Genomic DNA, 113728 nt, shown 5'->3' with positions numbered 1-113728 from the left:
GAGGAAGAGAGCTGTCAAAGAGAAGTGTCTTCCAGTCACATCAAATGACAGATATGCGCATCTGAAGAGACAAACTGCTCAAATTAATGCAAATGCAAAATGTAAAGTGCGCTTTATAAATTTATTTCAGATATGATTTATGAAAACGTATTATAGCTAAATCAATTTGTTATTCTCCTGCTACAGATGGATACTCTTGAATTTGTGTTAAAGTATTGGAAGTAGTAGTACTACATTCTTGCTGCCTTTTTATGTCTCTCTTATAATTAATTTGTTGATTTCACATTTGCATATTCCTTTAAATGTGCTGCATGATTTATGAAGTAATTAACAGCATTTGCCTGTCCACAATGTCTGTCAGTTACGTTGGGCAAAATGTGACTGCCAAAATGTCTTCAGAACATGTATACTTTGGATAAGAGAGCACTCTCCCCATCACCAAACTTAAGCAGCCCTATAAGCCTGATTAATTACATTAACAAGCCTTGTTACCATTAACATAATTGCACATTAAGGGTTACAGTGTAGTATAATGGTTAGGTTACTGGCCTTGTAACCTAAAGACTGTAGGTTCAATTGCTTCTGTATACATCCAGCTGTTTAAATGGATACTATGTAAAAATGCAAAAGCTGTGTAAGTCACTTTAGAAAAGAGCATTTGCTGAATGCCTGTTATAATAATTACATTGCAATCACTTAGCAGGTACTTTTACCCAGAATGCAATGGAGACCCCTGACCGAGTCCTACCTTAAGCAGGTCACAGATGCAGTCTTATATAACAAAGCTGATTTCCCTATGAATGGCCAAAAAACATACTAGTAAGAACATTCTAGATTTATTTTCCCGTATCTTGCCTGGTAAAATGACAGCGAATTGGGACTTCTTGACAGCCTCCTAAATTTTGACTGCAAAGACAGTTAAAAATTACGTCTGCAGTCCAGAGTGGAAATGGGACACCAAGTAAAAGTTAAGAAATACATTCATGTTTAATTTACAGGAAAAGGGGGGATTTGGAGAGATAGGGAAAACATAACCACTCAAGCCTTTCGTAAGAAGTACACCCTCAAGTCACTGTTCACTTTAAATAGAGAGGTAGACTCAAATCACCTAAAATCGAATGCTTTGCGTTTGACAAATAAAATCCAACACTGGCTGTGAAGAAACCAGTAGGCCACCTGTCAGGCTTTCAGGTTTTTTTTTACTAATGCCTTGTGGCCTAGTGGGCTTATCAGCTTCTCCAGGCTTTTGAAATTACAGTTTAGTCACTTAGTTGAAGACACTATCCAAAGTGGCTTACTGCAAATGCATTCAATTAAAGTGGGTGAGGCAACTAGATATGACAATAAGCTCTTCAAAAAATTGCTGCTCGCGGCAACCGCAGTCCTTTTGGGATGCTGTCCAAAACAATCAGCCGTATCTGAGCAGTGGCAATTTGGGCTTTTTACCCGAAAATAACAGTTGCAATCTCTCCTGAGCTCTCATTGACTCCTTAAGCATCAACTCTAAAAGTTTAGAGACAGAAAACCAATTATTATTGCCAAGGTTATCTGAGGATGTACGCTTACATAATTGACAATATTTACAGGGACATTATGAGCCAGCTGGAATAAACAACAAGGAAGTACTATACCTGACTTCTGGTGCATTGTGGGGGATGTAGTTCTGTAATTCGACAAAGACCTGGCAGGGATGTTAATCTAATAACCCCTGGCCTTGCTGGGGCCTGTATCACAAAGCAGGATTACCGAGTTAGCTGGATAACTGCACTGCGTAAAACCCGGTACCCTCTCAAATCTGACCCCAAAACTAGAGTTTAAGACCCCTGTCCTAGACTTAAGATCTAAGAACACTAAGATTCTATGGCTGAAGCAGCCCCCTCCCCTGCCGCAATGCATTGTGGGAGTGCAGTCAGATGTTCACCTGTGATGGCAGACGAAGATCACGAACAGGAAGAACGGATGACTGGAGGGAGAAGGTCAGCGCCGTGAAAGATGTGCATTCCATTATTAGCCCCTACAGCCAAAAATAAAATGGCCAATTTACTGCTAGTGTACATCACGTCCTGGCTCAAGACATTAATCACGACAGAAGAGAAAATACCTGATGAATACAGTACATAACTAACGGAATGAGCAAATAGGGAAATGGAAGACTCCACAGAAGTGATTCAAAGGGACATGTCTACCATCTTTGATAGCACAGGACTTGAAGATGCACCAAGCATGCCGAAAGACACAAAATAATTAATGGAACATATCCTAATTATCCAGGTTTTTTATTATTTAAATTCAGGGTAGCAACTATTATTGAGATAATTATGTGTCTGATAATTATGTGTCTTTGCAGTGAGTCAAAATAAGCTTGTTAAATAAGACTGTTGGGGAAAAAAAAGACTAAATTAATATTTATTATAATTTCAGGGGTAATTGATATGTCAATAGGAACAGTATATGGTATAAAATAAATGAAAATGCTCAGACAATACACACACGCACAAGCACACACACACACACACACACACATACAGTAGCAGTAATACTTCAGAGTATATTGCACAGAAATCTAACAGAATGCAGAAAGATGCACAAGTGAGCCCTCTTGTGGAAAGGTTTAGCAATGGTACAATGAAACATCTGTTTATAGCCCTTGTTTTACTACTTTAGTTTGTGTTTTATTATATGAAAAACAAATTAGTGGAAAAATATTATTATTATTATTATTATTATTGTTTGTTTTTATTTATTTATTACAAGGTCACATTATTGTTATTACAGAGTGAATGTTAGCCTGTGAGAAGTTTTAACGTACTGTAGTTTCCAATAATCCCATAACATTACCTTTTGGCAGCAAACCCTCAGTTCCCAGACCGAATGCTGCTGAACTAAGGACGGGACAGGGAGGCTGGTTGGAAGCTTTTCGGCACGTCCGAGCGAAAGCGGGGGAAACAGGAGACGCTCTGTTTTCACGCCAGGCTCAGGTGGGCCGCACTTCCCTGCGTCACCTCGGGCCGAGCCACAGGCTTCTAACAGCAGCCACGAAAGTGGGCGAGCCTGAAGGGAGACAGAGCCCCACAAGGAGCATCTGTGGCTCTGAACAACAGGCTCATTCTTCCTCCTCCCCCCCCCCCCCACGCCGCCGCCGCCACCCTCCAAAGTCTCTTTTCAGCCAAAGGCCCCCCCGCCCTTACCCTGCCCCCCCCAGCGCCCGGTGCAGAAGGACAGCCAGTTGGCACGGGCGATGGCACATGAGCGGTTTCTGAGGAAGATGGCACTGATTAAAAGCCTGCCACCTCCATTAGGACGCTGAGCTGTGAAGCCACACAGATGCCCATTCAGCCCGCCTGGCGGTGTCAAAGCGCCAGCGGGGTCCGAGCGGCCGGCCGGCGGGGTGGGGGGGTGGGGGGGCGGGGGTGCATACCGATGAACAGCAGACACGCTGGAGAGGGTGTTGGGAAGGGGGGGGGGGTGGTTTGTTTGTGTTTGATGCGCCCCTTTACCACAGAATGGTGCTGTCTGTCTTTTGTCCATTGCTCTCTCTCTCCCTCTCTCTCTCCCTCGTCCATCTCACTCCCTCTCTCCCCCTTCCCATCTCTCTCCCCCACTCTCTCTTTCCTTCCCTCTCTCCCTCCCTCCCTCTCTCCCCCTCAGGCCCAAACGTCCGGATCGGGATCAATTTCGGCATTCACATCCAGTAAAGCATGTCAAATTCATTGCCCTCCTACCCTTCATTTATTTCCAATCATCTCATTTGCTGATTCATATTTTCACTCCAATTTTCTGACCTTTTGACCGATCTTTCACATCCCCATTTCTGCCCCTGTGGATGACGTTTCCTCAACTCTTTATTTTTTTACCCTTACCTGTATTTTTCATTCCCGCAGTTGCAATCCTTCTTAGTAGGAAGCGTTGCCCCATCTTTGACCTTTGCCCCCTGCACAACTCACCCCAGCAATGGCTCCTCTTCCTCCACTGGTTCCGCTGGTCCCAGCCATTTCTGCACGGGATGACTTTTCAATAGTCTTGGTTCACATTCAGGCAGGCCTCATCTTCATCACAACACATTGTGATGTGAAGGTCACCCAAGGTTGCCGGTGGTTGGGAGGAAGTTCTGCTTTTGCAAATTACTTTGTGACAAGAGAAATACGCCTCTAGATGAACTTCAGATTAACTTTACCGTATGTGACTATAGATATGTATGAACCGTGTTTTTACCAAGAAGCAAAAGTATTTGAATAATAATTTTTCAACTATTTGAAAAATGCATTTTTATGAGCACAAAGGGCCATTCTCTCACAAAGGATTAGTTGTTGATAGATACCAGTCAAGTCAAATATAGCCCCGTTTTCAGTTCCTTTTAAACGAGCAGCACCATCAAATCGAAACACCTGAGAGCTGAGAGTTTCGAAAAAGGGTTTGGAGAGTTTTAGCTTGACTTTTGGTTTTATGAATAACATGAATTTATCGCCATAATTGTGGCGTAAACGCTTTCCATCTCGGTACTGCTACGTGTGATGCCATCATTAGCAACGATTACATTGAATGTAAGATATAAGATAGTATAGACTAACCTGCGTAAAGATAAATGCTGTCTTTCTAAATTAAAATGAGTGGTGGGTTTAAATGTGCATGTGTAGAGGCGTTCACCTTAATCACGTGAAGTGGATTGCATCGTTTTTTTTTTTGCCTTGTAATGTCAATTTATGGACGTCCGTGAAACCTAAAGCCTATTTTGTGAGTTTCATTTCATATTTCTTTCAAATGAAAACGAATTGGAGTGTGCCTTTTTACTTAGGAGGTAGCTTTTAATGTGGGAAACACAGGTGTAAAAGTTCTCATCCATTCCGTATGAACTGAGGTGGTTATTTCATTTTTTTGTGGGGCTAAACACACTGTGGTCTAAATGACGTGTTACGTTCGAACCCCGCTTTATGAACCCCGCTGTTGCTAAGCAGCCGAAGTTTTATTAATAGTCCCGTTTTCAGTTCCTTTTAAACGAGCAGCACCATCAAATCGAAACACCTGAGAGCTGTGACTAATTTCGCAAAATCAAGCATACAGGTGAACATCCAGTTAAATTATATGGTTTACACAGATATTTGTAGCACTCAGGTTCGCCTTACCTTAAAATAACTTACATGTGTAAACAGCGGCTACACTCCGCAGGAAAAAATACGCCCACATGTTAACTAATAACGAGAAATTGTTACGCGTGAGTCAGTTCACTGCAAGAGCTGCGCAGATCCACCGATCAGTATAACAACTGCTTGGCCAAACAACTGACACCTATCTTAAGAATTGCGAATCCATGCACTATGCAAATTGGCGTAGCCGCGCAATGCCTCCGCTGATTTGATGTTCGTGAATAAAAAACTTTCGCTACTCTAAATCAGGGGTAACACAGAGGGCGTCTACTTTATACTGCAACTGTAGACAATTTGAGCTACATTTGAAAGAACAAGGAAGCAAGTGAAACATGTCATTACATTACTCTTTTGCACGTCCGATTATCCGATTTTCTTTTAATTTGCTTCTTTTTCCCCTCAATATAAATCATTCAACTCGGTCACCTGTATGCGGAATTGGTGCGGACGTATCCTACCGGTATTCTGAAACCCCTGGAATGTGTTGATCGCTCTACGTTGAAGACAAATACTGAAAAAGTAGCTGTAGACCGACAGGACCTACGTTCCCTTTGCTAGCCTACAGATAGAAACTGTCAAACATGGGGGAAAGAGGACGCTCGACGTCGGATGAGGAATTTAGCTTTGTCAGTCGTGTTGTAAAATACTTGCTTTTTCTTTTTAACATGATATTTTGGGTAAGTTTTATAAAGTTTTGTTGATGTTGCATGCTTAACTCAAGATATATATACTGTCGTCGAACTTAGCCTACAACTAGTATGTTCTTATGCCAAAAAGAAGGATCCTTTGCTGCGCAAGCAAATCGCTCCGTTCAATACATTTCCTTTTCATCGTAAAAACTGCCGGGAACTTATTTTAGAACCATCTCAAAAGATTGCACTGAATTGGTCAGACACGGTCTTTTTGTATGAGGCGCTGTTGAGAAGTTTCCGGACAGCTGTGACCAGCTCCAAGTTTAGCCATTCTAGGCTGCATACTTGCGGTCCTGTTAATTTACAGGAGCTTCTCGAACGTCAACACAAAGCATACAATGTATAAATATTTTACCCAGTAGAGGATGTTTCTGTGCTTCGCTCAAAAAATCTGTGATAAACATTAGTACAGTTTAGGCTGTAGTTGTGGTCAGTGTGAAAGATCTAACCTAGTTTCGTTGAATAATATTTGGTACACTGAAATGTGTTTACGCTCCGATTTCTTAAGGGTTTCGGAAAAGGGTTCATAGAGTTTTAGCTTGACTTTTGGTTTTATGAATAACATTAATTTATCGCCATAATTGTGGCGTAAACGCTTTCCATCTCGGTACTGCTACATGTGATGCCATCATTAGCAACGATTACATTGAATGTAAGATATAAGATAGTATAGACTAACCTACGTAAAGATAAATGCTGTCTTTCTAAATTAAAATGAGTGGTGGGTTTAAATGTGCATGTGTAGAGGCGTTCACCTTAATCACGTGAAGTGGATTGCATCGTTTATTTTGCCTTGTAATGTCAATTTATGGACGTCCGTGAAACCTGAAGCCTATTTTGTGAGTTTAATTTCATATTTCTTTCAAATGAAAACGAATTGGAGTGTGCCTTTTTACTTAGGAGGTAGCTTTTAATGTGGGAAACACAGGTGTAAAAGTTCATTCCGCATGAACTGAGGTGGTTATTTCATTTTTTTGTGGGGCTAAACACACTGTGGTCTAAATGACGTGTTACGTTCGAACCCCGCTTTATGAACCCCGCTGTTGCTAAGCAGCCGAAGTTTTATTAATTCATATGCTGATAGTGTAATTCTGCGCTTTGTAAGCCACTGGCTCCATCTCTTCTTGTTTCTCCCCTTTGTTTTGACCGTTTGATGTGTGCTGAGTAAATGCGTTTTTAAATATTCTGTTCATACCCCCACGACCACATTCATTGTTAGAAGTACTGCGATTTCGTCTCCACGACGCAGTTGGTTACCCCCTTTCAGAAAACTTCTGGGTTCACAAAGTTAAGTTAAACCTGAGTGAAGTGGACACAGTCCAAGGTCTTTTGTTACACATTTATTTTCGCTAACATTGAATGGTGTACGCGCTCTAGTGTGAGTGAAAGGGAAAACACGTTTGTCTCCTGACAGGCCATTTTAAATTGTGTTAGCTGTATAGGCCAATATGTCATACTTATACATTTATGAAAACATTGACTTATGTTCAGAGTTGATAAAACAAATATTTGGCATGTTTTACCGTCCAACAGTGGAAAGAAATATTTCTAAAAAGAAAAAAAGGAACAGAAAGTGCAGTTTCATAACCTTACTGCAGGACTGCCCAACCCTGCACCTGGAGATCAACCGTCCTATAGGTTTTCAAGGAGCTGATAAATAGTAGAATCAGGTGTGTGAAATCAGGGTTGAATTGAAAACCTAGAGGATGGCAGATCACCAGGAACAGGGCTGGCCAGCCCAGGCTTTCAGCTGGGAGACATGGAGGGAATTAATGCCCAACCACCACAGTCAACCTAAACATACCTCAATCTCGACAGCCCACAAGCAGCCCCCCCCCCCCCCCCATTAATGCACCACATTCTTTCAAATGTTGCCATGTCATGCATAATTATAAAATACTCCTATTTTTTTCCTAAGGCACAAACACTGAGAGAGAAAGATCCTTCTGCAAATACACCTTCTACAAGAACGCTCCTCTACACCCTTCTGCCAATCAAATGGGGTGTATGTGGTAGTCCGCTAAAGGCAAATTTCGCATGAATACCGGGTAGGGTTTATTTACACCCAGAGTTGTCGATGTGTGGAACAGCTTGTCTGGTCTCGTAGTAGAGACAGAGACTCTCAAAGTGTTAGGGTAAAGTCAGTCGTTCTGTGGTGTTGTAAAGTCAGAGAGATAGAATGGTGCCAATCCATGCAAGGCTTTATGTTAAAAGAAGTACTTAGGAGTCAGCTCTAGCTTATATTGGCAGCTAGTGGTGGGAGGACAGGAGTTATATGACATTTTCTAGTTTTTGTTAGGATTGTGGCCGCATGTTGAGTGCGTGCATAGGCTGTCTGTAAGGTTGAGGGTGTATCCTGGAAACAAGATTCGAAATAGTTTTGGGCAGGAGAGAGCATGTATGTTTTGATTCAAAGTGCCGTTGCATCCATTTTCTCATTTGCTATGATGGAATGAGGATCCATTCCTCTGGTTTTGGCGGGTTGACCATAGTCACAAGTACAGCATTAAAGAGTTTAACACTGCAGGAAGCAGAACTGGCTTTTATTTTCTTGTATGGCTGGGCCTGGCTTGTCCACCTCAATGTAGCCTATTCAAAATCCTACAACGGCAGTGGACCCCTCGGTTAAGCTACAACAAAGCAGGGATTGAAAATTATCCATCTGTACACAGTATTTACTCTTGGCATTTTTCTAGAATGTCAGGTGCCATGGGAACATGAAAACCTTTTTTTTTTTTAAAAGAGATTTCTTATTGAAATCCCCAAACAACAGTTACTGTTGCCTGTGCTCTGTAGGGCTGGAACACATTCAGTCTAAGTTCCTAAAGGGAATGTGGGGGGGTGGGGTGCACAGCGTTGTGTGTGTTTGACTGATGCTTTCTAAAAAAAACTTGCAGTACTATTTACAGGTACAATAATAAAAGTACAGTTACTTGCTTTCATATCATAAGTAAATATTTCAGTGTCCACAAATGCTCACCATAATAGTTGTACATTCCGTGGTGGATTTTACACCTTGTCAAAATTAATTGTGCAATGATCTCCTGTACAGTGGTTTGACAATCAATTCATGGCATATTTCAGCTTTTTTATTGTGAAGTTATTAGGTTCTGTGTTTAACAATGTAGGGATATATCCACTGATGTATATCCCCCACGGTGTAGGTAAATCTCAGCTCATATATAAACCCCATGATTTAGTGATATATCCACTGATATATAGCTCCCATGATTTAGTGATGTATCCACTGATAAATACCCCCCACGATTTACTGATATATCTGCAGATATATGGCCCCAGTGATGCAGTGATATATCCACTGATATGTCCCCCATGATGTGGGGATATATCCACTGATATATGGCCCCCCTGGCTGATGGGCAATGGCCATTTCATGCCAGATCGCTGCCTGCACTTCAGCTGTAGAGCAGTTATTTATTATAGCCAGCGAAACTAGGGGATGTGTGTGACTGATTGGGAACTGGGCCAGGACACCAGAGCTGAAACGCCTTTCCCTTTGTGATGTGGTCTTTAATGACTCAGATGGCCACAGCCCTTATCACTGAACTGCTGATCTAGGGTCAGTTTTGTTTTTAGTTGGTTGGATACGGACAAGGACACCCTGGCCGTAAATCTGCACTCATTGCTGATCTAGGGTCAGTTTTGCTTTTAGCTGGTTGGATACGGATAAGGACAACCTGGCTCTAAATAAGCACACTTGTTTCAAGATATGTTACAAATACAGTCGCTGACTTTTCTCATGTGGCGAAAAAAAACGAATGCCACAGTACAACGCTATTTCCTTCGGCTGTGTTTTGTTTTTCCCTCGCAAATGCAGCTGCCGAACAGTGTTACTTTTCTGTGGTGACTAAGATCTAATCTTCTAGGAGCTCGTGGCCTACTTGTATTGCATGCATGTTGAAAGCTGCAGAGAATGCAGTGATTTTAAAACTTCAAGCCTCTTCTGCAATGCGGAGAATGTGTCCTTTGACATAGTTCTGAACCAGAAGAGCTGTGTAGCATGACAGTGAAATGTAAATATCTCTCGGGAGCACTGTTCCCAGAAATGCAGGCAGGTATACTGGGAAAATGTATTTTTATGGTAAATTATTTTTTTGCATTGTTAATGTTGATAATCGCCTCAGTAATGGATGTGGGAGCTCACCTGCTGGATGTGTTGCCCAGGTGTGGCTCTCTTATGCAGGTGCTGTGCTACCCTATTCACTACGTAGCATTGTTTTACATTGTAAATCATTGAACCAAAATAATATCCCATCATGCACTTGGAGCACCACACAACAAAAAACTGTGGTTGGGCGGGAAACACAAACACACCTGGGAATTCATAAATGCCATTTTATTTGATCTTCATTCTGGTGGCCTACATACTGACATTTGAAGAGTGGGTTCTGCTATCGGAACGCAAACATGCACTCCCTTTTCCTGAAAGAGACCAGCAGCACATACAGTGCTGAGACCAGAGTGCTTTTTGAGTGTCTGCCCGGCAGGTCTCTGTGGTAAAGCCGTCTCCTGAAATGTATCTCGCCGCTTTTGTCTGGCTAAATGCGAGCCTTCATTCACGGATATCGGGTGTTGGATTTCCCTTGCGGCCCCCTGCTGTTGCTAGGCAGAAACCGAACACCTGTGTAGGGGCTGAGAGGGCCTGTGTTGTGTTTTGGAGGGGTACGGGAGTGGGCCTTGCGCGGTGGAGTCTGAGGACGGGGTGCGAGCGTGTGAAAGATGCAGTGCGGTGCACGTGACGTGCGCGAGAAAGGAAGTGTACAAGGACAGAGGGTCAAGGGTCGCCGACCCTGATTAAGGAAAGAGCAACAGGTTCTGCTAGTTTTTGTTTTCACCTTAAAATCAGCAATCCAATTTAGAAGTACTTGGTGAGGTGAGTTTATTCTATAACCTATAAGTAGTTTTTAGTTTATGGATCAATTAAGGGCATTAACCATGAATGTGCGTTAACCAGCAGACCCAGTGTCTCATCAAGGAGCAGAGTTGTGGGCCCCTGGTGTACAGCAACAACATTTCCCTGGAATTGGGAAATGAGTCAGTCCAGTAAAGTAGAATATCACAGGTATTTATCTTATCTTGTGCTCAGCTTACAGTCATTTTATTTGCACTTCATTTATACAGCTGGCTATTTTACTGAAGTTATTCAGGTTAAGTACCTTACCTTACCTTACCTTGGAAAGGTAGAACAGCTGTGCCCCTCCTGGGGGGGCCTGCTGCCTGAAACCTTGGAGTTGCAAGTCCAGTTCCCTAACCACCGTGCTACGCCGCTGCCCCCCCCCCAAGGGACCTTGATATCACGTAGCGGATAGGCGTGGGCCTGCGTGCGTACTACCTGTGTTTACACGCGTTTCCTTTCGTAGTTCTGTGATTTAAACACACCCCCCCCGGGATGGGGGCGGGGTGTGGTGGGTGGGACCGGTTCGACTGCAGCGCGTGCTGTCTTCGCACGTCCGGCTGCCGCCCTGCGCAGCCCTGCGCACGGGCAGGATTCGGCACGTTTTTTAAAAATGGACGCATTCCTCCGCTGGAGCCGATGTGGGCGTGTGCTCCAGTCCCCCCCCCACGGAGGGGGGAGTTCAGTTACACATCTGTTAGGTCAAGTCAACACATACGTTACTTTGCGAGATCGGTCAGAAAATTATCTTGCATATGAACCTGAAAACTGAGTATTTATAATAATATTTTCCCCTTCTCTCTGAAAACTCTGAGGGGGGAAAAAAAAGCATTAAATGAAAATGGAATCTTCTTATCTTTCTCAAATCTGTCTCTCATCCTCTCTCTCTCTATCTTTGTCCTTCCAGGTGATTTCATTGGTGATGGTGTCAATCGGCATTTATGCGAGGGTAATGAAGCATGCCGGTGGGTATTTAAAGCTTCCTCTTACTTGACTTGATTTGCACAGTGTTTTTTTTTTTTCTAATTTTCTTTGGGGCAAGCCAAAAACAGTTTACGTGAAGAAAGGAAATTCCTCATGAAATTCCAGAAAGATGTCTTGAACCATTATCCCGTCGCCCGAGGCTGAGTTTGAGCATTGACTGCTCGTAGGGTGTGTCTTGAAGCAACATATCTTGTGAACACATGCCTTATATACGCCTCTTTGGAGCTTCCGAATAGTCCAGAAGGGTAGTACATCCTGTAGCCTACAGAGGTAGAGCTTTATTCCACTGGGTACCTCCCCAGGTTGGGAGAGAAATATATTAAATGGGCCTAAAAAAGCTAAATAATAAATGTAAAATTAATAATTATGAGGGCTGCTGGTTGACCCCCCCCAAGTGGCTGTACACCCCCCATCCCTGTCTGTGGTGGTGGTTTTCACAGAAGCAGCCCTGTCCTTACCTGTCTGTGCTGGTTGTTTTTACAGAAGCGGCCCTGTCCTCACATGTCTGTGGCCCTGTCCTTACCTGTCTGTGGCCCTGTCCTTACCTGTCTGTGGCTCTGTCCTTACCTGTCTGTGGACCTGGCCTTACCTGTCTGTGGTATTTGTTTTTACAGAAGCAGCCCTGTCCTACCTGTCTGTGGACCCCGCCATCCTGCTGATGGTCGCGGGGGTGCTGATGTTCCTCATCACCTTCTGTGGGTGTGTCGGATCGCTGCGCGAAAACATCTGCCTTCTACAGACGGTCAGTCGGCCTCCGCCCAAAATGGTTTCAATTTTGTTTTTCTTTTATTTTTCCTGATGTATTGCCATTTTTTATCGATCGTGGAACTTGAGCGTTATTATTCTTGCATCTCGTCTTGGAGTTGGTCTTTCTCAATTCCCACTACCTGTCTCCTCCCCCCCTCTCCCCACAGTTCTGCATCTGCCTGATAATCATCTTCCTCCTGCAGCTGGCTGCAGGCATCCTCGGGTTCATCTTCTCCGACAAGGTACTGGAGTGCACTTCATCAGGACAGAGCTGCACTGCTCCCAATCACACCCCAGCTATACAGCTGTATCTCTCTCTCTCTCTCTCTCTCCCTCTCTCTGTCTCTCTCTGTCTCTTTCTCTCTCTCGGTCTTTGTCTCTCGCTCTCTCTGTGTCTGTCTCTCTTAAATTAATTTCTTTTAAAGTTAACTTAATTTCCTTTAAAAATATTAAATGAGCTATTAAATACTATAATACACTATACTATGCTATGTTATGCTATCCTACACTATACTATACTACACTATACTATGCTATATTCTCCATGTGACTCTCTCTGCTCTGGCCTTTCACCGCAGTGAAAGTGGAAGTGGTGGTGCTCAGGGTGCTGTCAGAACTCTCGCACACTCGGCTGCCAGACGTCGTTTAAATCCCTCAAACAAGAGGAGTAAATAGTCATTATAAACATAGCTGCAGCTGCGGCTTCCCTCTGCCTTCAGAAGATGAGCGGAAAGCTAGGCACCTGCACATACCCCCATTAGTGAACGTTTAATCAGGGCTAACCAGGCCGGTCTGCTCTCCACAGGCTTGGCCTGGTTAATTAATGTCCTGTGTATATCAGCTGACTCTGTTGTAAACTCTGGTTTACTTTGGCTGTGCTCACGATGGTCTCCCGGCTGAGGCAGTTTACAAACCACTTGTTCTGTCCAGCAGTATACACAAATTGTTAGCCTTTTTTTGTTAGCCTTTTTTTTTAAAGCAGTGCAGCTTGTGTCTTCAGTCTGACTTTAATTGAACTAAACTCACAGGAATCCTGTGAATTAGTTTGTTGGGCAGGAACCCACTTGTCACAGGAAACAAGGGAAGTGAAAGCATTTGGGTTTGTCTCTGACGCCCCCTGCTGCCAGTGGCATGTAGTTACACAAAGGATAACTATTCCTGGGCAAACTCCTGTTTTATTGTCATTGTAGTGCTAAGATCAATAGCAAACCAGAACATTTAAAGGTGACAGCAGGATATTTAGTCCATCCAGGTGTGTCGTATGGTCCTAAGGGCCATTGGTTCTAATGCATATCTTAGGTAGATTGATTAACTAGTAAATACCTGAATTAGCATGTACCTGCACTTCCTAGTTTCACTGTGAAATTGAACCTTAACTTTTATACACATCTGCCCTCTTGTTCTGGTGCAATAAAATAATCCTGCCTTAAACTGTTTCGCCCTTATGTTTAACTTTGATAGCAATCTACCCGTGGGCAATGATAATGGCAACTTGAAAAAGTTTAACTTAGGTTTCCAGACACCTGCCCAATCCTAGACTCTGTTTAAAACTTCCTGAATTAATTTTCTGTTTTCTTAACCTCTCAGTTTTGTGTTGGCTGCAGTTCTAACTCCTTCACTGCTGATGTCCTTATTTACCGCTTTCTCTGCCCCTGCCCTTACCACTGCTGTTTACACATACACACACACACACACACACACACACACACACAGGCTCTTCCAGCACATCGCAGTAGAAAATAATTTAATCCAGTTATCCTTGCTGGGATTTTGAGGGTCAGCTCCTGCCATTTTCTCTGCATTTAGTTTTATTTTACAGAGAGAGCCACCTCTCCTCTCCCTTCCTCCTCTCTGCCTCCCAGTCATGTTCAGTAGTTGTGTAGATACTGTAAGCAGCAGCACTGTGTTTAAACTCCCTTCTCACACTTATTTATTTTTTTCTTGCGAGAAGATGGAAAGCAGAAGTCCGTACTCAGGCAGAGAGTCTGCTGTTGCAATCCAGAGTGTTTACTCAAAGTTGTCACTAACATTTTCTGGGATTACAGAGCAGCTCAGCACTTTGGCTTTGTTTAGAATTATGCCATTGCTGCAGATTGCATGAGAATTTCCCCCCATCCATAATAAATATGGATAATATAATTACAGTGTCACTTCTATAGCTGGTCCAAAAAGCACAGCATTGTTGTTTTTGTTTTTTTTTATAGTCAGAGTTTGTTGTGATGGCAATAGCAATGTAGGTTTTGTTGTTGGACTGCTGAGGGGCATAGCTGTCCATGAGTTCACAGGATGCAGGTTCAAATCCCACCGCTGTTTTACCTTTGAGCGAAGGTGCTTAACCAAATTTGTCGTCCAGCTGCATGACTGGTTGATGTGGGGAACATACAAGTCACTGTGGATATGGGCATCTTCTCCACCAATACTTGAAAATGAAAAATGTCATGAGTATCATCAGGGGGAGAAGGAGAAAGCGGGGAGCTGTGTGCTGATTGGGTCTTTTCCCCTCTTACAGGCACGGGGTAAAGTGACCGAGATTATCAACAGTGCCATTCTTCACTACAGGAATGACCTGGACCTGCAGAACCTCATTGATTTCGGTCAAAAAGAGGTACGGGTGCTCCAGCCATGTCCTGTTCACGGCTGAAGTCCCCGTGTAAGGGTGGATTTATAACGGGGAGTCCTGCCAGGATGCCACTGTGAACTCCGTACATTTCTAAAGCCAGTGCCGCAAACAGTGGCTTTTTCGACTGCACTGTCTCAAGCAAAACAAGCCAATATTATACAATGACTGTGGCCTTATCATCAGGGAAATTGTTTATTTTATTTTGTGTTGTGCACAAGGATATTTCTACCTTCATGCATATATACCTGAATGCACTGTAACAATTATTGTTTTTGGTACCTTCTTATACTTTAGTTGTTTTAATACTTTTATGATGCATTGTTATATTGATTTCCCATAATTTGGAAAAACAAAAATGTAATGTTTGGAGATGTCCTGGATCCCCACCCCTGCAGTAACACTGGGGTGCTTGTTTCCTCAGTTCAGCTGTTGTGGGGGGGTCTCCTATACCGATTGGTCTCAGAACATGTACTTCAACTGCTCAAGCGAAAATCCCAGCAGAGAGCGCTGCTCCGTGCCATATTCCTGCTGCCTGCAGTCTAAAGACGGGGTATGGGCTGCCTCATCAGTCTCTCTGTCACTGCCTCTCCAACTGTCCTCTACACATTCCTGTACTTCTCTGGCCCTTGCTGCGATTCTTATTTTTACCAGCAGGTGGCAGTGATTTAGCGAAAGCGCTCACTGCAGACGTATGGTCCAGCCTGTCTGTTTTGGAATTTCATGTCAGCTTCTATCTATTGAATTTTTCTAGCCATATGCTTGATAAAACATTTTTGTATCAAGCACATATGTCAAACTTACTCACTTTACTCTGGTCCAAAGAGGACATAATCAGTGTTGATCTTGATTATGCTGATTAACAACTAGTCATGAAATAAAACCAGAATAATGGTTGGAACAAAATCTACACACCTTGCCTTTATAACTTGTTTATTTTTATAACTAGCTTGATCCAACATTTGAATCATTGCCGTGGCAGCTTGCCTGTATAAGTTGCGTTGTAGATTCACGTCTGGCGCAGGTGAGTAAAAAGGTGTGTGTTTTTCCCGGCGCCTCCTGCAGAAGGTCATAAACACCATGTGCGGTCAGGGCATGCAGGAGCTGGACTACGTGCACGCGGGGGTTTTCATCCACACCAGCGGCTGCATCGACACGCTGGTCAACTGGATCCACAGTAACCTCTTCCTCCTGGGCGGCGTCGCCCTGGGCCTCGCCATCCCGCAGGTGGGTCTCCCCCCGGCCGTGTCCCAAATAGGGTTGCGCTGCACCCTAAACTCTGTCCCATTACAGCGGGGTTACAAGGGGGTCCCTGTTGGAATGTGGGCTAGGGGGGGACTTCTCTTCCCCTTTTAAGAATGCTCTATTTACACAGTATTTTCAGATTTCATAAATTTCTATATTTTAGGCTTTACAATTAAATGAACCTTGTCCTTTGTAACCTGTCATCATTGTAGTTTTTTTAAATACCAGACTGTGGGGCCCATCCATGCAGTGTAAGAGTGCCTTAACAGGACAAGCCACCCAGCAGCCCATCAGCACGCTTTCCATTAAAATGTCATGACTACTCCCCCCCAAGAAAAAAAATTTAATCTAATGAATCTTCGTTATCTTCAGAATGTGACGTGTTCTTTTCTGCTTTGTGCTCCCTCTGGTGGCAGCTTGTAGGAATGCTTCTGTCTCAAATACTGATCAACCAGATCAAGGACCAGATCGAGCTGCAGGAATACAACCTCCGGCATCGTTCGGACCCCTGGCGCTGACCCCCGCCCCAGACCGGGCTTTGGGGTGAGGGTCGCGAACAGCAGTGACCACGACGACCCAAGTTGCCCGCGGCACCACTGTCCAGCTCACGTCACGTTGGACTGAGCGCAGGTCGTGGAGTCTGACGCTTAACGTTAAGATTAACTATTAAGACTTTTGAGGAGTCAGAATGAATTTTGACCACTGAACTCCTGCTGGATCAAGTCAGCACCTGCGTTCCAGTATTTTTCAGTTTTTTTATTTTGCATTCTATCCCCCCCTTCCCCCTCCCCCACCCACCAAACAGCTGAATGCCAGGGATTCCTAAACGCGAACGGTTAAGTCTCTGGGAATCTTTAGAACACCTTAAGAACCCTTTATCACAAGAGGAAAATGCCCCTCTTCAGTGCACATCAGCATAATGCATTGCAATGAAGGAAGGGCGAATGTTTGCTCATCGAAGCAGACATTGGGAAATGACTCCGAAAAGGCACCAGATTACTGAGCAAAAGCTGAGTGTTTGGAACCGATTGTCCTCTCCTACCCCAGAGTTACGCCATCAGTTCTGTGATCACGTGACAGGAAAACAACTATGCTTATCGTTCTCACACTGTAAACTTCCAGATACTAGACTTCCAGCAAGGCTTAGAGAATGAACTCTTAATTTGTGTTTGTACTGACGAACTGGGAATGGATGAGATCCATTATAATCCTGTGCGGGATACTAGTTGTGTGACTGGGTTTGCGTCATTTCAAGATAGCATGCGTCATGACCATCACTGAGTTCCTCCCTTCCATTTCAAGACCACACTTGCCCAGTCAATATAATGCTGTTCACTTCATCATTTCTTTCACTTACTGCCATGATATTATGTCTCGTGCAAGTCCTACAGTAGTAGTAATAATTTCTGTTTTTTTTTAAATCATGTTACCATTTCTTCTGATATCTAGAAGATGATTTCAGTAAGTTCAGTACTGCCATTTGTGTTTAGGAACTGTTGTTCTCTAGAAGTTAAATTGGGCAAAAGAAATTCCATAATTACCATGTCAGATTTTATTTGCTGGACAATGGGTTGATTAAATGAATATTTCCAATAGCAGCAATGCCATTTACTGCAGTGTGCACTTAGTGTTGATTGGGAATCGTTACAAAATGTGCACGTGCGCAAGTAGCAGGATTTTTCAACGCAACAACAGCCCACCTGTCACACGTGCTGCTGCTGCTGCTGCTGCTGATTTTCCCTTCGCTGTGACGCGTTTGGCACCGAGTCCTCGCCGAGGAGTTTCCCTTGAAACAACATAAACAAGCGAGGCCTGACTTATAATAAACACGTCTTTATTTTACGTAGCGGGATGGCGTAAATAGAACGTGTTTGGGTTGGCGAGCTTTCCCCCCTCTTGTGTTTACACGCACTGTCACACTCCGCCTGACGCGACCGTGTGTTTCGAGCTCAGTTTTGCTTTCGCAGACGGCCATTTCCGCGACCGTTCGTTCGTCGTAATCGCCGGTCGGTCATCTCTCCCGTGTTTGTTTGAGTAGCGGGAGGGAGGGTGAGCAGGGTTGCCCGTGGTCTATAAACTGTGATTCCAAAACTGTGGGACAGGGACAGGGTTCAGAGATCAGCGTGCGTCACCGAATGCAGGCTAGAAAAAGGACATGGCGTAATGCGTGTACTGTATACCTGCTGTAAATAGACACAAATGCATTTGTAATGCCAATCTAATGGATTGATTGTTTGCGTGTATACACATGCACTTACAACCAGGTGTCCATTGCAGTTTGCTTGTTTTTTTTTTTGTTTATTGCCATGTGCTGAAAGTGGGCATGTGTCATTGAGCTGAGCATAGGCGCTTAATTTAATCTAAACTTTAGCATGAATGTTGATGCAAGCGTGGGGCACTTTGCTATATTTCTGCACGTCCAAACTCTAGATGCCCAAAGCCCTGGAAAAAATTAAAATGAAAAAATCGCACACCATGACTGGCAGAAAGTGCCCATAGAGATGGTATGGCAGAACTGTCAATGTACAGTGTTCATTTTCTACTTTTAAAAGCATTATTATAGTCCATGATTATATGGTTTATTTATAATATATTTTATATGCATGTATTTTTAATGTTTAAGTCATGTAAAGAATGTGTATGGAAATGTACTGTACGGATGGTCTGAAAGTAACCTGGAGCCACTGCTATGCAGAGAAGAAGATCTGAGGCCATGGCGGCATCCAGATTTGCAGGTACCAGGTAATTGTGCTAAGAGAGACAAGTAAGGCTTTTTGATCATGCAGTAGAGTTGGGGTATCCAGTTCAGCAGTGTGCACTGGAGATCCAGGACATTAGAAACTCCTGTGCCAAGCATCCCAGGTCACATGACCCTTTCACCAGGTGCCAATGCTGCCATTACATTATATTTTGTAAGCCAATTCACTGTCTATTGGTATTCATGGTCTGAGGTACAGAAAATATATCAAAATATGAAAAAAATGATGTCACATGATCTATATATTGCAACCTTAAATATATGCATGCCACGTCAGTTTTCATTTTTTCATGTTTGAACAATAAGTGGTTTGAAAATTATGACTATTATTTGATTATCATTAAAGATGAAACTTCCAATTTCTTCAGGAAAATAGAGGCCAAAACCTTTCATTTCAAAATTAAAGTCTAGAGTACGTGTGTGTGTGTGTGTGTTTTACAAAAGTGCATCTCTTCTATGTAGTCTCAGCACTGTTATTTTAAAATGTCATCTGTTAACCACTTATACGGAAGCATGTCTCAACATTGCAACAAAAAAAAACACAAGTTTGTACAACTGTTGTGAAGTGGTGAAGTACCACATCGTACTCTATAATTTTCATTTCTGGGGACTGAGCCACCCATTGGTTCAGCTCTGCTGGGTTTAACAAACTATTGTATGTCTTGGTTTTTTTTAATGCAGATGGAGACACCCAAACCACATCATTTGCATTGTCTCGACTGACTTTTTAAACATTTCTTCCCTGCAATGCTTTACAAATGCATCTTTGACATATTGATTATGAAAGGCTTAGAAACTCAAAACTTCTCTCTGCGTGCGTGCGTGCATGCACCTGTGTGTGTGTGTGTGTGTGTATGTATGTGTGTGTGTATATGTATGTATGTATGTATGTGTGTATATATATGTAATATGTGTTGGTATACAGGTATGTATGTATATGTGTGTGCATACACACACTTTTTTTTTTTGTTGCATTTTTGTGTTTACTCTCAAAACTGACTGAACAAAATGGCTGCACAAGTGCACCCCAACCTGACACAGACCCGAAGCCCAAGTACAGCAGACTGTTAAAATCAGGAATAAAAAAAGAGCAAAAATATAGATCTCCACCCCGGTCGTCTCACTGACAAATGAAATCCCCGGCCAAGGCACATTCCAGGCCTGAAATCTGATGCGTGTGGGCTATGGGTCAGAAACAGCCTTGTGCCTGGATGTTTAAGGTTTGCTTTTAATGCTGCAACCTCTCTGGCTTTGAATGCTACCCCTGTGCATTTTCTGAACCGTTTCTTAGATTTAAACTAAACAAAATGCACATCTGCGGTGGATTTTATCTCTGGCATAGTCGCAGTTATGAGAAACAAATCTAGTTAAAATACATTTTTAAAGAATAAAAAGTAATGCTATGGCAGAAATATATATGAACTTGGAAAGGAGAAAAAAATCTGACAAATGTTTTGTTGTACAGGCTCACTGTAAACTTTGCTTATTTATTAATTTAGCCAGTCCCTTAAAAGTATTTCTGCTGTGTTGAACGCTGACAGACTTTAGCTTTCCTCTTCATTGGAACATGGTAACTGTTTATCCGGTAATGATGGATAGAGAGAGACGGACAGGAAGATGGAGGTAAACTGAGAAATGGGGAGAGAGACGGAAAGATACAAAGAGCGGCAAGAGAGGGAAAGATGTAGAGAGAGGGAGAGGGAGAGGGAGAGGGAGAGGGAGGAGAGTAAGTTGGCCAGCAGCTCTATCTTGGGGCCTGCATACTGCGTGTGTGGTCCCCAGTCTCCCTCATTCTTCAGCAGCCATGTTACACAGGATTTTTTTTTTCTTTTAAGGTGGTCTGAATCGCTCAGAGAGGAAAGTAAGCGCCAAGAGAAACTGGTACTTTGAATGTAGCGCAGATTATACATAGATGTACACGCGCAGGTAAAATGTGTAAACAAGTATGCAGCCGACGTCGGCCTGCCGGGCAATTGTTTTAATAAAGTTTTAATGGTGGACCAGAACTCCCCCGGGTGATCAGTGACCTATGTGGCGTTATGGTTCACCTCTTCTTCGACTGCATCAAATTGATTCCATCTTTCTAGATGCAGTGCTCGACCAAATGGGCCTGTGTTTACTCTGCCAACGAGCAGGTTATGACGTGAATCGGAAAACATTTGCCTTAACTTGTACTGCTTTCATAGGTGTCTGGATACTGGCTAAATAAGGCTTGGCAATAACCTTGAACACAATGAACATGAGTAGGTTAAGGGCAAGGATCAGATTAAATCTGAATTCTTCATTTTTAACTTTATTTTTTTTTTAAGGGCAGGGATAATTATAATTTTCCACCTTAACTTGGAGAGAGGAAGTAGATTTCCATTATGTGGGTCCCCAAGGAAACTGATTACATGTTGGTTTAGAGAAAACTATAAACAAAACAAACTTTTATTTTTGTTGGTCAAATCAGGTTGCCTGTCATTCTTGATTCAATTTAAGGTCCACACCCGTTGGATGGAAGATTCAACGAAAAAACCTAAAAATTCAACTAACGTAACCTGGGAACGTCTGGGACTGTGAAAAGTCTGTCAACGCAGAGGCAAAATTTTCACCGAAAAGGGCTGTCATTTATGGCAAGTGAAGAGCAGCAAGGCAGTTCTGCGGCTTATTTCCAGCACATAACATTTCCTGAGTGCTCCCTTGCGTTTCTGTGGCCAGCACCGACCTGCTCACATATTGGTGGTGATGGGGCGAAACTGTGGCATAATGGTTGGGAAACTAGGCTTATAATTTCATGGCTGTAAATTCAGTTCCCTGAAGGACACTGCAGTTGTACTCTTGAGCGAAGTACTAAACCCAGACTGCTTCAGTTAACATTGCATAAATGGATTGTACATAAAAAAATGTAAAGTGTGTGAGTTGCTCTTATACAAGTTTCAGCTAAACAACAAAAAACAATTAAGTAGAGGAGTTAAGGGATAGGTAAAGTCTTCAATAGTGATACATCTTATTCTAAAATATTCTAGAAATATTCTAAAATAAAATATAGATGTTACCAACTATCCAGGGGACTTGTATCTCAGCTGTGGATACATAGTAAAATATTCAGTGTTAAATTAACTCTGACAGAGTACATTTGATCTCTAATGGACTCAAACTGTGAACACTGAGCATTTTATTACAGCGTTGTGTGCAAGTTGGACTTGGCAAAAAAAATGTTCTGTGTTTTACAGATCCATGGTTATAAAACATTTCTCTGCCTCTGCAAATGATTCTTTGGGAAAGACCATTACACCGCTAGGAGATTGCATTAAAAAATGAAAGAACTTGGTGTCAAACCAATCAATCAATCAATGGGTCTCATTCACGAAACATGCGTACAATCATATTTTATCGTAAACTGTGTAAGAACGTTTCCACGAACATTACGGCATTCACCATTTTTTCCCCCTTATATATCTGTTTCCTTATGCTAATCACATGAACACGACTGTGAATAAAATTTACAAACAGTCAGCATTCATCATCATCTCATACACCTGGAATATGCACAAAAACAAAGGCCTGCACATGTATCCTGAGTCCCATATTGATTTTTCATAGGAACATTTTCAAGAACAAAAGTAAAAACAATTTGAGAAAAGTTTTGTGAATGAGGCCCAGCGTGAGTATAATAATCCCATCACAAATGTTTGATTTGGTGCTTAATTTGAATCTTGGAGCTCTCTATTAGTTGTTATGCAGGAACGTTTGAATGCTTTAAAAAACTTCTATTAAAAAAAAGTGATAATTATATATTTCCTATTCATATATCAAGTATAACAATTGCTGGAAAAATCTGTTAATTATATCACAAACAAGAAACATGTCAGCTATTGCTGAAGTTGCTTTAAAGAAACATTTTACTTTACTGCAAGGCAAACATGTAATTACAGTATAACATCCCCTATAACTTGTGTAAAAAAGAAAACAAACAATTCAGGGATTTGTCTACTTTGGATTTTAGGCTATTTACCCGAGTTGGGCGTACTTGAAACTACCTGTGTACACCAATTAACAAACGTGGTTACAGCGCTGCGTGAAATCATCTTTGTCTGGGAGGGTGACTGTTTTGATATTACCGTACGGCGCATTCCTACTCTGGGACGTGGGGGGATGGGAGCCTTGGTTTCAGAAACTTTGGCTCTCCCAACATGTGCATTCCAGGGAGGAAGAGGGGAAAAAACAGCGGACACGGCAGCTAGAGGGGGGAAAAACAAAGGACTAGACCTCCGCATTATCACAGCCGCGACTTGAAGTGGGGATCCCCGATTTTTTTGGTAGTTTTTTTGAGGAGAGTGTAACTGTAGCTCGCCTTTTTTTGCAGCAAAATGCGAAAAGGAGGTACGCTGTAACAGGGGGATGGAGCGAGTAGTCCGGGGATCGTATTACAGTTTTTCAGACTTTTCATGTCAAGGTTTTTTTTCGCTTCCCAAAAAAAGTGGGGGGATGGTGGCTTTGTGGCTCGCTTTCGCCGTTTAAATCAGATTCTTTCTTTTGCAAAATACACGAGAAGTGTTTGGGGAAAAGTTTTTAAAATCTTTTAAAAGTTAAAGTTTTAGTAATATAAATGGGGCGCGGATGAAGATAACGACGGATTAAAAAAAAGGATTAACCCACCGATAATGGAATAAGAAATTTGCAAGAAAATATTTTTATTTTACTTTCGAGTTAAAAATATGCAACATAAGCCTGCGGTGCTTCCTCTAACAGTTTATTGGTAAAACTTGTTTGCTTCTTGAACAACGCTCCGAGTTATAGAAACAAGGAAAGTATTGGGTCTCGCGGACACAACGTTGCACCGATCCAGTATCCCAAGATGTCTTCCCGGAGCAACTCCTTTGTTGAAAGATTTGGGATGCTTTGGATATGGCTTGCCTCCTTAACGTTTACTTGTCTGGTAACGGCACAGAAAAACGAAACTGTGTTTAACGATTATTGCAAGAAATCGTCAACATGTGAAGCACTGAAATACAATACATGTCTTGGTTCGCCGTTACCGTACACTCACACGTCCCTAATTCTGACGGAGGATTCAAGTACCCAAGAAGAAGCTTTTGAGAAGTTAGCCATGTGGTCCGGTAAGACTTGTAAACTGTGTGGCTTAATTAGTTTAGTCATTGCTACAGATGCTCCATTAGGGCAGATCCTGATTGCGATTAACTGATCAGGAACTATTACTATTACAAAAGTTTTACGGATGAATTAGCTACCATGAACTAGGCTAATCATGAACTAGCTACCTACCAAAGTTGGTAGTCACATTATCAAGTGAACATTTATAATCGATGCGGTACTCCCAACAGTTAAGCCAGTTCCACTCAAATATTATAAGTCAACAATAATGTAAAAATGATCATTTAAAATATTTTTAACATCGTGGAGCAGTTTTGATTTTTTCAGCGAAGAGTTGGCTATATGTTAACATTTTCCTTACCTGCTTAGATACATAATAGCATTTAAATAAGAACTCATTATGTATATAATCCTATTTAAAATGATTTCATATGGATTACCTACTCTTATTGAAATGGTTACATTCACGTGCCATTTGACGCATTTCAGGGCTTGATGGAACTAATGCGGTTTTGCTTTACATCCATCACGCGTTACATTTAAGCTTCTAATAAGCTGTCGCAACAGACTAAAAGTCTTTTTTTATGTACCTAATGTTCTTAGTTAGTATTTTATATTGCAGTTATTTTTTCAAACTTAAAGAAATGACTGCAATACTGTGTCGTGTAAAAGTTGATTTACTATTATGGTTCCCAAACCCTTTGAGCCCATTACGCTACCTTCAGGAGGGACTGAATTTTCTGTTCCTATTTTTGGTGGAATTATATATTAATGGATACTTATTGGAACATCCGTCAAAACAATGGCAAGCACACTAATTGAGTGCAAGTAGCAAGCACAGTGTTTAATCGGACTGTTGTGAAGGTCAAAGGAAATGCGATGTACTGTATACACAGAATTGTTTTTCGACCCTATCAGTGGGGTCCCCCTGACCTGGAGTTTGGGGAACCCCCTTGCACTCACCGCCCTTGTCCCGTCTCTCCTGGGTGTGCGGGGGCGCCAGGTTTGAGGAACGCCCCGGGGTGCTGGGCGGTTATTCAGCCCTTGCTGTGCGCCGTGTACATGCCAAAGTGCGAGAACGGGCGAGTGGAGCTGCCCAGCCAGAGCCTGTGCCAGGCCACGCGCAAACCCTGCGGCATCGTGGAGCGGGAGAGGGGCTGGCCAAACTTCCTCCAGTGCACCCAGGACAGGTTCCCCGTGGGCTGCCAGGTGAGGACTCTGCGTCCCCCGGAGACGTTTTCACCTGAACACTCAGCCAACCTGCCACTCAATTACTTGTTAACTAATCAAGGAGGAGCCAACCTACCAATCAGTGAGTCCATTAGTCGGCCAATCAGCCAACCAATCAGTCAGTTAATGAACCAATCAACGTTTGTTTTTCGATAGTGTCATTTAACAGGCAGGTGGCACACATCACTTCTCAATGTATATTTTACAATTATTATTTCTTTGCCACCCGATGTCATGCATGTCAGCTAATTTTCAAGATGGGCCACACACAGTGTTGCAGGAGTCAGCTTCACCTCAGTTAATTCAGTTCAGGGAAATTAATTAAAATTCACGTGAACTGAATGAACTGAAAGACGCCCTCTTACGAGAAGTTATGAGAACTTTCAATTACCAGTAGTGATTGTTACCTCAGCATTAGAATGTTCAGGAACATTCTAACTGCATATTTGTGATCCTACACCTTAAATGGTTAATGGGGTTGGGGTTGGGGTTTTGGATTTGGGTAATGGGGTTATCCCCTCTGAGGTGTGTGGGTGTGGGTCAGTACTTACCGATCGATTGACCGGTCGATCGATCTACAGAACGAGGTGCAGAAGATCAAGTTTAACACCTCCGGGCACTGCGAGGCCCCGCTGGTGAAGACGGACAACGAGAACAGCTGGTACGAGGACGTGGAGGGCTGCGGCATCCAGTGCAACAACCCGCTGTTCACCAACGAGGAGCACTCGGACATGCACACCTACATCGCTCTCTTCGGCTCCATCACCCTCTTCTGCACCTTCTTCACGCTGGTGAGCGTGCGCTCAGCCTCATTCAATTCAATTCAAATACGCACTGTTCATTGGTGAGGACCCAGTTTTTCCAAACTCAAATCTGCATGGGTGAGGGCCCAATTATTCAAATTCAAATTCAGATTCGGCATTGGTAAGGACTAAAATAATTTTTAAAAAAGCTTTACTTTCTTATGAAATTAAGATAAAGTTGCACCTTTCACTTCATCTAAAAGGAACTTTTCAGTGAAGTGGGAGAGATTCTAACCTCTGCCACCACAAATGTGTAGCACCCATCTGGGTAATTTAGATGGGTAACTGATTTATGATCATTGTCATTTGTGATGCTTATTATATTCCTCTTGAATGGCATAATTATAATTGCAATATTTGTTTTCAGCAATTGTACAGTGGCTGATAGCACGTGTTCAACCGATACAAATAATGCAAAACCATGCAGAGTATGTGATTGACCTGTCAAATTACAGGCCACTACTTTCGCCCCTCTCTCTTCATGTCCCTAATCGGTTTAAGATGACATAAATCTGTCCAGCATCATTTGTATGAGGAAGTTGAGAAATGTGACAGGCAGGCCTCCTCCCCCCGCAATTGCCATTGGTCTTAATGATCTGTCAACCCTGCTGGGCATTGTGGGAACAGGCCACTTTCCTGGCGGACTGGAAGAACTCCAACCGCTACCCGGCCGTCATCCTGTTCTACGTCAACGCCTGCTTCTTCGTGGGCAGCATCGGCTGGCTGGCGCAGTTCATGGACGGCGCCCGCACGGAGATCGTGTGCAAGAGCGACGACACCATGAGGCTGGGGGAGCCCACGTGAGTCTCGCCGCTGGTCCCGGGTCAGGCTTCCCCGTCGGGCGTGTTCCTGACCATATGAGCTAAAAAAAACATAGAACTGATCCTAGATCAGCGTGTGTCTGTTCAGGAAGGGATGTCCAGTGTAGGAATGCTGATTTAGGGTCAGTTTTTTTCAAAAATATATTCCAACACTGGCTGAACAAGGTGTGCTTACGGGTGGACACTAATCCATCCGAAAACGTGTGAGGTCTGTGTCGATGTCGGAAACCGACTTAATTTTGTGCACGGGGGTGATCTAATCCAGACACTTGGCGTAAATGACCAAACATGGCTCAGGACATGTCTCAGGAGAGGCCGTGAAATTTCAGTGCAGGCAGAGGCCATGAATTAATTGTGAATATCTGAATCCAGAAATCCCCGATCACAGACGTGGGAGTGTGCACAAGTGAAAAAAAACATTCCACAAAGGGTTAATAACCCACTGGAAGATCTCCGCTATAGAGCTGAATATAGAGACATTGAGAGAACTGGTGGTGTGACCGATCCACGGACTAGCGGTTGACGAGGTGTGATTTCTGTTCGTCCCGTCCTTCCCACAGCTCCACGGAGACGCTGTCCTGCGTCATCATCTTCGTCATCGTGTACTACTCCCTGATGTCGGGGGTCATCTGGTTCGTCATGCTCACCTACGCCTGGCACACCTCCTTCAAGGCCCTGGGCACCACTCACCAGCCTCTGTCTGGGAAGACCTCCTACTTCCACCTAGTCACCTGGTCCATCCCTTTCGTGCTGACGGTGGCCATCTTGGCAATAGCACAGGTAAGCACCCCATCCGTGTGGCCTGCTTTGCTGCACTGTTGAAGGTGGACATCAGTTTTATGGTCCATTTCAGTTCAGTCAATGAAGCATCCTGAAATGAAGCATCATTAAATTCAGCAATAAAAAAATGTAGCATTGTGGGAATTTTCCAGTTTGTGAGTTTAATTTAAGTTCACTCCTTTGAACTGACTGACGAAGCTGTGGTCAATATGACAAAGCTGTCTTGAAAATTGCCTGAAAAAAAAGTACTTTTCTTCACACAAATACTCTTCCCAATTAAGCGAACACAAGAGGGAGAGTGATAAAGTGGCCTGGATATCAGCATGGGTAATGCGTGGATGTGCAGTAGTGGGTTTTTGATGAGGACGGGTCATGATGCGTTTCCTGTGCTGCTGCTGTAGGTGGACGGAGATTCGGTCAGCGGGATCTGCTTTGTGGGTTATAAGAACTACCACTACCGCGCGGGGTTTGTGCTCGCCCCCATAGGCCTGGTGCTCATCATCGGGGGCTATTTCCTCATTCAGGGTGAGTATAGTCTTTGCTTCAGATGAAAAATTTCACACATTTATATAGATTTTTTTGATGTACAAAATTACATTTTGAGAGCAAGGGAGGTGTCTCAGGTCGATAAATTCAGTAGGCCTGAAATTGATTGTGTTTGTTTATTATTCCTTGCGTCACTGCAGGTGTCATGACGTTGTTTTCAATCAAAAGTAACCACCCAGGGCTTCTGAGTGAGAAAGCAGCCAGCAAAATCAACGAGACGATGCTGAGGCTCGGTAAGACTCGGTCGTAAAAAATGCTAATATAAATTTATTATGCTTTGTGCTGATTGTGTATTTCATTACGGGATCTCATTTGCGCAAGAACTTTTATAAATTTTGAATTACCTGTGTGTTTTACCTGGAGAAATCCCTTCTCAGCAGCTGCCCCTTGTGTCTTCCCTCTCAGGCATATTTGGATTCCTGGCTTTTGGCTTCGTCTTCATCACCTTCGGCTGCCACTTCTACGACTTCTTCAACCAGGCCGAGTGGGAGAGGAGCTTCAGAGAATTTGTGTTGTGAGTTTCCCTCGTGCTTGTGGTGGCCATGATACAGTTTACCCCTTTGAAGAGTAGGTTTTTCATTTTTTTAATGTTGTTTTTTTTTAAATTGTAAGCAAGTGTTCTGGAACTCCATTGCTTTCAGTCGCCAGTAGTGATTGTGACATCAGCATTGGAATGTTCCGTTAACATTCTAATCAGGTATTTGTGACCTCACACCTTAAAGGGTTAAAAGCCATGTTATCATGTTAAATGCCCTTCTTAAAGCCAACTTTTTTAAAGACATCTGCCGAAGGAGCAAATTGTAAATTGTAATTTCAGTAAAACACGTCTTTTGCATTTCAAGCCGACATAACCATGGCTGTAAGGTCGGCCAATAGGTGTCGCTGTAGCGACTGTTAACTGCAGCAGTGCCTGTTTGCGGGATTCCCTGAGTGTGGTTTAATTTCCTGCTTTTCTTTGGGCAGGGTTTAGGTGTGTTTTCTTTAGCTGTCCGTGCTCCTCTCCCTCACTATGTTAAGTGTTCTTCTGTGGCTTTGCTATTTTGAGCCATCTCTCCTTATAGCTCCCAGCCTTTTTATAGTCTTATGAGCCTCAAAATAAAGTAACAACTTCATGCTGCACCACAGAAACAACCTGGCAAACCTGTAACTGCATATAATTTAAGCACCTGGTTTTAGGCTGGCCAGATGGCTATGTCCAAATAAAACAGACTGCAGTACCAAAGACTTAAGGCAGTGGTGTAACAAATGTAGTATTATTTTAATGGCGGCTTTAGCATCCCATGTACAGTGTGCCTTTTTTCCTAGTATTCATTAAAATTCTAACAACATCAAGCGTACATTATGACACATTTTTGATGGAGAATTAAGTTGGTAAACCAATGATTGACATGATGTCATCCTGCCAGCCTGCCAGCCAAAGACTTGACAGGCTCTGTGTGTCATTCTTGCTTACAGCTGCGAGGCCAACGTGACGATCGCCCATCAGACCAATAAGCCGATTCCAGAGTGCACCATCAAGAACAGGCCCAGCCTGCTGGTGGAGAAGATCAACCTGTTCTCCATGTTCGGAACGGGCATCGCCATGAGCACCTGGGTGTGGACCAAGGCCACGCTGCTCATCTGGAAACGCACCTGGTTCAGGTGAGCAGGTGTCCGCTTGAGAGCGGGGCTGAGGGAGTTCAGTTTGAGCTTTTCCATAATTAATAAGTGCCATCCCAAAAGAAGGCGGAATCCCATCTGTGTGATTGACAGTACACCAAACCAATGAAAGTCGTTCAATAAATGCTTAGCTCCAGTGTGTTTGCTACTGTGCTGCCATAGTTTAAAAATGTGTGCGTTTGAATTGGCACGTGACCGTTGCATGATGGAGGGCTGTTGTGACGCTTGTACTGAAGGATCCTGGGACGCAGCGACGACCAGCCCAAGAGGATAAAGAAGAGTAAGATGATCGCCAAGGCCTTCTCAAAACGCAAAGAGCTTCAGCAGGACCCGGAAAAGGAGCTGTCCTTCAGCATGCACACCGTCTCTCACGATGGACCCGTCGGTAAGGACCAACGGGAACGTTTACCGCCTCAAACCAGCCAACGTTTACTTCTGAGGTCAAAAAATGACCTTTAATATAATAAATTAATTGGAGATGTAAAATTATTTAGTTTTTTCCGATTAAACTGTAAGCTGTGTTCAACTATGCCAGTGAGTAACCAAGCTGTGACCACGCCTCTCTGCCTCCCCCTCCAGCTGGTATCAACTTTGACCTGAACGAGCCGTCCATTGACATGTCCTCCGCGTGGGCCCAGCATGTGACCAAAATGGTGGCCAGACGAGGAGCCATCCTGCCCCAGGACATCTCCGTCACGCCCACGGGAACACCAGGTGAGCTGTGCTGCACTCTGCAGTGCAGAGAGCGAGGGCCCAGTTAAGCAGATGTACGGCTCCACAATGCTGGCTGCTGTAGTTGAAGACTGCTAATGCTTCTGAGTGGGTGCTTGCATTGGGGGTACACTGAGGATGAGTTTGTGTGGTTTTCATATACATTTTATCTCATTGTTGGCAAATATTTTACTCCAGGGTCTACAGCTAAAAATTAGCCTCTGAGCCAACTCAGGTTGTCCTAACATCCACATTGAAAATTGAAATAATTAAAATTCCCTCTCTTGCTCTCCCTCTCTCTCTCACTCTCATTCCCTCTCCCTCCCTCTCTCCATCCTTTTTTCTCTCTCCCTCGTGCAGTCCCACCCGACAATAAGAATAAGCAGCTGTGGATGGTCGAGGCAGAGATCTCCCCGGAGATGCTGAAGAAGAAGAGGAAGAAGAAGAGGAGGAAGAAGGAGGTGCGGCCGCTGGGGCCCGAGGAGCAGCCCTACGACCCAGACCGTCGCCGCGGAGACCGCGCCCCTCCGAGCTCGGTGCCTCGGCTCCCAAAACTGCCCTTCCACCGGAGCCTGGTAGCCAAAGGGAGCGAGCAGCCGCAACAGGAAGAGGAAGTGCTCCCGGGGTCCCTGCCCGAGTTCAGGCCCTCGCACCCGCTGCCGTACCAGGAGCGTTATGGCGTACTGGGGTTCCCTTCCTCCGCCGACCGCTGCCGATACTCCGGCCTCCGCCCGGACAACGGCGGCGGAGAGCCCCCGTCCCTCGGCGACGGGCGGCCCGGGGGGCGGAGCCTGGGCCTGGCGGGGGCCGGCGATCGGGGCTACGGCTACGGCTACGCCCCGCCCTGGCAGCGGCCCGGTGCCGGGATGTTCCGGAACACTGCGGAGGAGGAGGAGCCCGCGGCGGGGGGTTCCGGGAGGGCGGGGCACCGCGCGGTGAGGACTCAGGGCAGGAGGGCGGGGCTCGCCCCCATCCACTCCCGGACAAATCTGATGGACGCCGAGCTGGTGGATGCCGACTCGGACTTTTGAGAGGATGTACGGTCCGGCCACTTTTGTACCAGTGTGTAAGCAAGAAGTGCTGGAAACTTTTTAAGACTTACAAAACTCCCCCCTCCCCTCCGCCACCTCCCCCCAATTTAGGCAGTTTTACGAGAAGAAAACTATTTTAATTTTTTATTTGGCAATCTTTTAAAAAAACACACAAAAAAGAAAAGGAAAAAATTCAAGGGGTTTCAGGTTACTGAAAATCAGCTCTGTGGTCACATGGTCCAATGAGAAGTCACGAAAACAATCCCGGAGAGACAGTCCACTGATCAACACAGTCACCTTTTCAGGAAAGCAGCCATGTTCATATTTGAAAAGATAACTTTAAAGTGTCTTACAATATATTACAGAAATGTAATATATCAAAGATTCATGTTCTAACTTTGAAAAAGAAGGCAATATGCTGTAAGGACAAGACTGACTTGGGCTATCACTGTTGATAAATATACATAAAATCTATCTGATAAATATGGATTTTTTCATCAGTATTATTTCACCATCTGAGAGCTGTATAACGACCAGTTACACCAGTGTTGCCCAAGGAGGACTGATCGATTTTGGGATATCCTACCATATTCTATAATACCATTTATTTGACCTGAGCTTTTTGTTGAAGTTGCAGCTAGTGTCCTGGGTGCCCTTTTTGGCTGCTGTCTGATATTGTAAATTTGGACCAAAACCATTAATCGATTAAGACAAAATTCAGCATATACACCGACCCTCCAGGAATGCAGTTGTGTAGCCCTCAGAAGACTGCTTCCATTTTAAGCATGGTCTGTCACAGATAACACATTGAGGGTGGGTGAGGGGGGGGGGGGGGGCAACTGTGTGTCCCCTGAGTTCCGGAAAGGATAGACGGTACTTCTGTAAATAAAGCAAATATGTTTATTTTTTTAAAGCATTACCTTGTGCTAGCACACATGGGTAACCCTCTCCCCTCTGTAAGGGGGAACAAGAATGAAATTGCCTTTGTTCTTCTTTGGAATGAGAGCTAAGCCTAACCCTAAGTTTTTTGAAAAAATATGTACTGCGCATGTCATTCATGTACTGGTTATTTCTGTACACATGTACTGAAAAGGGCTGTTTTTATGTTGGAAGAAAGTGTTTTTTTCCCATCGTTGTGATAATTGTAAATACGTGTAGATAATTTCAGCAGGACTAAGGAGCTTGGCGCAGGCCTCTAGTGTTAATGCTTCAAGAAACAAGGAGAAGATGTGGAAATGAAGCTGTCAGTAAACTGTGGCACAGCGTGCTAACTCTCACTCTGTACTGTATCATGTACCTGTCCAGCATGGCAAAGAATGAGGCCCTTTACATTTTAAATGAAGAATCCGTGTTTGTTGTTCTTCTTTTTTTTACGTTACAAGTTTTCAGTGAGGTATTTCTCTGTCAGGACTCCACTGGGCGAGCTAACACAAAAACTGGCCCCTCGCATTGCAAAGAAGCGGTCTGTTAGGACTGTCATTGCTGCTCTCCGGCGCCAACTAGTGGGCCGGATGCCTGTCAGCAGCCTGTGATGTTGCTGGGCAGTTGCTGTGGTGTCTAAGCCAACCAAGTGCAGAGATTAAGGCCTTCTAAATTTATAGAGGATGTTACAGTGATGGGACAGTCCTGCAGCTGCGACTGGGCATTCAGAATAACAACGAAAAGCAGGGAACGGAGGAGAAAAAAATGTCGCTACAACATGAAAGGAAACGATGAGAGGAACACATGGCAGGTGTGTAGCCGAAACGTCCCTTGCCACACATTTTCTGGCTGTGCTGCAGTGGAGCTGATTCCCTTCACGTTATTGTACCCAGTTTGTACATTTTTGTGTTTCTGTAGTTTTTATTTGTTTTCTGAAAATCTTTTTTTTTTTTTTTTTTTTGGTAGATCTAAAATGAAATAGTTCTGTCATAAAACATCAAACTGTACTGTGATTTTTTCTGTGTAAGCCATATGCAGTATAGATGAAGTGCTTAGTGTCAGTATTGTCACATGACAGGTCTTAAATCTTTCTTAGGATTAAATGTACATGTAATCGTACTGGCCCGGAGTTAGTGAATTCACCATTAAGTTTAACCTACCAAAGTGGGTTAATTTTCATGCTCGTTATGTCTACCAGATGAATTGTTGTTGATTATAAGACAATTCTTTTTTTTTTTTTTTTTTTTTTACATCTGTCAGGTGGTTTCTGATAACCTTGTGTTTTTGATTCAGAACATTCTTAAAAAGTGCACTGTAGCAATGGTACTTGTCTGTAACTGGCTTTGAGTTCTCAGACACTACAGTTAAATAGTTCTTTATTTTTTTAAAAGAAGGCGGCATTAGCATCGTGCAGCGGATGGATTCCAGCGTGCGTTTAATAATCGTGCATTTAACAGACGTGAGACCACAGGAACAAATGGCAGCTCTTGGAGAGTATTTTTAAAGAAACTTTTGTCTTCGTGTAAAAAATGGGCTCCTTGTTTAATATATTGAGAAAATATTCAGAGATTAATTTCACTTTTTTTTGTAACAATTGAATAGTCCAGGATAAGACAGCATTGTGAAATAGCCTGTTCCCGAGACTTCTGTTATAGCCTCTTTCATTCATCCATTCAGTAACATTTGTTATACAGTGTTTTTTTGTAAAGATATCAAGCAATTGTATTTTTGTATGTGTCAATAAAAGTATTACATGTAGCGGTATGTTTCTTTGCGAGTATTTGCATGAACACCATTGGCATTTTCAAGTCCACTCGTCTGAGGAAACATGAGGAGGAACTAGGTTTCTGCACACTTAAACTTACAAACTTTTTTTTTAGCCCTTAGCACTGAACCGTACTTCCTATTTTGACACTCATGAGAAGTTGCTGGTTTGCTTAGAAGTATCTTGACAATTATGTCACAATGACAGAAAAAGAACAGAAGCATGGGCTAAGACTTCACCTCGTTCATGACACCGCGGGTCTGTCCATAACAGTTTCTAATTATATTTTGATTTATTTAGACACAGGTGAAACAAAGACATTTTAAATGAAGCTTCTCTGAAATAAATGTCAAATTGTTGGCCTATTTATGGCCTAAATGGTAAAATTAATTTGAGTGAGCTGGACTGAATTTTCTAAATAGTCAGGCAACCAATTAAATATCACAGTGCTAATGCAGATCGTCAACACACGACTAATGTGAAATGAGGCGACGTAAAAAAGTGCAAACTGTGGAACAGGAATTGGTTTTAGGATTTCACTTGTGGGCCCGTTGTGACGTTTTTGCTTTACTCACTACGTTTCCCAGTATCCTTGGCGCTCTGGTACCAGCTTGCACGTGTCGTTTGTTTGAGGAAAGGTGGGTGTGCTGCTTCACACTATGCGCGTAACCGCGCAGTCCTCTGTGATTGGTGTGTACGTGCCACATGGGAAGTTCTGACCACTCACAGGAGTGCGTGTTTCACGCGAAGAGAAACGCAACCTTTCCTACATCCCCGAACATGAGGGCTTAAATGGGAACCATCAACTAGGTAACAGAAATGTCTCTTCCAAGTGAAGATATGTCAAAGGATTCAGAAAATTGCAGACGGAGGTCGACTGCCGACAGCACAGGTAAGACATAACCAATATAAAATTCACGGGATTTTGCAAACGATTAAATCTCTCATCTATATTTCACTGGTCCTATATATAAATCTTGATACTCTTTACAGCGTTACACTACTGAATTACGACAGGCATCCCAGATATTCAAAGTTGTTACTGAGCTTGAAAGTAAAGTTTAATGTGATAGTTATTTATCTAAACATATAGGCCTAGCAGAGTCAAATCATTTTGAAAAGCGGTTCAGTTGCGTCGTAGCCTGCAGCGATTTGTTGAAAAATTAGCTAGCACCCTGACAACACAAAAACAAGCCGATTGACTCTAGCTTGCACAACTAACTTAGATCACGGTAACATTACAATTTTTGTGCGGCATATTGGCACCTGTTTGCATGTTTACACGCCTGAATGACTATAAACTGGTTACGTCAAATTCATTATTCCTGTGAAACCTACCGTGAGTTTGGATGTTTAGTATACAAAGCCAGCTTGCCGAAGAGTAACGATAAAAGCTCCGAAGTAAATCTGTTCCGTGCATTCGATTCAATGAACCGTCCGTGATTTCATGCTAGATAACTATAGACGGTGTACGACATTGAAGACTGGCTCTGAAAGCAGAAGTTGATACTTGACTTAAGGAGACCACGCTCGAGGTCTTGATTACACAGTGTCTGGTGTTTGTACATGATATGGGCAGTTTCGGATGCCAGAGAAAATATAGCCCAGTCGTGCTACTAAACTATGACATGTGATGAGATTTTTTTCGCCTATGTGTGTTGTTTCTCTAATTAAAAACTGTTGGTAACATGTAGGCCTGTGTTCGTTATACGGTGATAATTTCACTATGGAATATCTCATACCACTTCAAATAATGTTGGCATTGTAATTTTCCCATATTTATTTTAATAACAATCAGTATGCAGTTAAGACAAGTCACAGTACTTTACATCACAGTGCGCATTAATATTATTTTATGTACTCACCCTGTTTTTAAACACAGACTTACAAATTATTTCCACTGAGCACTTGTTTTGGCAAGGACGTGCAACAAAAATCTAGTGTAGTTCTGTAGTTTTTTGTTGTGCTCAGTGAGTGAGGTGGAGGCTTTCCCCCCCCCCCACCTCACAATTCTAAATCTGGTGCCCATGAGCGCCCATGGTACCAACAACATACTGTGTGAGCCGATGTCCAAAGTAAATATTTTCTTCTTTCATCCGCAATGGTGACGTCACAAAATGCCCTGATAATTACCGGTGCTACTTTCTTCTCGTGAGACCCAGTATGAAAAAGAATCTTTCTGCGGCAGTACCGGCAAGGCTGAAATTCGCTCTGTATTGGTTTTGCGGTACAGGTTCTGGATCTTGTTTTTTTTTCTTCCGGACACAGCCTCAGTCATCAGTGCGCATGTCAGAAGGGAAGAGATAACTATCATGGCTTTCTCTCCGGCCTTTGGCATTTTTCACTAAAAGGGAACTTGAGCCCCCAACCCCCTCCCCCATTTTGTTTTTCCGGGGGCTCTAGCCTTCTGTAGGTAACACCTGCCTGTACGTGTCAGAGACCAGTAGGAAGTCACTGCATGGCTGTCTCGTGCCGTAGAGCCTGTGATGTCAGGGCTTGGGTGAGGAGAGGGAGGGGGAGATTTCAGATATGATCTGGCAGAGATTGTTTTGAATTTGATTTAATTGCGAGCTGATCCCCAGGGCTATGTGGTACTCTCTCCTTTTAACAAAAGCATTGGTTAAAGTGTCCCCAGAGGTATTAGATGTGGATCTGGCATGATTTCATTTAAAAAAAATTTTGTCTGATTGTGTGTACATTTTGTAAGACGGTGAGAGGAAGTCGGATGTGTCGTGGTCTGTTTGCTCTGGTCTGGTGATGGAAGTGGTGGTAGGGAGAAAAGAACAAGAAGTACTAGGGCATGGGGAAAGGGGGCCCGGGTGGGGGTGGAGGGTTTTGTCGGTTGGTGGGTGGGGAGGGGGGAGGTTGGCACTCTGGCAGAGGAGAGACAGTCAGGCCCTGTCCGCAGGCTTTGGGGGGCAGGGAAAGGGCATTTTATCTGACTGTGGGCACTGCATGTTCCTCTCAGACCAGAGGGGTCTGGAATGGGTTAGAAGCAGGACAGGGGCATTCCGGAACTCTCCTTCGGGTCGCAGGTCCCAGGCAATTTTATCCCAGGCCATTTCAGGTCCTGTGCTTGTTTTTTTTCCCAGCCTTGCTTTCCTTCTTCCACTTCTAAATTAGTATGAAATTCTCCTCGGTTTGCTTAGATTTGACGGACAGTTGTTAAATTTTGTAAAATATTGTTACTTGAAGTATTATTTAGTCCATGTGGGTCAGTTGCCTATGTGCACTAAATAGGCAACGTCTGCATAATTCTCTTTGCCCTGCTGATGATCCTATCAGTGAGCTGGTAGAACTAGAGGATATGTGGGCAGATTTTATGGCTGATATACAGTTGAATTTGCTGTTCTAAAAATTACCCAGGAGCATAGATATTTAGCCTGTATTTTGCATGTGTGTAACAGGGTGTGCGTGTGTGTGTGTGTGTGTGTGTGTGTGTGTGTAATGGGGTGTGCATATTTGCTCCCCTCAGATACTGTGTGGGACCCCGAACCCAGACATCACCATAGGGGCTCCATGTGTGACAGGCTGTGTGTGGCCAGCATGCACCCCGAGATTTTGGGCACCCCTTCGCCAAGCCTGTCCCATCAAATCAGCTTACTCACCCCAAGATACGCTGGACAGAGAAGTGTGGCGCTTCCTCTCTCTCGCTTTCTCTCTCTCTTTCTGTCTCGCATTTGCGCTTTCGGTCTCCCCCATTCTCTCGCTTGCTCTTTCTTTTGCTCTATCTCTCTCTTGCTCTTGGCATATCTGTTCCCTTCCTCTCTCTCTCTCTCACTCTCTCTCTCTCTCTCTCTCTCTCTCTCCCCCTCCATCTCGGAGAGTCTCTGCTTTCTGTGCCCGGTTATCTCAGGAGATCTCAAGCTCCTCCCTGCTGCCTGCTTTTACCAGCCTGTGGGTACAGCATGGGGTTTGGTTAAGGCCTCTAGTGTGGCTCTGTGTCATGTGACTGGTGATTAAGCACTGGGAGTCACAGAGCAGAGATTTTCAGTCAATTGACCTCAGCAGTTGGACTGCAGTGGGAATGTAGGTAGTGAACACAGCCTTCCTACATGTGGAGCACTGCAGGAGGTCTGTGGGTATAGCAGGCTGGTGACAGGTGTGTAGAGTGGTGACTTGTGATGGGTGTACAGGTTGGTGACAGGTGTCAAGGTTGGTAACGGGTGCACAGGTTGGTGGCGGGTGTCCTGGTTGGTGACAGGTGTGTATGAGGGCGGACTGGTGACAGGTGTCCGGGTTGGCGACGGGTGTTTGGGTTGGTGACGGGCGTCCATGTTGGTGCATAAGTGTCTTATCGGCGCCCGCAGGACACTCCTTCCCCTCGAAAGGCGTGCCCGGCTCTGAGGACGTGTGGGAGGAGGCTGCCTGCAAGACCACCATCCGGGCGGAGAACGAGGTGGAGGCCCAAAAAGTGGCCAACAACTACAAGGTTGGTGAAAGGCTGTGAGTGCCCATGGGCGGCTGTGGGTGGCTGGGCAGTTTTGGGGGGAGTGCGTGGAATCACCAGAGCTTGCAGAGCGCACAGATCCCTCTCTCCTCCCTTGGTCCGAGATGCACCGCATCCTTTCGTTTGTGACCTTTTTCAGTTCGGCTTCAGGAAGTGGAAGAGCCACATCACCGCCAGGCCCTTCGAGGACCGGTCGGACATCGTCAAGGAACTTTACTCGGAGCTGAACGTCGTAAGGACCCCTGCAGGTGGGTGGGTAGGTGGGGGGGGGGTCTGTATCTGTTTTCCATCAGAAGCACAGAAGAAGTATGTATTATTTTTTGATAGATAATTCTCGATATTTGCTTCTACCACCTTTGCAGGCTCTTTAATAACATGTGGAAATGTGGCATATGTGGTGCTGTTTGGCTGGTGGATATCTTTAACCTATTTCCTGGTCAGCGTTCTGATGTTCATCACAGTTGTTGGAGTCCCGTATGGTATGTAATACTTCCTAAATCAATTCACTTTTCATAATGTTGAGGCACTGTAGCCTTCAGCTCTGATTTTGTGTCTTTGTTTTAGGGAAGCTCTGCTGGAGGTTGTCTTGCTATTTTCTGTGGCCATTTGGGAAGGCAGTTGACAAGGTAATGGCAGCTGCATTGTTAAAGTGCTGAGTTGTGTCTATTAACAGCTCTTTCCTCCATCGCTATGCACTGGCTCTCCCTGTCTTTCGTTTCTCTTGTGGCGCACCACCTTGTTCTCTGTTGGCAACCTCCTGTGTGCGCAGGCCAAGAAAAAGGCAGAAGTCTCAATTTTCACTTCCGTTACCGAGTATCCAATTAACAGGAGCGCACGCTTTGCAGTGTTAGTGTGCTATGAAATGTCACCCAGGTCTGGGGCCTGCGGCGTCATGTGAGAAATGCTCTGTGGGCCGTAGGACCCGAGGCTGTAACTCGCCATGGCCAATGTGGGCCTCAGGGAAAGCCACTTCACCTTTTTAGAACAATGGGTTTTGCGGAATGTTTTTTTTATTTATTTATTTTTTATTCTATGTCAGTGTTCTAGAACTCCAGTGCTTTCAGTCAGCAGTAGTGATTGTGACATCAGCATTGGAATGTTCAGTTAAGAACATTCCAATCACATATTTGTGACCTCACACCTTAAAGGTTTAAGCACATTGCTGTAAGGCAAGGGTCGTCCCTGGAAGGCTGCAGTGTCTGCTGGTTTCCGCTGCTCGGCCTGCTTAATGGCAGGTGCTGGAAGGGGGAACCAGTGGCCGTTTCGCGTTTTGGAGGGGGGAACCAGAGCCCTGTAGGGGCCACAGGTGTGACTGTCCCGTCTCTCTCCAGACCACCGGTGCGGTGGGGAGGTGCTGTGTGATGTTCCCGAATTGCGAGGCCATCCCGGAAGTGGACGAGATGAAGGAGACGTGCCCCCTGCTGCAGCCCACGCCTGTCGAGCTGCCCCAGGACCCCCACGATCCCCAGCTGCCTCGCTATTGGGTGAGCCTGCCTCAGTGCAAGGGGTGGAGCTTTGTTATCATGGAGATTACTGCCACAGATTCTATAAAATCACCAGATACTCAGCTCCTGTGTTTCTTCAATGTAAATTACACCACACAACAAAAAAACTTGTATGAATGAGGTCATGAGGTCAAAAGAGCCTCCTCCTGACTGTGTTCTGACTGTTTTTTGGGGGTGCAGTGTCGAGTCAGCACCTACGTTTGGCTGCTGCTGGGGTACCCCTTCTTGTGCTTGGCGCACGCGCTGGCCTGCTTCCTGTCCTGGATGCTGGTCTTCACCATCCCCATCGCAAAAATGAACGCCCGGACCCTCTGCTCCATCCTCCTCCTGGGCCCCGAGCAGATCCACGTCGAGGAGGTCAAGAAGGTGAGTGCTGATCTGGGATCAGCTGTGCCCCCTGCTCCTTTCTGAACCCTATCCATTACGAGCTAAAAGGCTCCACTGATCCTAGATCAGCCACTCCTAGATCAGCCAAGATTCGCCTGAGAAACTTTATGAATGTAAGGAGCGGTCGGTCGGTTCGCTCTTTCTCTGTGGGATCCTGTAGGCCCGGGGTTGTTCAGCCATGATGTGGACAGTCCCTAGGGTATGCACAGTTTTGCTCCTGTGTGGGGTTTTTTTAAAGTATCTAGTTGTCTTGGCCCCTTTAAGTATTTTTTTCCCCTGTTCTCGTAGACTCCTCAGGGCTGTGAGTCTAGAGCTCTCCTCTGCTGCTACCACGCCTTCAACTGGTATTACTACAAGTACACGGTGGATGGGATCAACGTCTTTGCCGTCAGTATCCTTTAGAGATGGCCAGTCAGGAGGACTGTATCCAGAATGTATCCGCACTTTGTCCTATTGGTTGGTACTCTGAGTGATGGCACTCCTCTCTGTGTTCTACCAGTGAGGTGATGTCATAACTGTCTTACTCTTTAATGTCCCGGGACTGCTGTGCCTGTCACCTTCCTTAAAGCCCGCTCTCTGAGACCTCCTCCCCCTGGTCATCGTTACCCTGGTGATCGGCTACGCCGACAAGGGGGACCACTTCATCAGCTCCGAGACCAAGTTCGCCACAGCTGTTTGCTCTATCATCCCTGTGTCCTACTACATCGGCATGGGCATCGCCAGGTAACGGCCCCCGTCTCCCAGGGCAACACCGCATCAGTACCGGCACCCGTAATTTGTAATAATAACCGGTCCGCTCTCCGCTACCCCGCAGTATCTCGGCGCAGAGCAACTTCGCGGTGGGGGCGGTGGTGAACGCCACCTTCGGCTCCATCACGGAGATGACCTTCTACATCACCGCGCTACTGCGAGGACACAAGGCCGGGACCAAGTGCTTCGAGGAGATCGTCAAGTCCGCCCTGACGGGGACCCTGCTGGGCTGCATCCTCTTCATACCTGTGAGTGTTCCTGGGGGCCAGGGTCTTTTTGTGAAATTCAAAAAATAAATAAAAATGCTCCCTCCCCTCTCTAGGTCATTCAGTTTGGAATGGCCAATCATTTTCCTCCAAGGCACTCAATGCTCCTAGCAATTTACCATTTTGCCATAATAATGTCTCTTTTCCTTGTGGAATGGTGGGATATGTATGGGCAGCCTGACCTTCGAGTGTAAAGAAGAGCTGTGCTGATTGGTTACATCTTCTCACCTCTCCCATGCTGATTGGTCACATCTCCCCCACTCACCCAGCTGTTTTGTCATGTTTCTTTTTCTCCCTGCTATGACTGGTTGCATCATTAGCCAGCGCCCCTGCTGATTGGTCGCATCTTGCACCCTCCCTAGGGGATCTGCATGATCATTGGCGGCTGCAGGCACAGGGAGCAGAGGTTCAACAGCCGCTCGGCGGGGGTGAGCTCGGCGCTGCTCTTCATATCCGTGGGAGGTGAGAGGTCGACCGGAGCCGCGTACTGCCGCTGTACTGGCCCCGCCTCCTGGTCTGGTCACCCGTATTTCCTCTTCCCTGTCTCCCGCAGGCGTGTTCGCCCCCACGCTCTTCTCGAAGGCCTACGGTAACCTGGTGTGTGAGGGCTGCACCAACTCCACGGGGAACGAAAGCGGCACCTTCGTCTGCAAGAACTGCCACTACGACCTGGTAGCCCCGCCCCCTGCCCTGCCCCGCCCCTCCCCTCTGTCCTGCTCCAACAGCATGTCTCACATTAGTGACCGTGTGAATTTCCATTTGGAGGATTATTAAAGTCTGCCTGTCTATCTATATCTATATACCTATCGTCTGCCTTGCTTTTCACGGAGCAACACAAAGATTGAATTTAGTGGTTTATATGTGTGTTTGCTGTACATTGGAGGAGCAGTGCAGGAAAGGATCATATTGCTCTGTGATAAATCTATATAAGCTTCCTCGGTTTCAGTCTGTTTCAGACTTTTTACCACCTGAACCAATTTTATTTTACCTATTTTGCTTATTTTAGCAATTTTGTTTGACCTCTTAGGGAGTTAATTTGCTAGACATTATGTAAATGCTACCTTTCAACTCCACTGATATAATATGTAATATGTTTAATGGAGTTTTTTTTCTTGTGTTTTTTTCTTGGCAGGGTGAAAATAACCACTCTCTGTTTCGCAGCCATATTGAGTGAGTCCTTAAGCCCTGTCAAACAGATCAGGCCTTGGCAAGTTACATTCTGCTCCAGAGCTTAATAAATGTGAAATCGCACGCAAAGACGATGCAAGTTGGCCTTTTAAGAAATGTATTTATTTATTTTTAAGCTTCTTTCCTTCCAATAATTGTGGAATTTCTTTGGTATTTCCGTCACTATGATTTTGAAGGTTGTTTTGCTGTCTGCTATAGAGAATGGAAAGGCAACTGCACTGTTTTTAGACAGCTGATTTTCAGCAGTGCCTCGCTCTCTCTCTCTCTCTCTCTCTCTCTTTGTGTGTGTGTTTTTGCGCGCGTGTGTTTGCGTGTGTGTGTATGTACATGCGTCAGGCCCCTGGTGAACACCATTTCCGTCCTGCTGCCTGCTGCCTATCTCATTGGCCTGATCTTCACACTGAAGACCCATACGCACATCTATGACATCCACATCAGCGGCTGCAATGGTCAGTGTCCTCCAAGCTTCGGTCATCTGCTTCTTCTCACGTGTCCCTTTCTCAGAAATCTCATCCAGAGTTTCTAAACATTATTCTCCCCCTTGCACGCGGCGTACGTGTGCCTGTGGTTTCCATAGCTCCTGGCCATCATGGCGCAGTGGTGCACTGGTCCCGATGGAGGGCCTTGATCATCCTCATCATCGCCACGCTGCTGATGTCTGCCTGTGCGGATCTGACCACCGAGCACATCAAGCCCATTCTGGCCTACTCCAGCATCTCGCAGGTAGGCCCTCATTCCCCAGAGCCACCAATCTACACTACGAGGCTGTTTCCCTCATGATATTGGCAGATAACCTTACTGTGGATAAATTGAGCGCCGTTTCATTTGGTTAAAAATGTAATGACGTGTCAAATTTGGACCGTGCCAGGGCCAACTGGAGCTAGCATGTCTGCAGGGCATCCTGTAATTGGCGCTAGTAATGATCAGTGAGGAAGGGATTCATCCAGTCGGGATAACAGGCCTCATTGTGCACTGGCTCCCCCTGCTGGTTTGTTGGGGACCTGCATGCTTGTTGAACTTCACGAGTGTCTTTGTCAGACAGTTTGTGCAACCAGACTTGTAAACGTACAGTTTTTCTCCTGGGACACCAGTACTTCATAGGTGTTACCGTGCTGGCGATGGTGCCTGAAATTCCGGAGATTGTCAACGGAATCCAGTTTGCCCTTCAGAACAACATCAGTTTGAGGTCAGATCCTCATGTTACCTGTGTTAGTTAAACAAAGAAAATCTGTTTGTTAATTGACTTAATATTTTTCCATTTATTTTAATTGTCACTAATTTAATTGTTTTCCCTGTCTAGTTTGGAAGTAGGCAGTTGCATAGCAGTCCAGGTCTGCATGATTCAGATCCCCTTACTGGTCTTATTCAATACTTTCTACGTAAGTGTTTTTCCATTTGTTATCTTAATTGTTATTTTTATCTTCTCCAAATATATAATGAGTGCATGTGTGTAACATTCGAGCGGAGACCTTGACGCTTGACGTATCCAGATTTATTTTAAATGTGCGTAAACTCTTCTTTCGCGCTTCCTGTTTCCCTGTCTGGGGTCTTCCGTTTCCCTTTTCTTCGCCACGGCTACAGGACGTCGGATTCGTGCTTATATTCAGCGACCTGCACCTGTGGGCCAGCATCTTCAGCGTGATCGTCGTCAACTACATCTTCATGGACGGCAAGTCTGACTACTTTCAAGGTAAGCCGTCAATATTACCGCAATTAGCGTTTCCACCATTGACGTGTTAAAAGGAGGGAAAAAGTGCATTTATTGATGAAACTGTCCTTTAGTAGTCACTGCTTTACACAGTTGTTGCCAGGAACCTGTCTGTTTTTTTTTTTTTTAAAGAATGGCTCCCTCTAATGGAAAAAATAATTAAGGCCTTGCTGGCAAGGAGATGGTCTGGGGAATGATCAATAAATTAATTAATGGTGAAGCTGTTGTGATGATAATTGAAACATTTAAGAAAGAACAGCCTGTGTGCCTGTCTACGCGTGTGTGTGCGGGTGTGTGTGTGTGTGTGTGTATTATGTCTGTGCATCTGTGTGTCTGAGTGTGCGTGTATGTGTGTTTATTATGTTTGTTATGTGTGTGCCTGTGTGTGTGTGTGTGTATTATGTCTGTGCATCTGTGTGTCTGAGTGGGTGTGTATTGCGTGAGTGCGTGCGTGTTATGTCTGTGTGTGTGACTGGACTCACTGTGTTCTCTCACAGGCACTGCTCTGGTGGTGGTGTACCTCATCCTGCTGGCTCTGTACTTCTTTGCTCCCACACCTGCTGGCTGCTGATCCAGAGAGAGAGAGAGAGAGCGCCATCAGGAGCTGCTGTCCCAAGCACCGTTCCTACATCTTTCCCCTTCTCTTTCCACCCCACACCCCCCTCCTCTCATGGTAGCCTTGCTGAGACAGCAGCTGCCCCTAGTGGTGACATGAGGGACAATGAGGAGGGGATCTGCTTTTTGGAGCCCCTGTGTAGCCTCTGGTGTTTTGACATACGATCACGTCTCAGATGTTTCTGTTCTCCCCTTAATCTTAATATTAAAACGCACTGATGAATATGTTTAAAAGAAAGAAAAAAAGGAAGATGTATACATAGTTTTTTATAGGAATTTAGCAATACTTTGTTAAAGGAGCAATACTGAATTTGTCATGTGAATGTCTATTAAAACCCAGTCTAATATTTAATTAAAAAATGTTAATTATGTACAGGCTCAGTTGATGAACTTGCATATTTTTTATTTACTTTTTGCTGTTTCTGTCAGAAACGTGGCAGTTTTCATGTTCAGACAGGAAACCCAGTCTAGAGGGGTAACTCAGTATAACAGCAAGCTTCAAAACATTGAGGGAGTTTCTCTGCTGCATTCAGATCTGTAAAATTTACAATTTAGGCATTTAACAGACTCTTCTAGCCTTAAATCAATAAAATTGCTCACCAAAAAAGGAAATATTCACATCTTTACATCAAGTTTTCAGGTAATCAAAGAGCCATAACCGTTTACAGTACAAGTTTATTGATTCATCAACAATGAAAACAGTTACACATACAGGTAAGTAGTGACTGCCTTGTTTGTACAGCAGTGACTTGATCCCAGAAGCCCCTCCCCTCCAACAGAAAAAAGGTTAATTATGACATCATGCACACCAGTCTCTTGTCACATGCACAAATTAAAAGGAGAGGGGAAATGAACAAAGGAAGTCAAAGGTCAGGCACAGAATTCGGCATGTGCGATCCCTAACCATATAGTAGCCAAGCGAACAAAAACTGCTGTCCCCAAAAATGTTCTTTTTTTTCAATTTAAAAAGTGCTAGAGGAAAGGGTTTGGGAACACATACAGTACTTCCGTTGAGAAATGGGACGAAGACGCGAGTTTGGTTCCCCTCGTCAGAACCTTGTGTTCAAAGTGTCTTACGTTAGCTTGTTAACTATGCTGGTGTAAGGGTTCAGGGGAAACAAACTCACAGTGTGGCATCCCCTTTACGGATTCACCCATTGAGCAGCTACTCTAAGAACTAACGTGCAGACTAGACAACTTCTTTATCAACACTTTTTTTATATATATACGCATGGTGAGAGGGATGTGGTGTTTAAGAACAGTGTCGGATTTTTAAAGTTGTTTTTGAATGGCAAAGGGAATTTTAAGGCCCCAAATATCCTCCACGTCAACATCGTCGTGTGCTGACATATTTGGCATTACATAGTTATCCCTTCTCCATACAACATCCACCCAGTGACCTTTGACCTATGTTATGTACTGCAGCACAGGGGGAACATTAACTTTGAATAAAGCAGTTTATATGAAAAATTGTGTTTTTCTACACAATTTGCTCAAGTTTTTTTTTTGTTTTCTGATGACCAGACCACTGCAAATAGTGGCCCTAACTGTACAGGCCCACAGAGATGGTTTAAGATGTTCCACAAACAAATAATTAAATAGGTTTCCTTAAAAAGGAAACCAGTCATCGCCCCACCCCATCCCAAAGACAAATTTAAATCCCAATTCTTCCAACAAGGCAAAACAAACTTTCTTAAAAGTCCAGACATTAAAAATAAATATTTTGAAATGAAGTCCAGAAAATAAATGAAAGGATGCCTAAAAATGTACGCAGAATAAAATTTTTCACCCAATAGAATAATAATCTCACTAGATGAGGCCAGCACAATTATAAAGGACAATTAAAATTGAATCCGTAAAAGGCTTTTACACAAGTTCCATAGAAATGTCATCACACTGTTTTTAAAACTTGATAAAGGCAATCCTTTGGAATTAACCCTTAGAATTAAAAAAATATGAACAAGATGAGAGATGAGGAAAAAAGAAAATCACAAAGGTATGTCCACAAAAGTAATCAAAATCAAATTTCTGAAAGGTGGGCGGTGCAGAACAAATTTGAAATACAATTTAAAATGGCGCCATGGATACGAGAAGGTCATGGTGCCAAGATTTCGTTCGTTCATTTGAACGGGTAGCCTCTGATCACATGTTCAGGGTCATCGTTCATGCCCAATCAGGGATCAGAATACACTACATTCTATGTATATGAAGTAGCAGACAAACTGACGCCATTTTTGAAATTTATAAAGGACCTCATCCTTCATTTTGGACACTGTAGCATGAATTTTAAAATGATTTACTCTTTTTGGGGCCTTCTCAAGAGAGCCAATAATTGTTTTAAATATCACCCTGTTGCATAAAAAAAGAAAGTTACTTCATTACTGTTAAAATGAGTTATTGAAAAAAGGCACTGAATTTCTAAAGGAATATCATGTTTCTTGTTTAAATGGATATAAATCATTGCACTAGGATAGGCCTGATAAGTAAAAATAACTGGTCAGTGTTTCAGACTATAGGCAGATAATAAAAAAGAAAAATTAATTTCACATTTTAAAAAAAGACTTAAGCACCATATTCACAGTGAAGTAACATCTGGTGTGTAGATGGCTGTACAAGTAAGTAATCTGAAGGTATAATCGAGGAAGACTGGAAACGGGCGGGGCAAAACAGAGTACGGAGAAATCGTGGGGCGGGACAGTTTGAGACTCAGGGGCTTGATTTGTGTTTTTATTGACCTTTGAGGACCTGCGTCCCTCAGTCCAGCCCAACACAGCGGCAAAGGGGATTAAAGATCATTAATATTTAACTCCTTCACAAAAATCAGCCAATCAGAATGCACTTCCTTTCAAATTTTCAGCCTTTCAGCCAATGTACCAAAGGAAAAGAAAAGAAAAGAAAACTGTAGAAGGAAAAAAAACTATTTTAAATGATCGTGCAGACATTCATAAAACTAAAGATTTACAAGTGGGAAATGGCAGTCACAAGGTTCTGAACTCAAGAAACGACAGTAAATATTACAATAAACAACTGACCAACTGAAATTTCAAATGGTACGTTCAAATGAGAAGATACTGGCAAACTACTCTTAAGATTGAAAACCAAGTCTGATTTTATTTGAAAAAAAATAAAAGGAAAACTGGAGATCCTATAAAGGATATGGGACAATGCTAGTCAAGTGATAAAACAGTTCATGCAAGCACTTGAAAACACATGACACATCCTTCTCTGCACATTTTATCTTATTTCTGACCAGATGTCTCCTTCATGAATATTAAAATATCTTAATAAGGATGTTGTTGTAAAACTCAAAAATACGAACTAAAAAGGAAGGGGGAATTTTAAGAGTTTGAATCCAACCTTTACCAAACCTGCACCACGCAGAGGCGCACACACACACACACACACACAAACAGCAGAATAATCAACTTGGCTTCTGAGTCCAGCACTCTCGGGGTAAATCTTGGGGGCGAGCTGGGCAGATGGGGCTCTTCTCTCCTCACACAGTGTCGATAAAACCGGACTTAAAAACAAGATTCCGTTGGGGTTTAAAAGCATCTTTCAAAGTGCAAACAAAAGGAAAACTGAAAAAAATAAAACGGAAATTAAAAAGGCATCCAACGTTTTGGTTTTAAGGCGGGCTACATTAAGAGATCTCGGCAGGGGCGGGGCAGGGCGGGGCTGGGGCGGGGTCTGGAGCCGGAGCTCTTCGTTCAGTCACGCGGCCCCGGGGCCTGGGGGCCGGGGGCCCTCATTTCAAACGCTCGATGAGGTCCTGCGTCAGGCCCAGGTTGAGCAGCTGCATGGTGGAGAGGTGAGCTAGCTGGGGGAAAGACCGGAGCAGCCTCTCCCAGCACAGTTCCAACAGGCTGGGCACCACCAGCCAGATCTTAAACAGGGAGCCAGTCCGCTTGTTCTCGTGAATGTTCACCACGCCGCCGTGGATGTACATGCAGCCGGCCTGAGGAGGAGGGGGGAGCGGGGGAGGGAGAGAGAGAGGGAGAGTGAGAGGGAGAGAGGGAGGGAGAAATGGAGAGAGAGTGAGGGAGGGAGAGGGGGAGAGAGAATGAGATGAGAACAGCCAATGCTTAGCTAGGTTAGCGCATGCAGTGGACGCCACCTGCCCAGAAACTGCTACACGTCTTTACTGTGCACGCGTTTGTGCTCAGTCTGTGCGAACACGCATTGATATCTTTCATTTGAACAGCTCACCGGGGTTACAGCAGCACAGTGGAAGTAGGCCGGCTCGGGCATGACCGCGGGCAGCCTGGTCCACTGGAAGGTCTGCAGGTTGATCTTCCACAGATCGGCCAGGATCAGCTCCCCGTTGTAGCCTCCGCAGATGAACACGTCTGAGGAGAGCGGCGGCGGCGGCGGCGGCGTTAGCGCAGAGACACCAGAGCGGACTAGCCTCATAAACGCCTCACAGCCATAAAGGCTTTTACAGAACCAAGCAGCGCAGCCAGAGTGCAGGACGGCGTATAAGAGACCAGCGTAACTCAATAGCTATTCTCAACGGTGACAGCTTGACGTCTTCAGCAAAGTACAATACATAGAACAAGGAAGACGAGAGTGAAGCGGAGGACAGACTCACCGTTGCGTATCTGTACACAGCTGTGACACCTCCTCGCAGCTGGATACCCTGTCAAAGCAAAACAGAGGCTGCACCAAACTTGCATCTCGGACCACATTTAAAGCCGGCATCCCCCCCTCTTTCATTTCACCACCAGTGTCACCTGATCATCCGTTTGCTTTAAAGCACACCGAAAGACTGCTTAGCAAAATTCAAAAGCAAGTTACTTTTACTTAGTTACGTGTGAATTGTATTTCTTGTCCATACGTTTAACATTTCCCTCCCCTGAGCACATTAAACACAAACCTAGTTTTTCATGCGGCTTGGTGGCGATTTCCTCCCACGAGTTTGTCTCCAGGTTGTAGGCATGAATCTGAAGAGCAGACAGACAGACAGAGCAAAGAGGGAACCATAAATGATCTGTACTATCCAAACAAACTCTGTCTCCATGCCGACGACAAGGGAAAGAAAGATTTACATTCGACGCTTAACATTTTCCATCTCGACAACAAGACCTGCCTACGAAACGTTTGGCTGCATTACTCAGCATTAAGTTCAGGCAAACTTAAGTCTTGATTATTTCAACATTTTGCACTTCTACTATGCTTTTCTAGCAAATAAATGAAGTGCGTCTGGTCGATTTACTTTGGTGATCATCCAACTTACCAAACTCTGTTTGTGAAGAAATAAAATACATAAGAAAAGGCCTTAGTCATTGTTTGGGATGGGCAATAACTGAGGGGGGCGTCTCAGAGTTCACACAGTACCTTGTCCAAAGGATATGATGTCCAGGAAGTTCCGCCTCCCAGGATAAATATCCTCTGCCCATCGTGTGCTATTTCATGTCTGTATCTGAGGGAGGAGAGAGAGCACGTCAAACCTGGATCAGGCTGTGAGACCACGCCTTCGACCCCCATCTCCTACCGTGAAACCATGCCCCCAAGCCCCGCCCCCTCTCCCGGCATTGGCCGCTCCCCTCGAGGGGCTGCTCACCGCTCTTCCGGGAGGTCGTCGGGCGGGTTGTTGGGCTTGAGATGAATCCACTCGCGGGTGGTGAGGTCCAGCCTGTGCAGGTCTGTGCTGTAGATGTATCCCGTCGTCCCTCCGAACACGTACAGGTAGCCGTTGATGATGGCCATGGCCTGAGGAGCACAGCAGGATTAGCGCGGACTGACCCCTGACCCCTGACCCACGACCCCCTGACTCAGTGCCATTAGTCCTGAGTCTCGCTGTCGGTGAAGGGCTCTTTGTTCTACCTGTCCATAAATCCTGTTGGGCTTCTTCCCCCGGCAGTTGAGCAGAGACCATCGCTTGTATTTGACGTTGCAGACGTGGACGTCGTTCCCATTGTTCTCGCCGAAAGGGATCCCCGTACCGCCGAACACCAGCAGGTTGTTCCCGTGTAGGACAGCTGAAGGAAATGGGGGTGGGGGGTGGGGGGGGAGGGCGTGTTGGAACAGATCAAAGTTAGGCAGCAACTAACAGCATGGAGTCTGGATCTCACCCAAAACCCCTAAAACAACCACACCCCACCGAGCTCATCTAAACTTTGTAGACTCTGAAACCCGCTGGCTATTTAACACACTAGTACATGGAAACATTATAGGACTGATGGAATGCATTCATTTAGTACAACATAAATATAGCAATGTCAAAGTTACCAAGGGCGTTTAAACTACACAAACTATATTTCATCTGAAAGATAAAATGACTTCAGCCAAGGGAATGCAAAATTAGCCTTATATTTTTTTACTTTTTTTTTTTTTTCCACGAGAAAATAATACACTGCAATTATCAAAATGTGCGAAACATTTTTTCCCCCATTTATCTGGAAGTCTATATGCCATTTTACATACAGAAATTTTAAAAGAAAATTATAGGAAAATCTTATTTTTAAGAACCCACTGAAACTCCATTGCAGTCCCCAATCAGCGAACCCCTGATGCAGACACAACACCGCCACCTGCTGGTGCGGAGGCAGCGGGCGGGGGCGCTCACCGGACATGGAGGCCAGCTCCGTGGGCATGTAGCCCTCGGTGCGGATCTGCTGCCAGGTGCCCGTGGCGAAGTGGTACCGCCACAGCTCGCGGAACAGCGGGTAGTCCTCGTTCTCCGAGCCGCCCGACTCGTCGTAGTCCGGGTTGTAGCCGCCGAAGACGTACAGGTTAGCGTTGTCCGCTACGCAGCGGTGTCCGCTTCGGGCGGGGGGTGCGCGGTGACCTGGGGGGGGGGGGGGGATGGGGGGTGGCGGTGGTGGGGGAGGAGGCGGGGAAAAGAGGGTCGCGGCCGTGTTAAGAGAAGGAAGAGTGGACGCTGCCCTAGCATCTTTTCAGGGAGGAGCGATTTCCACTGAGTGTCCGTGTTTCACAACTCATGGGAAATATTAACTGAAAGCGCAAAGCCTCTGCGCTATTTTAGCTTACAAACCCACCGGTCGAGGAAATTAAAACGAATAATTAGCATCTGTGGGCTGTGAAATTGAACACGTATTCCCCTCTGGAAAAAATGTCAAAACACGAGTTGGCCTCTGGAACGTGGACGCTCGCACGGAACTCGCTCGTCCCTGTCGTTTCCGACGGCGATCGCGACGAACGCACGTCTCACCCGCACGGATGCTCGGTGACTGACGTCCGAAAACATCCCGATAACGAGATGCTAATCTGGGGCTTTTAATTGGGAAAAAGCCTTGAGGAGACGCGCTCTTAATTATGGTAAATTAACCATGTGGTGCCCTCTCCTGGAACACTACCACGTTCTTTTTAGCCATTCTGTGGCTAACAATTTCAAAAAATAAAAAATTTAAATCAGGAATAGTATGCCATTGTGGGTGCTGCGAAGTCTCTTTCCATAAGACTGACAAGAAGTTGTACCATCTCATGGGTCCTTAAAATATCATTTTACTCAAACGTCATTTGATAACAATGCACAGGTTTCAGTGAATCCAGACACATACTTTTCATTTAATGCAAAGACATACTACGTCTTCAAGCCAATGTTATGCATTTCAAATGACTGCTCAAAAAATGGCAATTATTTCCACAAAGAGCAGAGTCAAATTTTGCTGACTTGGGAGGAAAGGTTTAAACGTGGCACGATTTAAGTAAAGTTTGTAAAAATAAAAATTAAAACGTGCCACTGCCAAGAACTAATACAGCAAATTTCTGGAGGAAAACGACACAATATCAAACAAAATACCAAAAAAATGTATCTGGAATATGCATGTTAAACAGTGAAAACCACTCTTCCCCCAGATTATTTTCCAGCCATTTCATACAGACAAGGATCACATTCTACTCTCATCCATTACATTCCGGAACATTCTGTGACAGATTTGGCAGCTGTTCGTTTGGCACAGGGAAGAGCGGACATGACAGTAACAGCAAAGAACACACTATGCATTACAAAGCAACAGCCACTTATTATTATTATTATTATTATTATTATTATTATTATTATTATTATTATTATTAATAAAAATAAATAAAAAAAACATTTATAGGCTTGTGAATTTCCACTCAAGTGAGCAACGATCAAGTTCGGAATATGGGGGAGTGTTTTAATTTTCTTTTTTATTTTAAGCTATATGCACAGTTTTACATCAAGCTGGACACAATTGTTGCTGCTCACTGCCAAATACCAGGGCTCCATGACTAAGACTGCGGTGTCATGTTACTTCATTCAATCAATTATTTCTAAGGTTCTAGTATGCTGTAAATCTGCAAACCAACAGCCCTGAGAATTCCAGAAACGTCTCAAAATCTCCAAACACAAAATGGAAGTGTCTAAACCACCATGACTTTGCACATGCAGTTGCATAAAAGATTTCAAAACAATTTAAACATCATAAGTCCCAAATTTCAGGTATAGATCAATGATGCCTTTTTACGATACACCTTATTTGACATTCCAAAAAATATATATATAGCCTAATGTTAAAAAAATAGTTCTGATTTGTAAAGTACATACAGAACATAGCACATCACGAAACCGCACGGCATCAAACTAATCACCCAAATCACAGTATTTACAGAGGGTAGCTGCTCCGCTCGTAAACTGAGTTTATGACAAGCAGTGGAATCTGGAGAGGGGTTTGTGATGCAAGACGATGATTACAACCAGTGATTTAAAAAGGCTATAGCCTTTCTAGCCATCCCCTCTGCCCAAACGCACATTCACACACACAACCAAAAAAAATAAAAATTTAAAAAAAGGATTCTGGTTATACAAGCTGGAGTGAAAATACTGTTAACGAAGTGTCACTGAAGACACACGCCTTAAGTCCTGAAAAGTGTGTACTCGCTGGACTTGCAATCACACTGTTATGTGGACAGTAACAGGGTGCTTAAGTCACACAATCATTAACCATCTTTCTTTTTTCCACCCTAATCTGTACCCAATGCAAATACCAGTACCAAGTCTCATTTTTTCTATTTGTCCATGTCATGGTGCTCCATGATCCTGAGTACTGTCAGTTGAAACCGTTTTGCATAGCAGTGCTTTCAGTGAGCTCTAAGGTTTTTCAATGGCGGAAATTTGAAAATATTTAAATGCTTTTTTTGGGGGGGAATTTCAGTTAAAATGAGGACCATTCCCCGTTGGAGATTGAGGGGGAGCAACATGTTCCTTTTCAATCACCACAAAACCAACCAACTTTAATCAAGCCTTTGGTCAGGCGTTTACACGATTACACGGTCAGAAGGGAACAGTAAGTCCACCTTACTGCTGCGGGGGGAAAAAAAATACATTATAATAAAAATTCAAGCGTTCATCAGCTGTGGTCAAAACAGGATGTCCTCACGTATCTCGACGCTTATGAATCACTCCAAAAGCCCACACAGCAGCCGACTGAGAGGGACACATCACGAGTGAAAACAATTCAAAACAGGAAAGACTCCACAAAAAAAATGCAAAAAAAAAAAATGGAGGGGAAAGCAGATGTTAAAATGCCACACGCCAGAACAGACACTGGACACTCGCACCCGTGCCCCCGACACAAACACACAGTCGCTCCGATGGAACCACACCCAACAGGAGGCCAGCCTGAAGAACCGGGTGCTGGAGAGAGGTGGCCTTTCGCCTCGAAAGCCAGAAAAGAGTTCGGGGAGCCAAGGGAGAGAGGAGGAGGAGGACGACGGACAATCGCTCGGCTCCTACAGGTCGCTTTGAGCCTTTTGCTTTAGTTCTTTTTTTTTCAGAAATTTTTTTTTTTTTTTTTTTTTTTTTTTTTTTTTTAAGAGTTTCTGAGCTGGCACATTACCCACCTTCTCTCAAAAACCTGTTAGGGATCCGCAGGCTGGGGCAAGGCTGGCTGAAGATGCGTCGAGCCTGAAGCCACCGTACTCTCTTCTTTGAGCCTGTCGCCACAACCACCAGTCATGAGTCAGTCACACAGACAGCGCAAGACAATGGCAAAAAAGAATAAACAACAGTCAACTCCGCACACTCGGCTACACCCGCTGCACCCGCCAACTCTCTCCCTAGCCTGCAGCCCACGGGGAGAGAGGGACAGACAAAACAGACAGACAGACAGACGGACAGACACATGGGACATGAGAACAAAATATGCCCTTTCCCAGAACAAAAAAAAAAACCTTTAAGAGAGGCGACAGAACTTTCTTTCCCTTGGAAAGCTAGTGGAGACCCCCTCTTGCCGTTGATTTTCAGACAGGCACCGCAAACACAGTTTCTCAAAAAGCAGACCCGGAGCGAGGCTGTGCACTAACCACTCATGGGACATCAGTTTGATTCGCCATTTCTTATAAGAGATAGAAGAGAACACAATAGAAAATGCAGTCCAGGGAAATGGAACTGAATTTAATGAGAACAGAATTTTACTGCACCCTTTCCCCCCTTCAGTTGCTCTTTATCACTTGAAAACTTTATGGTCCCAATTAATTATCACTCATAAATATGTATTTATTTTGCATAATACAGTAAGTGCATCATCATACAAATGAATAATGAATGACAAATACAAAAAAAATAAATAATAATAAATAAAATTAATCTTCTTCTAGAGGTGAATAAAGAATTTGCATTACAGGTCAGACGTGGAAATGCAGTTCTGTCAGAACATTACCCATGGTGCCTTGCAAAGTCAACTCGCTGCAGAAAGCTGATAAGACCGAGCAGACACACACACAACTTCAAACTGCGATATCCAGCACGTGCAGGAGGAGGAGGAGGCCCCCTGAAAAAACTCTCCCAAGATCAGGCCTGGAGAATGGGTGGGTGGGGGGGTGGGGGGGGGGGCTGCAAAAAGCCTGCTAGACAAAGACCCCATTCAAACAGTAAACCCAACAAAAGCAAACACAACGTGTCACCGTTCTAACTACAGCAAAATGGGTGCCTTGGATTCCACGTGGACCAGTCACCTCACCCAGCGAACGAACAGTGCAAAGCACCGGCCCTTCAGCACAACAAGGCATTACACGTAAATGCCGTCTGTTAAGCTGTTATGCTCAAGTGCAAACACAAGCCACAGACACCGTGACCTCGCCTTAATCGCCATTCAGTTTCCAAACCTCCTGTTCACAACACGTCTGTGTAGCCAACTCTCAAGCACCCTCGTGTAATCCATTCACCTGGTGCCCCCCCCCCCCCTTCACTTTATTGATTTTTTTTGGCTCCAGCTTGGTCTTGCCTACTTTCCTCCTCCTCCTCTCCCCCCTTCACATTTTCTACTAAGCATCTCTGTGACAGTGTCTCGGTAATAGAAATTGCCTACAGCTCAACTGAATTGTTTGTGGTTCTGTGGGCACATGCATTTTTAAATGTTCCATGGATGAGAACACTGTGTGCATAAAATCAGTCCACACAGGCCGATTATTTATTAAATGGCTCTTAGGAGCTTGGTGGGTTGCCAGAACAGATTTCTGCTTTGTTCTGCCCGGTTATTCAGAGCTGCTCATAATTGGTGCTGGTGAGCAGTGAAACATGGAAATCCACCTATCAGTGCAACTGGCATCCCAGTGCGGTCCTCCTGTGCATAGTTAGAGCAAATAGGGGCTGACTGCATGTTTTTCAGAGGATATCATTCTAGTCCGGGGGGTCCAATCTTATCTGAAAAGGGCCTATTTGCGAGCAGGTTTTTGATTTAGCTCAGCACTAAGACACCCAATTCAGCTAATCATAGTCTTCACAGAAGACCTTGATGAGTGGAATCTGGCATCATAGTGCCAGGCTACAACAAAAACCTGCACCCAAATAGGCCCTTTTCAGATACGACTGGACCCCCCTGGACTAGTCTGCCTTCTCCACAATTCTTCTCCATGGAGGGGACTCCAGCAGAGCAGCAGGCCAGCGGGCACAAATGGGACTTCCAAAATCAGGAGATAAAACAAAACAGGGATAAGCAGTTCAGTGAAAAAACCTGTTTAGTTTTTGGGACGGTTAGCTGCCTGACATTGGCCCGAAGCCGACGCATTAGTACATCACAACATCATAGAGACCAGAGCAGAAATATAAACGGGTCCCTGGGTTTGGCAAGGTCAAGAAGCCTCCTTGTTCCAGCTCACTGAACTTACTGATTCAACCAGTCATAGGTTGTACCTACGGTACCTGCACTGCAGAATTTGCTACCCATGTGTGAAATGAGCTGGCATACAAAAGGATACAATACACTGTTTCCTACAAACTGATCATAAAACTTAAGATTTCACACTTAGCTTACCGTACAGCAAACTTTAAGGATTGACCCTCCCACCCTCCATTCAAGGTAGAAAAAAAAACATGAAAAAGAGTAATTCTGCCTGGTTGGGATAACTGCTAAACTAAAAGGCCACTAATTCACTCAGACGGTTGACTAAAAATGTGACGACAGCTGTCATTTAAAATAATCAAACCAATCGCACAGAACATCAATACAGCACAATGACTCCCTATGACATTGAATGCATAAGCAGCAATTACTGCACACTCTCTCTCACATCAGCACAAGGGGAGCTGTTCGAATTGGATTCTTGGTCAGTACCTACAGGCTTGTACTTTATCCACAGGGGCTAAAGTACAGATTCAAGCTGTATAGGTTTTAAGAAAGGCATTAAAAATCCAAATCAATTTAAAAAAAAAAAAAAAACACCGACATGACACTTGGCAAAATGCCACTTCTCATTTACCTTTAATGCTCCAATCTGCCCAGGGGCATAGGTACTGACACGTACACTCAGTACACTCACGTGCATGCGTCATGACCAAGCTTATGACAAATATTCAATCATTTTTCTCCTCATTTTATCACTGTGACCTGCACGAATTTAACACCAGACTTCCATGCGCTGTGTGTTGGTGTTCCCGAATCTACCTTTTACGGAACTGCTACAATTCCCAAATCAAGCACAAATTCATCCTTGCGTTTTAGCGCAGCAAAATCAACACGGGGTTTCAAAAATCAAATCAATTGTCCCGGGGTTTGTTTCCGGTTGGTGCGGCCGCGTTTAATGTCCCATTGTTATGCGACACGACTATGCTCTTTTGACCAGTCGCTGCAGCAGGATCGTAAAATCAGAGATTAGGCTGCGTTTTTTTTTTTTTTTTTTTTTAATCTTGCGGAGAACAGATCCAGGAGGCAAGCAACGGCAGTTTTTTTTTTTTTTTTTTTTTTTTTAAAGACGATTTCCACATCCCGAAAACAGAGCAGAGAAGGCCCTAATAAACGTGGAAACCAAATGTGGACATGCCTTCACAAATACTATGGCAAACAATGATATTAAATCAAAAGACTTTTATCTGACGTTGTATTACTGGTTGCATTTCCTCAGTTATTATCCGCGCCACAGTCCTGCATGTCGTAGGCATACATGAAATGCGCACTGATGTGTTAATCAAGCGGACACCCGCGATTAACAGTCGGGTCACTCAATAACACGGCCAGATAAAACGTAGCAATACATCCAGCCGATTTGCTAGCTAGTGCTCACCGGTCGTTAGAGCATCAACTGGTCGAGCCAGTAAGAACTAACGTGGGTTTTCTCCAATCAGTTGCAATTTTAGCATGTAAACAAACAACCAACACAAAACGAGACACCCAGCTACACAGCAAGCTTAGTATAAGTTCAACCATTTGCTTTGTTTTGCTATTAAGAACGCAGACTACGGGTAGTCTGACTTTTATATAACTGGCAGTGAATAAAACACAATTCTTTTTCAAACGCGTTTAACAAATGAAGCCAGTACACTCAATCTAATGTTTACATTACGATCAAGTAGACTAACGCTGGGTTAGCAGCATTTCCTGCCACCTTGGCCAAACCGCTCAGTGGGCAATGCACAGAAACATAGTCGGCGTTTAAGTTTGCCCTGGTCAGTACCGGACTTAAAATCCGTTACCTACTTTGTTTTCCCTAGGGGTTGTTTATTAACTTGCATATCTACTAGCTATCACTAGCTAGCTACCAACCTTAGCACCAGCAATGATTTCATAATTTCTAAACGGCAAGATCGAGCTAACCATAACTAGGTATCGGCAAATTAGGTCTATCCAACAATTCAAGTTTTAACGAGATGAATGTCGTTTGTCTACAGTCAATCGAACCCATGCATTTCAATTATCTCTGCTTTAGAAAATACGTTTGCCGGGCTTTAAATAAAGCTAGCTGCTAACTATAACAAGCTAGATGCAAATTCATGTTAGCGGTCTAGTGAATTAGCTAGATTTAGAAATACTGCAACTGCACGGTTTTGCTTGTAACCACAACGTCAACACGAAACCTTTTATCAACGTTTTAGCCAGGCAGCTAGTTAGCAGGCTAACAGAGAACCAGTGTTATGACAACGGATTGTTTTTAACTGACCTGCTACTCTGAGTGGAGGCCTCCCTGACAGTTTCTCGAATTTATTCAGCTGGTCCAAACTGCGAGTGTTTTCAGCGCCTTCTGCGGCTGACATGATTTCACAAACGAAATTAAACAAACAAAATGTTATTTAGGTGAACTTAAGCGTTGAACAAAACCTTTAAGGTGCTGGTTTTACATTCCTAATACTGTGCTAAAACGACATCGCTTCTCAGAGAAAAAAACCCATCTGCCAAACTGCGCGGCCTTTAAATACCGCCGATCTGTCAGATAAACCGGTGCTGTGAGTTCCGCAAGACGGGAAAGAGAAGAGATTTGTGTACAGAAAGCGGAATGCGACTACATTGCTTTGGAGATATGGAAACCTCATCAGAAGATGGCAGTACACAGCAATGAAAGCGAAAAGTAATTATTTTGGGACTGTGCCATTCAGATGCTGAAATGACAAAATTGTGTATTCTGTGTTTAAACCAATCAGAGTGTTGAAGGGCCGTCCACCCGGTTTCATACGTACCAGCCTTACACACAGCTTGGTGAGCCTGGCAACAAGGTGCAAAAGGAGACAACATACTTTACACTTAGTGTAACAAAGATTTCTCCAGACAGTCTAGAATTGACTTTTGGCTTGTACCCAGAAATATCAAATATCAAATGGCGGACATTTCTGTTAATGTTCTTCCCACTCCACTCGCAAACCACTAGTAATATTAACATACAATTTTATACCTGTCCTGGTGTTACCAAATCGTCTTACTGGAAACACAATTCGTTATGGAAGATTTAGACTGTTAAAGCAGAGATCACTTATCTCATTACTTTTTACAGAAGGCTAACAGAGAATTCAGTAGTGTACAAACAGTGAACTTTTTTAATTTTAAGCTTCCAAGTATTTTAAGAAATTACAGTAGTCATTTTGTCAGAATTTGAAAAGATGAAGATGGTTCTATATTTGGTATAAGACAGCTATACAGAAACAGATTGTACAAATATGTTTGATTTGCAGAACAAATTAGATTACATTTACTAAAGAAAGGTTGGAGGAACATGACAGGGGAAAATGACTTGAGGAAGGCGAACATAATTCTTTTTTTTTAATTAGGGCATTATTAAACATCATATGTACTTATAATTTCTTAATTTACCATAAGATGATGGCGTTTAAAGCTCTTAAAAAACAAAAAATAATAAGCTCGTAAAGCGGAACTTCATTAGCGGAGACTTTGAGGGACAGGGGAGGAAGAAGTTTAGGACGGACTGAACATGGCGACGTTTGGCGGTTGTGGGAATAATCGTGTTGATAACTTTGATGGCAAAAATAAGTCTCCGTTAGTTACACCGCAAAAAGTTCGTGAACTTCTCAATGAAGGCGTTGTTTCTGAGGAAAGAAGACGGCATTGGTGAGTTATTTGGAAATCCCTGCACGGTTTTATTGTATAACTATGTAACTGAAGGCAAAGGGGCGTGTTGGTAAGCTAGCTGAGCGCCCTATAGCTAGCTATGATAGGTAGCAAGTAGCTGCGCGCGGCTATGATGAAATATGTTCTTGTTTTGCAGTTTGTGAGCTCAAGATCATAAATCGCCCAGCTGAGCTATCGCTATCTGGCGGCTTCAGCTGGTGTGTGGCTATGGGCTGTTGGTAGCGGCGTGCTTGTTATGTAACCAGATAAAATAACGCGAAGAATGTTTGCAAAAATAAGCACATTTGAAATCTGTTAAGCAGATGGCATTTCTGAACGCAAATGTGGCCATCCAATTAACTTGCGAACTTCATTTCTTACTTGACTGACGAGCGTTATGTAATTTATACATGTGCACCTAGGTCGTTAACTTTGCCTGGCTTTATTAGCTGACTAGGCTAACATTTTTTGCTGTTCTTCTTTCCTCCCTTCATCCAGAAATATACTTTGCCCATTAATTTGCAAAAGTAGTTGGTATTCCTTGGCTAGTCCTTATTTTGTTAGATAGATAAAAGTTTATTTTTAACAGTACTAGGCAGAGTAAAACTTTTGCCAGCTAACTTTAATACAAGAAAGTACACCGTTATTGTGCAGACTTAGTTGGTACGGGATATTGAGGTGTAAGTTAATGCTTTGATGGAAATAATGTTACAAATAAATGTCTAATTTATAAATAAAATTAACGTAACATGTTACACCTTGAGTGCCGTAATGTGGCAGTCAAAGCATTTATGGTAAGGCATAAGAGAAGGTATACCTAAAAGCTTGTATGCACAGTTGGAAGTAATGCAATGGAGATGTTTTGAACTCATGATTGCATTTACATCCCTCAAATGTACACATGCCCCAAAGACTAAGATTAACCTAAAACTGTCAACAAATAATTCCTGAACCCCGTTTCTGTGTTTCAGTGTGGAGCAGGAAGCAGAACCAGTGAATCCCAATGGCCTTGGAGCGGTCCCCTGCGAAGCCGTCAGCAAAGAGGCCTTCTTCTCACGAGTGGAGTCGTATTCCATATCCTTCCTCGCGTGCTGAGTTTTATTAATGTACAGTGTGAGACAAAAATGCAGTACAATCCCCCAAGTACTGGGTATGTACCAAGTACCAGGTAAATATGTGCAAAAAATAGAGAATAATTGGGTAATTGCCACTGGTAAAAATAGTACACAATTACCCTGGGGCTATAACCAGTCTAAGCATTTGATAACTACGAGATAGTCACTTGAATTGAGGTAATTGAGGTGTTTCGAAGTAGTTCAGTGTTGGTTTCTTAGTATTTACCTTTTTTTTTTTAAACCAGTGGTAATTACTCAATTATGTGGTATTCTCTCAACATATTTACCTGGTAAGGGCTAGCTACAGCTAATTTGACAGGATCTCACTTTCTCATTCTATATTACAGGCATTCTATGACATCACAAAAATGTGACATATGTTATCATTCTGTAGATTGTTGAAAAAGGGAGGTGGGGCTAAAAAAAAAAGTCAGCTATTGGATCTTTTAGAGCTTATCTCTTGTCTTTAGTTCAACAAAAAACATTTTTTTAACCTTGTGAATCATGAAATCGGACGCCGCCTTCCAGTTGGCTGGTGTACGTCATTTGATGTAATATCTGGCGCTTGCCCTTTAAGTTGCTCACGGTCAGTGTGTTCCTTTACTGCGCGCACTGTCTGAAATGGGCTGGGAAGCCCGCTGTCCTCTCCCCCCTGAGGTGTGCGAGGTACGGCTGGATCAACATCGACTGCGACATGCTCAAGTGCTCCAGCTGCCAGGCCTTCCTCTGCGCCTCCCTGCAGGCCTCCCAGGACATAGAGAAGTGTGAGCCTTTCCTCCGTCTCCATCGCTTCCCTCGCCGCCATTACATTACAGGCATTTAGCAGACTCTTACCCAGAGTGACTTGCAAAACATTTTACATAGCATCTTACTTTACCTCCGTTTATACAGATGGATATATATGGAAGCATTGCAGGTGAAGTACCTTGCTCAAGGGTACAACAACAGTGTCCAATGTAGGAGTGGAACCTGAAACCTTTAGGTTACAAGACCAGCTTCTTACCCATTATACTACACTGCCGCCACCATCGTGAAGGCAACCAGCTGTGGTGCTGTGGTTCATTTTTAAAAGCTGTGATTTGGGGTTTGAGTAAGTGGGATTGAGATCAAAAATATATTGTACGTACTGTCAAGGTTTTGCTTTGTAAAATGAGCGTTTTATTTGAGAGGGTTTATTCTCCTGTTTACAGATGAAGGACGGATACTAGAGTTGACGAAACTACTGCAGACGCAGCACGAGAAGTTCTGCTTCTGGCCTGATTTTCCCTGTCCAGGTAAAGAGTCTGTTTCGGGCTTGTTTTCTGGAGCTTGTTGGAACCGTGCCTTCGAGTCTTGAGTGGACGTGGCTTGGAGTTGAGCGTTTGCCTTTTTTCGCAGACCGTTTCTGGATGGTTCCGGTGAACGAGCCGGGCGTCCTCCTCGCCGCCTTCCTGGAGCGCTTCAAGAGCTCCTGCCTGCTGGAGCTGCAGCTGCCGGCCATGAAGCCCGAGCACCTGAAGAGCATGGTGAGCCTGGCTGCAGACCCACTCTCAGCGGCCCTACGCTGTATCTACGGCTACAAGAAAACCGGCTCTGCGAATCGGAGAAGATATGATGCAATGCTAGAAGAGTGTAGCTTGAAGAACGTGCAGTAACTGAGGTCCTAGAAATATAGCAACGTTTTAGAAGTGCAAGATCCCTTTTTGTAGTGTTGGCAAAAGTATGATTGAGCAAAGTCTAAGCGCAGTGGCTTCAAACTTTTCCTTTGTAAAACGGGAAGAAGGCAGATAGCGTTGCCATGGCAACCAATGAGCATTGCTCCTGCCGGGAGGCCGCGCTTTGATTGTGGCGTGTGCGTGGCCGCGCCACGTCATACTGAGGCTGTGCTTTGGCCCTTCCCAGTCTCTGACGGAGGAGGTGATGGGGATCCTGCTGCAGCTGATCGAGGAGGAGCTGAGGAAGGAGGGCCGGTCACCCGCCAAGCTGCTGACTGAGCCACTTTCCATACAGGTGGCCGCCTGCATCGTGGCTCTGTGCGGATGGGCTGCCAGGTAATGAGGGGAATTTTACCCATAATGTCCTTTTAAATATGATTTCCTTATTGTACTACAAATGAAATGGTATATGAATATTTTATTTGCAATATTTAACTACTACTATGCAACTTCCTGTTCAGGTTAATGTATCATCAGTCTCCCATAATGCATTTCTTCCCCATGTTTGCAACAATTCAATTGTCCAGCATTGCAGCCTGGGAAAATGAGAACTACAAAAAGAACATAATCACTTCAACGTGTAAAAATTTGTGTGAACTTCCTGTTCATCTTGAAACTACAATCCCCATAATGCATTTCTGCAGCTGAGCTCTGAACATCCTTCATGTTTTGTCATCTGAAACTTCCTGTTCATCTTACTGAAACTACAATCTCCCACAATGCATTCCTCCAGCCCCACCCTGAACTCCCTGCACCTGCCTGTCCTCACCTGCTCCTACTGCCAGCGCAAGGTGGGGCTGTGGAGCTTCCACCAGATCGAGGGGATGGTGGGCGACGGGGACGAGTCCTTCAGCACCCCCTCCACCCCAGGCCCCGGACCAGAGGGGCGGGCGGACCGGATCACGCCCTCCTCCCCCACGCCCTGCCGCATGAAGCTGCGCAGCCAGGACTCCGGCCGCCCTGAGCAGGTAGGCCCGCCCCTCGGCCCTGCGTCAGAGACGGGCGTCGGTGCCGTTTTGGGCTCTTAGAAGATGCCTGTGAAATTAGAACACTCTCCGGATCTGTAAATCCCGCATGTGTCACCAACCATGACGTGTTGTCGTTTGAAATAAGAATCGTGGTCTGAATATACTGGAGATTTATTTTTAAATTGTTGGCGATTAGCAGGGTTTTTGCTTGCATTTTAAGGATTAAAACTGGGCTGCCCTGCCCTGTTCCTGGAAATCTACCAGCTTGTAGGTTTTCGTTCCAACCCTAACAAAGCACACTGCATTCAACAGTAAGAGATGTCATTGTGCTGCTAATTAGTAGAATCAGGTGTGCCGAGTTAGGGTTGGAATGAAAACTTTCAGTAGATCTCCAGGAGCGGCATTGAGCAGCCCTACGTTAAAGTGTTTAAGTTTAAGTGTTTGACCCAGGTGTGTGTGTCTCTGTGTCTGTGTGTGTGTGTGTGTGTGTGTGTGTGTCTCTGTGTGTGACTGTCTGTGTGTACATGTGCATATGTGTGTCCCTGTAGCCGGAGACCTGCCCGTCCCCAGTGGCTCGAACCCGGAGCAGAGACTCCCCCAGCCCCAGCGAGGAGCCGCCCAGCCCCCTGCTCCGGGGCAAGAGGCCGATGACGCGCAGCCGCGGGCAGGGGGAGGCGCCCGGGGGGGAGGTCCCCTCCAGCCCCCAGCGAAAGGCCAAGCGGCCCCGCCTCTCCTCCACCGGCAGCCCGGTACGGAAAACACCGGCAAATACCGGGCAATACCGGGCCTGCCATTTCTCTACAGCTTTGTCTATATATTTACTTGCTTATTTACACTCATCAGAAGTTGTAGCAAGTTGAAGTTTAGACGTTATTACACTTTAACCATTCGCTAGCCAATGTTGACTTCCTGAAAACCCACCTGATTGAAAATGTGCTGCACCTTCACCATCTTTTCAGACAGATATAAACTAGAGTGCTTGTAATATGTCTTGCATTTATATAACGACTTGCTAACATGCAAAGCGCTATAGAATGAGGGGGAAACTCCTCAACCACCACCATGGTGATGCACGGCAGCCATTTTGTGGCAGAACACTCGCCACCCATCAGCTGAGGTGCAGAGGGAGATAGTGATTTCAACCAGTTGAACTGGGGGATGGTTAGGTGGCAGGATAAGGGAGCCAGGTTGGGAATTTAGCCAGGACACCAAGGAACACACTACTCTTTGCGATAAGTGTGAGAGGAGTGAGTTTGTGCTTTTCATCCATTTTATCCATCTCGCTAGGCTGTGCTCTGACACTGCTCGTCCTCTCCCCCCCCATCACAGGAAGGCCCCATGCACAGGAACGTATTTGACCCGGTGGCTCAGCACAGAGACTGGTGCCCCTGGGTGAGCACTGGGAGAGGTGACATGCACCGGGAGGCTCCGCCCACAGACCCCCAGGCTCCACCCCCGGATACGGACGACCCCCAGCCGGGCTGGAAGGCCTCGCTCTCCCTCTTCCTGTCCACGAAGAAGTGTCTGAGCCCCACAGGAAGCAGCCCGTCTCAGGTACACTTCACCTGCCGCGCAGTGCTAACGCTAACATGCTTACAAGTAAATGAATAATGATAAGAACTGCAGCAATAACAAATGTTAAACTACAATATATACAACTAAAGAGGTGATGAACCAGTCAAAAATATGGAATGCTTACATTAAATTGCATTTTAAAATGCATCTTTAAAAAAAAAAGAAAAAAAAGAAATCATGCCTGTCTTTGATCGTCAGCCATTTTGATTAAGAGCTGAAATGGGCCTCCTCCTGTGCAGTCACTGCTGGAGCCCAAGTGGTGGTGCACAGTGTGTGAAGACAATATGGCTGACAGAGTTTCAGAACGGAGCTTGTGCTTGTCTGCATCCTGAACTGACGGAGTTGCAGTTGCAAACTTAAAATTGGCTCACGAAAGCAATCGGTCATTCCAAATTGACAGAAACATGAAAAAAAACGAAAATTCAATAGAATACTGTTGTCACTTCATACCGATTAGTTGATAGAGGGTTATTGACTCTTCACTCGATACCTTTCCTAAAAATGAAAGGATAAGTTTCCAGGTATTGGCTTCAGTGCGTGTAGTGCCAAACAGCAGGATGGGTAATGTGTAAAACTGACATTTGTATGTTCTGTGCTAAAAACTGGTGTGGTTAGATAATATAACCTGTCGGCTCAGCAGTAGTGCTTAACTCATTTATCGCTTACACTCTCTCTGTCTGTCCTCCAGGGTCTTCATGACAAGTCGAAGAGGGTGTTTAAGATATTCCGCCAGTGGCAGGTGTCTTCCTCCCAGTAGCCCCTCCCCTTCCAGCCACGATGCATCGCCACATCTGGTGGAATATACTTTTTTGTGGGGGGGGGGGGTTTTCTTTTTTTTTTACACGTAGAGCTGATGCCTCTGGCATCTGGTAGTGGATTTGCTGTGTGCATTTTTTTTCCATGGGGAGGTAAATCTTGTTTACAGTGGGTGGCACGGGTGAACGGGGACGACGACAAACCCAAAATGGAGGATTGTGGTAGTGGGTGGAGCCTTCCAGAGGGCAAGGTGACAGATCAGTGTCACTTGTCTGTAATTCCCTCACGTGTCAGAAGGGGGAGCCCTAAGGAGGACGCAGTTAAACTCATCGCCTCAGAGACTGGCTGCCGGAGACGCAGCATGCTACAAGACACAAGGAAGCCGCAGCAGCCCTGGTACTTGGACAAGCCCCTCACCCCTCACTCCGTTACCTCACACGCGGACCGCCTGGTTGTTTCGAACCCGAGTCCTGCCCCGGGACAGAGAACTGTCTGCCCAGGAGGCGGAGCACAACGGGGGTACGATGACGGTTTTAACCCAATGTGGGGGCGCAATGATCGTTTTAACCATATCTACAAGGACACAAAGGTAACCGATTGCTAATACTGAAAGAACAGGCTTTGCTCATTGACTTACTCCAGTGAAACAAGAAACAGGCATTTGAAAGAGAAGCCATGGAGCCACAGGGAAGTGTTTGTGTTGACGTCAGATTCTAAACTGTGAATAAGCAATTCAGCGGTGTTGGAATTAGACACTTTTTAATGCTACAATGCACCTGTACTGACAGACTGTTTATTTTACAACCCTTCCTCCTGAACATTAAGAGAGGTTTTACTGCTGTTTGAACAAAGGGAAGGGCTTTTTTTTTTCCAGACTCGATGTGTTTAAAACTTTTGAGTATTACTCTTGTCTAGAGAACACACAACTGTGCCATTGAATATTTTTTTTGGTGAAAAGCTGTAAAATATTTTGACCGAGCTGCTTTCTCTGTAACTGCTGTTTTGTAGGTATTGTAGCCCTGATAAAAGTGCATGCATTTTAAGTCATTTCTTTTAATAAAGTTTTAATGCCACAGGTGATTAACTACGATTGCTATCTTTGCAGTTATTTCCATTTTGAATTGGCGCAGGGGATCATGGTCTTTGTGGCCTGGTCACATGGTTAGCAGTATTTGTTTTTCTATGAATGACCATCCTTGGCTTTTAACTTTAAAATGCATGTTTTCTCTTATTTCTGTTAATATAAGGGCCGTTCATGTCAAATTAACCATTTCTGTTAGGCGCAATAAAACCAACAGTAATGGGTGGGAAATACATTCAAATGTGTGCCATTGAATGAAACTTGAATAAAACAAATTGAATGACAAAAAACACCTAACTGTAATATGACGGACGGATGATATTGTCTTAACAACATGGAGGGGAAAACCCATCCTTGTCAGGGGATGACCTTTCACCTCTTTCATCACGAGCAGACCGAGTCTTGTTGGGGCTTGTAAATCGGGATTTGAAGTTGAATAGGTCATAAGAGCCCAAAACAACACGGCAATCCTCTTTAAAAGCGCGGGGTTGTGTACGTCCGTACAGGAGAGCCTGGCTGATTAAGTGTTTATGGTGTTCTCTTACTGTGTTAATCAGTGCCAGTGGTGTGAGAGCATGCGCCAGTAAGATTCCTCCAGTGGAAATGACCTTGGCTAATCCGCTGTGCTCTGTGGGGTGGCGTTGCCCCCCCCCCCCCCCACTCCCCGTGTTCTGCTATGGCCTGAGACGTGAAGGTGAGCTGCTATGGTATGGTATTTCTTTGTTTGTTATTTGTGTATGATTTCGATTACCTCCACACATTCAGTATTAAAAGCAGACTAACATTTCTGTCGCTTCTGAAGGAGGAATGATTTGCTGTGAAAGAAAAGCTGCATTATAACTGAGACAAACAGTGCCATGGTAAAGGCCATCGGTGCAGGGGAAATTGCATTTTAAAAGATGGCATTTATAGGTGTAGCTTTTGTTTTGAAGAAACTACAGGGACATGATCAAGGGTGAAATTGGGTTTTAATATGAGGACTGCCTCTGATTATTTGATTTGCAATTGATTTTCTTGGTAAAAAAAAAAGTTCAATGTTGAGGCGTTATATGAAAAACAGATTTGTTCTTATTGGGGATTTGAGGTGGTAAGTGCTTGAGATGCAAAGGGTTAATTGTGAGCAGTACTGAGAGGTCCTTAAGTCCGTACAATGTCTGACTTGGGCCTAGGCTGTGGCGTGTTGCTGATTATACTGTGTGAAGTCATAAAATATTCATCGCGGCGGTGGCGGCGTGTTAGCCTTCCGAGGCCTATCTGGCGGCCATGTTGTGTAATTACATTTATAAATTAGACGGCGCCCGCTGTGCTCTTGATTTTCAGAATCGGGTCGGCCTGGTCGGGGGGACTGTGGGGAGAACAATGAAATGCCCAGCTGTGAGAACCACGGGGACCTCTCGCGAGCCCAAGAGTGGGGCAGTACCGCAGGAAAAGCAATCCCTGTGATCAGTAAATATGCGTCCCTGGCTGCGTATGGCTAATCACACCCACATCGCGAGTAAGGAGGTCAATAGCATAAAGCGCGTTCGCATATTCACACAAAAACACAGCATATAAAATCCAAGGTCTTAACAGGGAGGAACGTGCAGACGGGTTCTTTGGCATGTCAATTTCATTAAAAAGGCTTTTTTAGATATGTATGTGTTTGTATGTGTCTGTTGGTTTTTTTTAAATTTCCCCTCAACCAGTCCATCTGTACTGTGTCTTGTCGCTGTTGGCTTCATGACTTCTTCAGGCTCCACCCCCCCTTACAGTCTGGTAGTGAGGAAGGAGAGAACCTGTGACTATCTCTCTCTCATCTTTAAAGGCAAGAGTGCTTTCAATATCGCTTAGGCCTGTGCAGTGAGTAGTGCAGTGTGTGTGTGTGTGTCCGTGTCCGTGTCCATGTCCGTGTCTGTGTGTTTCTGGTTGTCCATCTGCAGCTGCTAAGAGAAAGGGAGACATCCATTTCCTGTCAGCCATTTTGACTGCATTTGAGGTGGAGCCCAGCATTAGCCCTGCAGGCTACAGGAGCATAGTAAAGGTATTACGTTCCATTACGTTATGTTCAAAATGGCTTGCAAGCTAGCCTTTTGCGTAAGTGCGGCAGGCACCAGGTGAGCCCCGATAACACAAGACGCCGCTCTTCAGCAACAGCTTACCACAGGTAAGGGATCCCACCTTTTTGTACTCAGGTGTCTTGCTAAAGTCTGGCCGGTGACTCATCATATCTATTTCAGCAATGATTATATGGCCATTTTACTGAGGCCAATTACTCACTTTGGCTTGCTGCAATGCATTACCCCACCACCATCCTTGAGGAGCCAACGTTCCCGCCCCGCCACACCCCTCCTCGAAACGTCTCCTGAGGAGTTACAAAACCGTTCAGCATAAACTTCCTGTTCAATAGGTGGAACATTGGAAATGTAAACAAACATTCTGCCTATTGAATAAGCCCAGTGCCTTTGCCTTTGACCCCTCCAGTGATGAGCTGGCTGGGGAGTTGTGTGGCAGGGATTGTGGAAGCACTCCTGAATGGGCAGGGCTGAGCATCATGGGAAATGGCGGTGAGAGGAGAGTCTGTCAAGGTGCAGAAAATGGCCTGTGGGGAAGGTGAGCTAGTCTGCAGTACACCCCCCTGCCCTTCATTCAATTGCCCAAATCACTGAAACATTCGTCAGCAAACGGAGCTGAACGAGTCAACAAAATGGCTGCCCTCAACACAAGCTCAGGGAATGTTTATGGACCCAATTCAACACACAGTTTAAAATATTGACCACATTGCAGTGGCTCTCATTCAGGAAGGGATAAAATTGAAAGCATGGAAAAAAATCTAATCTGTTTTTATGGTCAGATGCCTTTCTCCTTAGTTTCCATCTGCACAGTAGGTTTTTTCCAAGTGAATCACTTTGCCTGAAAGAGTACCTTTGTTTTGGCAAAGTCCTGTTGAAGCTCAGTGACCTATAATTCAAGAATTATGATCACTGAGGTTTAACTGATGATGTGTCATCCATTTCACATACTGTTATACCATTGTGGAATTTAGAATCCTACTATTTTTCTGTTCAACTGATTACCCATTAAGAAGCCCCTGAATAATTTCCCAGTCTTTCTCTGCATTGTCTGTCTGCTTTTTATTGTGTTCACTCTGAAAAATGTCCACTGTTAGCCATTGAGTAACGTTCTGCGAAATAAAGATTTAATTTATGACCTTTAAATCTTGTTGTTGTTCTTACATTTATATATTCAGTGGTGCTTATGTTTTTACCTGGTTGATGTGTAATCACAGCATTGAGTTCTGATGTTGACAGTGAAAAGTGCACATTTACTAAACAACTGGTGCCGAGTGACTGACTGAGTGGTGGTATTTATCTGCATACAATGCTATTGTGCAACACAGAAGCTTGAAGATAATCTTTAACTTTTATTTTAGAGCCTCAAGCATTCTTTAAAATGTATCACAGCTCTTCCTTTTAGTTTAAAAAAAGACAAAGTATCATACTGTATATCGTGAATTGACTGTAGCTCCAATTCATCCTATTACACCTTTGTTACATAAGTTATCAACCAAAAAAAACACAACAATAGTATCATAAGTTGATTTACTTTCTTAAAAGGGCGTTGTAAATATCATTCTAAAGTGAGTTTCAATAAGATATACGAGCTAAATGATTAAGTTGCTAATGCTAATTTTACTGAGGAGATCCACAACAGGCGTATCTGATGTTAATGCCCAATCTGCACCCACAACTCAGCTGGTTTATATATATATATATATATATATATATATACTGGTTTCTTTTTGTTGTAAATAAAAATATTTCTGAAATCCTTACTCTTCATTTGGATTTCATACAGAAAATAAAATCAATTCCCTGGAAAAGAAGTGAAGTATAAGAATTCAGGGAAATATGGAAATCTTGTATTCGACTTCCTCTACTGCTTAGGCCACTATCAGACTTAGAATAATGTGATAACCATCCGCAACATTTAGGTATTAGTCACGTTACTTATATTGTTCATTAAAAAGGCTTCAGACCATCTCCTCTAAAATCATATAGGCTAAAGCTGGCAATGCTAAAGGTGGTGATTAGTTTTACAACCAGTGAACATTCAAAAAATGTAATTTCTATTTGCTTGTCATGCTGTAGCATACTTATCAACATGTTGTTTTCAAACATTCGCTGTGAAAAGCGCAGAGAGGAGCATTGAAATCAACGCTCAAATTTATCCAGACTACAACTGAAGCATGCGATTTGTTTTGACGCTTAAGCCCTCCTCTTTAGTGCTGTCGATGACATATGACGTAATCGGCGGAGGGATAGAAGCTTCAGGACAGAGAGAGAGAGAGAGAGCGAGAGAGAGAGGGTACTGAAATAGAGAGAAATTGCAACGGAGAGAAAGTGGGGGGACCGCGTAAAGATTGTATATTGTCTGCCATTTGTGCAGGCCAATGAAAAATAACAAGTAATATAAAAGTCAAACGTTCGAGCGACCGACAGAGGAGATTATTGCACTGTTATTCTACAGAGGAATATAAAAATGTCGTCTCCAAGTCCGGGTAAAAGGCGAATGGACACCGACGTGGTGAAACTGTATCCTTTTAAGAACATAAACAACAGAAACAGAAGAAAAGATATTCCCTTGTTATACCGCATAGTAATGACAGTTGTTTTAAAAACAGAGTTATAACGTGTAATCTGTGTATGGTATTTGTTTGCCTTGTTTACATGTGTGAGTGAATAATAATGTCAGAAAGGTTGATGTTTAAGGTTTTTTATGACAAAAGTGGAAATGCTGTTTTGATGATCGCCAGATGATTCCACATCGGATTGCCCATAAAAATACCTAGCTAGCTAGAAATATGGATTGTTAGCTAGCCTACAGTCATGGGCTTACTGACGACCTAGTCAACATTATCAAGCTGGTTATCTAGCCAGTAAAGCTAAGTCGTTGAAATGTTGAAAACGTCAAATATGTCCTGCGAAACGCTTTTGTCATTTTGTTTGCTCAGTAGCCAGCTAGCTGGATAACCAATAAGAAAAATTACAGTTATTGTTGCACCAAATTAAACAGCTGTCGATAAGTGCTTTACACATAGCTAGCAGGCCAGTTTTTATTTTTGCTTTTAATATAACGTTACTTGGCTATTATTTTTTGAGCATGTAAACTGGCTAGGTATCTATGCGTCTTAGTTGCTAGTTAGCTATTTGAATTTTATTGATTTGGAACCATAGCTAGCGTTGTGCTAGGCTAACTAGCAAGCTACAGTGTTAATGGTGGAATGAAATAAATAAATAAATAGATACATAGATTAATCGGTACACAGCCAGGCTGTTTCTACACAATAGGTCAGCAAGGGACAAGGTAATTTCTGGTTAGCTTGCTAGGTACTCACTTCGAAGAAAATTTAGTGAACACAACGCCTGGTTGCTAACGCCTGTTTACAGGCCGTATTTGGATATTTCAACTGTTGACTAGTACTGGCTTCGTTTGAGACAAAACGTTTGATTTTCCCCTTCAGTCCATGAGATCTTGTTTACTGTTTGGAAAGATAAATAGTTGACTTCTGAAATGTTAGGGGGTTGGATTTTACGCTTTAATTTGGCTGACGTGCTACTTACTGGCTATCCTGACTACAGTAATCTTGTTTCACCTTGCTAGCTAGATTAACATTAAATATTTGTGTTGTTTAGCTAATAACATGGTGTCATTGTGAGAAATATTGGTTAACTAATTAGGATGACTCGCTATACTTCAATTTCCAAATAGATTGTTAATCTGCTCATGCATAACAGGGAGTGGGAACTAAAAAAAATGCGTTTCTCACGATATGGCATTTAGCTAGTTTTATTCTCCTCGATCAGCTGTTCCAAAGAATTACAAGTGATTTCAGACCATGTTGCTTATTCTCGTTTTGGGTTCTGTTTTCGAACCCACTCAGTGTCGCCATTACGTCTTCGTCGTGAATAGAGTTGTAGCGAGAGGACAACTTTTTTTGCGTTAGATAAGTTGTTTTTCGTCAGCGCAACTCTCAACCATTGTCTTTAATATGCGTAGTGTTGCATATCTATTTTCAACCCATTAGATAGTTCAAATAACAGTAGAACTTATATAGCTGTATACTTGTGAGTATAGGGCAGAAATGCACTCCATGGCTAAGTAGCCCACTTTATGTAACTACAATGTGCCAAAATGTGGCGATGCCGTTTTAGCCTGTAGCCCTTGTTGCACTCATGTAATTCGAGATTTAGCTAGCCAGCAAATTCAACCTTAACTTTTGGAATGCACGATGTTAGGATGTATCCGTAGTTAAGCATGTTGTATTTTTTATGTATTTTAGCACACCAGATTCGTTTTATGTGTACTCGTGATGTTTCATCACATCTTCACTGCATTGGTTGGCTTCTTTTATAACTTCGAATGCAAATCCCCACGTAACTCAGATGCTCTGAGATGGTTATGGCTTCAATGTATTCTTTTAGCAAAGCAAGTTATCTAGGTGCTTGCATTTAAATAATGAACAAGTGCTTCGTTGTACTGAAAAGTTTCCACGAACCCGTAGCCATTGAATGGTTCTCAACTAGCCTAGGTTATGCGGTCTACTTCCCACTGTGATGACTTATTTCCGCAGTTGCCTAAATGTTCTAGAAATGTGTGCTGCAATGACTTGAAAAATATATATTTGCATTTTTTCACTTTATAAGGCTAAAACACTCGACCGCAAAATATGTCACCTGGTATGTCTTATATGGGGTTGACAACTGAAAATGCGCTTTCTTTTCCAGACATCAACAAATATGTAACAGAAAATTAGTTTAACCCAGTTATCGAGCTCTTGTTAAGGTTCAGAAGGGTGAGAGCAAGTTTTGTTTTTGTCCTCTTGCAGTGAGAACTAGCATACTGATTGGCCAGGCTGTTACTACCCGGAAACTGGTCGAGGGTGGGACTACACCAACAGCTGATACAGTGACAACAAAGCTGCTTCGCCTTACGGGTGAAGTGGTTGGATTATAAAATGTTGTCCACCTTTTGAACCGAGTAATTTAGAGGTCTTTTAACAAGACACCTGATCCCGCATATTTAGGTTCTCGTTTTATTCTCGACACTGATAGATTTGGGGATGCTTTAATGTTCACAAAATTAATTCAATATTTGAAGTTTTCCCAGGTATAATAAGTTGAGTGATTACAAATACGCAGTTATTTGGTTAAACTTAATTAAGTTTTTAGGATCCTGTATATTTTCATATTTTGGAAATACTGTTGATATGAAATCATCTGTGTGTATTTTACAATCATCATTATGCTCTTGAAGTCCTAATACTTAGTTTTAAAAAGCTTTAAGTTTTTATTATTTTAGCACCTGCTGGATTTTTATTGCTGTCTCATGCTTTCTAAAAGATTGTGCTTCCGTTTGTTTTTTTCTCTAAGTAGCGTCAATCAGAAATAACAGCCAGTTCTGAAAATGCCCTTAGAGCAATTATCACATTGCAAAGGAATCTTATGGACAGAAATGCTCCTGAATGAATAAGTTGTTTGTTTTTTCTCCTGTTGAAATTAATTCAGCCCTTCAGTTCATAAGCAAAGGAAGTGAATGCACTGAAATTCTTGAATTTTTCTTTCTGTTTTATCGGAGGAAATAATGTGATAGATCTTCTTTTAGGGTGAAGTGAGGTTCTCAGAACCGATTGTGCTTTGTCTTGTAGTCTCCCCCTGGTTTGCTGGACATTCCATGTATAAAGTAATATATCTGATAATAGAAGCACTGGCAGAAGAAGGTCCTCCAGCTTCAAGGACACCTGCATGCCAAAATCATTTATTTTTGTGTCCTCCCCCTAGGGGTTGGTATAATTGAGCTCTTTGCTGGTCACGGCAGTGTTTCTCTCTCTCTCTCTGTCCCCCCCTCGCTCTCTCTCTCTCTCTCTCTTTTTCTCTCTCTTGCCCTCTCGCTCTCTCACTCGCTGTCTCTGTCCCTCTCTCGGGGGTGCGTTGGGGCCATGGCAGCTGTGCTGTGGTGTTGAATACCACTAAATCCCCTCTGCCATTCAGGCCTATGGTGTGAGAGATGCGCCATTCAGCCGTTAGCCCCACAGCTTCTGTTGCTAACGCCGCTGCTGCTGTCAGTGATTTCTGGAAGCAGGTTTCCAGAATGCCAGCTGCTGAGTGGTGGTGTGTGTGTGTGTGCGCGTGTGCGTTCGTGCATGCGCGCATGCATGCATGCGTGTGCGTGCATGCGTGTGTGTGTGTGTGCATGCACGTGCGTGCTGGTGTGTGTGTGTGCAGGTACATGCGTGCGTATGTGACAGTGTGGCTGTACAGGAGCTCTGGTATTGCAGTGGCACACGCACGCACGCACACACACACCTCCCTGTAGTCTGATCACTACTACTTTTCACGGTGTAACCTGACCCTCAGACAAGCATCTCCTGGAGAATACTCCTGTTCTGTGTGGCACTGAGAGCAATTTGCTGCCTGCAGAAGAGAGTTGATTTATGGTGCACATCCAAGGGGGAATTCATGTAATGAATGTCAAGGCAACCTCTGTGTAACAATGGCTTAAGCTCATTCGTAGGAACCTCCTGTCCCCTTCCCCAGTCCACTGAACTGAACTGAGCTCAGGTGAGAGGCTTGGCTGGAGGCCTTAGAGCATTGTGCAGCTCTTGGTTTATTTCCTCACTTCATTACCCACAATCCCAGTAGCAGTGGAGAGCCGTCCTTTGTCCTTAGTTTTACTCATTAACCTGAATGCTTAATGGGCATTTACCCTGAACGATTAGCCCTGATTCAGAACTAAATCACTTTTTTCCAATGGCCAGTCACAGAAGGGCTTTTGTTTTACTGGTTTTGTTACGCCTGCACTGGGTAAATTTTCATATCCACTAAAGGAAACTAGACTATTGGACAAATCATTTTATCCCTTCAATTTCAGCCCGTTCCTTGCTTTTCTGGTCCAGTTTTATATTCTTTAGAATATGGTCTTGATTTGACTTGATTGTGTCTGATATTTTCTTGAATGAATACAGTGTTATGACATCTTATACTTCCACAGGCACCAGTGGATTTGGGTTTTTAGGCTGCAACGTATGCCCAGTTTTGTACATACTGAGTGTAATGAGAGATTGTTTGGTAATGTGTTCAGAAATAGAATGCCGCAGGGGAGATTTGACATTTTCATTACCAAACCGAGGCGGATGCTAGCGCGCCGCTTTAGCGGCTGTGCTTGTACCCCCGTTTTTAAGATGGAGAAACGTAGATTCAGTTCTGCTCATGCCGCGTCAGAAAGAAGTTGAGTTAATGCCACCGTCTTCCAACGATAGCGACTTTGAACTCTTTTGCAGAATTATAACTTCAGTTTGAATGCCAATTCAGTCTAAATTCCTGGTCATTATTTTAGTTTTTTTTTAGTTTAGTTTATTTAGTCTGTATAACTGCTTTCTTTGCTCAGATTGTTGCAGGATTAGGCAGGGGTTGTAAGGTAATGTGTTTTTCCCAGGCATTGCTGGTAGAAATGTACTAATGGAGGCTGTGGATAATTGTATTGGTTGCATTTACAGTGGGCTTAGAATGGCTTGCAGAGTTGGTGTTGTCGAATAGCTGGCACTTCTCTTGTGGCCTAGAACCCCACAGTATGTGCTTTCAGGGTTGAAAACGTGTTTCCTCCCGAAAAATTTGCATGCGCTTCAATGGCTGGCTCACCAGAACTTAAGTGTGCACGGGGGGGGGTCTCTTTACTCTGAGCGCCGTGTGGAGGTTGGCATTATGTTCTAAAGCCGCTTCTTTATTGCCCTGGAATGAATGTGCTCTTTATTCCGGCCCTGCCTCCGGTGTTTCACTGTAAGCACGGGGGGGTGGGGGGGGTGGGGGGGGACCCCAGTGCTGTTTGTGTGCAGAAGGCCGCCGGGGGGGCTGGTTTTAAACTGCAGGGCGTGACCTTTGATCAGGTCACTCCTGATTGGCCAGAAATGGGATGGTGCTCCGGCCTCTGTTCACCTGCTGATTGACCGGCAGAAACGTCAGTGATTCATCACCGGGGGGAAATCTGCTATCTTTTTTAAAATCTCACATGATTCATTCCTGTGCTTAACACACCAGTTTTTATTTCAAACAGTTGTAGTTTTTTTTTTTTTTGGTCGTGATTATTATGAATGTTCAAACCATTTTTCTCGCTGTGTTGGAAGGGCGTGAGGGGCGTCGTGCACACGGGTGTTTATTTCGGGACGTCGCGCTCTCCTGGTAGCGCCTCGCTCCTGGCCAGCGGTGGCATGGGATTGGAGGAGGGCGGCGACCGCGTTCGCGCCTGGAAGTGTGCGAGTGCGCGGAAACTGGGTCCGCCGAAGCGCGTCTTTCACCAGGTCCCACGGGAGGCCTGTCTGTGAGAGCGGGCGCCATTTTGATCAGCGTTTCTGTACCGGGCTGGAAGAGACGGGGAGGGGTCTTTTATGTCCCGTTATATCACTGGCTTGTGTAAGTTTGCTTGCTCAGCGACTGGCCTTCCACAGTAGTCCAGGCTATCGTCGGGTGTGTGCTAGCTCCTCCCCTTTGTTCTCCTGACCAATCCAGGCCCAGGCCCAGGATTTTGGCGGGTATCTGCTAGCTCTCCCCCCTTGTCATCCTGACCTTTCTGGGCCTCTGGATTTGGGTGGGTATCTGCTGGCTCCTCCCCTTCGTTGCCCTGACCAATCCGGGCCCAGGCATTTTGGGTGTGTATCTGCTGGCTCCTCCCTCTCAGGGAGAACCGGTCTGGGCCCAGGCATTGGGCGGGTGTGTGCTGGCTCTGCCCCCTCGGAGGGAAGCTGACCCATCCGGGCCCGCTCTTTTGTTGCGATGATGGCGCGTGGAGGTCCGATCCGTTTTCCGCCGCACATCCGAGACGCTGGCTGAAATGACATCTGTCTGGGGTTGGCCGTCGCCCCGTGTCACTCACGCGTTTGCATGAGAGAGGCACAGAACCACGCGGTCGCGCGGTATCGAGTTGCTTCACCGTTTAACAGCCCGCAGTGCACTTTACCCTCCACCCTTGTTCCTGCTTCGGAGTTTGGGTTCCACACAGTTCCACACAGCTGCTGTTAATGAAGGCCCCCGTTAATCTGGAGGAAGCTGGGGTATTATAACCATCACTTCTCTTGTGCAAAGCACCATGGGATTCGACCCAGTGTGTGTGAGCAGAGGACCTGCAGGTTGTTAGGGAAGGCCTGCAGGTTGTTAGGGAAAGCCTGCAGGTTGTTAGGGAAGGCCTGCATGTTGTTAGGGAAGGCCTGCAGGTTGTTAGGGAAGGCCTTCTTTTTACCAGAGACTCAGCCGCAACATTTACCTCTTTCTTCAGATGGCCTACTTTGTTTCTGTTTATTTATATAGCTGATTTTCTCATTTATATGCAAAGTGGCGTATAGCATGGTGTATACTATAAGGTTAGATCAGTTAAGAAACAGGAATTGACTATAACAAGTGAAATAAGGCATCATCTTCAGAAGCGATGCTGCAATGCACATGCTGTCATGCTGAACTGTACATATTCAGGGAGGGACAGGAAGTGCCAGATCCACGTGTATTTTTGGCCCTCTCTGCGCACCGTAGGCCTTTGGCCTTGCCTGACATCTGCTCTGCGCACCCCCTCCCGCCTATCGCCTGGCACAAGCCGCCATTCCGTCACTTCGCATCAGGTGCAAGGCAGCACATTCCTTTAACATAGGATCTGAGATGAGCCAATCGCTAGCACACAGAGGAGCAGTCCTGCCCCATACGCTTGTGTGTGTGTGTGCGTGTGTGTGTGTGTATGTGTGCGTTTGTGTTTGTGTGTCTATGAGTGTGTTTGAATATGTGAGTGTGTATGTGTGTGTTTGTGTTTTTGTGTCTATGAGTGTGTTTGAATATGTGTGTGGTGTGTCTTGTTGTGTGTGGTGTGTTGTGTGTGTGTATCTGTGTCTGTGTGTGTGTGTGAGTGTTTGTGTGTGTGTGTGTATGTGTGTCTGTGTGTGTGTGTGTGTGTGTGTGTGTGTGAGTGAGTGGAGGCTGCCGTTACTTCAACAGGAAGGTCTCAGCCTCGGTTCTCAGAACTGACCTCATGTTTCCCATATGGCCTCCACTCTGGTGTCTCAATGTTGTGCTGGACTTGCATATGTGGAAAGCAGACTGTGCTGGGGTCTCTCTCCAAACCCCCCCCCCCACCCCCCCCCATGTGAGGAAAACATCCACCCTAGATCAGTTTACATTTGTTTACAGGGCCCTGCACAGAATGCACACGTGCCCCTATGTTGACAGATTTAGGAGCACACTAATGTGTTCCAATTACTACATGTGCTTCTAAATTATTTTTCCAGTTAGCACACATCGAGTTTCAGGAGCAGTTGCTACTAAAATGGGAGCTCTGTAGAGCCCTACACCATCTTCCTTCTGACTTTTTTGTGCCACCTCCTCTGATGTGATGAGGGTATGATGAGCAGTTTGTCGAAGAGTTGTTGAGCAGGAGAGGGGGGTTTGAATCGGGACGTGGGTCTACTTTGCGGCGGACTCCCTCTGACGGGGCGAGATGAGTCCCCTGCAGCTGTTCGGTAGCGGGGTTCTCTGAACAGAAGATGAACAATGAAGTTCCGCTCGCCGGGCGGGCTGATGTCACAGCCGCTGTTTCGCTCTTTCTGAATGGTTCTGGGCAGTTTGGAACGCCGTTTCGCGTCATTGTGCGGCCGCGTCCCGGATTACGCCCGGGAATTTTATTCGCGAAGCTTTTCCGAGCTTCGGTAATTACGTTCGGCCTTCGAGTCAGCGCTGAAGTACACGAATGAATAAGCCACCCCAAAACATCAGAGGTTTCCGTTTTTAATAAGCTTTGTGTGGGTAGCCGTGTACAGTAAGTACAGCGGTACGACAAGAAATGTACAGTTAGAAATATCCATGATTCTCGACCTTGTTCTGAATGACAGGTTTAGATGAATGTGAGAATCTGTATTGGTAGCAGTTTGTAGGATTCAGGACTGTTTTCTGTGCAGTGTTGCTTACTTGCTGCTCAAAGCTATGTGGACGGGGTTTTTGGTTTGTTGAAACTGTGAAGAAAGCTTAGAGTTACCTCATGTGGTTTAGAAATGAGTATGCGATTGGCTGCTGTGGCAACTGTCACAAGGCACTCGTCTTTTACAGTGAGTCTCTGCATTTATTGGTCAGGAGGGCTTTAGCCAATTGCATTTAATTGCAGTCTATTTGGGAAATGAATTACCGTAATTTCCGGACTATAAAACGCACCTGAATATAAGCCGCACCAGCTAAATTTAGGGAAAAAAACAAGTGTGTACATATACAAGCCGCACTAGACTATAAGCCGCAGGTGTTTAAATGTTTAATTACCATATGTAAGGGTTCGTGCACAGAGGGGATTGTCAGGAAAGAGATGGCTGTTTGGGGAAGCTTCCATCTTATTAACATTTCCTACAAACAAGTTGCATATTTGCATAACTTATTCAAGTGTTACCATTTAGTGCAATAGTACGGAACATGTACCGTGCTGTGTAAACTGTACTGTATCACATAGCGTTTCAGACACACAAACTTTCACAGCATTCGAAACGTATTTACTGTGCAAAAATAATAAACGGTGCGCTCCCAGCGCACGTACCATAAACAAAGCTTACAGCGCTTGACGAGGTAATATCAATGGCTAAATTAAATGTGTTTTTTAAAAGTGCTAAATTAAAAGTGCCTGTAACACGGCAGTAGGCCTAAAGGTGCAGTAACACGGCTGCTTAAAATATAACCAGCCTCCCAGAAAAGTCCAGTCCATTAATCCATTAATCCATTAATCCAGTAACACGGCTGTAACAAGAAAAGTCAGTCATTCATCCTCATCTTCGTCTTCTTCCTGCGTACTAAAACCACCAAAGTCCTCTTCTTCAGTGTCGGAAACGAACAGCCTCAGGGTGGCTTCGTCAGCCACTCTCCCAGTCTCTCCTTCGTCGCTCTCAAAACCAAAGAACTCCTTTTCGTCAGTGTCGGAATCGAATATCCTCTTAAGGGCCTCAGCCGTGGCGGCGTCCTCCTCTTCATCACGCAGCAGTCCAGCCTTTCGAAACCCGTTGGTGATCGTGGATATTTTGACACTTCTCCACGCTGTCAGGATCCACTGGCAGACTTGAGCAAAAGTTGCTTTTCGCATGCGACCAGTTTTGGTGAATGATTTCTCGCCGCTAGTCATCCACGCCTCCCACTGAACGCGTAGTGCCACTTTGAACGCACGATTCACACTGATGTCGAGTGGCTGCAGATGCTTCGTTGTGCCCCCAGGAATCACAGCTGGAATTGAGTTTGTGCCCTTGATGGCTGCTTTCACGGAATCTGTTATATGGGCCCTCATGCTGTCCAAAACGAGCAATGCTTTTTTTGGCGAAAGAATCCTCCAGGTCGCTTCCCGTAGCACTCATTCAGCCACTCCTTCATTACGCTTTCCACCATCCACCCTTTCTTGTTGACTTTAACGGAGATGCCGTTCGGGATCTTTTCTTTTGGCATAGTCATCCGCTTAAAAATCACCATTGGCGGAAGCTTTTTTCCGGATGCTGTGCAGCCCAGAACACAAGTGAAATTCGTTCTCTCATGGCCAGTGGTTCTCAACATGATGGTCGATTCACCTGTCTTGTTAACAGTCCTAGTGAGAGGCAGGTCAAACGTCAAAGGCACTTCATCCATATTTATGATCTCGTCCGGTCCGATGGAATATTCGTCTATCTTTTTTTGTGTGAATTCGCGGAAGTTTGTTATTTTTTCCTCGTAGTCGGGAGGGAGTTGCTGACACACAGTCGTCTGCGCCCTGATGGACAGTCCTTTTCGTTTCATAAATCTGAAACACCAGGATGGTCCACCTCTAAAATCTTCAATCTTCATTTCGGTGGCGACTGTTTTGGCTTTCAGTCGGATCTGCACGGTGGAAACACCGCGGCCGTCTGCTCTCTGTGTGTTCAGCCAATCTTCAAGAAAGTCTTCAAGTTCGGGCCATCTGCTTTTGTTACCTCTGAAAGCTTTTTTCGTCTTTTTGCATTGAGCCAGTTCTTCACGCTGGCGTCTCCAACGTCTCACCATTGATTCATTGATGCCAAGGGTACGTGCAGCAGCTCTATTTCCTTCTTTGACAGCCAGATCGACTGCCTTTAACTTAAAAGCTGCATCATATGCAATTCTTAGTTTCTTTTCCATAATGAGGGTTTGTGCATGAAAACTTCCTTTGCGCAAACTGTCTTGCTCTCGTAATGTCTGTCTTGCTCTCGTTCTGTCTCTCGTACTGCATTTGATTCCACTTTTGCTTTCGTGGTTCGCGCCAACTGCCTGTCTCACTCTTTTCCGGTCTCCAGCATTTCCTGCCATAGATTAGCCGCACCGTTGTACAAGCCGCAGGGTTCAAAGCATGGGAAAAAAGTAGCGGCTTTTAGTCCGGAAATTACGGTAATAGGTTTTGAGTTTTCAATGAATAAATTGAATTGCAGTTTGTCTTCCTGAATTGAGTGAACGGAGATGGAATCGAGCCCAGCTGTGTTGCTTACTCATGGCAGTCTTAAGTTGTGGTCGTTGGGTTCCTCAGCTCGGACGCATCATCCACTTATTTGCGCGTTTGAAATGAAATGGTTATAATGGCAAACAGTTATGGTGCTGGCGTGTGCATGAGGACCTTCCTCAGAGCCGCGTAAGGTTCAGAGCTCTGGGGAGCGGGCTAATTAATGCTGGTGGGGAATCGATCCAGAGCTGGCACTCGGCACCTGCGTTTCATAAGAGATACGTGTGGACGCTGGCTCACGGCTCGCTCCAGCACCCTGCGTCCAGTCTGTCATCTGGTCCTCCGTTCTGTCTCAGGGCTGTGGGGGGGGTCAATCCCATTTAAATTTCTGTCCGTTCAGGAAACAAACAGAAATTCAATTAATTCGCTGGGGAAAAAATTCTTTTTTTTTTTTTTTTTTTTTTTTCGGTTGGTTAATTGAATTCCAGTTTGTTAAAGCGAATTGACTGAATTGAATTGGCTTTGACCTCGAACCTCTTGTCTTTTGTGCGTTTCTCAGAATGTGTGTCTGTAGGGATCTAGTGCATGGGGAGGGGCTAGAGACTGGGGTCAAATACTTTATTCAAAGTACTTCAACCCTTTAGACGACAGTAACAAGACTGAAGATTTCTTACATTTTTAAAGAAAACAAACGTCTATTTTCACCGAAATTCAGCAGTTATTTTGTGTGATTGTTGGCTGCGTTTTGTTCCGTTCAGTGGCACGTCCCATTAAAAATTCTCAGGGGCCTCAGAGTGTTTTCAAATGTGACCAGCATTTAAAGAGTTAATGTTATCTCGAGTATATATTTGACCCAGGTTTGGCTGAGAGGGGTCCAAAGGCTTTATAACTGTGTCAGGTGCTCTGTGGGTAATGTAGTGTTTGACCCACAATCTTCCGGCAGCAGCTTGGTGATTTTGTTGAAGTGCGGCTCAGTGAACTTTAGAGAATGTTCTACGCCGGGATGAGGGCAGATGGCTTGCGCTGGAGTTTTCTGTCGTCCTCGTCGTCGGAACTTTGTGTTCTAAAAACGTGCATTGGCGTAGACCTTGCGGTGCTGTCAGGCGTATCGAAAACACTGGTACCCGCAGGCTGTTTTTGAAAACGTTTTTTTTTTTGCGAAAGCCACATCACAGAAGGAGAAGGGGGCGAGAGGCAGGGCGCCGAAAACGCGTCCGCTTAACGGCCGACGCGCCGCGGGGATCGCTGCACCCCGCCCACGCGCTCGACCCGACGACGACGCGGCTGCAGCGCGACAGGGCGGGACGTGGGTTTCGGGCTTCGCGCGGCGGGAACGCCGCCGCCCGTTCGATCCGTTAGCGGAGCCTGGCCGCCACAGCAAAGCGATCGGCGGTTTGGACAGGCTCGGCGTCCCGGCCGGTGGATCTTTCTATCGTCCCTCAGTTTATCCGTTAACTACGAACCTCCGAAGTGCTTGACAGCGGCAAAGTTGGTGCTGTAGCAGAGCACTTAAGGAACCGCGGGTCACTGCAGAACTTGCCTGGTGTGCGGTGCTCTAGTTACGCTGTACAGTTGATTGCTTTTGTGCAGGAGAAGCTCTCTGGGTGTGCTTGCATGTGACTGGTGATGAATCGCACCGGGATTCGCAGGGGTTGTGTGTGGTCAGGGTGTGATGTCAGAGCCGGGCCTTTGCCCTGTTTGGGCCTTCCTCCGGAGCTCGCTGTGAACTGGGAACCCGGTGAACACAAAATGTCCTTGCAATGTTGCTGCCATGTAGGGGCTATGTTACCATTAGCAAAAAATTCCACTAACATTGCGAGGACATTTTTTGTGTTGGCAGGGTTAATGCGTTGGACTGTCAGTTCTTAGAATGTGGCCAGTGTCACATCCAGTTTGCTGGGGAATTTTACTGCATGAATGTGTTTGTTTTTTTTAAACCAGTTACTTTTCTCCATTTTGCATTTCCATTTAAATGAGCGACAAAATTATCCATTATATTTGTACAACTTCCCCGTTGTGTGTCTTTGGTTAACATATTTGTGTGTGTGTGTGTGTGTGTGCGCGCGCGTGTGTGTGCACTTGTGTTTGCGGCTCAGCGGCTCATGTTTTAAGAGCTCTAGAATGTTGTATCCAAATGTGGAAGTCGCAGAGCTCTGCAGGGCGGAGTTATTACTGTCGCCGAGCTGGTTGCTAGAGCGATGTCAGGCTGCGCGTGGCCACGCCCAGCTGCCGTCAGTCAGTCATTCATTCATTCACTCATAACACGCTCAACCTGAGTTTCTAGGAACTTCATCACTTCCAAAAAAAAAAAAAAAAAAAGCTAGTGACCTGAGCGATTCGCCATGGCGTAGACGGCAGGTTTCAAAGACAGGAAGTCGTTCATTTCCATTTATATTCAAATCCTCTCTGACCCCCGCCCCCCCCGGCCCCGTATGTAAAGCGGGTTGGGGCTGGATGGCACGGGACGACCTTGTGGCGCGGGAGAGGCCGCTCGACCGGCTCGAGTCCAGAGGCCAGGCTGACGCCGCCGGGCTGAGTGGCGGGGGATTATCCCGAAGCTCCCGGAGAGTAATGAACCGGACGGAGGCCTCTCCTCTCTGAGGGCTCGTGGGTCGGGCCGCCACGGCCGCGGCTCGCTCCCGGGACCGAGGCAAACGAACGGCGGTAATGGAGCACGTTTCGCTGAGGTGGCTGAGGTCCGAGCAGTCGTGGGACCTGGCTCCTTCGATATGCGTTTAGGGAATACTGCGACATTTCCACGCTTTTGCGCACCACCCCCCAGCACGTGAGTGTCACTCAGACTGGGCCACTCGATTCGTAATGCAGTGGAAAGACTCCTGTTGAACTGAAAGAAAGACCCCCTTTTATGAAATATTCAAGGGGGTGGTGCTGTCTGTAGAACCCTTACCACGTTTGCCGTGCGTGCAAACTTGTATTTTTCACTACCGAGATCTTTCTGAAATCTTTGTGCAAAAGACTTTTAGCGATTCGTCCCCTGGGGGTGGGGAGTGGATGGGCTATTAATGCCAGCGCAAAAGGTCTGTGCCATGGGTGGGGCCAGGACAGGGAGGACCCCCCCCCCCATATACCATTTGGGCGCGGTCGTTTTCCTCCAGTCTGCCGCCTCCCCCCCAAATCCCTGTGCTCCCTATGTGTTCCAGATAAGGGACTAGGGGGGTGCAGGGGGAGGTCAGTTTGGACACGCCCCCCCCCCTCCCCCCCAGGCTAAGGAAGCAAACAGAATGGCAAACAGCTGCTGAAGGAGAGAGGGAGGGCGAGATGGAGCAATAGAGGGAGGGAGGTTGCCCCTCTCTCCTCGTCCACATGCTCTTCCTGTTTGCCTCTCAATTCTAATATTTCTCTCGATTGGATCAAAGAAAAACATTTTTTTTTTTTTTTTTACCAATTTCTGTGCCAAAATCTGTAGTGTCCCATCAGGTCTGTAGGCCCATCTCATTGCTTTAACAGCTTTTGTTGATTTGAGAGTGCAACAGCCAATCATACACCCTGCTGTCATGGTTCACACTGGTACAGTCTGGATCCTGGGTCACAAGGCCAGGATTGGACCCCCCAGCAGCCCAGAGAAAGGCATCTTTATTCAGCCATACCACCAAGTGATTCACCCTGAGTGACCGAGTGTTATCCATAGGATTTTATGTTATTTTGGAAAAGAAAGTGTGCTTGTGAATCATGTTTTCCCTTTGTTGTCTATGTGAGCAGCTCATTCGTGAGCAATGGTGATGGCAATCATTTTGTGAGCCCGTTATTAGCAGGCTGTGAAATTATTTGGCTTTCTAAAGGTCATTAAGATCACATACAAATTGTGATGCTGTTCACCAGAGCATCGATGGGCCTTGAATGCTCTCGAGAATATGTCGGTGTTGCAAATCCATGGTGAAAACACAGGCTGAACCCTTATGGCTCTGTTACGAAGGAGCACAGCTATTCTGCAAAATCCGCCTTGCCCCCCAAAAGAACCGTGGCGTTCCACGGACTCCAGCGAATATGCGCGCGCCCTCTTTAGACCTCTGGCGGTAATGAGCGTCCTCGGCCGTCTGCCTGTTAAGTGAGCACATTTATCAGCACAGGGCTGATAGCCTAATGATGTGTGGTGAGCCTTCTGGCACAAAATGGCCGCCTCGCTTCACCCAGGTAGGAGCTGCGCATTGGTGGGGGCTGGGAGTGTCACTGTAAAAGCGCTTTGAGATCACAAAGATCAAATTGATCACACAAAGATAAATATGGCCTATTATTATCATTGATAATAAAAAATTATGATATCAATTGGGAAGGAAGACAAAGGCTGGGGTAGGAAACTGACAGGATTTTTCAGTGTTAAACCTTCATCCATGTTGTGTAGCCACGGGCTGGAAAGCCTTGTGCTTTTAAAGCGAGGCGTTGTAGCGGGTTAGCGGATCTGGCTGTATCGGTGTAGCATCCCCTGAACGTCGCTGCACCTCGCTCCCCGAAGCTGAACACAGTCTCACTTCCTGCCTTTGATTTCACGGGGGGCCCCAAATGTGACGCAAACGACAGCCCACATGCAACATTCAGTGCATTCAATGCGTTCAGTCTGCCCCCCCCCCCCAGAAAGTCATCCTTTTTCACAGTGACTATCTCGACTGGCCTACGACAGCATGCAACTTTGGCCGTGAAGTCCTTTTTGAAACAGTGCAGCTGTGGAGGTTGGCTGAAATATCTTCCCACAGTCGCGTCCTTTCCTAGAAGGAGTCTGTGCTGGGGTTTGAGTCGACGCTCTGACACGTCCCTGTTTAATCTGCACTGCTGACCCACCGGGCCTTCGCTAAGACCAGAGTGACAAAGAGGAGGCTTACCTGGAGTCTGGTACAGGTAGCAGGCACATAATGAGATGTGCTGCAGAAGGGCTTAGATATTTGTCTGTGACATAATGGGGGTGATTAAGGCGTGTTCTTTTTAGGAAGGAGATTTGTCCTGTCCTGCTTACAGGCTCCTGTTTCGTAGCTCTTGTCTAGCGGACCCCAACGAGTGGCCCCTATGAGCGGCCCCTGTTTAACAGGCTTTGTTTAGTGGCCCCTGTTTAGTGGGCCCTGCAGATAAAGGCTAGTACTGGTGTGGCTGTGGCATTGAGTCACAGAGGAACCGTAAAAAAAAAAACTGTCGGTTTCCACTGGGGATACACCGTTACTTTGTGAATGTAGACGCATGCATACACACCTGCGTGCACATACGTCCACACACACACACACACACACTCAGCGCAAAAGTGTGAAAAGAGGTGACAGAAAATTCTGTCGTATATAATTCTGGACGGGCGGACAGGCAGCGGATAATCCGGCACAGAGATCAGTCTGACGGGGGGCGGGGGGGGGCTTTCATCGTACGCGCCTTACAAACTCTCGCGCACGGCTCCACGGCGCGGCGACGTTAATCTCTTTAACGTCCGCATCCCGTTCCGTTCAGAGCGTCAGAACCATCGCTCTGTAAAAACGCCAGCCTCTGATTCATCTGTGTTTCCTTTTTCTCTTTTTTTCCCCCTGACGTTGAAAGGCAGCGCAGAAAGATGATGAAACACGGAGAAACCGTCGGGGTGTTGTTTTTTTTTTTTTTTTTGACGTGAGAAGTTTTTTCCGCGGCGAGTCGCGCCGTACGGATTCCTCCGCTTTCCGCTGAGCCGGCCCGGCCCGTCCCGGCCCTCGGGCCGAGCCTCTTTCGTACCGCCGCGTCCCGCAGCTCCTCCCTAACGGCGGACACGCCGTCTCGCGGCTTTTTTAAAGAAAGGGTTCCTCTTTGTGCCCGTTAACGGATTTTAGCCTTTCTGGAAACGAACATGTTTTCTTTCTGGCCTGAGATATTTTTCGCTCGGGTGGCTCGGGTTTGTGCTGAAAACCGCCCCTTAGCCGCAGTGCGGTGCTCAGGAGTGCGGTCAGCGCTCACTTAAGGGTGGTTCTGAACACAGCGCTAAATTCACACTGCTGTTTGGCCCAAACTGGCATGTTAGGGAAGGCATTTTCTCAGTACATGGAGAAATTCTGACTAAAAGATGAATTTGCCTAGGAGAGGACAACACTAACTCACTCTTAATGAAAACTAACTGGCAGATAACAGCTTGATATAGTTCTGCCAGTTAATGCCGTTCATTTGCAAATTATACATTAATTAATTTTGTGTTTTTCCATTAAGGCTTTGTGTATTAACTATGGACGGATGGTCCACTCGTGAGCTCTGATGTTTTCAGTAGAATGGCCCTACAGTCGGCCAACGAGGTAAAGTCCAACGGGGCGGTCAGTGGGTGGAACATTCGGTTCCTGGTCTGCAAGGGTGATGAAGCCAGATGGTTGGTAGGGCTTGTACGGTCATGGGGTCGTGGGGTCACAGGGTCATAGGTCAGTGCAAGTTGTTAAAAAGGGCAGTTCTGCTGATGGCAGACGACTCCTTACACCACAAGGATTCACCTCAGGTTCCTTATTCACTGCCGTTCCTTATTACTTGCCAATGGCTGAGCCTGTTCGCCATTTCACCAGGAACCAGTATCCAAACAACATTTCCCATGTTCCCAACATTTTAAATCATTTTTAATTACAAGTGGTGTTGGAACACTGTTAAACTGGGCCTCTTAGGGGGTGGAGTACAGTTGACCCTGCCCTTCCCTGATTGGGTGTCACAGGGCTCTACGCTAACTGTTTTCCCAAGGAGCACACGTTCTCCTAAGTTGAAAAATTTAGCAGCACCCTAATGCACCCCAATTCGTAGATGTGCTCCTAAATTATTTTTCCAGTCAGCGCACATCGATTTTCAGGAGCAAGTGCTCCTAAAATGGGAGCACTGTAGAGTTCTGTGTCATAGCCCCAACTTCATTGGTTTTGTAGTAGCAAATATTCTCCAGTTTCGATAACGTTCACTTGCAAGAATCATAATGGGGTCATGGAACACTGGAACACAGGTGTTTTGTTTTTTCTCCAGGAGCGAGAGTTTGTGTTGACTGTTTTTTTTGCCTTCACCTCATGATGTCCTTTAACCCTTACTCAGAAATGTTCAGTGTTAAATAAACAGAGTACATATGGCCCCTATTGTACTCTGATAGAGTTTAATTAACCCTGGACATTTTACTGCGTTGTTGACAGTAGGGGTGAGCTTCAGTTGACAGAGCTAGGCGATTAATTATCGCAATTCAAGATATTGAAATGTGACGCGTAGTTTGGTGCGTAGCGAGCGTTTGCTCAGCGTCGAGCGCGGTCGCTGGACACGGAGACGGACTTCCTCTCTCTCTCTCGTGGACCTCGTCCAGCGTTTGCGGTGCTTCCTGTTCGTCTCGTGTCTCTGTTGCCCGAGCTGGCGCTGTCAGATCTCTGCGGCTAAAAATAAATCCCCTGTCGTTTTTAACCCTTTGCGGGGGAGCTGTCGCGGCCCCGGAGAAAGGCGGCAGCTGCCGCGGCTCGTCAGCGGGAGAGCGCCGCCGCCGGTCGCTTGCCGTGCGTTCGCCGTGCGTTCGCGGGACGCTCGTCCCAGATTTCGCAGGAACGGAGCACATTTTGTCTCCCCGCATTCTGCGGGTTCAGAATAACGGCAGAACGCGTGCCCTCCAGCGCACGCCCGTAGGAATGCGCTGTCGACTCATTCCGGATGAACCGCTCCGGTCTCCAGCGGTGACGAGCGCAGGCTTACGGCGCAAACCGCTCGAGACCGAGATCTAAAGAAAGACGGCAGATTACTGGGTTTCGTGGGAAGTCCATAATCTCACATACCAGATGTGTCTGTCCGGGGGCATAGTGACAAGTCTGTAAGTTACACAACGTTCAGAGCCGGGAACAATACCATAACCATAAACAAACACAAAGGGGTCGCGTCTCCCTTTAAGGTGTGAGGTCACAAACATGTGATTAGAATGTTCTGAACTGAACCTTCTAATTCTGATGTCACCATCACTGCTGGTAACTGAAAGCAATGGAGTTCTAGAACACTGATGTAGAATTTTGAAAAAACATTCCAGAAAACATACTCTTCAAAGGGTTAAATAGGCGCATTGTTAAAAGCGCTCCATTCAGAATAGGAATTCCCTTTGATTAGGCTTGTTTGCTCTGAAGCTGATTGGGTAAATGTGGGGGGGGCGGGGGCTCTCAGGCGTTCAGCTTTATGAAATGGCGCCGGCGTGGAGTTCTTTCGTTGGGCTGATAGCTTTGTGTCAGTGGAAGTCAGTTGGGACGCTTTTATTTATCCAAGTGTAAATCCAGGGCTTTGATATCAGAGCCAGGGCAAGAGGCTGCGACTTCTGGCACTCCAGTCATGAGTTTCACTTTAATCTCCCCTCAGATCCACTACCAGATCCTTTATTCTTTTTTTTGGGGGGGTATTTGGAAACGTGTTCCCCAGCTCAGTGGTTTCATGTGTGATGGTGTGCAGTGGGTGGGGTATTTTGGGGTTTCAACGTTGCCAAACCTGGTGGCTTTTGAGGCCGCGTTGGGAGTCTCTTGGCTTTCCCACTGTGGTGTCAGAAATGACTGCCTGACAGCAGCAGCTAATGATAGGCTAACGGCCACGGGTCACGCGACTGCACCCCCGCATGCGAGAGAGAGAGAGAGAGAGAGGGAGAGAACGCAAGAGCAGGGAGAACTAGAGAAAGAGAGAGGGGAGACGTGTGAAATTTAGAGGGTGGGGGGAGTGAGGGAAACGGAAGGTGAGGGTGAGGGGGGAAGAGGGAGAGATGAAAATGGAGGGTGAGGGAGGGCGAAAGAAAGGGAGAACGGGAGAAAGACTGAGCGAGAGCGTGGTGGGGGGGTGGGGGGTCTCTTGGCTGCGAGCCCAAGCCCTCGGTGTTTGCTGTGCTTTTGGTGCAGTCGGGAGAGCAGTGCCTCTTTGGCCTCCCAGACTGTGCGAATGCAAATAAGGGCCCCGGGCCCCGCTGAATGAGAGCTCTCTTGTTGCCGGCCTGCTGGAATTCTGATCGGCCGCCAGCTCCCCCCCCCCCCCCCCGACAGCGGGGGCCTTCTCCCAATCCGCTCCTCCTCAAGCTCCGCCTAAGCTCCGCCTCCGCCGTGAACAGGACCGCGAGCGTGACTCTGCGACCCACAGGCCCTGGAGCCGAGAGATGAGACCTGAGAATGGGAACGCGAGGCTGCTGATCCCTTACTGAGAACTGACTGATCGCTTACCCATAACTGATTGCTGACTGTTCTAGTACTGTTTGTTTACTGACCTTTGACTGATCTTTTACTGATTGCCTACTGATCGCTGACTGATCTCTGACTGATCTCTTGCTGGTTGTTTGCTTGTCATCTACTGTTTGCTTACTGAATGCTTAACAAAGACTTCCAGATCGCGTACTGATCTCATACTGATTGCGTATTTGGATTGAAGTTTTTCCAAAGCTTTTTTTTTTACAAGACGAGGGGATCAAATACACTTGTTTCATCATTTGTTCCATACTACGTTTTTATTTATCGCACAGACCAGTCACGGAAGATAAGCATGTGGCTGAATACAGTGAATCAAGTGTTTGGGGTGAATTAAAGAGCAGATATATTCAATATTAAAATATTTATGGCCTAGTCTAAAAGCACTTCTTCATTTTGAACCACTGAAGCCAGAATGTGTAGTTATAACCACGCCCTTTGGCAAAAGCAGGGCTGTAATATTCCTCACATGACTCTCAAAGCTTTTGTTTACACTAGAGTGCTTGAGTTGTTATAGCGCTGTATGGTTTTCAGCAGGAGAAGCTGGCTACTGTATAAATTGTTGGCTAAATGGAATTGGCTTGTCTTTGTTTTGCTTGGGCTTTGTACGATGGGTGTGGGGTTGTGCTGTTTACAGCTGAAAAGGAACTTTGTCGTTCATCTATAGTAGGACTGCCCACTGTTGGAAGAGCGGTGGCTGTTTCCCAATAGTGTGTGTATGTGTGTGTGTGGTTGGGGGAGGGCAGGGCAGGGGGATAAGCGAGGGGTGTGTGTGTATTGGGGGAGGGTTGTTTGTGTGTGTTTTTGTGTGTGTGTGTGTGATAGAGAGATAAAATGAAGTTTATAAAATCCTGTGATTTACAGGCCGACTGGTTGAAGGCTGATTCAGGTGCTCTTGGGCTCAGGGGGATATTGATCAGTCTTCCTGCTCTTAGCTCCGGGTCTCCGCTCCCCTTTGTGACGGAATGAGACGCAGGGCCAGGTAAAAGAGCCCTCTGCTGTGGATTAGGGAGTTACAGTCACAGGGTCACCAGGTTTGTGGCCTGAAAAGGTGATTTGTGGTGCTTGCTTACCCTGGTCTAGCTCAGCTGATCTTGGAGCACGCTGTTAGCAGCCTGGACCATCCCCCCATTCGAACCTGCAGCTCACAAAAAAAAAACCCCAGCATTCTGACCTGGTAGCGCTTTTACCCGAGGGCAGCATTTCAGGGACGGTAGAATGACAAGCCATGGCAAGAATTTGCAGTAAGGACTGAAGGATGAGTCACGGATGGGAGGCTTTACGGTTAAAGGAGAAGAAAAACAAGCGAGCGTACTGTGAGAGGTTGTGTCTCACGCGGTTCCCTGTCTGAACAGAGGGGGAGCTCTTGTGCAGAAAAGCACTGGAGTAACCTGTTGACGAGAACTCTTCCTCCCTGGGCGATGTTAAGGTCACTCATGCAGTATGGGGCCACATTCAGCACCTTCCCCCCACACACACAGACACACGCAGACGGTTTCCTGTTTATGTCACCTCTTCTTCTTATGTCACTGTGCTTGGGTCAGATAGGTTCCTGTATTTGAAGTACTGATAAACGCAGTCTCACAAAGTTTCCAGTTTCAGCCAGTTACTTTTAATATGTGCAAACCACAATGCATGTGATGTAAAGCTAAATAATCGAAAGCTTGACATGAGTATGCAGTTTTCTATTGTTTTAGCCTCTGCTAAATTTGCATCAAAGGGCATTTATTCAAATGTTAACAGGATGAACAGAATGAAACAGGCTACAGGTGCGTGCAGATTCCATCCTTAACCTCCTCTCAGTATTGAAAGTAAACATGAAGTCACAATCTTGAGTGGACTCAACGAATTCGTAGTGAAGTTTTACGGACCACAAGGAAGTAAGTGTATTTTTATTCTCATATGTTCCTTATTTTACTTTTTAAATTCCTTTTGCTTCCTCACTCTGAAAGACTCGTCTGGAACTATCAGCCATGAAATGCAAGAAGATCTAGCAGGATGTGAATCAATGTTATTATCACTGTAATGAGCATGTTTAGAGTTGGTTTGCCAAGGTTTCAGCTAAAAACAATTAGCTAAAATTCTGGCGGTGTGCCATTGCGTTTGTTTTTTTTTTTCTTTTTGTTTTTTAAATGCCCTATTATTGCCTCCGAATGTGTTGTTGGTTGCAGTTGTTATTGTATTTGAAAGCTGTTTGGTTTTGCGGCTCCATCCCAATTGAGTTTGGCAGAGTGCGCGGCGTATTGTGTGTGCCTGCCGCTCTCCGAAACGTACTACCTGCCGCTGCCTCTCCGCCACCTGCAGTCCATCTGCCCAGCTGCGCAGGTCGCTGCTCAGGTCACTGTGCGGCTGGCCCAGACATACTGCAGTTCCCCCAGCCACCAGAGGGGTCACTGTTGTGGTATGAGGAGTGATTATCCTTCTGAATCTAACCCCTTCTCCTTGGGTGACACTGTGGTTAAATGTGTATCACCCTATGTAACACTGGCATGGTCTAGATTGTTCTTAATTGGGGGGGGCGGGGGGGTGGTCACTGTACCCAGGACGAGTGCTCCAGCTTCACAGGGTCCTCTGGGGAGCTCTTTGAACCCATTTTTGCGTGATTTCCAGTCAGTTTCTTTATATTTCATCACACACCTGTAATATGGGACCTTTGTCTTTGTGAGATTAGCACAGGAAAAAACTATGAACATACAATCCGATTTCTCGCAGTCAAAACAAATCCGTGTCACCCGATCCAGGAAGCGTGTGAATGTAACGTTATCACAGTGGGCAGAAAGCATGGCTGGGTTTCAGTACGGATGGGTGAGACTGACAGAAACTCGTCAAGCTCGTTTGTCAGGGGTGAAAAACGGGTTGGGGGCGGGGGCGGGGTGTGGGTGGGCGGGGAACTCTGTTTGCAGGGACAGACGGCGAGGCCTGCGGGATGGGTGGAGCAGGGCTCTGGGGTTGGGGGTTGGGGGTGGGGGGGGGGTGTTGCTGAGCAAGAGGAAAGGGCTCTTGAGTTGTCTTCCTGCACAGCTGTTGAAAACGCTGCTCTAATTTTAGCCATGAAAAGGAAGTCTTTCAGGCACCTTTGTATTATGCAGGGGTTAGCCCCCCTCCAAAAAATCCTTGTGTATTTATATATCTGTATATTTATTATATGTGTGTGTACGTGTGCACGTGTGTGTATGTATGTATGTACGTGTGTGTGTGGTTGTGTGTGTGTGTGTGTGCATGCACATATAAGAATATGGAGCTAACTGCAGTAGCTGTGAGTTCTGATTAAATTCAGGAAATGAATTGAAATTTAGTTTATGGATTGAAAAGTGCCCTTTATGTTCTGTGAGGATTTCTCCATCGGATGAACTGCATTTCAGTTAGAATTTCTTTAAATAAAGGGGAATTGACTGGTTACCGGAACAGATCATCTGTAGCAGGGAGACTCATATCTGGGCCTCAAGGCTGGTAGTACTGCTGGTCCATAGTCCAATAAAGTCACTGATTGGCTGGAGTTTACGCTCACCTGGTGCATCAGGTTTAAATCAGTCCCTGTTTGGGGGGAGGAGTGAAAGCCAGCGGTACTACAGGCCCTGCGGGCCGGGTTTGAGTCCTGGTGTGTAGGTGTGTTTTCAGCCCTGCCGATGATTTCGACCTGTTGTCGCCTGGTCTCTGACGCCATCCCTCAACTACCTGTCAATCAGGGCCCAGCCCCCCGCCACCTGTCAATAAGGACCCCCACTCCCCCCACACACACATGTGACCTGTGTAACCCTGTGTTTGTCTCCCCAGCACCGTACGAAGGGGGAGTGTGGAAGGTCCGAGTAGATCTGCCGGACAAATACCCTTTCAAATCTCCATCCATAGGTACTCTCACAGATCTCTCTAACGTCTCCGTGTCTGCCATGATTAATCCTGTCTTTTCTCTTTGCCAGTCTTTCCCCAATCTTTCTGGGCCCATGACCCGCTAAATGGACAGATAGCTTTCCTGTGGCCCATGTAAGCGTAGACTGTCGCACAACAGGTTCACTTATTGAACTCAAGTGTATTGGCACGTTCAGAGTTCAGTTGAGTGAGTAGGGAGATTAATCACTGGTGTGAATGTCCATGGGGAAGTCTTAGAATAGACTTCGAGTACTTGGAGTTATTTTTGTCTCATGACCCCGTAACCCCTCTCAGCTCCTCCCACACCCCCCTAGTGGGTCCCAGGCGCACAGTTTGGGACCCCCCTGCTCTAGACCGGAGAACTTAGACACCAGCCCTGGGGGGGTGGGTGGAGTTTCTGCTGCTTTTTGGTGCGTTTTAGCAGTTAGCAATTACTTTTACTCATTGACTGACTGAAGACTCCACAAGCCGTGCTTCCATAAGCGTAAACTGGCTGCTGGTTGAAAAGAAAGCACACAGTCCTGCAGGCCCCCGTGGACTTGAGATTGCCTCCCCAGCAGTAGGGGATTCGCCCTTTGTGCTGGGCCGTGGTTAGACAGTAATCCTGCTGAGGGGGGGGGGCGTTAGAGCTGACCCCAGGGCCTGGTGCATCGGGCGCTGTTCGGTGTTATTAGAAGTCGGACGCGCCCTCGCCGATGCCGGTAATCCCCTTGGCCCTGGCGGAGATTAGCGGGGAGGCTTTCGGGCCGCGCGGTCGAACCGCGGCCGCTGGCGACTCCGCTGCCGCCCTGGCGCACGGTTGCTCCGGAGACGGGCCGAACCGCCCGGCAGTGCCAGACCGGCGATATCTGCTTAGAGGAGGGGGGTCAGAGTGCTCCTGTAATCCGGCCGTTGGTCCATGTGAACTAATTCGGGCCAACGGGGCAGGCCCCCGTAGACCCCACACACCTGTCACCAGCGCCATCGCTGGGGAGGGAATGAAGATGTGCTTAAGGTGTCCAAAGAGCAGACGCAACAACAGCAACTACGCGCTGTGGACAGAGCATTTCTGTCAGCGGTGTTCTCTGTAATTACGAAACGCAAGGAAGACGTATTCAAAATGCAGCAGTTTATATGCACTGGAGATCGTGTTTTGCTGAAGAAGCCTTGCCAGTTTCCCAGCTGTCAATAAAAATAAATGTGTGCTTGAGAGATGGTAGCTAGTCAGACCTCAGTTTTAGTATTAATATAATCAGTTAGTCTGCACCTTTCTTTTAGGTGTACTTTTCTCACTGTCTTCTCCTTTCCTTCCATTAATGAAGTGTTATTTTTCAGTTTATTGTTTAAGTCAATTTTTGTACTTTGCCGCAACCATAAATAAAAGAAATCTTGAAGCTAATTTGCTTCAGGCTGCGCCATTGGTATAAATAACTTCTGTGTCTGTGATCTCTTGCAGGGTTCATGAATAAAATTTTTCATCCGAACATCGACGAAGCGTAAGTTGAACATTTGTCTTTGTGTACTGGCTGGATTTCCTGACTCCCCTAATCTGGTACTCGGCTGTTGTAATGGTTGTGATTGTACATTGTACAATAAATTAACATTGTACAATGTCATTGAAATTGTACATATAAATGTTGTCGTTGTAATGTTAGATAATACCACTTAGCCAAGTAATATGATGTGTCAGGTTACCGGTGTCTGGGGCAGAAGAGAGCATTGAGATCACTCATGTTAAGATAAAAAATGATTAATGGTGATTGTGGTTAACTCACTGTCAAAAGCTGATCTCAAAAAAGGAAGTGCCTTTGCCTTTGGCTGTGTGTCTAGACCAGCTGGGGATGATGTTGAATAGTGTTCTCAGGTTCAGCTTCTCTGTGCCATTCTCTTTCAGGTCAGGAACCGTGTGTCTAGATGTAATCAACCAGACGTGGACTGCGTTGTACGGTGAGTCTGTTTGTTCTGGGGGAAGGAGGGCGGTCTGGTGTAGGCTGGGTGTGGGACAGGTACAGTGCTGCATCTGATTGGGTCTGAGAAAGAGACGGACAGAGGGATGGACAGAGACATAACGAGGGAGAGAGATGGAGAAAAAGGGACTGAGAGAGAGATGAACAGAAAGAGGGACTGAGAAAGAATAAGGTGAACGAAGGAGACAGAGAGAGAGAGACTGAGCAAGGGAGATGGAGAGAAAGAGGGACTGATCGACAGAGGGAGAGAAAAAGAGAGACAAAGTTGGGGAGAGAGAGAACAGATGGAGCGAGAGGGACTCAGTGATGGAGCGAGAGAAACAGACTGAGTGAGGGAATGCGAGAAAGAGACTGAGTGAGGGAGATGGAGAGAAAGAGGGACTAAGTGAGGGAGAGGGACTATGTGAGGGAGAGAGAGAGAGAAAGAGGGACTAAGTGAGTGAGTGAGGGAGGGAGGGAGAGAGAGGGACTAAGTGATGGAGAGAGAGAAAGAGACTGAGCAAGAGAGAGAGGGACTAAGTGCGGGACACAGAAAGCGAGAGCAGCCACAGCAGCTCTGTGTTACCCTGACCCTCTACACGGGCAGCAGCGTCTAATCCTCTTACTTTCTGCTAACGCTAACGAGTTAATGCCTTGAGTGGTCAAGGTCGGAAAAACGGCTCTGTTTTCCCTGACAGACGGCCCGCTCCGCTAACGATTAGCGCCTCCTTCCCCGCCGCCCGCTCTGCCTTGGAGAGTGGCAGGCTCCTTTTCCCGTCCTCTACTGTACCCAACGCCGTATCGCGAAAACACTTAGGGCAGGCCCGACGGTGGGGGACCACTGTCGCCTCGCCGTCCGAAACGCCGCAAACATTCTTTGGTATCGGCGTCGGTTGTTGCTTTGGGTTGAGCGGTAGCGCGTAGCCTATCGTTTGCTGCTGAGTTTTGCAATTGTGTTGTAATAGTATTCTATATATAAACCTCCATGTCTAGCACCACGTGCTTGTGCAATATTCACCCCATTTACTGTGGGGGCGGTGTTTTTTGTCTCCGCGCTGCTCTGCGAAGGCAGTGCGTGTGTGTGTGTGTGTGTGTGTGTTTTTTTCACCACAAGATATATTACAGTTGTCAAGCGTCAGATTTCATCAGGTATTTCTTCATGTGAATTTAAATCGCTGCAGAACCGTGCGCGAGCGCGCTGATAGATGGAATTTTAACCAGATCCACCTGCGAAACCTACATCTTGACCTACAAAATCAATCACAGTCTGAATTAGGGGAGGATCTGAGGGTATTAAATTATTCGGTTGTCGCTTGTGCCTGAGTTACCTAACCCACAGTTCAGAATCGATGAACTAGTCCATGCTTATTTTGCATGGCAGCATTTGCAAACGGCTTGTCGCGCAGTGTTTCACAATAGTTATATTTTTTTAATAAACAGGTACCCCCCACTGGAACCAACATTGGGGGCGGGGACTGAGTAGTGAGTCCCTGACCGCTTGAAAAGCAAACTGAACTCGTGGCAGTTCTATTGTCTGAAATTCCGGATTGATCGGGTGTGCTCAACAGTGACACCCAGCTGGGACCTGCGGTACTGCGCCCCCTGTCACAGGCTCGAGCAATGTGCGCCAGGGGCCTACCCGGAGAATTTTGGGCCTACAAAAAAAAAAGCTTTTAACCGTGACCCGTACTTTCGCTGCACATCCTTTACAGCAATTAAAATGGACGTTGTGAAACTTATGATTGTGCTAAATTTATGAAGTTTTTGTGTTTGTGTGTGTTCCGTTTGTCTCTGGGGCAGATCTCACCAACATCTTTGAGTCGTTCCTGCCCCAGCTGCTGGCCTACCCCAACCCCATAGACCCGCTGAACGGAGACGCGGCCGCCATGTACCTCCACCGGCCCGAGGAGTACAAGCAGAAAATTAAAGGTGAGGCGACGCGCGGAAACCTCTCTTATTTACCCGTTTTTAATCGCGTTCCGGACGAGCGTCTTATTTACGCGACTGTAATCAACGAGCGTTCCGTTGATGACCTCTAAAAATAAACCGGCGGAGAGCTGAGGCTCGTTATCCTGACACGATTAGGTTCTCGTCGGAGATTGAGTCTTGTAAGTGGAGTATTTTATATGGGTTTTGTCCCAAAGGCTTTGATGACTGTGAGGGATTCATCCTCTTTGTAATATTCAGTGAGCCCCATAATGTTTGGGACTTAATACATATTTTTTTTTCTTGTTTTGGCTCTGTTCTCCACAGTTTTACATTTGTAATCAAACAATGCGCTTGTGGATGAAGTGTACGTTCTCAGGTGGGGACAAATGGTGTCTCAGGTGTTTCTGGATAGTCAGGTGTGTTCAGTTTCTTACTTAGTGCAGGTATTAGAGAGCTTTCAGTATCTAGGCTTGGTTTCTAGCCTTTTGATTGCCTTTGGAGTCTGTTATTGGCGTTTGTCAATGTGAGGACCAGAGCTGTGCCAATGAAGAAGCCATTATGAGGCTGAGAAATGAGAAGTTAAAACGGTCAGAGACAGAGGCCAAACCTTATGCTAACCAAAATCAACTGTTTGTGACATTATTTAGAAGAACGGGAGCACTAGTGAGCTGATTACAGATCCAAAATTGTGGAGTACTGAGCCAAAAAAAAAAGTATTTTTCCTGAACATTATGGAGCTCACTGTATGTTATACATCATGTGGTGCGGAGCAAGCTGTGTTCTGATGGTGCAGAAGTGCTTTTAGAAGTTGCAGTTGGTATTCCTGACCAGTATTAGAAGTTGACGATGACCTTTTGAAGGCTGCCAGTTATAAAAGAACAAAAAGTGAAAAGGAGTTTAGTAATAGAATGAAACAGTCCTCATGGATATGTACACAGTGCTCTGAGGACTGATGTCACAGTGTGTCACGGGTTGGCTCTGTGTGGGTAAACTCTGATTGGCTGTTGCCTATGAGTCCCTGCGACACAAGCCGTATTTTGAGTGGGTCACCTGAGAGCCCTTCTCTTGCAGCCGGGCTCTGATTGGCTGCTGCTGTGGGCCCCTGTCACATGGGCTGAGTCTCTGTGGTGTCATTTCCCCGGGGAGTGCATGTATCTGTCTGTGTCTGTCTTCCGGTCTGACTCTTGGTCTGAATCAGACACTGTGTGTGCGTGTGTGCTTACACATGCACGTGTGTATGTGCATGTGCAAGTGCGAGTGAGACATAGAGAGAAAGTGCGTGTGTGTATTCGTCAGTGTGCACATGTGTGTGTGTGTGTATGCATGTGTGTCTGTATTTTAGCCGTGCACTGCCATGTTGAACAGGTGCAGCTCTTCTCAGTGCGGTATTTGTGTGTCCTCTCTCTCTCTCTCTCTCTGTCTCTCTCTCTGTCTCTTCCTCTCCCTCTCTCCCTCTCTCTCTCTCTCTCTCTTTCTCTCTTCCTCTCTCTCTCTTTCTCTCTCTCTGTCTCTCTCTCTGTCTCTTCCTCTCTCTCTCCCTCTCTCTCTCTCTCTCTCTTCTCTCTCTCTCTCTCTCTTTCTCTGTCTCTCTCTCTGTCTCTTCCTCTCTCTCTGTCTCTTTCTCTCTCTCTCTCTCTGCAGAGTACATTCAGAAATATGCAACAGAGGAGGCGCTGAAGGAGCAGGAGGAGGGAGCCGGGGACACCTCGTCAGAAAGCTCCATGTCGGATTTTTCGGAAGACGAAGCGCAGGATATGGAATTGTAGTATATAGAGTCACCCCGTAACCACAGAGACTATGTGATTTCCTAACCATGAGAAGCAGACTTAAAATATTCATATTTAAACAGGGCGATTTTGTTTTTTCTGTTTTTTTTTTATTACTAAAAAACGAAAACAAAAAAACAAAAAAAAAACAAGGATTTTTATGGATATAGCGTCGGTGTATATCTCACCCTCTTAGATGTTCTTCACCTCTCGGTCATTTCTCTTCCTGCCCCCCCACCCCCCCCCCACTTTAAGGCACACAACATCTCCCCACATTCCACTTTGGTAGCTGCATAGCTCGAATGCATGTGATCATCCCCCCCCCACTCCACCCGGTCTACCGTACTCACGTGCGACTAAACTTCTAGAACAAAATGGAGGGCCCCTCCTGACGGGGAGGCCGAGGGGAAGCTCGACTCTTCACCATGTGACCCGTCGCCGTGGAAACGCTGTACTCGCGTTTGGGCTGCGACCGGAAAGTTCCCACTCCTTTAGCCCCCTTTTAAAGTTTTTTTTCCCCCTCTCTATTTTCCTTTTTATGACAAAAGAGAGTGTTGAAACTTGATTGGATATGTGAAACGCCGTCTGGTACACTCGCCGATCGTTACTACCCACTCAGCGTTGGCCTCTCTCCGCGGCTGTTTTTTTTTTTTTGGCGGCTGGTTTTCTTCCCTCTTTAAGTTTGTGGATTGTTACAGATACCGAAACGGGTGGCGGAAATCTGAGTGGTTGTTCCGTGCCATTATCGCGTTTTGGCCTTCCTCTGGATCGGACCGCCAAACCGCCGCCTGTCGTGGCACGTCCACCACCCGCCATCCTGTCCAACCGCCCGCGTTTCCCGCTTGAATTAGGGGACTAGCAGGCGGACGTCGAAACGTTAAAGGGGATGTTGTTTCTGAATACCAGGCCAGCGTGCTTGATCCGCTGATACTCACCGGAGAATAGTGTTCCAAACTCCCTCTCACCATAGACAGTGGTTTTCAGTACAGCACACCTGCTGACTCATGCTATTAGAAGCTACACGCGTGTGGAATCCCGGTGAATATTTTTGAACAAAGTTCCTGTCCGAGTTCCTCCCCCCGATTTCTCTCCCCTTGCTCTCTGAGCTCCAGCAGCCGTTCAGGGTGTCGCAGGCGACCGGCAGCCCGCAGGACGAGCTGCGCAGCGGAGCGTCCGGTCGCGTGACTGCGCAGCATCCCCCTCCCCCTCGTGTCTGTGGGGGCGCGTTATTCCCCTTTAAATAACCACAGAGTGCTGCCGAGGGCGCTGGACACTGTCCGTATCCATAAAGCACAATTATTATTTTTTAAGATGACGTTTTGTTTCATGAAAAGAGAAATTTAAAAAGTCTGCCTGTACCCCCCCCCCTTCATTTTATATCCCCATCAGTTTCCAGAGAACTTTTTTCTTTTTCTTTTTCTTTCTTCTTCAGAACATCCTTTTGTACACTGTGGCATGATACAGAAGTGAAGTTGTGTAGGGCTTCGTTGAGCTAATATGATAATATTTAAGAGACGCTTCCGCTTGTGTGGCTTCTCTCTCGGGGTTAGAGGTGCGTACGTAGCGCGTGTTGGTTTTGCTCGGTTCTTCTTCACTAGAAGGCGGGAATCGCGGTGGGGAATCTCTGCGGGGTCCTCGTAAAACTCGTCGAACTTCTCAACTTGCCTATCGCTTGTGCTAAACTATATAAATAGGTGTTTGACTTACGTAGGGATAGTTAGTTTGCTGGGTGGTGAATTCAGTTTAAAAAAAAGTATGGTTTTATTACTCATAGAAATAGCTTTGTTTGAGCTAATGGGGGAAAAAAAGGTGTTTGATTTCAGTTAGTCTATTCTGTGGATTAAAAAGATATTCCAAAGATGTGTACATCCCTGCTTGTCCCTTTATGCAAATTCAGCAGACTTGTACAGGTCAACCGATCTCTGAGTTCACATAGGTTGCTTTTTTAAATTTTTTATTTTGGGACACAGATTAACAGAGAATTGCGTTTAAGGATTATAGCGTAACAACAGAGTGCGTAAGATCGTCTTCATGCAAATGCAGAGATGGAAAGATAAACCTGTAATATGTGATCAATGCCACACTGGGATAAAGGATTAACCTTGTTTTTTTTTTTTTTTTTTTTTTTTTTTTTCTTTTCTTTTTTCAGTATTCTCTTGAGGTCTGGCCGTTAAAGGTGGCTGGATTTTCCAGCCGTGGCCTCAGATTTTCGGATCAGGACCAGGTCGACCCGTCGATTTAATGCCAAACAGAGTGGCCTGACTCTGCTTCCTGAGATGGGGCAGGCGCAGTTGGCCGCTGTTACTCGGGTCTCTTCAGTTTGTCCGAGTCAGCTTACCCTTTACCCCGAGCTGTCTGTCTATTCATGGTAGGAAAAGGGGCTATTTTAACAAATTTAAAAAATCTAATATTTAATGGACACCGTTGTTATAAGACGGGTAGTGGTGGTTCATCTATATTGTACCGTATGAGTACACTTGAATTATTACTTTTTTAAGTTTTTTTGTTTTGTTTTGGTTTTTTTTTTGCCAGTTTTTATATCTTTATTTCTTCAAATTTATGCAGTATTGTATTCCAGTCAAATTAAGAAAATAATTAAAAATGCGGCTGTGTGTTAACATGCTTGTGTTTATTCATTGGAAGGCACATGCAGTGCAAGGGGGAGGCAGTCTTGCACAGAAGAGAGAGACCCAAGCGCTGGGGTTTCTTAATTTTCCCTTTCTTTTAGGCTATGGGCGAAGCTTGTTGACCTGCATACACCAGTGTCTCGTGGAAATGAGCCACAATGGCCGCCTGCCTCTCAACCACACTCTGTTGCTATGGTAGCAGCACATGACAACAACAATGTGGGACAATCTGTGTAGAAAAATGAAGTCAGTGGTTTTATGTTGTGTTCCCTGCACCCCCCCCCCCTCCACTCCCCCTCTTGAACCACACTGACATGAGGAATATTTATAACCTTTATCAACCTTGTTTGTTTTTAACCCTCATGTCAAGTAATAAATGACCAGGCATCCAAAATTCTGAAGGAAATTTAAAATAAATGTGCTTCCCTTGTAACTTTAATAAAGTAATTAAAAGGCTGAAAAAATTACATTTCTTCTGTTCCAGGATTTTTATTCATACCTACAAAAAAAGGTAGCAACAGGCTTTTCTCCCTGAGGATGTGACCCAGTTTTAATACACATGGCTTGTGTCTCCATCACGTATTACAAGACGATGGGTGCAAGTGAGTGTAACCTCTGTATTTTAACACGCACACGCGCTCGCACGAAGTCAGGGACAGCGCGAGCAATGTACAGTTCAGCCTACTGGCTGTGGCTGGTTGCCTCTTGTCTCTTAGCAACGGGAAGATAAATTTCCGTCTTCCGCCAGCAGCTCCGGAGCTTGCGGCTTCGCGTTACTGTTCGGATGGTGCAAGTGCAAGCGAACCGAACAGGGCTGACGCTAAGTTCTGTCCGTTTGTTTTGCTTCTTTACCGCGGGGCGTGCAGTTTCGGACACGACAATAGCAACGTTACGTTAGCAGTCTTTATTCGGTTCCTCGTTTGTGCGTGATACTTGAGAAATTTAAAGGGCGGTTTGAATCCGTCCCGAGTCTATTTCTCGCCCCCCCCTCTCTCTTCACCCTCCCACACTTTCTTCTCCGCTTGTTTCTTTTCCCCCCATCCCTACCCATTTCTTTGCATTGTGATTATGTAGTGGGCATGAGTGTCGTAATGACAAATGCCCTCTATCTATAGGATTATAACCTCTTAAATAGTTGTGTACAAATAAACTGTAATAACTTCTTTTTTAATAAAAAGCATTAAATGTGTACAAAATATGAAGTGCAATGTCTTTTTATTGGTAGGCTGTGTTGGGAAGTCTTCTAATGGCTGTGGTTGCTTTGGCCTAAAGTAGGCTGGCCCTTGGAATTTTGCAGAACAGCCAGAAGCAAAATGACTAGAAATCAAATAGTAATTTGTGCAGTGCATTTATTTCCTTTTATAGACCATAACAAAATTTTTCGTGTCTGTCTTGTCCATAAGCAATTGGACAATTCATTGTGTTTCTGAGCAGGTACCAACATCAGCTTTGTATGTGCATTTGCAAACTGACAGCAAAAATTAAATTAAAAAAATTCTGGTCTAGTGTTAGTGCTGCTAGTTTCAGCCACTAGAGGGCAGCTCAACAGACGAAAACCGACGATAGGACGATATTGTGAAATTGAGATCACCGTAATTTAATTCTGTGAATATTTCCCCCATATACTACATTCACTGGTGTGCTGATTGTGCCGAGATTGTTACCCCCCCCCCCCTCAAAAAAGTAAAAATAAAAATGAATGATGATAATCGACCCATGATGAAATCCATTTAGTACAAACCAGAGCCCAATAGGAACGGTTCTAATTCGAACTAAAGCCCATAGGCCCTTGCATTTCCAATATCGTCCAGAAGATGGAGCTAGAGTACAGCTGCTCCAGTTTTCTGTCAGCATCCGCGTTCCATGTCACTGGCGTCAAATGCATCGGGAACTGCAAAAAATAAATTCTGGGACATAAGGCAATTTAATCCCCTCCACCGACGTGTTCTGTCACGCGCGAATCTGCTCCCTTCCGGTTTTGTTTCCCCTAGAAACAGGATATGTGGATTTAAAGCATGTAATGAGTATTTTCCTTCTTTGGGGAGTGATTAAAAGAGGTTCCAACGAGGGAATCTGTCACGGTGGCTGAGTGATCTGTCGGGGAAAATCTGCTGTAGGATCAGTTTTCCTCTGGCCGCATACCAAACTTTATCCTTTATAAGCTAAACGGGAAAACTGACCCAAGGTGAATGAACGTGAATATGAACCCGGGACACCTCAGAGATCCCAGCCCAACGCACTGTCCGCTCTCCTCCCACATAATAGATGGTGCATTTGGGAGCTAAGAAGTTCTTTGGGCGGGGATTCTGACTGAAAGTTCTTATTTTAAACTGGACCTGTTTTAAATTGAATCCTGCTTCATTTTTATTTTCAATTTGCAGCATCAAATCGCCAGCATTTCTGGGAGTGATGAGCATGAACACATTTTAAATTCGTATTTGTCAATATATATTTTAAAGTTACTTCCTTTTTGCTCTTGAGTTTCCAGAAAGTATACTTCACATCCAGGCTTCCTTTTGTGTGAGGTCATGTGCAAATATTCATTTTGGAATGTGGCTCTGATCTTTTTCTCTCAAAAAAATTAAACCCAGCAAAAAACACAATCATTTGGATCAGTCATTGCAATGTGAGCAAACATATATATATATACACACACACACACACATTTTATAAACCACAGCAACTGTATATTAATAGCACCATTGCTATCGCTAATCACAGTTCATTTTGAAATGTCCCCACTCCTGCTGTGAAATGGCAGAGCCAGTACAGGACCCGCTGTCAAGCATCAGGAGAGAGAAGGTGCTGCAAGGTGTTTTTTTTTTTTTTTTTTTTTTTTTTTGGGGGGGGGAGGGGGGTGACTTTCTTTCCTTGTATTTCTTTTAGGAGCTGGTGTTGACTTTCTCTCTCTCTCTCTCTCAGACCCATGGAGCACAGTTTCCCTGTGGTGCGGCAGTGCGGTGGGTTCGGGGAGTGCGGGCGCTGTGCGGTTTTTGTTTGGTTTTTCGGGCCTGTTGTCTGCTGCACAAACTCAGCCCTCCTCTATACCCCAGGCTCCAGACTCCACCAAGCTCCAGGCTCTGCAGCAGGGAGGGAGGGGAGGGGCTCCCTCCCTTTCCCCAGGAACCAGTTGCCATCCAGGGGGAGGGAGCAGAACTTTCCGCAGGCCCAGACTGCAGGGCTACGGAAACCCGATATCCTCAATGAAATATTTAGGGCGGATTATCCGCAGTGCGCCGGTCAGGTAGGCTGCGACGGGGCTGCGGGGGCTGGTGATGTAATGTCAACCTGAGGACGGCCCCGCCGATTGGACGAAACGGGGCTCGGAGATCATGTGACCTGCCCCAGCGAGGGTTCGGCGTGATGAAATGGCTTAAAAGGTTGCTAAGAGCTTTTGTTTGGCCGGCCTCGTCGCGGATCCTTCTGGAAGTGTCTCTTTGTTACTCGCTTTCAGGAAGAATGAACGTACTCTACATGATTCAGATTTCATAGATTAAATTATATCTAATATGGATGTGTCAACATTGGCGTTTTAGGAAATATTAGCATTTTCAATATAGATCTTCCTTCTGTTTCAGTTCAATCTAAAAAAAATTGTCATTAGTTGTCATGAATATAATTTATTCATAGAACATTGTGGTATTGTTTTTCATTGATTATTCTATAGATAGTCCTCCACGGCAAGCCATGGTTGTTCCACGGAAGGTAGTGAAATCATTATAATATTTAGAATGCTCTTGAACAACTGTAATCTTTAATGAAAAAAGCACCAATCAGATCTTCTCCCAAAAATATGAGTATTTATGTGGGATCTGTGTTTTAGGCCCAAGTCTGGTGGCTTGGGGAAATCCTAAATGCTGCATGCCCACACAGGCCAAAGAGGTGTAGCCTGAATATGACCTGCCCATACTGTAAGCTTCCATATTGTGACAGAGCTGCAGTGTTTCGAGACAAAGGCATGTCAGCATCGGTGTAGGCCAGTCTCTATACACAAACTAAGAAGGGACGTTAAACTTTTAAAAAGTTATGCTTCTCATTTTGAATAAGCATATCAGTTCTGTATAAAGGGATCAAGGCACAGAACAAAGGGGTAAGGCTAAAAGTGGCCAAAATGACAATGCGTACGCCATCGACATTCTTGAGAGCCATTTCCTTCTGGTTACTGAGAATATAATTTTTTTTTTTTTTTTTTCCATGATCTCCAACCACCTCCAATAAATGTGATTGGCAGGAGATGGCAGGCAGTCGGCTCCTCACCTGTGTAACTCCATCCCAGGTGATACCCTAGCCTCCTTTATTTTCAGTGTAATTGGCTGGCTGGGTAGCAGCGACTCGGGTTCCTGGCTCTGTTTTGTAGACGTGCAGTGATCTGGTGCAGTGCGATCTGCAGTCGTTATTAATGCATAACCCTCTGATTAAAAAGCGATGCCTAGATGATAGAAGGGGGGAAAAAAAACATGCAGAGGCTGTGGATGAATGTACTATGTACTATGCTGCCAGACTATCTGCCAAGCTTTACACGGTCACCATCACTATTCTTTTCAAGTAATGCAATTTTTTTATCTGCAAGTCTATGATCACAAATTAACATCCATAATTTCTGCTTAAGGAAGGGACCGTATCTTCAAAAATGAATGCCTACTGGTAATTTAAGCCTCGTGTATTGAGGGTTGACAAATCGCAGTAATGCTGTTATTTGGCTATTCAGTATTTTTGAGTGTGGGCGCTCTTGTATTTATGGAAACCATTTTCGCTTCCCAGAAATGCCCTTCTTTGAGTCATTACCGTTTTCAGTAGCTTTATTTATAACACTGGCAGCTTGATAGTTTCTGAATCTGATGAAGAAATGAATAATACAAAAAGACAGAAAGAAAAGTTCACGCCCACTCCAATATAGTGGGTGTGCAGCCTGCCACATTTCCCTCTGTAGAGAGTATTACACATCACAGTACACCTTAAAGAGTAACACAGATCAGGGTACTCCTTAGAGAGTAACACAGATCAGAATACTCCTTAGAGTGTAACACAGATCAGAGTACTCCTTGCCAGCACAGTCAAACCTTTAGACACCAGCAGCCTCCACTTATCCAAATGCTGCAGTAAATGTAAATGAGCTCCAAACCTTCAGTCCTGTACATTTTAAAGAAGAGCTATTATGCAAATAAACTTGAATTGAACTGAATAAAGAGAAAACCCTCAGGTCGGTTCTTCCAGAGGTCATGGAAATGATTTTCAACATAAGATGATGATTCTCGCATAAGAATGCAAAACAAACGTGTCGTGTCCTAATATTTTCTATTCCCGTCGAGTTTAAACAAAAAAATAAAACGCATACATTTAAAAAGCTGAATTTTCCAAACTGCCCGGCAACTATTACCTGGTAGCAAAGGATGGGCTTAGAAAAAAGTACCGATATGGATAGAAACCCAATGAAACTTGTTAGTCTATTTTTAAAAGGAAGGCTACTGTACAGTAGCACTAGCCTAACGCATGGTCATTAACTTGGTTGATAGCCCTTTTTTGTTTTAATCCTTTTACCTTGTGGTTAGTTTTTTATAGTGAATTACTACGTACAGCAAGTATTACTGCATTTATTCCTTATATAGACTTGGATTACCAGATTGGCAGCAAATGAAATGAAAAAAAGAGATTAATGTATTCAAATAATTTAACAGAAGACAATAATAATTCTGGCATTTGAAAGATAGGCTATATTTAAAACTTATTAATATTCGCAGTACCCTACCTATATTTAACATAGGAAGCTTAACCGATAAGATGACCTATTTCTCGGCATAGGATATCAATTTAGCACGATGCTGTCTGTAACACTCATATATAAACCTCATTAGTTTCGTTTATTTGTAATAAATAAATAAAATGAACAACGGCAGTTTGTACAGTGCCTTTCATTTGTCTCGAAGCACATTGTTGTGAGATAAGGTCATGTTGAAAATGACAATTGGAATATGACCTTGTGTCGTTCCGGGAATGTTGTCATTTCACTTTACGCATTTACGTCCAGCAGCGATATGAGTTTATGTTTTGCATATAAGCAGTCAATACTTAGACGTATGTCTAAACGTATGAACAGTTTATTACAATTTATCGAAATATTTGTTATTTGGTTCGGCGTATAACTATAAATGAGAGACCAGGCGTCGAGCGTTTCTCTGTTTTGTTATAAAATGCGAAAAGGAAGGCGCCGTTTCAGATGGCTCGCGCTCGCGGGGATGAAGCGCGCTGATGGATTACTGGCCTGCTTAATTCCCATCAGTAGCGCAACCTTCTAATCCGCCTGCATCAATATTGCATCATCGTCAGCATCCGATCCTGGAAAAAAAAAACATGCCGGAAAGGTACACCATCTCATGGCAGACACGGAGAATGAGAGAAGGACTAAACAAGAAGTGAGCCGAGACAGGCACGTAATTGAATTACATGTTTTACGTCTTATTAACTGTGGCAGTAAAGGCGACTGTGGGCAGCACTTTTATTGACAGCACAGGGGAAATTAAACAAACATTTTCACACAAGGTTGTGACTGAACCAGAGAAACGTTGACAGAATTAATACGTTTTCTGTTATTTCTACAGAAATAGGCCAATAAAATACTGCCCTTTAAAATGTAGCGCTCATATATTTTTAATTTTTATTGAATGATATTCAAATTTAGTGATATTGGGTCAAATTTTAATTATAAAAAGCCACTTTAAGCCATCCTCCCATTACGCTTCCACAGATAAATTATAGCAAGATGAGTTATAATTGTATTTTTATTCGCAATAAAATGATTAATTAACAAAAATTGAGTCATTTAATTCAGCTCAGTGTCTTTGGTTCAGCGCCGTGGTTAAGTGTGTACCTTGGACAGCTCCTCACCCAAGAAATTATATTACTCAGATGTTAATGGTAAACACGATACTCACGGCATTAGAGCACGTCAACTGACAATCTCCCAATGAAACCATGGGTTGAAAAGCATGCAGCCTATATATTCATTGCTGCATTATATTTAAATAATAAGGACATAATTGTAGATGCATACGCGGTTCGTGTGGCCTTACAATAAAATAATGTATGCCGAACGAAAAGGAAGGTCGGTTGATATTTCAGGCAATCATGTAGGCATATTTACTTCTTTAAGTATAGATCGAATAAATATTACCTTGACTAAATAACTAAATAAAACAGAAACTGATAGACAGTTTCTGTTCAGCGATTTGCTGTACTTAAACGACTAATAAACACAAATGAACTACGCATAAATTTAAAATCTTAATATAGTACCATCCAGTGACGGCCTCTAGAATGACATCAATTAAATTCCTGTTCCAGAATTTATAGTAGTGCAAATATACCTCAGATGATTTTTCATTAAGACACGTTTTACAGTGCCAAATGCTTGATATCCAAAGTAGTTCATGTTTTGTATCTACAGAATGGTGTTAGTCTGCGTCCCTGTCCATATGGGTTAATTCCATTCTGTCTAATCCCCAGCCATTCTGGTATATTTTGTTCGGTGTTTCCGATTTTCTGAGTAAAACGCGCTGGATGGAGCCAATGCCTGTAATCTTCTATTCGCCAAAATTAATGGGAAAAAAATCAGTCACACATTAATCTAAAGAAATGCAATAAGTAGTGCCTTTCATTGGCTGCCACCCGGGTTCATTTTGCGCGAACAAGCGGATGAGGATTTTCAGTTGTTCTTCGCATATGCCGAGGGCGTCCCCTCAAATTCACCCATTCTTTTTCGCTATAATTATAGTGGAATTTGATCACCCAGTCGCTTCCATTCGGCAAAAAGACAATAAATAAATAAATTTAGGTTTTCGTCGGTTTATCCTCATCTCGGTTCATTTGACGAATCTGAGACCCAAGCAACGTTAAAATGTCTTTATTGAACTAGTCTAAATAAACCCGATGTATTCATTGTAATCTAAGACACTGAAAGTCCATTATAAACGATCAATTAGAAAATACGGGCTAATATTCAATGGGTAACTTTATGGGGATTTCAATTTATTTGAAATAATAAATAAAATAAAAATGAAATAAATAAATAAATAAATGTGGTTAACGCCTGCGAAGGTAAAAACCTGAAACCGCCAGCGACTGGAAAATAATCCCAAACCAACCACGATTTGTTGTCAAATAATTTTGTACCCAGAATACCGAGAATTGTGACACTAGGATTATGATAACAGTGTGAAGGTTTTCAATGGGCCTACGCCTTGCTAAACTAAAATTGAATTCACGTCAAAATATAAAAAAAGAAATTCTTTACATTTTACCTTTACGGAACAAAATAAATCTGCATTTATGTTAATTTAATATACCATAATAATAATAATAATAATCATCATCATCATCATCTCTCATTATTACTTTCACACACAAACACGACTTACTCTTTTTGCGTCCACACCATTTGACAAGGTGGGATATATTGCGTTTGTGACATAGTTCAGATGTAGCCTATATCCGTTAGATGGTCAGAACAGTAGTAGTTCTATAGTTAGGTAATAGGCTATAGACCATGGGCCTAGTCAATTTGCAAACGGCGCACATGAGAAATATAAGGTTGCCTCCCAGATGCGTTGAAGGGTATCAATGACTTCTCCTGAAGTTAGTTATCACAGAATAAAATCAAATACAAATCGAATGGAGGCGTACTGTACGCTGTTTTTATTAGCTACGTCTAAGAAGGAAATTTTGCTACGTACTGGCATCATCAAT

General features: G+C 44.9%; 6 protein-coding genes and 1 long non-coding RNA gene across 13 annotated transcripts; 5 read left to right on the top strand and 2 right to left on the bottom strand.

Annotated features, from left to right (window-relative positions):
- Positions 1–5366: 5366 nt before the first annotated feature.
- Positions 5367–19472, top strand: tspan33a (tetraspanin 33a). Of its 3 annotated transcripts, none has more exons than XM_064344866.1 (8): positions 5367–5818; positions 11656–11713; positions 12347–12474; positions 12647–12721; positions 14989–15084; positions 15521–15649; positions 16162–16323; positions 16758–19472. In XM_064344866.1, the coding sequence occupies exons 1-8, from the start codon at positions 5723–5725 to the stop codon at positions 16857–16859; spliced, it is 846 nt and encodes a 281-aa protein (XP_064200936.1). In that variant the 5' UTR covers positions 5367–5722; the 3' UTR covers positions 16860–19472. The 3 variants fall into 3 exon arrangements, with proteins under 3 accessions (XP_064200936.1, XP_064200935.1, XP_064200937.1); XM_064344865.1 differs by lacking the exon at positions 5367–5818 and adding an exon at positions 6651–6672; XM_064344867.1 differs by lacking the exon at positions 5367–5818 and adding an exon at positions 10808–10916.
- Positions 19473–23817: 4345 nt separating this feature from the next.
- On the bottom strand, positions 23818–25299 carry LOC135259924 (uncharacterized). The gene is made up of 2 exons (XR_010331429.1): positions 25160–25299; positions 23818–24017 (listed from the first exon to the last, which is right to left on the bottom strand). It is a non-coding gene; the product is annotated as an uncharacterized LOC135259924 (long non-coding RNA).
- Positions 23940–34456, top strand: smo (smoothened, frizzled class receptor). The gene is made up of 12 exons (XM_064344856.1): positions 23940–24201; positions 25200–25405; positions 26008–26217; positions 26857–27029; positions 27611–27830; positions 28232–28355; positions 28517–28609; positions 28782–28890; positions 29832–30017; positions 30272–30420; positions 30615–30749; positions 31107–34456. The coding sequence occupies exons 1-12, from the start codon at positions 23940–23942 to the stop codon at positions 31775–31777; spliced, it is 2538 nt and encodes an 845-aa protein (XP_064200926.1). The 3' UTR covers positions 31778–34456.
- Positions 34457–35197: 741 nt separating this feature from the next.
- Positions 35198–45703, top strand: cax1 (cation/H+ exchanger protein 1). Of its 2 annotated transcripts, XM_064344857.1 has the most exons (20): positions 35198–35355; positions 37939–38094; positions 38774–38895; positions 39053–39161; positions 39276–39392; positions 39478–39539; positions 40245–40397; positions 40599–40784; positions 41094–41196; positions 41387–41528; positions 41620–41803; positions 42184–42283; positions 42375–42493; positions 42954–42991; positions 43346–43458; positions 43587–43732; positions 44101–44195; positions 44310–44388; positions 44591–44699; positions 45215–45703. In XM_064344857.1, the coding sequence occupies exons 1-20, from the start codon at positions 35283–35285 to the stop codon at positions 45286–45288; spliced, it is 2280 nt and encodes a 759-aa protein (XP_064200927.1). In that variant the 5' UTR covers positions 35198–35282; the 3' UTR covers positions 45289–45703. The 2 variants fall into 2 exon arrangements, with proteins under 2 accessions (XP_064200927.1, XP_064200928.1); XM_064344858.1 differs by lacking the exon at positions 37939–38094 and having other exon boundaries at positions 35199–35355.
- A 284-nt stretch (positions 45704–45987) lies between these two features.
- klhdc10 (kelch domain containing 10) lies at positions 45988–59930 on the bottom strand. Of its 3 annotated transcripts, none has more exons than XM_064344861.1 (10): positions 59694–59930; positions 55164–55256; positions 51901–52122; positions 51159–51313; positions 50896–51044; positions 50670–50754; positions 50209–50275; positions 49924–49971; positions 49542–49681; positions 45988–49290 (listed from the first exon to the last, which is right to left on the bottom strand). In XM_064344861.1, exons 1-10 carry the CDS (start codon positions 59785–59787, stop codon positions 49081–49083), a joined length of 1263 nt encoding a protein of 420 aa, XP_064200931.1. In that variant the 5' UTR covers positions 59788–59930; the 3' UTR covers positions 45988–49080. The 3 variants fall into 3 exon arrangements, with proteins under 3 accessions (XP_064200931.1, XP_064200932.1, XP_064200933.1); XM_064344862.1 differs by lacking the exon at positions 59694–59930 and adding an exon at positions 58020–58448; XM_064344863.1 differs by lacking the exon at positions 55164–55256.
- Positions 59931–59937: 7 nt separating this feature from the next.
- On the top strand, positions 59938–68285 carry zc3hc1 (zinc finger, C3HC-type containing 1). 2 transcript variants are annotated; one of them, XM_064344860.1, is made up of 10 exons: positions 59938–60098; positions 62062–62164; positions 62819–62969; positions 63396–63479; positions 63583–63710; positions 64087–64235; positions 64633–64867; positions 65416–65616; positions 66197–66421; positions 67131–68285. In XM_064344860.1, the coding sequence occupies exons 1-10, from the start codon at positions 60070–60072 to the stop codon at positions 67197–67199; spliced, it is 1374 nt and encodes a 457-aa protein (XP_064200930.1). In that variant the 5' UTR covers positions 59938–60069; the 3' UTR covers positions 67200–68285. The 2 variants fall into 2 exon arrangements, with proteins under 2 accessions (XP_064200930.1, XP_064200929.1); XM_064344859.1 differs by lacking the exon at positions 59938–60098 and adding an exon at positions 60904–61090.
- A 4287-nt stretch (positions 68286–72572) lies between these two features.
- Positions 72573–106185, top strand: ube2h (ubiquitin-conjugating enzyme E2H (UBC8 homolog, yeast)). Its single transcript, XM_064344854.1, has 7 exons — positions 72573–72850; positions 94679–94755; positions 96650–96724; positions 98178–98217; positions 98616–98668; positions 100468–100596; positions 102238–106185. Exons 1-7 carry the CDS (start codon positions 72798–72800, stop codon positions 102360–102362), a joined length of 552 nt encoding a protein of 183 aa, XP_064200924.1. The 5' UTR covers positions 72573–72797; the 3' UTR covers positions 102363–106185.
- Positions 106186–113728: the final 7543 nt, after the last annotated feature.

The sequence above is a fragment of the Anguilla rostrata genome, chromosome 7, assembly GCF_018555375.3.
Source record: "Anguilla rostrata isolate EN2019 chromosome 7, ASM1855537v3, whole genome shotgun sequence".
NCBI classification, from domain to species: domain Eukaryota; kingdom Metazoa; phylum Chordata; class Actinopteri; order Anguilliformes; family Anguillidae; genus Anguilla; species Anguilla rostrata.
This window is presented reverse-complemented; position numbering and strand designations above follow the sequence as displayed.

What these genes read in the sequence shown, in the direction of transcription:
- cax1 (XM_064344857.1), top strand. Translation starts at nt 35,283, where the DNA reads ATGTCTCTTCCAAGTGAAGATATGTCAAAGGATTCAGAAAATTGCAGA. An exon ending in ATCGGCATGGGCATCGCCAG is followed by an intron (nt 41,529 to 41,619) that starts GTAACGGCCCCC and finishes GCTACCCCGCAG; the next exon opens with TATCTCGGCGCAGAGCAACT. An exon ending in TCTTATTCAATACTTTCTAC is followed by an intron (nt 44,389 to 44,590) that starts GTAAGTGTTTTT and finishes CCACGGCTACAG; the next exon opens with GACGTCGGATTCGTGCTTAT.
- klhdc10 (XM_064344861.1), bottom strand. Translation starts at nt 59,787, where the DNA reads ATGTCAGCCGCAGAAGGCGCTGAAAACACTCGCAGTTTGGACCAGCTG. An exon ending in TAACAGGTTTTTGAGAGAAG is followed by an intron (nt 52,123 to 55,163) that starts GTGGGTAATGTG and finishes CCCCCCCCCCAG; the next exon opens with GTCACCGCGCACCCCCCGCC. An exon ending in CAAGCCGCATGAAAAACTAG is followed by an intron (nt 49,972 to 50,208) that starts GTTTGTGTTTAA and finishes TTGCTTTGACAG; the next exon opens with GGTATCCAGCTGCGAGGAGG.
- zc3hc1 (XM_064344859.1), top strand. Translation starts at nt 60,954, where the DNA reads ATGGCGACGTTTGGCGGTTGTGGGAATAATCGTGTTGATAACTTTGAT. An exon ending in CTGTGCGGATGGGCTGCCAG is followed by an intron (nt 64,236 to 64,632) that starts GTAATGAGGGGA and finishes GCATTCCTCCAG; the next exon opens with CCCCACCCTGAACTCCCTGC. An exon ending in ACTCCGGCCGCCCTGAGCAG is followed by an intron (nt 64,868 to 65,415) that starts GTAGGCCCGCCC and finishes GTGTCCCTGTAG; the next exon opens with CCGGAGACCTGCCCGTCCCC.
- smo (XM_064344856.1), top strand. Translation starts at nt 23,940, where the DNA reads ATGTCTTCCCGGAGCAACTCCTTTGTTGAAAGATTTGGGATGCTTTGG. An exon ending in GGGCTATTTCCTCATTCAGG is followed by an intron (nt 28,356 to 28,516) that starts GTGAGTATAGTC and finishes GCGTCACTGCAG; the next exon opens with GTGTCATGACGTTGTTTTCA. An exon ending in AGCTTCAGAGAATTTGTGTT is followed by an intron (nt 28,891 to 29,831) that starts GTGAGTTTCCCT and finishes TCTTGCTTACAG; the next exon opens with CTGCGAGGCCAACGTGACGA.
- ube2h (XM_064344854.1), top strand. Translation starts at nt 72,798, where the DNA reads ATGTCGTCTCCAAGTCCGGGTAAAAGGCGAATGGACACCGACGTGGTG. An exon ending in GACACCGACGTGGTGAAACT is followed by an intron (nt 72,851 to 94,678) that starts GTATCCTTTTAA and finishes ACCTCCTCTCAG; the next exon opens with TATTGAAAGTAAACATGAAG. An exon ending in GTTTTACGGACCACAAGGAA is followed by an intron (nt 94,756 to 96,649) that starts GTAAGTGTATTT and finishes TTGTCTCCCCAG; the next exon opens with CACCGTACGAAGGGGGAGTG.
- tspan33a (XM_064344866.1), top strand. Translation starts at nt 5,723, where the DNA reads ATGGGGGAAAGAGGACGCTCGACGTCGGATGAGGAATTTAGCTTTGTC. An exon ending in TTTTTAACATGATATTTTGG is followed by an intron (nt 5,819 to 11,655) that starts GTAAGTTTTATA and finishes TTGTCCTTCCAG; the next exon opens with GTGATTTCATTGGTGATGGT. An exon ending in GAGGGTAATGAAGCATGCCG is followed by an intron (nt 11,714 to 12,346) that starts GTGGGTATTTAA and finishes TTGTTTTTACAG; the next exon opens with AAGCAGCCCTGTCCTACCTG.